General features: G+C 34.1%; 4 protein-coding genes and 1 long non-coding RNA gene across 7 annotated transcripts; 3 read left to right on the top strand and 2 right to left on the bottom strand.

Annotated features, from left to right (window-relative positions):
• Window positions 1-12,918: 12,918 nt before the first annotated feature.
• On the bottom strand, window positions 12,919-19,689 carry LOC146747243 (thymosin beta-11-like). The gene is made up of 3 exons (XM_085498039.1): window positions 19,529-19,689; window positions 14,395-14,535; window positions 12,919-13,872 (listed from the first exon to the last, which is right to left on the bottom strand). Exons 2-3 carry the CDS (start codon window positions 14,492-14,494, stop codon window positions 13,841-13,843), a joined length of 132 nt encoding a protein of 43 aa, XP_085354165.1. The 5' UTR covers window positions 14,495-14,535; window positions 19,529-19,689; the 3' UTR covers window positions 12,919-13,840.
• A 721-nt stretch (window positions 19,690-20,410) lies between these two features.
• Window positions 20,411-36,409, top strand: LOC100370331 (UDP-N-acetylglucosamine--peptide N-acetylglucosaminyltransferase 110 kDa subunit-like). 3 transcript variants are annotated; one of them, XM_006824876.3, is made up of 21 exons: window positions 20,411-20,517; window positions 20,832-20,982; window positions 23,582-23,825; window positions 24,262-24,330; window positions 26,848-26,964; window positions 27,211-27,290; window positions 27,422-27,511; window positions 27,667-27,772; window positions 28,571-28,711; window positions 30,384-30,638; window positions 31,054-31,155; window positions 31,275-31,454; window positions 31,750-31,908; window positions 32,059-32,148; window positions 32,383-32,508; window positions 32,995-33,276; window positions 33,785-33,952; window positions 34,089-34,241; window positions 34,446-34,698; window positions 34,926-35,049; window positions 35,317-36,409. In XM_006824876.3, the coding sequence occupies exons 1-21, from the start codon at window positions 20,493-20,495 to the stop codon at window positions 35,465-35,467; spliced, it is 3,066 nt and encodes a 1,021-aa protein (XP_006824939.3). In that variant the 5' UTR covers window positions 20,411-20,492; the 3' UTR covers window positions 35,468-36,409. The 3 variants fall into 3 exon arrangements, with proteins under 3 accessions (XP_006824939.3, XP_085354162.1, XP_085354163.1); XM_085498036.1 differs by having other exon boundaries at window positions 27,667-27,778; XM_085498037.1 differs by lacking the exon at window positions 35,317-36,409 and having other exon boundaries at window positions 27,667-27,778; window positions 34,926-35,053.
• Window positions 36,410-37,292: 883 nt separating this feature from the next.
• LOC102803093 (uncharacterized) lies at window positions 37,293-100,455 on the bottom strand. Its single transcript, XM_085498038.1, has 12 exons — window positions 100,380-100,455; window positions 50,006-50,126; window positions 46,683-46,968; window positions 46,001-46,242; window positions 44,997-45,146; window positions 44,371-44,606; window positions 43,833-43,938; window positions 43,131-43,266; window positions 42,426-42,603; window positions 40,622-41,241; window positions 39,572-39,662; window positions 37,293-38,713 (listed from the first exon to the last, which is right to left on the bottom strand). Exons 3-12 carry the CDS (start codon window positions 46,822-46,824, stop codon window positions 38,296-38,298), a joined length of 2,319 nt encoding a protein of 772 aa, XP_085354164.1. The 5' UTR covers window positions 46,825-46,968; window positions 50,006-50,126; window positions 100,380-100,455; the 3' UTR covers window positions 37,293-38,295.
• An 8,537-nt stretch (window positions 100,456-108,992) lies between these two features.
• On the top strand, window positions 108,993-112,035 carry LOC146747242 (uncharacterized). The gene is made up of 3 exons (XR_014929194.1): window positions 108,993-109,051; window positions 110,891-110,951; window positions 111,930-112,035. It is a non-coding gene; the product is annotated as an uncharacterized LOC146747242 (long non-coding RNA).
• Window positions 112,036-112,147: 112 nt separating this feature from the next.
• On the top strand, window positions 112,148-114,847 carry LOC102802466 (von Willebrand factor-like). The gene is made up of 4 exons (XM_085498363.1): window positions 112,148-112,175; window positions 112,987-113,234; window positions 113,457-113,752; window positions 114,439-114,847. The coding sequence occupies exons 1-4, from the start codon at window positions 112,148-112,150 to the stop codon at window positions 114,446-114,448; spliced, it is 582 nt and encodes a 193-aa protein (XP_085354489.1). The 3' UTR covers window positions 114,449-114,847.
• Window positions 114,848-118,860: the final 4,013 nt, after the last annotated feature.

Raw genomic sequence — 118,860 nt, 5'->3', positions numbered from 1 at the left:
GCAGGAAAAAGATCAATAACACCACACTCAGATGGTACTCAGTTGCATATTGACCTCCCCATGTGTCTTTCTATAAGAACCCGTTGAGTCTGCCTTTGTGCATTATTCTTGGTATACAATGGACTAGTCTGTGAAGTCATCAATCTAATTACATGAAACACCACTAGCAATAAACGTATGTAGCTGTTTTTATGCACCCCACTGTAGATTAGAAGTTCAGAGATATAATGCAACTGTTGAAGGCCTTTACTGATTATTGCTGTTGGTGGCATGCTTGAGGACATACACCTCAATTTTTTTAAAAATACACTTAATTATTCATAATTTTCCATTCCAGTTATTAAAAAAAAAAAGAAGCTCATACTGGAGAATCGGGTCTAGTTGTGTGTAAGAGCCGAGCCAGTGGAATTGGAAGGCACTTCCCACAGAACACACAATGACTTCAGCAAAGTAATTCAGTAGAATGTTCCAAATAAAGTGCAGAAAACAAAGCAAAATAAACGTTTTAGTCTTTCTACTTTTTTTTTTTGAGTATCAAGATGTTCAAATTTCCCTATAGCAGACTGATTTGGCACGTTGTGTTCAGTTGATGCTTGGACAATGAGCAGTAACAAACAAAGACCATAAATGGACATGATGCCAACATGTATTTCTGATTTTCACCAATATTTTAAAATAAATTGAGTATGACAAATTAATGGTTTTATCTAAATCTTTAATTGCAAAATGATATGCACTTGACAATGTGTTAGAAGTACAATAATCAAATAAAATAAATTATTGATAGCTTGAAAGTATTGAAACATCTGGAGATAAAATTACAATTTGGTAATGCAGCTTTAAATTCAACAATTCAATTTATTGATTGGAAAGAAAGAGAACTTCCACAAATGCATTTACAAGAAAATGCTTTTAATCTTCTTAGCAGCAACTCTTGTAACCAGATTTTTTAACTCATTGGAAATACAGATCAGATAATGGAAAACCAGCAGTGCATCATCTAGTATTCTGGAGATCACTTCTTTTCTTTAGCAATGGCTGGAACAAATAAAATTGAACTGAATTTACAAGTGACACAAATCAACAAAATGTAAATTCTTATTGAAGCTCAGAAACAAATTATAATTTTGGTGAAATTAAAAGTACATACATTTGTAACTAGCACTACAATTTAAAGTATACATAAAGTAATGTACTCACTATCCTTTGATGGTAAAGTATTCTTTTCCACTGTCTCTGTTGGCTTTAGATTCTTTTTGTCAAATTTGGTGACTTCTGATAAATCATTTTTATCTCCCATGGTTTCAGTATTTGTTGCGTTGAAGCTAATTGCGAAGAATAGAAAATTGAATGAGACATTGTTTATGACAATACGATTCTAACCATAAATTATTCACAAGTCTAATGCAATAAGCAGTAGAATTATTTTTTAACTTGGCACAATTTATTTTGGAAAGCTTTATAAACAGTGAGTTGAGAACTAGATAATTTGTATAACTATCTTACTGTACTTTGTGTTGGGCGGCCTATACTCAACAGTGTAACACAATTACCCCTATATATGTGCATCATACATTAAATCGGTTGCTCAGGATTAGTCTTTTTTACCGGCTCTTCGACCGGCGTTCCCCCCCCCCCCCGAGGATATGATTTCCTGGAAACAGAAGGGGTTCTGAAATTCATCTTTAAATGACGTCTCTTATAGAATGAAAATGCTGGACGTTGCAGCCAACGTTTGTATTTCATAGATAAGAAATTGTTTATGTATAAACTATTAGGGAGAACTTACAACAAAATGTAATACATTTCTATGAGTAGCTAGAAGTTCGAACCGCCGTTGTACAATCGAGCGAGCTGCAGTCGATTCGTCTGCTAAAAAAAGCGCGCGCTAGTGTATGGAGCACGACGGTGGGCACTAAAGAAAATCTGAAAACTCGTATGTGAAAAACGTATGTGAATTCTACTTTCACATTCAGCAACAAAATTTGAAACAGAACAGAACTGATTCATGTCTAGCAAAAATATTTTGAATTGAAAAAAACGGGAACAATATCAAACATTAAAGCAGCAACGTTTGTGTCGTACACATACTTTAAACATTAATAAATATACTTACATTTTTTTGAAAACTAACCAAAAATGGTAAATATTGTATTGAGATGCAAGTGTACACTATATTTATACCTCTTCGGAAATAAATTTTGAACTGACGTTGGTGTGAACACGAGCGCGCGCGGTCGAGAATAGGCATCATACCATATTTGGTACGTCTTGTCACTGATAGCCAATCATGAGGAGATATGTAAATGAGCTGAAATCTCGCGGTGGTCAGCGGGCCATTCTTCTTCCCAGAGATCCCTACGACCAGAACTATTTCCCTGTCTGATTGGCTGGTCCCCGCCTCTACGCGCAAGCCAGTCTATGTCTCTGCCACCACACACCGATATTTGTTAGTGAACCACCACAAAGCTTCCACGTATTATTTGCGTATTTTTGTTATTTAGAGGGCTCTCGTATCGAAATATTCCTACTAGTGAACAAGTTTCAAAATATCAATATTATCAATAGCCGATAATGATTTGTCCGTAAACGCACTGTGATCAAGAGTGAAATAAACTGGCTGAACCAATAGACCATTTTCCGTACACTGCGAGAATCACGCGTTATGCGTGAAATCGAACAGGACAAACAAAGGTCATAGCGTCGTAGTGGCGTCAAACATCGCGTGGGATTCGATAAACGCGAAAATATTTTGGGGGCATTTCCATGCTTAATAATGTGCTGTATACATTTGATGATAGACAATTTCGATTAAGTGTGGGTATTCGGAATCAATATTCCTCTGTCGAAGATCGGCTTGTCAATGTGAGCTACGAAATAAAGAAATTCGAGTTGAAAATCAAATCGTTCGATTTTTGCGGCAGACGTTCGACGCGCGTCTTTCATGCATCTCGCGAGATCTCGCAGTTGAACGGAAAATCACCTATTATAAATTACAGGGATTACATATGGTGAATGATTGTACAACAAACACCCCAACCTTTTATGTAGTTTGAGCTAAAATAAAAACGACAGTCCGTCCTCGTAAGCCGGCAGTGATACATAATCCTGATGACACTGTTAAACTCCAATTAATTTTTCCTACTGAAATTCGTAATAGTGCCTCAGACATGAACTTGATCCGGTCCAAGTACTGTCGTTGAAACTCGTATTAAAAATGCTGGAGGTACTAAAAATTAATATAATTTTCTGTGTTTCGGGTCATATGTACTTGGAAGCTGTGGTATAAAGTGTGATGGCATTGCGGTGATATATGGTTTATTCAACTGTTTGTCCCGTGATTCTCACATAATCTGTGCATGAAATATAACCCAGGCTGAAAGAAGTCACACTCATCCATGAAGAATTCTATATAATGTCTGAAATTTTAAATTGGCATTCCAGATAACTCTATTACAATAGTGACCATAATTTTCATTGATGTTTCAGTAATACAGGATTTTAATATTTTTAATAAAGAATATTTATAGTGCACTTATCCTAGTTCTAAGCAAATAATAAATCAGCAAATATTACCATAAATTAAAAACAAAATTAGCATAAATTACCATAGATTAAAGCACGATGGTCGTCGTGTAGCGCGTGTTCATGTAAATAAACAATGTATTTTACACGCGTTGTATAGGTCGCTATGAGTCCCATATCGAACAGGACGCGGCACGACGACTGCCGCCCTTTAACTTAGCTTTTATACTTTTAATAATCCAATTAATTTCTTATTGTACTTTGTAAATTTAATTTGATAGCACGTATTTGGATATATTAAGCATTGTTATGGCTATAACATGTCAAGTTATTTTAACGTAGTTGTGTCTTGAATGCATTCTTTGCTATCCTTATTCTGTACAGTTCAGAATGAGTTCACTCACCTCTAATTCACCTTAACTGTAATAGCGAGCTTACAACGACATGTCTGCTTGTTTTATAATAGTTGAAATGGACATTGGTTATTTAGGTTAGGGGTGGAGTATTAGAAACTCTGGGTGGGGGCCATGGCAAAACTAGAAACTCTGGGTGGGGGCCATGGCAAAACTAGAAACTCTGGGTGGGGGCCATGGCAAAACTAGAAACTCTGGGTGGGGGCCATGGCAAAACTAGAAACTCTGGGTGGGGGCCATGGCAAAACAACTGTATGAAATTTTTTCTCTAAGATATGCACGCACAATTTTTCTCTGGGCATGCAGAATTTTTTTTGAAATTCCTGCACCCCTCCCAGAGTTGCTAATAGTCAGCTTATTATACGCACTTGAATGGGAATTTGTACTTTAGTAACTGTTTTACAGAATTAATTGTTGTGATAAAATCTAATTGTCATACTCGGAGTTTAAAATTAACAAATTCTTCTTGGAGTCTGATGGCTGGCCTACCAATTTGGTAGCTGTATGAATGTTATTTTGATCCATGGTACTCAAAGGCATTCCCTTCCTCTATACAAATATTTCACAATTCAAACTGAAACAATAGGTTTTTATTGACTCATTGAATGTCATTTCAAATGACATTGTTGTGCACTATGCTTGTTGATTGTCTGCAATTGAAATTTATAAATATGAAGGAATAGTTTTGTTGCACCAGGGGTAACCATAGATGTACCTCACTTTTTTATTTCATAGAGATTTTGTTAAGTTATTAATTCGGTTTGAATTTCTAGAAGTCCAGTTTAGCATTACTATTCAAAAACAGGCTTACAATTTGTCATATGTGTTTGGTCATAGAGATTTGACATGCAAAACATTGTAATAGGATATGATATCTTTATTGATAATAAATTTTTAAAGCGAGGGGAGTCGTCACCTGCGCATGCGTCAGATGGCCATAGCGTGTCATTATTTCAAAACAAGCATCTACCCATGAACCTTTGCGTTTTTTAGCGTGTTTTGTTATTCACACTTGGGGCTCAATTCCCGCATGTGCGCAGGTGACGACCCTCTCGCTTTAAACTTCAAAGCACAAGTCAATACATGAACTGCACATATTAAATGGGAACATGATACTTCCCTTCAAGGATGACACACCCATTATTTTAGGAAGTAAATCATTTTTTTTCCATAAGTTCATCTTCCAAGGCCAAGAAAAAAATTGTTTTTTGTCAGTTTGTTTTCTGAAATTAACATGCAATTAAATTTTTTGAGACAAATGTTTACAAATGTTGTAGTCAATATTTTGGCAGACAGTAATTTTTGTGAATATGTGAACATAAAATTAATAGTAACTCAATCTGATTAAAAGGATATGCTTCATTTTCATTTTGTAATTTATATATTTTTTAATGTTGTTTTTGTTTATTTATGAATATTTTTGTTTTACATTCTGTTATTAAGTTTTTCATATATTGTATCTTGGTCACCTTGACTACATCTGATGTCTGTAGTACTGTTGAGTGTGTTAAATAGTAATTTAACCCCCCCCCCCCCCCCGCCCCCATGTGAATACTTTACAGGGAGCTAACTGTTAAAATGGTATTTTTTACTTTGATATCAGGCATACATTTTATTTGTCAGATGCTGACTTTTTTCTCAGTGGGGGTATTTTTACTGCACATAAAATGATGTCATAATTCAGTTTTAATGAGGCAGATTTATTTAACATCTGGTGTCATGTTGTCGCCTACATGTAGTAGTTCAATGTGTTATATGGAGCTTTTATACATGTCATACATACTTGTATTTTATTGTTCCTTATATCCTTATTGTATTCTAATCTAGATCCCAGAAGGGATATGATATCAATAAAGGTTGTTATTATTACTTGGCATTTCTTGTATAAAAGTCAAAATGTAAGTGGTTCTAGTAAACTTGAACCATGGAGAAAGTATGGTTACTCAACTACATCAACATCATCTTCTCTTGTGATTTGAACTTAAATGAACTTTGAAATGACATAAGTGACCTTGATGACACATGCCAAATATGGATAAATAAAAACAGTTGTTGAATCCATTAGCATTTATTGCTGTCATATTCAGTCCCTCTCGCCCCACCCGATAAAAAAACAACAATATTTTGAAAAAAACAAACCATGACCTGAAACAATTTGTCAACCTGGGCGTTAACCTGAACTACAAGGTTTAATTGCAGCGATATTCCACAGTAAGCCATAGTACGTGACTATAAATAATAAATAAAATTAAAATTTAGTCACCGATAGAAAATTAAAATACTTTGCATGCATGCCTGAATGATGAGTTAAATGAAACAAGCTGACACATACATGTAAGTGTCCTCTGCAGTGACCTTATCATCACTACCATGCAATCAACCTCTATTGGCATGCTTGGTAGTGTTGGAATTAGGATTGGTATAATCAGGTGGACAAGACTACCGTATAGTAGGGTATTCAGGCAGGTTAATTTTTATTTAGCAATTACAAAACTATTCTCCTACTAAAAAGATTTAGTCAGGGGTTATATAGGCAAATGGTACTAGGATGCGCAAAAAAGTCCAAAGCAAGCAAAGCAGATTGAAGGGCAGTTTACAAAACATTAAATATTCCAAAAACTTACCCTGGTGAGATACTCTCAGTGTTATGAGTAAAACATGTGTTGATTTACAATCATGAAATAACACATTTAGGTGATTTACATATCAAATGGCAGTGGAGTGGAAGCTTAATAGTACATGTACCAGAATTGTACATAATTATGCTATGCCATTTGCAAATTAACTGATAAATATGCACAGACACACTTTAAAACTAATACACTCATTTAACAATTAATTTTTGTAAATATTTATAAATTCAAATGAGAGTTAGTGATTTGTGTTGGGTTCAGATCATTTTAAAATTACATTTATCAGCACTAAAGTGACATCAAATTCACAGTTGCTGTGATTGGTCAGATGGTTTTCAACTGCCATTTCAAAGTTTGTCTGTTAACTACAATTGAATCAATTCTAAAAATGCATTGAAGTAAGACAATATGCAAATGAGCTAATTCATATTTCTGTAAAAAAAACATTTGTAAAACGTAGAGCAAGGAACAAATTTATTACTGGTAATTTTTTTCAATTTACTCCAACAATTATGTAATATTTAATAGTGTGAATATGAATGAAGAGTAGAAAATGGCCAGTATTTGGCATTGACTAACACTATAGGCTGTATTAAAGTAGATTGCTGGCACTCAACACAATAAACATAGGCAAACAATTTAACACAAATTTTTGTTTTAAAGGGCAGTGCTTGTTGCACAACGTGTGTTTGAATTCTGTGTAAGAAACAATGTATTTTACACGCATTGTATATGTCACTATGAGTTTCATATCAGACAGGAAGCGATGGGATGACCGCCCTTACATGTATATTGTGCCACATAATATCAACACAATTGGACTAGCAGTTTTCAAGGAGAAGTCGAAAATATAATTTTTTACCAAAAATATTCATCAAAATTAGAAAAAAGAAGATATTATCACAAAATGAACAAATCTGAGAGAGGTCCACCCAAGGTACCTACATACCAAGTATCAAAGCATTTGGGCAAGTTGTTTTAAAGAAAAATAGCATTTTTGACCAAAAATCACAAAAATATTCACTATAAATAAGACAATTGAACATATCCACATGAAATGAACAAATCTGAAAGAGAACCACCCAAGGTACCTTCCTAGAAAGCTTCACAGCTATACAGTTTGTGGTTTTTAAGAAGAATTCGAAAATAAAAAAATTGCGACGACGGACAATCAGTAATACTATAAGCTCCGCTCGACTTCGTCGACAGCAGAGCTAATAAAGCGAAGGAGTCATCACCTGCACATGCACAGGAATTGAGTCTCAAGTGCAATAACAACATATGCTAAAAGCACAAAGGCTCAAGGGTCGATGAGTGTTTGTAAACAACACGCTATGACTGTCTGCGCATGTGTAGGTGACGACTCCCCCACTTTTATCCTATTTAATCAAGCAGGATTATCAATGCTGGTATTACTTATTATTCAGACAAGATTTTCAAATCTGTAAACACATATTGTTTTAAATCAATAATGGTATAATCTAGACAGCCATTATAAGGAACATAATTTTATAGATCGCATAAATTGATCAATTGTCTTGTTGTTAGGCATAATTAAATATGGATGTACTGTACATTTCATGAATCACATGAATTATTACAATGTGAACTAAAAACACTATATTGTCTACCTGTACTTCTGTATGATAAAAGCATAAGCTCTTAAAAATCACACAACTGTTCATATAGAGGCCAGCATCAGGAGATCTGCTGAAAGTCAGTTGCACGTTTACAGGCAAACAATAAATTCAAACAATTGTCAAAATTACATGCAATATGGTCAGATTCCATGCGATGTATACAAATTATTGTGCCATGTGCTATATGCCCATGTGACAAATACCGGTACTATAATAATGAAAGAACAAATTGGGTTCATGCCAAAGTTCAGTACAGCTGATCTGCACATCTTTATATTATATATACATGTATAATCAATATACCAAAATGCCATTAGTTGTGTTAAGTTAAAAGCAGGCCTTACCACCTTCTTCTTCCCAGTTAATAGGGGCATAAGACAGGCTGATGGACATGTACCGGTATATCGATGACATCAAAAACCATATTGAGTAATTATTACAGTATGACCCACTTTTTACTAGTCCCATATCCTGCTTATTACCGGTATGTGCTAATGATTTAATATTACTTTCATAGTCAAAAAATGGCCTCAGAGCTCAAGAAGATCTCAGCCACAGAGCGATGAAAGCTTTCTTCAAAATAAAACAATTGCTATACTCTGAAAACAATATTCCAGTCAAAACACAACCTGAAACTATTTGATAGTATGGTTAAACCTATCCTGATCTTTTGCAGCAAAATTTTGATGAGTGACTGCGTACTACTAATAAATTATATTTTTGATAGTGGGCTACCTATGGAGAAATATAACAAATTTTGCAAATACATTTTACAGGTAAACTGTAAAGCCAGTAATTTGGCATGTATTTTGGAATTAGGTAGACACCCTATGTAGTATAAAACAAGTGTTAAAATATTGGCTAAAAATAAAAAAGAATGAAAACACACTAGTCCATGAAGCATACAGACTTGGCTTAGACATGGATGGTAAAGGCATACTTAATTGGGTATCTGGTATCAAAATTATTTTGGATGGGAAAATAATGGTTCAAATTGTAACACCAATCTAATCAACACAATTTGCATTAAACTCAAAAAATTATTCAAGTCAAGAACAAATGCATGATGATAATAAAAACAAGACTGCTAAAGAATAATTGCCAGTATGAAAATTATAATTAAAAAAATTGAGAATTAGTGTTCATAAGGACGATACAAAAAAGAATTCCTTGCAGTGGTAGAAAGTGTACTGCTTGCGACCAAAATGATCTTAAAGACAAAATGCACTTCTTACTTGAATGCAAGTTGTGTGAAAATGAGAGAAGTGAAATGTTGAAGGAAATAAATTGAATACATTGCAACAACACAAATACCAATAAATTGATTACAATGCTAACAAGCAATAACAGCCAAAAAATAAAAACTAGCAAGCTACATTTATAATTTTTTCAGTGCCAGAGAAAATTATTTAAAAAAAAACTAAATAAACTATTTTTTTATATTCATTTCTATTTTAATGCTTCCATTTTGCTACTTCCTCAGTTTTTTTTTGCTTTATTGTAATTTTGATTTTCTGAGTCAATATCCGAATAAAGATACGATTATGCAAGAAAGATTATTATTATTATTACAATGTATCATAGCATGTTTATTATGGCCAAGTTCCATGGGATGTATATGTGTTATTGTGCCACATTTGATATGTACACAAGTTACCATATCAGGTTTGATATATTCATGCAGGTACAATACGACTTGTACAATACAAGTGAAATACATTTGCTTACACATAATTTGATTGAATGTAGCATGAATACTGTGGGACTGTAATCAGAGACCCTTCATGGTGGCAAGTAGGTTCACAATAAATGTTCACAAATACAAATGAAAATTTGAAGATTTTTCTCAGATTTTTTTGTACCATTATACAGGGCTGCATTTCAGACAATGATACGACTTTGTGAATTAGTATTTATGACCTGCAATGAACAAACCCAATCAATTTATAATGATACATACACGTATTTGCCCTTCAGTTGATGAAATTAGTACACTTCTACAGTCAACAACATTCATGCAATTAAATGCCTGAAGCATATATAATCTTCATTCTTAAAAATTGTCTAAAATTTTGTGATGATGATCCTCAACGAGATCATTGAAATTTTTATAAGTGGGTTGGGTTCACACAATTGAAGTACACATGTCTAATTCCTGTAGTGATTTCAAGGAGATTCAGAACACCACGAATATCAGATTACACTTCATAAAAAATGTTCATGCCCTTTTCTTAACACATTGTGATAGAAGTTGGCTTTTATTACAAATATATGGCTTAAATTAAATTCTAATTTTGGAGGAATTGAATCCTAGATTTGGGGAAAGATTGAGGGACTACCACATTTTTTGTATTATGTAATGTTTCATGCATTTGGCAAATTCTTTCCCCAGCTTCAATTTCTAGGCCAAGACATCATAGTCTCGCACTTTGGTTGTTTTAACATTTTCATAATGTTTAAATAAGATGAAAATTTAATTTTACTATTTAAACTCCACACATGTGTAGTTTAGAGATTGTACATTGTTGATACATCATAGAATTTATTTTTGATAATATTCAGATTATGTAGCCAAGAATTATGTTCGTATAGCATCATATGCAAATGCCCAATTATAAATCAGGTTTTGATAGTTTGTTCTGTATTGAATTGATAACTAATCTAACAATTTCCATTCTGATACATTTCCCATCTTTGAAGGCCAAAGTGACTATAATGTCAAAAGGCAATCAGCAATTCAATGATCTGCTTCGGAATCTTCACAAACATGGTAATTAGTTTGAATCGATTCAAGACATTGTGTATTCAGACCATTGCATGATCAATAAATTGAAGTCTGTGCCAAATCCTGTACTGAATTAAAACTCTATATTAGCTGGCCAGATAACAATGGAGTAAACTAGCCGGAAATTAAAAGGAAAGGCAGACGACTGAAGACAAACCGAATTGTTGACCCAATACAGTAGGTATTGTTTGCTCATTTCAATCAGGTCTGTTCATTACAGATAATACTCTTGTTCATTCTCGATGCAGTACTATACCAGCCCAAATACCGGTAGTGAATAACAATTTATTAAAGTATAAATCATGCCAGGGAAGGTGCATTATACCAATACTTAATTTTGGGTTTTCAGGTAAAAGTGACCTAATATTGAAGTAAATCGAGTGTGCAGACGCATCAACGAATTTCACAATTAACATGCAGTGTCTAATTTTCTTGCAATCTGTTAATTTTTGTTAGTGCATACACGTGTACAGGTCTCTGGAAGATACCACTGTTAGTCATATAACCCATTGTTCTGGCAGAGTTTCCATATACTGTAAAGTCCTTTATTTTAGCTGGAATTAATTTTCGCCGAAAAAACTTTTTGTGTGTTTTATATGGAATTTATTTTCACTGATTTTCAACGAGTTGAATGTAAAATATAGGGTAAAAGGTATATTCGCTGGATTTTATTTTCACTGAATCATTCCTTCAACGAAAATAGCGAAAATTAATTCCAAGCGAAAATAAAGTATTTTACAGTATGCAGACTAGTTACATTTTGTTTCTCAAACATTGTTAATTGGTTTTGGTTCATATACATTCAGAATTCGTATTTATAAATACACATTTCACAATACTGTGAAATGACTAATTTTCACTGGGTAAAAAATTTCGCTGATCTAGCTTTTTAGGGATATTCAGCGAGTTTTAAATTCACGGTTTTATCATTTAGATAATGTGTTCTATGCTAAATTTTACATATTCACTGAGTTTTAATTTAGGACATTTTCCAGTCAGCGAAATAAGCAAAATTAAAACCCAGTGAATAATTAACCCTTTTACAGTAATAGGCATTTCACAAATGCAGGCATTTCTAAACTTGACCTGGAGTGAAAAATTTCAGACGCGGGGCAGCTTGTTAATTGAATAGCCAAGTTAGAGTTCTATAACCAAGTTACCGTGAATTGGCGCAATTTTTTGTAATGTACGGCAATGAGCTCCAACAGCACATGCACACATGTTGTGCAAGTTCAGTTGACAATGAAATCAAACTAATGCATTACTGAACTTCATTGCATACCACAAATCACCTGCTGAGCTTATTCAGTAGTTACTATACATCTACACAGCGAGTTGATTCCAAGATCATGGGTCCAAAATCAAAAATGTTCAAAAATCATTGTCCCATTAGTAGAGGAAGTTTTACTCTCCACATGGACCATACAAGAACAAAATTGTTCAATTGCTTGTAAATGCAAAGAATCTGCTCTTTGTTTAGGCCAAGTACTTAGTGGTGAAAATTGTTCACCAAAAATACCATGCTTGAAACAAAGGGCACATGACAAAGTGTGTGAACACTCATTTTTATAGAAAATTCACACAAATGTAAAGTGGTTAACCGTCAGTGCGTGCGTGCGTGCGTGCGTGCGTGCGTGCGTGCGTGGCTCTCATTTAACCATGGTATACTAAATCTGTATGTAAATTGAATTTGTTGCTTGCTGTACAAAGATTGCTTTCAGAATTTCACTTTTCATCCTAGTACGTTTTAAAGAGCAGCAAGTTTGAATTTGAAGAATTAACAGTTTTTGGTTGAAAACTGTCATTACAAGATTCTAACCCAAACAACTTGTTTAACATGTAAACAAACCACCACTCTGAATTTCCTTTAAAAAAAAAAAATAGTATTATTTCTAGACAAATGCACTCAAGATGACAAACTATTTCTAGTTGCTTATTTATTTCTCTATTTGCTCTGAGTGTTTTATTCCATTACTAATGCATACAAAATAAAATTGTAATTTGAATACCATACCACCACTGCACATCTTCCATCAAATAAAAAAATTTAAATTTTAAATTTGGCAATGTTGCTTTCAAATAGTAATATAAATGCACATGTATCAAAAACTTCAAATTTTTAATTGATGGAAAATTAGTTTTCAACATCTTGCAAAATGAAATTCAAGTTTAAACTGAACCAAAAAGCTAGATCAAACATCACATTGGCAAACAAGTACTCGTAGATTGCAACATATACAGTTCACTCATCTTCATTCTTGGTCCATTATTTTATGCAACAATGCATCATTGTAGTGGAATAAATGCCTAACCTACTAAATATTGAAGTATTTAACTCTACAATACAAAAGCATTTGGGTTGACTAACTGAGGTGAAACAAGTTGTGCACTAATAAGGTATCCATCCCTCTGTTAACTTGTGCAGTCCATTACTATCACAGAAACATGGGTGACAAGTTAATGTACGCTTTGCCAACACCAGGATAAACTTAACCAATAAACTTTTGTAATTTGGTTTACGTTTCACCCTGTTTAACTTGGCAAACAAAACACGCACTTCCACCCATGTAACATGCAAATATAGTCTGCTGGCAAGATTAAAGTTACATCACTAAGAATTATAAATGGCAAGTGGTAACCAATTCTGTTATACAAAGATTTCACAAATCAGCTGCATACCAATACAGGAGGAAAAAGTTATGATCTATTGCATATATTTTGAACTGCTGGAAAATTACATTAGGATTTGAAAACTATAACTTTGTTTCAAGATGGTAGAAATTGCTTATAAAAATGTAAAGAAGCATAAATGGATGTACACTGGAACAATAGATTTTCTACCAATCAGGCATTGTCCGCTTTTTCTTGAGCAATTGCTGCAAAAAAACAAATACATGGGGAACTTTAGAAGCTGATGCTTGATGATGATGATTTTTTTTAACAGTAAAACGACTGACATTCAGTTATCTTGTACCTGTTCATATTGAAAGACATTGCTCTGGAAAAGCATTAATTAAAACAAAATGGCTATCGGTTAGATAGTCAAAACAATACATCTGCATATCTATGACAATATGTACAATGAATTCAAGCATCAGTCAAAGCATGGCAGATGACATTAGAACCGCATTCATTAAAACAAAATGGTAACCTGTCTACCATTTTGAATCTGATCTGAAAAACAAAACGACGTGCATCAAGGTCGCATAATGTCCAATGTATGTATGTATGTACTAAGTTTGAACAAAACCCCTCTAAACAGCAAAGATCCATTTCAGGAATGCCAGAAATGCTTGTTTTTGACAGACAGGTCAATCTAGAAGTCTCCGTTTTCGCACTGATTGGAGACTGATAAAGTACCCATAAAATTAATCATGAGTGTGTGCTCGTGTACTTACTTTCTTTTGTTGGTAATGTATTTTTTTCTTGTGTTTCTGTCTTTTTCAGTTTGCTCTTGTCAAACTTTGTGACTTCTTCGATGCTTGGTTTATCACTCATTGTGAGTCGTGATTGGATAGTGAAGACGATGAAAGATCACACTGGAAAGAAATGTAGCTTTGATTATAATAAAATTTGCTTACTTTACTCTTAGGTGAACAACTGTGTGCATCGTTTTAAGGTTAATTGCAGTTTCCAATGCCCCATCATTTAGATTTTTTTTAGAAGAATACCGATACCGGGATAACTAACCGTAATAGAAGTGACAAAAGTCATCGCTCTAACTGTAGCATTATGTAGTTTTGCATAACTATGTATACTGCATTGTCGACAGCACAAAACTCATTGGCAGTCTTTGCATTACACAAATCAAAATCATAAATTAAAATTTCGTTTATTATTCAAACTACAATATGATATTTAAGATTGTACGCATAGTTGTGCATTCTGGCCAAATTAAACCATTGTGTTAAAATTCTAGACCGAAATCTAAAACCAAAGAACGACAGTGAAAGAATTTTCACAGCTACTTCCATACTAATAATTAGTCTAGCAAAATGAAAAATTAGTATTGTGCACATTTGACAAGTGCATCTTAATGATATCAGAAAACCTAATAAAAAAAATCCATACATGCACTTTAGAAAACCAGAGATTAAAAACTACCTACAATACAAAAAAGCTTTGATGAGTTTTTGAATTTTGAAAGGCATTTCAGAATATTTTAAAATATGAAATTACTGAATTGAGTAGCATCAATGCAAACACGATTTTTGGCTTGGGGGAGACCACCTTCATTATACAGTGCATTACAATATTATGCTAACAATTCAAGTTGACATAGCAGCAACATTCAATAGATCATCTGACCTTTTCACCCAAAATTACCAGCAACATTTAATAGGGGTTACTGGTATATCTGGTATTGGCCATGACACTGGATTTTTTTTCATACAATTGTATTAAACTTTCTAAGTCTCAACACCAAGCATGGAAGATTTGAAAACAATTCTACAAAAACCTATTTGCTCTAGTAGTATATAGCAAAAAATTGTATTTTTTATGCCAAATCATCTCAATTTTGACCATACCCACTCGTGTCTTTTACCTAAATGTATGCACTACTAATAGCTGTTATGGTACACTAGGATGACCATATACCCGGTACACTAAACTATCTTATTTCAATCAGAACATAACATTTGCACATAAAGTCAGAAGAGAAAATGTTATGTTGACTTGCCTGTTGAAAAAAATATTTAATAATATTTAAAAAAAATCAACAATATACTAAAGCTGCAACGAAGCTTGCATAATAACTGGTGTTTTAAGCATCTTCAAATAACGACAATAACTGTATTGCAGTTACTGGTAATTATTTTCTTGTTTATAATGCCAGTTGTGCACATTTCCAAGAGAATTAGGTTACCCCTGGGGCAGCACAGCTGTCAATATTAATATTGTAAAACCTTTACTACATATCAGCTAAAAAATTGTTTAAAATATTGTGGGTGGTGGTTAGGTGGAGTATTATTTTTGTTTACCTAAGAATTAATGTGTAGGTTGAGAAGCAGCAAACAATTGAATAGTATTCCAATAGGTCCACACATTGACAACCATGACCTCAAATTTATTTTCAATTTCAAAATGTAGCTAGCATTCTTTTTGCTTCCAAATATAGCTAATATTTAGTTTCTATTCAATCCACACCAAGAATCCAATACTTCATATAAGTGTAAGTATTACCGGTAGTGTATGGGTATGATTCCAAAGCTACCACTATCTGTTATAGAATGGTTGGTGTAAAAATGTAATTTCTAAAGATACAAGAACACATTATAATGCAATCCATCAACATTTGAATGGCTTAACGTTGATGCAACTAGTTCGGCAATTAAATAGCTTCACTCCAAAACCTTGTTCTGACTAATGGTTATTTAATCTATGATGCCTGGATTTTTTTCTTCTTTACACAAGTCAATCTGAAAAAAAAACTAAGTTAAACACTTCCTGAATTGTTCTCATCTAAAAATAACCAAGTTTGAGAAGTAGACAAAAATTTCTCTACTTATAACACTGCGACAATGAAAGACATGGCATCTTCTATACCTGGCCACTTTATTAGCCACAATAAAAACTGTTAACTGACAGCTCATTGTTATGCAAATAATTCAGGCCAAAAATAGCTTCACAGCTGAGAAGTGCTTCATAGCAACATATAAAGAACATCCAACAATTACAAACAATAAATCAACTTATTCTACTTTCTATTCTCTTATTGATGAAGTGGAACAGTTAAGTCAGAAAACAAAGGATTTTTATGTGTGCATGCATGTGTGTGTGTGCGTGTGGGGAGATGAAAAAAAAAACTGTTCGATTCTGACATTGTTTGGGGGACTTGAGAATTGTCAAATAGCAACTCTTCAGAACCATATTTATAGTACTGTTGCTTCCACATTGACATTACTGTCATCTAAAATGACATTGATAATGTTGTGATTCATGCAGGCTTGTAAAAGACTTGCTCATACTGTATCACTGTGAAGGAAGTCTAGACACTTCCTAAATATCAATGAGTATTAGAAACCTGATGACCAGTGAACACTCCTTGAATTAATCATAGCCAAGAAAAAAAAAAGTGTCATATGTATCGATTTGTATTCTTCCTTTGTAATGAGAGTACCACTTTCAGTATTTTTCAAATCCCAATAAATTTATTGTCACTTGATTAGGACAACAATTATTGACAGGTGGTGGTCATAGTGCACCCCAAAATAACTCCACAGACTATTGAAATTCTTCAGTCAATATTTAATCAATCACCAATTAATACAATTTGGTAGCTGGGATATGTAGACACCATGTCATTGTAAAGTTCACAAAATTTCCCTAATTTCATCATTCTATTGTAATAGTTTATATTTTCAGATATCACATGTTAGTACATGCAATATTAAAACAGTGAGAAATTAATGTGTTTGCAGTATTATTTTTTTAACATGAGCAATTTTTAGGAAAGGCACAAAAATGTTTTTTTTCTTGTATTAATCTTTTTCTTAGTATGCAAAAAAATGACCCACTTCATTTTTGATATGCAGTCAAACTGGTGTTAATGACAACCTCTATACAAAGACCCCCTCCCTCTCTGCATACAGTGGCAGTCTCAAAGCACAACATACATGCTACCTGCACTGTAGAGACAACTTTTCTTTGACAAAAATAAACATTCTATTTATAAAATATTTTTTCATTTCTTCAGGTCAAACATCTTTTTTTTTACCACCTAAAAATGATTTTTACAACAGTAACATTTCTTTTCCAGGACAAATGCATTAAATATAAAAATTGGAAATCCATGGAAAAAAAAAATTAACATCCACATATAAAAGATCACCTGTCTATAAACCATTTTTAATTCACCGACTAATTTAATTTCTTTATTGTATTGTATTTGATTGTTAATATAAATTTCCAGGATTGGAATATACCGATAATATTGAGGAACTGGTTACACAGCTGACAAATCTGATTGAGTCTTTCAAATGCTCTAAAATTAGCCAGTTAATGATTAACGGAACTGGTAATATTATTACATGTAATCTGATTAACATAATAGAGATTGCCAAGCAGTACAATATCAATCAATGATCACACAAATTATGTCCTGGTACCAGATAGCTAATTAGAGGCTGGCAATTGCAAAGAATGCTGACATAACATGTTAAGCATTTGGTGAAATTTTGGAACCTTGATTGTTAAGGTGTTTGTTTTTAATGTTATCCGAAGACCAGAACCAAAACTTTAAAATTGCTCCACATATTTTTGAAGAAAAAAAACATCAATAAAGCAAAGAGTTAAGGTCTTTTACAAAGCTCCTATTTTTAAAATTTGATTATTTTTTTTAACTTATTGTTTATTCATAATCTTTTCTAAACCAACACATTGTTTATAGAATTGTTGTATTGCTGTACACCAATAAAGTAAAATAAATCTAAGAATGCAATGAAATACAGTACATTATTGCCTTATATATAGAAGGACATCTACAAAATATTACATTTATTGATCATTACCATTGAAGCCTCTTGTAGAACAATTAATGTATTAATTATACCAAAATAATGTCTAAAAGGATATTTTGTTGCAAATTATAGTTCAGCGGAAACAGAAATGTGGAACTAACCTATTTCCTTGTGGGAAAATAATTACTTCCTTGTACAAAGAGGAAGTGCACAAGTTACAAAAAAAATCAAGCAGAATTCAAGTTTGGGGAATGTTTTTAAGTACAATTTAGAAAGAAATTATATTTTTTGAGTTCCGATGTAAAAAAAAGTTTACGCCAAACACGGTGAACCCTTGTGAACTGGAAAAACGCATTAGTTTTCAGAATCACGATTTTGTAAACTGATCACCGAGAGTACGAGCGTGGGTCACAAGATCATGCAGTAAAATGTGCACTCTAGACTAGACAGTCTTACTATAACGGGTGCATAATTACTTGAAAATTAAAAATAACCTCCCATTCAAAAGCGAACATCCCGTGCAAAACAACTACATATATAACTGTTTCATTTTTCAACAACTTTCTCTTTTTGGTTAAGCTTGTTGATCTGTACTTGCATTATATTCTGAAATAATGCAGACTAGGTTGTTGAATAATTGTCGATTTATATAAAGAAATAATGAACAAAAGCTCCACTGGCAGAGTGACAAATAATGACCAACTCGGTCTGAAACCCCCGTCTGACCTACGGCGGATGTGAAAGCACTGGTGAAAGCAAAACAGAAATCTCATCATAGGGCATTCATTTCTATCACAATGTCATTAGTTAATTCGGACATGCTACACAGGTTTTTATTTGTTTTTCCCCTTCTTCAGGCCACATTTCGCTAAATGAAATTGTCTCATTTAAGTAAAAGAAAAAATGAGGAAATGGGATTAGGAACAAGAGCAAAGTGGGGAGGGGCACCTGGAAAAAGTAGCAAATTCTGTTCTAATAAGTTGATGCAGACAGTGGAGTGTTCAGATACCAATGACGAGAAAGACTGCATGAAAAAAATTATTTGAAGAATATACAGACAAAAAATACTTACAACTTTTTACCCTTGACAATCTTGACTGAGTGCAATACGAGGAGCGGTGGTGACTACAAGCCAGACAACTGGAGATCGCTTTCAGAAAATGGGTGTGTGCCTCCACGCAGTGAACCTGTCCCGGAATCCATATAAGGCTAATGATGTCATCAACAGCCAATCAAAGTTCTCAACACTTGAAATAATTTTCCAAATATGGAAGGCATCATCGATTATTTGAATCGTTCTAATCACGTGACAATAAGGTTTTTTCGGAAGCTCATGATGGCCACAGATTTATGAAGTTCAGAAAAAAAAAGTATGCGCGTTAACGTTTTTATCATTTGAATTAACATATTCGAGAAATTCGCGACGAAACGCTTCATTTTTTGAATAATTGTGCACATCACGTGCCCCAGTCTGATGCAAATTATTTTATTCAAAAGCCAATGACGTGTACAGGGTAAAGCCTAATGTAATTTAATTAAACAAAAGTACCAAATACACATTTGCCGAAATCCGAAAAGAGTGTCACTATACCGCTTGTATTTACAATATTAATTAATCGAGAGTACTCTTCAATGCATATAAATCCCCATAAATTTTAGAACACAACACTTCTTATACTACAGTCGCCATTTTGTGACGCACGAATCAGGTACGCACTGCTTTGCCTTATTCGCTTGATATTCATCCGCCCCTTTGGGATGTATTATTAAACTTGTCAGTGTCATGTTTATTATATTTGAATTACTGCCATGAAGTCTGTTTTTAACATATTAGCAATTTAGCCAACGGAAACCATTATTGTGATTTTTCCAAATAAAAAAAAAGCACTTGTTGTCGCGGAACGTTTTTATGCGGAGGAATATTGAATATTTAATTAGTAGACTGTTTACCACCTCCGACCGACAGTCTTGAGACCAGCATATGGCGCATGTTTGAACAATAGAAGTTACTGGAATTATCAAAAATACGCGAATTTATGCCTACCATGACCGACACCACCGGTAAGTTAAAGTGTTTGTGTGAATTATAGCTTATAGATCAGACAGAATGTTCAATGTTAACTGTGATCGGTCTCGTATGGTAGTATTCCATTGGTTTTAGACACTTTTTTTTTTATTGTGCGTTGACGTGCTGACATTTTGGTTTTTGCAGTTTATTATTGCCTCAGGATTAATGTGAACCGGTCGTTCGGGAAATTAAAAAATGTTCTGTGTGACACATTTGTATAATAAATATCACGATGCGTTGTTAGCTGGCACTTATTAGTGTGGAATTCAATCTTCGATGGGTGTTTATAGATCTATTTTTTGTCCAGGTTTAGCGGAGTTGGCTCACCGAGAATACCAAGCCGGTGACTATGAACAGTCCGAGCGTCACTGCATGCAATTATGGAAGCAGGAACCCGAAAATACAAGCGTTTTACTGCTTCTCAGCTCAATTCATTTTCAATGTCGAAGGCTGGACAAGTAAGTGTGTATCCGTCGCTATACGTAGTTGGTCAGAGCATTTTAGCTCCATGGTCAGAGGTCCAAACTCGTTTAATATTCGAGGAGGAAAATTAGCCCTGTCTGCTGAGCAGATGTATCCTCTGTACACATACCCGAAATTATAAGAGTTTATAACAAATCGAGACACTATCGACATTTAATAAATTATATTAGCATATAATTAACATTTCTCCTGCCACATAGTAAAGCTGTTAAAGAATGTATTCAGTATCAGTACTGACAGTTGTTTCCTTCCAATCTGAGGTTAACCTTGACCCATAACTAAAACAACACTTTTGTTGCCTAAATAATTCAGAATGTGTCTTTAAATGTTAAAATACCATGACATTTGCATTGTAACGTTGATATTATCTAATGCATTTTTTCATATACATGTTGTGCAAGACATGGCACCTAATCTACACAAAATGGTACTTTCTTCATAATACGCATTAAATCTTGACTTTTCTCCCAATTAATTTTCAATAGGCAGTCATCTTCAAATTTTTCAATATTTTTTCTAACCTTTTTTCACAAAATCATAAATCATTCAGTTCACCCCTGTTTTCTAATGTGGAACCTAAAGAAGAAACATTTTGTTTAGGAATCTGCCCCAATTTCTGTGATGACCATGTTTTGTCAGTGTCTGTCTGATATATACAAAATGCATCCAAAAATTCTCAGAAAAACTAGACAAGTGACAAAAAGAAGCTAAAAGTCAGTTGCTGATGTAAATAGAAGGCTACAGAACCACAGATATAGAGAACCTCAAGTGAAGACACATTACACGAAATTCAACACTAAATACAGCCATCCCATAATTTACATCATATTTGCAGTGACATACAAATTGCTATAATCAAACATACAGCAAGAAGTCCAATTTTGGTTGTCCAATTATCTAATTTTGGAAAGTTGAAGAATACTTGTACACAAGTTGTTCATATAAATTTTCAACGTTCAGAGATTAACATGTGAACATGCTTTATTTGTATATTTCTTGTATTCACCAAAAATTGGTCCCATCTTTGTCTACATACAATGAAATAAGAACAAAACAAATAGTCAGATCCAAATGAAGTTTGTTTTTCGTTGTGATAAAACTTCAAGGAACATTAATTCAGCCTGCAATAATAGCCAAGGGGGCGGAGAGGAATTGCATTTCATATTTTGTATATAGTATATACACGAGTATAATAAAAAAATAGCAATATTATATGCCGAATAGAATAGATCAGACTTTTCTTTTGTTGGTGAATAAGTGTGTTTTCTGCTAAGATTGCTTCTTCTGCATTCTAAAAATATACCAGCGAGATAATTTACACAACAATAGAAAGTTAATCACATGTTGTACACATTACTGTATGTTAATTGAGTCAGGTTGTTTATCATCAAGAGGTAATCACAAGGTCTTGAGAGTACTTTAAGACTAAATACAGAACTAGAAATTGTGACAGCAATATTTGATTATTTTGAAAGGCATATCGGTAATTTCTCGTCTGGCCTCTGAGAATTTTTTCCAAGGCCTCATCTGTCTTGCCTGTAAATACATTTAATCCTCTATTGTTCATATCGTATATATATATCAAGCAAGTTTACCTAATGATTACATGTGGGATATAAATCACCTGTCCTTTGAAGAGGTTTAGAAATACAACTAGATCAAAATGTGCTATTGCTGTCAGATACATCTGTCTGTTGCCACATCTTCCTGTAGGAAGCAGGTCTAGTGATTTTAAATACTGATTGATTGCCAGTCTTGTATGACTAATATTCAGTATGTCATTGTTACTCTTAAAATAAATCAGTTGGAAATATTAAAAATTCAGAAGATGAATACAGACCAGAACAGTCTGCCTGTTAATTTGCTGTCTCCAATTTTGATCCTTGACATGCTGCCCTGTCTATTGTTTATCAATTAATGTTGGCTTTTATACTATTCACATGCTGTATTTGTGTTTATGCACTATATTATTCCTTGTAGAAAAGCCAATATCAGAGGTGTAAAGTATAAATAAAACTGTGCAATTTATTTTTTTAAACTTGACCTTCACCTGATGTAACAATGGACTTGTAAAATAACAAAGAGTGAAGTGATTATGAAGACAGATTTAATTGCAGTGAGAAACAAAAACATTTTTTTTGAGAAGTTGACATAGGGTATACATGCATCAAATTGTTTACAGAGAGATTGAGTTAACCCCATATTTTGCTTCTCTGACTCCAATTATTGAAAAGGAACCCAGTTTTTAGGCATGCTGGGGTCCAATCTCTAATAAAGTTATCTAGGGTCAAATTTCAATTTCAAGCGGGACTCGTCTTGCCGAAACACTAGCGCAAACCCTGAAGTTTAATTAATTATCTTTTTAAACCGGGTTATAAAAATGTTTTATGTAGACTTAGGAATGTCGTGCTATACAATTGCATTATGTTACAGCCAGTCGCTATCGTGAATAATGATCTACCATAGACTTTAAAGTCTGTGTAAAGAATTTGAATATCACGTTTGTGTCTTCAAATGACATGTTAACAATTTCCTGTAATTTTCTTAAGGTCAAAATCTGTTTCTTTTTTCCAGATCAGCTCACTTCAGTACACTGGCTATAAAACAGAACCCAATGCTTGCTGAAGCTTACTCAAATCTAGGTAATGTATTCAAAGAAAGAGGACAGTTGCAGGAAGCATTGGAGAATTACAGACACGCAGTCAGACTCAAACCAGATTTCATTGATGGTTATATCAACCTGGCTGCAGCTCTCGTCACATCTGGAGATATGGAGGGAGCTGTCCAGGCTTATTGTTCAGCATTACAATACAATCCAGTAAGTACTACACAGCTATAGTTTGTGGTCTATATCAATTGAATATTTTGTATTGAACATTGGCTTGAAGTTATGTGATGTGATTTATTGTTTATTCTGCTATTTTGAGCTACACTATGTGCTCCACAAGATTTTTACACATGATAAGTCTTGTCAAATAAAGTAGTCCAAAAAGTGTAGTCTATCTGAATGGATAGATCAATTATCAGAGATTTCATTAATACTTTAAGTAGGTGCATTGCTCCTATTTCATGAACAAGTTTCTGTGTTTTTCTAATGAAAACCCTGTGATTTTTTGTAAACAAATTTAATTTTGTCATTGTCATTTGTTCAGGACTGTAATTTGGTAGCAGTGACTATCGTGACTGTGATGTAATTAGTGAAATAACGATTTTCATCGTTTGGTTATATTGAATTGTACCTTTCATTTATTTAGGATCTGTACTGCGTGCGGAGTGATCTTGGAAATTTATTGAAAGCACTGGGACGACTTGACGAAGCCAAGGTATGGAAAAGTATGGTCACAGGATGTTTTCTCCTTTGATCATATCTTTCTTCTCCAACCCTGAAAGGAGCAAACATTTCTCATCCCAAAGTTTCTCTTTCTCTCTTTTTCTCTTTCATTGAATTCCAAGACTTGTATCGAGACTGTAAACTAGTACTTTCAACCATTCATGTGCAGACATTCTATTGTCAGTTGAAATGAAAGGAAGTGTAATTGGATTCTTCACTTAAAACAAAAACTAGTTGTCTGCATTTCATTTTTATCTGTGTTTTTTTCTCTCCTGTCTTGTGATCTTCCTATAAAATCTCCATACTTCTCTACTCCTTTTGGGGTTTCTATTAGTTTTGTCAATATCGCGTCAGTTGAAGGCTACGTAGCATCAAGTAGTTATGAGTGCAAAAACAGATCATTGAGATATTTATTTTTTTCAATCTTGTTTTATATGGTGAAAAGTCAATCATTGGCCGCCTAAGGGGTCATTTTTTTTAGAGAGCTCACTGTATACATGTTTTTCATAACACAAAGGCCAATACTTCTGCTACATGCGCTACATTAATTGCTCGGGGTTTTCTGGCGCTGTAGTCTGCGTTCTGCCGTGTGATCAATAGCCATGCTCGCTTCAGGATCTGCTAAGTAGCCAAGTATTGCCTTTGGTGGTGTTTCCATTTATAACATCAATTTCAAAATGGACCAGGTCAATTCTTGGTAGTTTCTACCCTGCTGAAGTGATTTTGTCCATTTCTGCTAAGCGCTACTGTCACTTGTGATTCTCTTTAACAGGATTGCCAAGTAAATGAAACTTCAAAGATTTTTATTTCATTTGTGAAAACTATCTGGAGAAAAAGTGAATTCAGTACCTAAATTCATCCTAGTAACATTATAAGCAAACCCTATAAGGAGAATTGCAAGTTGCTTGCTGAGTGATTAACGTCTGTAGGGATGCGCGTTCTGTAGTTTTCCTTTCCATTGCAGAGTAAAGCTGATACAAGAATCCCTTTTGCCCATGCCAAAAGTTTCATAGTATTCAGTGAGCTCGCAGAGAAAACTGATCTCATTAAAATTTCAGTCAAATCTGTAAATTAAACATTGGTTGCACTGATGGTGTTGATTCTAGGTGTCTATTTAGTGCGCTCATTGTGTACTGTAAGATTTAAGTCAAAGCACTTGTGGAATAAGCCTGCTGAAAATGTAAAGATGGCTCACGCAGTCAGTTGTGTGATCCAAGTATTCAACTTCAATTTGACTAACCATTTCATTATTTGCATGACATGGCTACAATTACAAGTGCCACTGACTGTTATCTTTCTATTATGATTTTATTATATATAGGAAAACTAACAAGATTTTTATCCTTGTAAACTTTCTGTTTTGTGCATATCGTGCATCTCAAGGTGTCCATGGTCCCATGATGAGTATACATGCACCTACCTGCAGCCTTAGGCCTGGAGTCAATACAAGGCTGTAGAGGTCCAATTTAGGAGTCAAGCAACATCAACACGGCGTCCAGTTGGTGGGTTATTAAGAAGACGTACACGTTTGTACTGTAACTACCTAGAATTGTTTTTTGTCATTTCAAATCTGGATGATTAACTGTATGAATCCTTTAAAAGGGAAACATGAAAGATAAGGCAATACTGCAACATAAATTGCGATTCTTACTCGAGCATTGTTCGTGAATGCATAGTCATAATGACATTAAAGCAACATGCGACTTTAGATAACTGTTCATTGTAAATTTTTATGTAGTGTGGAGTGTGAGATTGGTCAAAAAGATTAGCCAAACACATAGATGCCGCGTGCTAGCTTGCAAGCGTTTGAGTATGCATGCTTGCATATGTGCAAGGGAACGCAGCAGCGATGGCGGCGAAGAGAGGAGCGGAAGGGCGGCCTAGTGTAGCTGAGCGGCTCACCATGCTTTTGCCCCGATGCTGGTTTATGTGCTCTTGGAGTCGCGCAAAACTTTCTTTTATTGCAGGTAGCTGGATGTTACTCAGTTGCTGAATTCACTCAACTCTGTTTTCTTTTCTAGTACTACACCATGTTTGGCTGAAGACGACAAGACGCATCAGCTAGCTGAAAGGGCATAGAACTTGCAGCCTGCGACAGCGCATTCTCTAGATTAGCAGCAATATGTGGCTTGTAGTAGCGAGCGTGAGTACGTGCGCATGCGGCTAATGCAAGCGTTGAAGAGCCTATAATGAGTCTTGATGCATTTTGAACAAATGTCCATCTCTATTCGGAGTTTGATTAAAATTGTATTAACTGGCTCTTCAAAGTGAGACTTGGTACGCGAAGAAAATGGGTGTTTGACTATTCCTTTTGGTATGTGTTCAGTTGGACTTTTACAGTATGTTTAAATCAACACAATTTTATTGTGTAACCACAGTACCATTGCTATGTTCTAACTATTTTTTTCCTCTCCCTGTTCCACTTCCTTCCTATCCTACTTTCCACACTCCTTTTCCGCAACTTCTTTTTTGTTGTATTTGTTTGTGTTGCCTTGGTACACATTCAAAGGCTTGTTATCTGAAAGCTATAGAAACGCAGCCCAACTTTGCTGTTGCATGGAGTAACCTTGGATGTGTGTTCAATGCACAAGGAGAAATCTGGCTTGCAATTCATCACTTTGAGAAGGTATGTAACTGCAGTTTATACATTTCTGACTGTACAGAGTATGTACCATGATTACTGTTGCGTTAAGTGTGCATTATTTTCCACCTAATAAAATATGTTTGGGAGTTCATGTTCTCAGCTCTCGACTTCATTATTGTTGTTGCATTGACACATCCGTTGCATCTACTTTATTTATTTGGCATTTATATTTCTGTGTTGCTCTTGTATATTCAACTTAAACAACTCCTCTTCATATAAATTTCACAGGCAGTGCAGTTGGATCCCAATTTCCTAGATGCTTACATTAATTTGGGGAATGTGTTAAAAGAGGCCAGAATTTTTGATCGGTAAGTTTGTCTACTTACCGTACATACAAATATCTGAAGATTATTTAATATCTCATAGCATATACATTATAATCTGATAGATGTATTATAAAGCAATCAGTTTGATGTGATCAACTTTATTTGCATTACAGAGCTGTTGCTGCATATCTGCGGGCATTGCAACTCAGTCCAAATCATGCAGTTGTCCATGGCAACTTAGCATGTGTCTACTATGAACAAGGGCAAGTAATTTTAAATATCAACTTATCATTTTAATATTTTTATCTTTTCTGTAGTGGTACCATGTGCGTTATATATATATTGTCTTTTGATCATTTTTGTTTGGTTTGTGTGACTGCCCTCAAAGTTCAACAGTATTGATCTTTCTTTTCTCTAGGTTGATTGATTTGGCCATTGATACTTACAGACGTGCTATAGAACTGCAACCACACTTTCCTGATGCTTATTGTAATTTAGCTAATGCACTCAAAGAGCAAGGCAAAGTAAGCGTAAGGACTAATTTTTTCATATTTTCAAATTTTCTTAGTTTTTAAGTAGGTACAATTCTGTCATAGTGTAAATACCGAGCAAGAAAATCCAAAATTTCAATTTCTATGAAAGTCAAGTGTTAGATGACTTCAGAAGGGGATTGGCACGAGAGGGCACCATCCGATCTGAATGGATCGTTTCGACGTCAGTCGTCCGTAGCCCATTGTCAAAGCAACATTTCCCTGTTTACGAACAGATGAAATAATTTCAGCATTTTCTTTACAGAATAATCCTCGAAAAAACATTTCATAGACAAATACAGGCTCCAAAATTTTTTTTTTTTTCAGCTCGTAACGATAGAATCAGTCAATTTAGAACTAACATGTAAGCTATCAGAAAGAGCCTTTTGGCACAATTCTGCTGAAAAGACTAGTTTTTCATTGCTCAAGAATATTAATTTATGCAAATGTGACTATTATTTCAACCAGCAGTTAAAAATGATTGTATCTGGTCATGACACATCAGTAATATTTTCTTTTTATTGCATGGGAAAATCAGTTTGCATACACAAATTCAGGCATATTTTATAGCAATTCAAGAAAACTAACATACAGGGATTGATTTTGGAATAAAATTGATTAGAAAATTTTTTTTCCTGGGCCTCAGTACTTAGATTTTCTAGTCTACTCAGTAAAGGGAAGTATTTGGAATCAGATGATCAAATAACGATTAAATATTGACACATTAGTTTAAATAATAATACATCTGACTTCAGCACTGTTGAAAATAACATCTATTTCATGGATTTGCAGGTCACAGAAGCTGAAGAATGTTACAATACAGCACTTACACTTTGTCCAACACATGCAGACTCGCTAAATAACTTAGCTAATATAAAAAGGGAGCAAGGTAATACAGAGGAGGCTGTCAGGTTATACTGTAAAGCACTTGAGGTAAGATTCTGTTACCTGAACACCAAATTACAACCAATAAGCACACTGTGGAATTATTGCCACAAAAGTGACATTCTCTTCCATGAAAAGTTTGTCGATTGATACTGTATGCTATTGAAATTGTACCAATTATTTGCATAGCTGGATAATGTTCAGCTCAGTCAGATGTCAAACGATGGCATGAGTTTTGACACCACTTTCCAGTGATGCTAAGTTTATCAACTCAGTTGAGTCATCTCTAAAACCACTTTCAATGAATGAATACAAGAATTTTTAGGTTTGCCAGGTTTTGAGATCAGCAGTTGTTTGGTATTGCAAAATCAAAAAAAAAAAACCAAAAAAAAAACCATTTGTAGACTGTTGACTATTTGTTAACAGTGGATATATCAGAAAGCTTACAGTTAGCCGGTGTTTGCGGCTTATTATGCTGAAAAGTGTAAAATATAATTATGCAAATTGATGTGTGGAGTAAGTACATTGTAATGCTGTTAGATTTGTACATGTCTATGAAAATTGCTGGCACACTGTTTCATGTCATTTTAATTTTGTTCAATTATAAATTTAATTTATTCATAATCCATGCAACAAATACTTTGTAGAGTGCCCTACTTTATAGACTATTTATTATAATTTTCATAATTTCCATTATATTATGTAATCTATTGTATATGCTGCCCCAATAGTTTTGAGTAGTCAACTTAGATGACATTAGTTAAAAGGCCTTGCCAGATGTAATGAGCAGTGATTACTTCTCTCCACCATGTGTACACTCAAGATTTTCTGTTGAATTTAAAGCATAATTCTACTTGCTCCAAATATTCTGAGAAACCAGTCTCGTTTAAATGTGTAAATTTTGTCAGTAATTATTCGGTTAATACAATTTATGTATAAACTGGCTAGCTCACTGGCCTTGGCCAATGGTCTTAATGGCGGTGGTGTATTCTGTGATTCTAGTATGATCTTAAACAATGCTTGTGTATATTATACATTGTGTTCATATTCATCGTGTCGATTTATATTGAAAGTAGACCAAACATATTGAATAACCACTCAAATTTATATGCATGTATAGAATTGATAAACCACAGTTTATAACCTCTTAATTTTTAATAAAAAGATTGCCATGGAAACCATCATGTTGCGATGAATATCCATTAACCTCAGCCCTGGTAATTATGCTTCTTGCCCACTGTGTAATGTTGTGCTTTTGTTAATAACTGTCATTCTAATGTAAGGTAACCATAGCAACGATTAATTTTCGGTCTACCTGATTCGTTGACTCGTAATAAGGAAATCATATTTAAAATGTATAGAAACTCAGGAGGTAGTTGCAAAATGACTGCTCGCTTGGATTGAAACAATTACTTAGTAGAAAAAATTACCATGGGATCACAGTTTGCCTACAGACGTAGTCTTGAAGATGAAGTATGTATCTTTACAATGCAGTTAAAAATATTGGACAGGTTATTTATTTGGTTGTTTTTTGGTGTAACAGTGGTGATCAGTTGGAATATTTTGTCCTAATCAACTGATGGATGGCTGTTATATTGGCGGTTGCTTTCTTTTGCTAGTCTGCTTAGCTCTAAAATTACTTTGTATTATACAGCAGTCTTCGCTTGCACATGTCACTGAATTTTAACAGAAATATATTTCTCCTAAATATTCTTGATAGGTATTCCCAGAGTTTGCGGCAGCACATTCAAACCTCGCAAGTGTTCTACAACAACAAGGTAAACTGCAGGAAGCTCTTATGCATTACAAAGAAGCCATCAGAATTTCCCCAACATTTGCTGATGCCTACTCCAATATGGGTAACACACTGAAGGAGATGCAGGATATACAAGGGGCATTACAATGTTACACCAGAGCGATACAAATCAACCCAGCATTTGCTGATGCCCATAGTAATTTAGCTTCTATACACAAGGTAAGAATCATGTTTTTGAATGTCAGAAATTTTGCTAGTGTTTGCTCCACACAATTGAAATTTCATGTATGTCGCAGTGGAAACCTGGACTAGTCTGGTTTCAAAATGAAGGTTCCCACAAATAGGAATCAGAATTTAGGATTTATGCAATTGATAAAATTGAAACCACTAATACGCATTGTACATACCAAAACGATCAGTGTACATGTAGAGATTCAGATTAGAGATTTTTATTGTTTCATAGAATACTAAAAATGTTATGTTCTCGTTCCACATTAGTATAGATCTCATAAACAGTAATATTCTTTACTGTTCATATGAACAAGAAGCTACATGTACTAAGTATACTGCTAATAAAAGCTTAAAATAGTGCTCAACTGTTTTGTAATTGTCATGTCTTCTCTCCTTTTTATAGGACTCTGGTAATATACCTGAAGCAATAGAGTCTTACAAAACTGCTTTGAAGCTCAAACCTGAATTTCCAGATGCATATTGTAATTTAGCACACTGCCTTCAAGTAAGTCTTTACTTCAGAAGCCTGAATGACCCTGTATTAATATTTGTGTGACAATATCTTGTAGACGCAGTATACATACATTACATTACTGACAATGTATATCTAACGTTTGTTTTCAGATCGTTTGTGACTGGACTGATTATGAAGCACGTATGAAGAAGTTAGTAGCAATAGTAGCCGATCAGTTAGATAAAAACAGACTTCCATCAGTTCATCCGCACCATAGCATGCTATATCCATTATCACATTCTTTTCGTAAGGCAATTGCTGCAAGGCATGGTAATCTGTGTCTAGAAAAAGTAAGTACTCTTCTGACTTTTTCTTGCATCGTGAATGACATGGTTCTTTTTGACACACATTGCTGTGTATTTTCCCAAGCCTCAATCGATTGTCTTGATAAAAGCTCTGCAGCTCAGCTATCACCAGTGATTTGCACATTACCAGGGGGCGGAAATAGTTGTATGGCTTTCAATTACATTCATATTATACTTTTCCAACTTTTCCCTATATGTTGACCTTATATCTAATAACCAGACAACCTCCTTGAATGGTCAGTAATGTAATGATTTTTCTCCCCCTCTAAACTCTTTGCAGATAAATGTTTTACACAAACCACCTTATACTCATTCAACTGATCTGAGTGCCAGTGGAGGTCGTCTACGTATTGGTTATGTGAGTTCCGACTTTGGTAATCATCCCACGTCGCATCTTATGCAGAGTATACCAGGAATGCATTCAAGGGAAAACGTAGAGGTAACTCAATTGATCTCGCTAATGTATAATACTACTTGTGTGTGTACATATATTGACTCTTGCAGTTGTAACTCCTATTTGCTACAGATAGTTTCAGTGTGAAAGTAATGGTAAAGTAGTTTGTAAAATCCCATACATTGTTCATTGCAGGTGTTTTGTTACGCTCTCAGTGCGGACGATAACACAACATTCAGAAGTAAGATTGCTAACGAATCAGAACATTTTGTTGACCTCTCGCAGGTAAGACAAAGAAGTTTGAGTGCACATCATAGATGTTGCATTTTCCAATCAACTTTTATAGTCAGAATCAATATCTATGTGTTCAGTAGTACTCTAAAATTGTACACAAGGTGATATATAGTAAGCTGTACAGGGATTGAGTTTGTTTTCATGAGAAAATTCAGGGGTTAATCTCTGAACCTATTTTACGTGGTACAATGAAATAAAGCAGCCAAACATTTTCTACCTTATCAGATTCCATGTAATGGTAAAGCTGCAGATCGCATCAATACAGATGGCATCCATATTCTCATCAACATGAATGGTTATACAAAAGGAGCCAGAAATGAAATTTTTGCATTGAGGCCAGCACCAATACAGGTATGATACACTGTCAACCAATTTCTATACCATTTAGAAGTAAATCTCCAATACTAGTGCACAAAAGCCAAAAAATGTATTTATGGATCTTTATAATATTACTTGTGCACCATTGACATGTCTGTCATTTATGTAAGCATATGTACCAGTAATATGGAGCAAATGGAGTACACACTTAATACATGTGTACTGTGTAATGGTAGTACCATTCAGAAATTTGTATTGTAATTCTTGAGATAAATGTGAACAAGATTTGCCTGGTACTAGAATAAACGTGCTTTGTGGAAAATGTTTATTCAGAGACCTTTGGTTAAAACAGCCAGCATGATGCAATATTTGTCATAAGAATTTGGACATTGAGGTAATAAACCAAAGTTGTGATGAAAAATTAATGAAGTCCTGAAATATTACTGGCTGTTTCTATTTCTCAGACGCTATATTGCCAACACTATATTGTTGTATTTATTAATGACTGGTGATTTACAGGTGATGTGGTTGGGCTATCCTGGAACTAGTGGGGCGCCGTTCATGGACTATATCATCACAGACAAAGTCACATCACCATACAGACTGAAAGAACAACATTCAGAAAAGCTTGCCTACATGCCCAACACGTTCTTTATCGGTGACCATGCACAGATGTTTCCTCATCTCAAGGAAAGGATAATTATAGAAAGTGCTGAAGGAAAGAGAGCTGATAATGTGTCTATTGTGAACGGTGTCAATCTTAAACCTATTGTACAAACTGTAGTGGAGAAAATGAATGATGTGAGTATATATCTCTGCAGTCTTTATATCATTACGAACTTTATCAGCGGCTTAATGTTAAGAAGCAGATTATCTCATAAAAAATTAAAGAGAATCTCTTGTCTTAATTACCTACCAAATGCAATGTAATTGTTCCATCCTCATCCTCTTGGTTTGTTTGAATTTTGTGTGAATGTATTTTACATGCAAGGATCCACTACTTAGTGCAATAACATAGAGACTTGATTTCAGTCAGTACAGTTTTTGGCGTCAATGGAAATGACCTGTGTTGCTTTGGCTACAACTTTTGAAAATGCATTGTGCTCTAAGGGGAAAATAGTCTCAATGTTGTACCAATAATTAGGTTTGTTCTGTGCCAATGACTTGAATTCCTTTCACTGTCATTAATACATCGGAGCCACACATCCTGATTCAAAGTATTTTATGACCAGCTTAGAGGGCTATGGTTGTGATTGTCATGATTGTGTTGTTGTAATTGTAAAACTGATTATATACTTCTCAATTGCAGGAGCCAGTTATCATGAATGGTGACCATTTACCACTGGAGAAAGATGAGTCTGGAACAACTATTTTGGAATTGCCCACGACGACAGCTGTACATACCATGGTGAAAGAAGGTCATATTCAAACGACTGTGGCAGGTGTTGTTGTGCAGAATGGCTTAGCTACTAACCAGGTAAAAATACCTATCCACATTGAGATTTGAAGTATTGGCTGTTTAGAAGTACTTGTGATTGTTAGCTTTTTGATTTCAAATCCTACATTGGGGTAGTCAAATGTAGACATTTCTTATTGGTGTTTTTTTATAACAGGTAAATAACAAGGCAGCTACAGGTGAAGAAGTCCCCAAAGCTATAATTGTCACAACAAGAACGCAGTATGGTTTACCGGAAAATGCAGTTGTATATTGTAACTTCAACCAATTATATAAAATAGATCCAGCAACGCTTCAAATGTGGTGTGCTGTAAGTGAAATATTTACTTTACAATAGTCACACAATAATCTTATTTTGGTCTGGAGGGAAATGTGGAATTGTGCAGTGAAAATATCACTTTGAGTTCTTCAGATTGTGTAGTCGCAGTGACTTGATCAAATTCAGAATATTTCTAACAGTGAAAACTTTAAACAGGACAACGCATGTTAACAAAGTAGCATGTTAACTTTTCAGATTTTGAAAAGAGTTCCCCAATCTGTACTTTGGCTGTTGAAGTTTCCTTCAGTGGGTGAACCAAACATCCATCGAGTAGCACAACAGTTGGGTGTGACATCTAATCGTATCATCTTCTCACCGGTGGCACCAAAAGAAGAACATGTGAGGAGAGGCCAACTTGCTGATGTTTGTTTAGACACACCACTGTGTAATGGCCATACAACTGGTATGGATGTACTATGGGCAGGCACTCCTATGATTACTTTACCAGGTAAACATTTACTTGACTCATCGCGATCATCAGAAACATGTACAAATATTGGCTTATGACATAAAACTTGGCTACACTATGACTTGTGCATTGATTACATCAAAATGTGCACTTTAGTGTGACCACACACACGCATGTTTCTTTGTATATTCATTCTGTACACAGAATGAACATTTTATCATGGCTATAAAAAGCACTTGATCACTAATTGCTTACTTGTGTTGCAGGGGAGACATTGGCTGCTAGAGTTGCTGCATCACAACTACATGCAGCGGGATGTTCAGAGTTAGTTGCTAGTACAAGGCAAGATTATGAAGACATAGCTGTGAGACTGGGCACTGATAGAGCATAGTAAGTAGCAGACACAGTCAGCAAATATCAACTAAATGTTTACTCTCGTTTGTCAAGTATTGTTAGAATGGGTTTACCTGGATGAATAATAATTAGTATTGATTTCATGATAGATGAATTCACTCATTGTATGAAAAAAGGTTATGTAACTGTTATTGCAAATCACTTTCAAGCTATTGATATCATCAATTTTAGCTATCACATTTTACCATGTCTTGAGGTTGCATATTAAATGAAATTGCTGAACCACCTTTTTTTATCTTTCAGTTTAAAAACAATCAGGACGAAAGTTTGGAAGGCAAGAACAATGTCTTCAATATTTAACTGCCGGGCTTATGCTTCCGATCTTGAAGCCTTATTCAGGAAAATGTGGGCAAAACATGAACAAGGACTGGAAGCCGACCACATCCTAAACTAAAATGGACTTGTCTTTTGTAGTAGTTGTAGTATTGCTTAGAAATGGAAGTAGACATATCATGGAATCCGTGTAAAAGGGGGGTGGGGGTGGGGTGTTGTTTGGTGCAGGTTGAATTCTAGACCTTTTATTTGTTCTGCTCACCTTAAACAACCTAAATTTGCTTTATGTTTAATTCACAAATGCTATTTTAGTTATTATTTCTGGGCATTCACCTATTTGTTTTGTTGGGGTTGGGGGGTGGTAAAGATATTGCTTGCTTGTCTTCGCAAGTTGTATCGTGGTTTAAAGCACATGGAGTGGTAAATATTTATAATAGTAATTTTGCATGAGAATATATAATAAACTAAAGTTAATCAGTTGGTGCTAAACATTTTCTGGAGGATTTAAATCCATGTTCCATGAAAAACAAAAACATGGGTTAAAGTATATCCCGTTTCATGTCTGTAATAAATTTTTAGCTGTCTTTTAGAAATGAATCTTTCCACAACAAACATTTGTGACAACACTAAACCAGGTGTATATTTAAATTTTCTCATATAATCCCCATTGCACTCAATTATTATATTTAATATTTGTGGATGTTTTTTTTTTCCTCCAGTATTAATACCCTTCTACTTAGGATGTATCTTGGCATCAGTTTTCTGCTACAAATCATTTTTGGAAATGGCAAACACTGCCTTGCCTTATGGTTATACATCCTCTTATGTTTTCAGCTATATTTTTAAGCTCAACACAACAGGAAATGTTTACTTATTCTAGAAAAACGCACATACGATGGTCTGTTTATTGAGAATCTTGTTGTTGAGGGATTTTATGTAAATTATTTATGAGAACTCGTCACTGGTGTATTGTGTTGTGTTAGGTGCCTCTACCATTATTACATTGCATTGTCTTAACATTTCTTTTCCTCGTATAAATAATAAAACTGTATATTGCATCTATTATCTTTTGTTCTCTGTAATGTCAGTGAAAGTGATGGGAATGTGTGTATCCCTGTAGCAATTATCTCTGGCATTGCAAGTAAATTATTGTTTCATGCTGTTGACATTTAGCCAATTGATCCACTGTCGGCCGAAATGATGTGATAACTGCCGATTTCTATTGTGCGTATACTTGATGAAAACAAAATTGTCAGACAGATCAAGGATGCTGTGATTGAGTATATGCTGTCTAGTTTTTATTGTCTGATACATGGACACCCCTGCTTGGGATCAAGGCCAATGGGTGGCTTTTAAATCTTGTTGCAAATATTCGTATTCACTGGTGATGTTTTAAGTGAACAATTCCCTGATGATTTTGGCATGTGCACAATGTATTGCAGAATTTGATAGTAAAAAAAAACCACTGTTAGCTGTTTTGTTGGAACTTTCATATAGACTTGCTGATAATTTGCCATGTACATTGTATTCCTATCAATAGTAATGCATGTTGTCACTATCATCAGTAATTTAACATTACTGCATATGGAGATAAGTCAAAGCCACCCCCAAGCAGTAGGTTTTCAAATTTGCCTGCAGCTCCGTCAAAAAATTTGTTTTGAAGGAATAAATGCTTCTCCAAGGGAATGGCTTGTATGCCACTTTCGGTCATTTCAGTTTATTGGAATTGTGAAGCCTTTATGCTGTCAACTATGAATGTGAAAAAAATCATTGTGATGAAACTGGCTGTACAATAAAATTAAAAGATGGTGAAGATCATCTGATATATTTTGGTGTCCACTTTTGACATAACAGGATAAAAACTTGGTAGAGTTTGTACCTACTTTTACATAGATGTATAAAATATTCAAATAGTGTCCATTACCAGAATAGTTGTGACTAAAAACTTTCCTAAATTTTCAAATTATGTGATTTATTAATACAGAAAAAAGTTTTGTCATACTGTGTATTTCATACCCTGCTCGCCATCCTCTCACAAATTTAAGTGAAAATATTTATAAATAATATCACATACAAAAATATAACAGTAAATATCCACAACTTGGCCAGAGAGTCTGTTAATACTTGCTCTTTTGTTGTGCTTTATATACCGAAACAGGTGTTGGGGGGGGGGGGACAAGAATACATCTTACTAAATCATTTTCCACTTGTCAACACATTTCAGATATCAGAAATGATGTTTTACCTAAAACATTTGTGACAATGAAAATAAATTCACGATGTATGCAAGCAAAAAAAAAGAGCAGCCAACTGAAAGGACAGTGTGCAAACACTGGTTTCTTTTCTGGTTTACACATCAAAACACACTGTGCAATTTCCATGCAGAGTAACAACAAGAATGTCCATGTAATTGTACATCACTGGATAATAGTAGTGATTCAGTATCTGGTAGCTAACACATCTCAATTTTACTGTTGCTTTAACTTATGATGAACATACAATGTATAGTTATATAATAAGTATTTTAAATAAATAGTTCAAATATTTCTATTTTCTTATTAATATTTCTTTTAAAAGTACAAAAAATATGCATGGCAAGACTTGCATTTCTACTACTACCGTACAAGTTTTCATATTCAACCGACAAATATAAACAAAAGTACATTTAATTTGCAGCTGGCACAAACACCATACATTGGGACATGCAATCTGATATGATTTTCAATGTGACACACTGGAGTTTCTTGAATTCAGCTTCATGTCCACTCCTCAAGAGTGGCATCTATTTTATTTTGTTAAACATTTTGGCTCTTCACCATGTGTTTAAAAATGTTTTTTTGTTCCATCAAATGAATATACGGAGAGCAAAATGAATGTTGCGTACTATTTTCACACCATAAAGTTTTTGACTTATTACCATGTGTTTATTCATTTTGGCTCAATAGATCTTCATACAGTTCTTTGGGTTCGACATTTGTAACAAGAATCCCTTTTTTTATTGGCACCAATCACATTAAAGGAACCACACTGTGCACACTTCCAGGATTTCTCTGCTGCATTTTCACATCGCAGCACTGGTACATAGTTGATTCTAGCCCCTGGAGGGTGTGCTCCATCAGCACTAACAAGTTGAATGTCACCTACGATTGCACTGCTTCCATGTGCATTGTTAGTAGACTGTGTATCATAGATTTTGATGAAACTGTGACCACGAGGACGTTTGTAGCACCGGCGAGCACTGACATTGTTTCGGGCACACCCAAGACAAAAGGCTCGTGAGCAAGTTCTGCATCTGAATCCAATCTGTGCAGAGTTTGAACAGTTCAATACAGAACACCTAACTGGACTAGTATCAAGAGTACTTGATCTGTAATAGGAAAATAACAAAAAATACTTTTATTAATCGGTAACATTGCTACATGTACACAAAGACAATCGGCGTACGCCGCGGCCTCTTTTACGGCAAGCCTACACAGAGAGTAGAAATTGAAAGTAGGAATTGAAAATAGCACTTTTTACCAAAAAAATTACAAAAATATTCATCTAAATTAAGAGATTTGAAGATATCATGAAATCTAACTATCTGAGAGTAGTCCACCCAAGTATCCAAGCAACGAAATTTGTCGTTTTCAAAACGAAATAAAAAATGTAAGGTTGATGACAGTATCATGAACAGCTCTGCTCTGTCGACAAAAGTAGGCACATGTTCAGTTGAATTTGGGCATTTGTCTGTAAATGCATATCAGTATTTTAGCAGTGGAGGAACAATATTTGCCCTCCTAACAGGAGTATGCTCTCATGAATGTACGGTGGGTTATGTGTGATGAAAATTCTATGCCATGTACATGCCAATCAAATGCATTTCTAACCAATGGCATTTCAGAATGCAGCGAATGTTTTGATTGTGTAAAAATAAATAAGAGAGCTTTTCATCATATTAAAAAATGGCAATAAGCAAAGACACTCACAAAAACAGTACTAGTATTTCAAGAAATGTATTAAGTTTTTTGTGTGAATTTCTTTTCATCTCACAATTCTCAAGACTTTTTCAATTCGCGTGAGATCTTGATCGCATTTCCCACTACTGTCATACTGTTTAATATCTTGTGTGCAATCATATTTGGGCTGTATATATAAATTAGGATGAATATCTTCCCTACAAACAATGCAAGTGGATTTTGCAGACTATTCTGTTTTAGGCATTAAAAAAGAAAAATAGCGCTACCTTGATGGTGATCCACATGGACTTCTATTTGGTGAATGTGCTAGTGGATTTATCTCCCATGGATCTCTTAAATGAGTCACATGTCTGGAAACTGAAATATGATCATAATAAAAATATACCATTTAAATTGCATTGAACCGTGTAAAATTCATATGTAGTAGATAATATTTGACAATGGTTGTTCTAAGTAATTCAAAATAGCTAGAAAATTCCAGTATTGTAAGATGACAGACGGAAACAACTTTTCCGTTAGAAGACTGATATTTCTATTTTTCATGAAATTCACCATAATTATCAATATGATGCAGTTACATTTTCCTCTCTCAGAATTCTAAAAATGCACTATGCTACCGTTAGATTTATCTGTGGCAGCAAAGACTAGAGACTTTTTTCTATTACCGTAAAATCTGTATTAGAAGCCGCAACCAAAAATTCACCATTTCTCATATGTGTAGATGCTCTAATAGAAGCCGCATCCCTTCCATTGCATTGTGCCATTTTAATAGAAGCCGCAGTTTCTAATACAGATTTTACAGTAGTTGCTCATGCAATTAACATATTGACTGATGATTTTGGTATGTGTTTGGAGCTTTCAGTGTTAGTAAAATGACAGGTGTGTCTTCAGATATAACAAGTAAGATTTTAGTAATCCAGTATGAGCGTACACACAGACATTATTCAAAATCAAAGTTAAACTCTGCAAAGCTCCTTTGTAAATACAAAACATGCAATCATTGTTGTTTTATAAAAACATATATATATATATATGAGTAATTCTTTTGCTGACCATGCATTGTTATTGTATATTTTTTTTCTATATTAATTTTGATTATATATATTTTTTTTCTATATTAATGCATTGTTATATTTTTGTTGTTATATATATATTAATTTGATGTTATAGATTTGTTTCATATATATATATATATATATATATATATATATATATATATATATATATATATATATATATTAATGCATCATTATATACCGGGGAGGGGGGGGGGTTAGTTTCGTTGCTGACACCTGAACATGTTAATGATCACTCACCTTGTGGGGATGAGCTAGCACTGCCTACAAATTTACTATTGCCATCGGCACCATCACTCCATTCCTCTGTATCAGCTAACTCATCAGTATATACTGTGAATGGATGCTGACCACTATCATGCAAGTCTGAACGAAATGAAGGGATGTCCATTTCTAAATCACTTAAACAGCTCAGATCAGAACTATCAGATGTACTATCTATAGTCACCACACTGTCGTTATATAGATGCACATCATCAACTTCACGATTTGTACTTTGATTACTGCTGTTATTGACTGGTAATACATCTTTCTTTGTTTTTGTATTTCCAACAGCGGTATTTGCAGATTCTGGTTGGACAGCTCTGAGGGATGTCTCTTCCGTTGCTCCATTCTCATTCTGTCTTTGACTAGGTTTGTTCGTAGGTTTGTTTTGTGCTTTATTTCTACCAGATGACGAGGATCTGAAGTGTCTGGGCCAATGAGTAATTTGATTTCTGACAAGTCCATTTTCAAACACAATACCGATGTCCTGGTTGTTTTTTCCTTTATGACTAATTACATTGGCAGGTTGTGTCTGTTGCTCTATAATGTCAATGGGATCGTTCTCAAAGATTAGGTCGTCATTTTCTTCTGTGGACCTGTCACAAAAAAAGTTAATCCTGCAATAATTTTATGTAATAATCTTTATTGAACTACAGCGAAAACTACAAAAACCACCAGTCTGCTTTCGATCGCGGCGAGTATCCATGGCAGGGTCTACCATCGCCACCGCCTCGCCCTCCCAAGGAATAATTGTATTGGTTTTACACTAGACACTGTACGTTACTGACTACGTTGCTTGTTGTTTAACACTACTGTATCATTTCACAAACAGTATTTGCTCCGATGTTTTTCTCGATAGTTCGTTTGTTGTGAAACTGCTAAGATGTATACTGATCACGCTCAGGTCGAATAAAACGTGTTTTGTTTTGTATAATTGGATGTGTTCATTACGGTCACTGCCCGGTGTTGATAAATACGTGCCACAGGTTTCACAACAGATACTTGTTGCTACAATCTTATCGGCGCTGCCTTTGATAAGATTCCATTCATTGGTTCAGTAAAGCAACAAAATAAACAAGAAGTTGCGAGCGCCTCGCGTCAAACTGTCGAGCGGGGTCGATTTTCGCTGTAGTATTAGTGGGATTATGATTACATGGCAAAGACGAGAACAAGCACTATTAAATGAGAATTTGATGATTTTTGTTTGTAAGGCAGTTGGTTTTCTGAGTTTGATATTGTCTTCCTTTGTTTGAAAAAGTTATCAATGAATTTGTCTGCTTGGTTTATTATTTTTGTTTGTTTGTTTGTTTGTTGGTAAGGTGATCAGTTTATTTTATGTGAGTATAACTGCACTCTGAAAATATTGTAGACTCAAGTCCTATCCCTCCGTGCACATACTAATACATACTAGTTGTTGATCGGTACATATTATATACAGGGACACAGACTAAATAAACTTGGCAGACCAGGCTTTTACCAACCCATATTCCAGCCGGGTAATCAATGGAATTGTGTATCCTTGTTGTGTACCACCAGCCCATCATAGTGGTTTTAGATACCTTTATGTGCTTCTCAAGTAGGAGTTTCATCTCAATAATTGCTAAAACAAACAGCCATGATGACAACGTTTTAGTTTATCTTACTATAGTCCCTCAACTGTGACTGTAATCCTACAGATCTGTCTCTCTTTATGACACTAGAGTAGTTTTCACTGCTACAATATTTCATGAACAACTTTTTGAAAGTTGGTTTCTAGCTATATTTAAGAAGTTTAAAGTACCTTGTATTGACAGATTTGTTTGTTCTTGTTGGGAGTTGATATCTGTTCACATCATGGTTACTTTCTTCTGTACTGCTAGTTTCTGGAGTTGAACTACTACTAGTACTGCTACCACCACTAGCTCCCTCTGTACTGTCTCCACTACTACTACTACCATTATACAGGGCAGCAGCCTTTCCTAGTTGAAACAATGATATGACAGGTTAATTGCTGTCTGTAATGGAAAGCTGCATAAACAAATGAATTATTCATATTTGACTACAGAGGGCACACTACTAAGAAAGCGAATTGAAGAGAAAAGATTATTTGCATTTAACGAGAGGGAACACTACTCAGGAAGCAAATTGAAAACAAATGATTATTTGTATTTAACCATAGGGGGCACACTCTTCAGAAAGCCAACGGAAGACAAAGGCTTATTTGTATTTAACCATCGAGGGCACACTATTCTGGAAGCAAATGGAAGACAAAGGCTTATTTGTATTTAACCATAGAGGGCACACTAATCTGAAAGCCAATTAAAAAATATTTGTATTTGGATCATTTCAAGTCATTTCAAAAAACCAATCAAACATTGGGTACACATGACTGCATAACATGATAGATCATTTGATCAAATTGGTTAGCACAGACATTACATTAAGGTAGTACTTTTTGCTTGTATAAATACAGTAAAATTAACAATTAACTACCAAGATTACTAACCAGAGTCTTCTCCCACCACACCATACTGCATAATAGTATCTGACAAGGTCAAGTCTAACTGACAAAACAGATCATCTTCAACAGTGGCTTGCACACTGTAGCTATTGGCATCATCTGTTAGTTTCCTTACTTTCTCCTGATGAAATATATACATTCACAAGTATTGATTCAGAAGTATTACAATCCAAGAATGGTAACTTATGGTTTGAACTCCACATGTATGTATGTCTGACCATCTGTCCATCACTACATGCATGCATGTGTCTGGCAGGCACCATATTTTAATGATCAACATTTTTCTGGAGTCATATTTCAGACTTTGACATTCTCTGACTTAGTTCATGATCAAACTTTATACAGTTCTTACATGACTGGGTTCATATTACTAAACGTGCTGGGTCTGTTATTTTAATGTTCATATTTTTGACATTAGGTGTCAATTATATGAGACCATTGGGGTGTGTGTGTGTGTGGGGGGGGGGGGGTGACCAGTGCATTTTCTTTGTGGTGTCATGTCTGTATAATTTAATATTAGTTGAATGTGCCAACTATTTTTTCTGCAACACCTTGCATGCAATTCTTGTTTCTCTCAGTGTCAAGCTTGCAATTGTTTTTTAAATTTTCCAGCCAGTCTCCATGATTTCAAATAATTGGCCGCTAAGTAAATAATTGAATCTGGTAATTGACATGAAGAATCGTTACCTGCAATACTTCCTTGACCTCCAATACTTCATGGTCTGATAAACTCTGTACACTTTGACATGATGAACGTGCAGCCTCTATTGTAACAATAAACTCAGAACATTTTCTGGTATAAAAGAAAGGTAATCAGTTAATTAGAAAGAAAATATCATTGCGCTATTCTAAAAAAATAATAATAAATATATTTATTGACCAATAGATTGAGTCCCATTTACGAGTGATTCCTTTCTGAGAGAAGCAAGGTTTAGATATCCTACAGTAATCTGATACACTTTTTGGAAAATGTGGTGAAAAATCATGATCCACTATGAATATTAACCAAATTTTAATTCAATCATTTTGTCGAAAAAACGTTGCTGCAACATATTGCACATTTATATGTATTTTATTATTTTCTATATTTTTGTTGTTAATTTCAGATCAAATGGACATGTTATTTTTGCTGCAGGGGTAAATCAAAATTTGTATACAAATGTGGAAATTTATGGTGCTTTATTCTGAGAAAGATGACAAAAAGATCTAGAATGATAAGACTTACTTTCTCTTTCCTTCAAGTACTTCCATTTTACCATTAGTTTTGTTTTTTATCAAAGACTTCAAATGCAGTTCTCGTCTATATAATTTTTTTCTCAGCATCTCAAAGTGACGAGTGACCTCTCTCATTAGTTTTTCTTCTCGGAATCTAATAGCATAGCCGGCATTGGATAACTGTTTTCTTTTTTCACAGAAGCGATCATGTTGCTTAGACAGTGTTTCAGCTAAACTGGACACATTCTGAAAAGGAAAACATGTTTTAAGTATTTGGAGTAAAGTGTTAACAAATAAAATTTGTATATTGTTTGTGGAAAAGAGTAATGACAACTTATCCTCATCAACTGATTTCAATAGAAAATTCCAGTGACCTCGATATATTACAAATCAACTTGGGTCACATTTTACATGATAAACAACTTTTTCAATAAATTTTGATCAACATCTGTAGCCAAGTGGAAAATACATTCATGACAGTGACTAAAAATGTGGAAAATGTTCATGTTTCAAATTTGACATGAAACATATGATGTTCACTAATTGAACTATAAAGACAGATTTGCCATTTCTGCCATAGAGGGCATAAATACTTTTAATGAAATGAACTACATAATGAAGGTTGATAGGATCTACCTTTCGTTTTTCATCAGCTACTACTGACAGTAGCTGACATTCGTGTCCTTGGTGACTACCATATACTTGACAATAAATACAGATTTTTTGTTTATCAGTGATACAGTATACTTTCTTGGGCTCTTTTTCATGACTCTGGCAAAATAATTCCTGTAATAAAATTAATGAGATAGTGGTGCTAAACTGAAGGTGAACCTGGTATTTATTTAAATTATTACACCTATCAATGTTTTCACACCATGGATGTGTGTGTGTGTAGAACTAATGAGAGTTTTCTTTAAAAAAAATCTTCCTAGTGCTGTCTATTTATTTCTCTTTTTACTATGTAAAAGTGTGTATTTTGTTTACAGACATGGGTTCTGACTGAATTTCATAATATTGTATGAAGAGCATCCTCAACCATCTAAATTGAACAGCAAAAATGATGTATCCAATTAACCTTTAGGTCTGCTAAACCATGCAGTAACAACAGTGTAAACAAGCAAATAAACAAGAAACTTAAATAAAATAAAGTAAAAGAAAGTGTATTATAAATATAAATATTTGAAAAAATAAATAAATCCGAAGTTAAAATCTTATTTTAATCAGATTGCAACCCCCCCCCCCCCTGTAGTGGTACATAATCTAGTATGAAGAGCGCCCTCAACCAAATAATAAAATAAACATTGAACCTTTTTCACATTTAATATTCAGATTCTGATTAATTTGGAAATTTCACTTTTTTGCTCATATCGAAAATTAGTCTACACGTAGATGGTAGCATTATTTTTTCTCTCCTGGATTGGACATTTTTAAAAACTTTTATTGACTATTATATTGGCATTTTTTAATCAGTCTATATATATTGCTATTGATCAATAGAATGGCCAGTCACAAAATATCTTGCAAATATTAGTACTTTTTATAACAGAACAAATTAATCTAGAGTTGTAAATGTAAAATGTAAATGATAAAGCAGTAGTATCAAAGTATACACAGAGCTCAGTGATCACTATCATACTTACAGGATTATTTTGTAATGATGTTTCCTCATCCTCGGATGCCTGAGATGATGGAGGAGGGACTAGACTTGCTCCTTTGCCAGCAGATACTGCAGCTTCCTCTAATCCTTCCAAGATTTCCAACAATGCATAGTTCTTAGGTAGCTTCCTGGTATCATTAGCAAAACCTAGAACAGTTGCAGCCTTACATGTTGGACATGTGATAATACCAGCCCGCTGAACTACACTCAGTTTCTTGAGACATTCTAGGATAAATGGAAACAAAGATGAGACAAGACAAATTAGTCATGGTGTTATGACACACTACTTGATAGTAAACAAATGATCATACTTTAGCATATAGCAACTTATTCATTTCAATTATTTATAGACATTATTTATTTTTAAATTTTTTGCTTTAATATTGTATTTAGAACTCAGAGATACTTCAGTTCTGTGATTATTGGTTGACGTATTAAGCGGTCAAGGCTTACGTGATAAGCCAAGTTCAATATTGGATCTCATCTCTATGTATACACATGTGGTATGCAGTGTACCATATATTTACAAACAAATTCAAACACATTGAAACACTTATCGTCTTAACAAACATCATACTTTAATAAACAAATCTTTCTTTGTGATTACCTTTAAGATATTTTAATGAAAATGTTTAGCAAAAAAAAAAAAAAACGGATAACAGTACCGGTACAAAAAGTGTGTCCACAGTTGAGATTTCTTGGGACATACTGCCCGTCTCTCTTGTAGCCATGGTAACATATTGAGCAGTAGTATCCCCTTGGCTCCTCCAGACAGCCATCGTTTTGTGATGGGTTAGAGGCACTCATAGCAGCTGGATATGAATATTCCTTTAGAAGACAGTGCCTGTCATGGCCTTCACCACATCTATTAGAGTGGCAACAGTAACTTATAGATGGACACCCCCACGGACCTGACACAGTGTTACCCAGTTTGGTTCAATCAGTTTCTTCCTGATGAGAAAAAGAAAAAAAAAGGTTAATTCTAAATTATTACAATAACAATATTTTCTTCACAAGAAGCACATGCACTTTTATACGTAAACTACTAAGGTACTTATGATTGTCATAATAATAGTAAATCCTAAATAGCCAGATGCCTCAAACACCAAATAATTTTTTTTTTCCCCTCTTATTTTCTTTATTCAAATGTCTGTGAATGTCTTGTGTCTTTTTTATTTGCTATCTTTTTGTATTACTTTATTTGTATTTTCAACTAAGATCCCACTTTGAAATTATTATTATTATTACAATAAATGCAATTGATGCAATTGATATTATATCAGAGATGTGCTTTTAATTGAAAAATTGTGGTACGTATGCCACAAATACTAAAGTTTATAAAACATTTATAGAAACATTTATCGAGCTACTTGCTTCAGTCAACAATTACCTCATAAACATACATTTGAGAATCATTACAGTCACTGGGAAAGTTCAATATTTATATTAGAGAGAAATAAATGATAATAACAAATCCGGTGATGAAATTGTAATAGGTTTACATGGTGGTCTGCAAGTGATACATATCAAACTATGTACTAGTAATGACCATCAGATTCAGTTGCAAGGATCAGAATCACATTAAGGTGGGTGATACCAATGGAAAACAACAAATTTGATTTTTCTCATACTTCCATGAAGGATCACACAAAGGATTTAGGAAACTAAGAAACTCATTGTACAATATAGAGTAAAAACAAGTTTTACCAATAACATTTTTCCTGCTAAAATTATGTTCAAACATTTTGCTTATTTTTATATCTTTTTTATAATATTTTGGATATTTTTGGACAAAATTGACATAATTTCACATGGGGTGATAAAATCTTTCTTCAAGTCTGAAAACAAATTTGGCATGTCTTATTTTGTGAAAAAAGTGAGAAAATTTAAAAGGTTGCTTACATAATTTATATTATTAATAATAATCCTATTCTCTAAACAATCAGAAAACTAACATCAGCTGTTTAAACCAGCAGAATTGTTTCCATATTTCTCTAAAATGTTTGATCATGACCTTCATAGAAATATCAACAATGTCCAATTGGAGGAAAATACGGAATGAAATTATAGAAAAATACACAAAATGTTGTACTATATTTTTGGCAGGGAAAATTACACTACTTAATGCCAATTATCAGTATTTTTTTTTATATAATTTTTCTAGATTTTAATGGCAAAATGATTTGTGCAATCTGATTAGTTATCAATGCTTACATCAATTTCATATTTTTTCTCAACAAAAACTACAGTACCTGTAACACAATGTTGGAAATACCAAAACATTTAATTATAATATTATAATATCACATCCAAGTGTGTTAAATCATGCACACATTGCCAAAAAACATGATCAGTTTTACCTCCTTAAGACAAAGTATTATTTAAATAAAGTACTAGGGTTACACACATTGGTATTTATTTCTACCACACAAGTTGATTAGATTCTCACACTGTATATCCCTGTAATTATGCATATTATATGTATACAGAGGATTAGTTTTCCAGGACAATTAATTATTAAATCTTAAAATAACATTTGATCCTTATCTCAGTTTATCAGGTCATGGTCTTGCATTAATCATTTAAGTGGATTCAAGATTTCCTTTGTGTTATATAGGTGTTCTTATACTGACATGCAGTTATTCTGTTATTTCTCACCTTTTCATAAGTGTTCTACACTTGTGTATAAGTTTGTGTGTATATAAGATAAGATAAGATAATTCTTTATTACAACCATATTGAAAGAAATTCAATTTGGATGAATACAAATGTAATAAAGGTATAACAAACTATTCTAAAAAACTAAAACTATACTTATCATAAAGATACAGTAAAGAAATATTACTGGTACTTGTTGATAAAAATTAAAATATTACATTTCCATGAGTTTTTGTTTAACATTGATAATATTGTTTTCTTGTCGTATATGATGTTTTTTTATGTATTTAATTAATTCTTTTATCAATGGTCTGTTCTCAGCAGTCTGTTTTCTGTGTTATTTGCTTGAACAAAGTTTTCAATTGATTCTGAGAACTTTGTGTGTAATCTTACTCTGGCCTCAGTATAAAGACTACATGATGTGAAAAAGTGTAGCTCATCTTCAGTAATATTACATTTTGCACATTTTCTATCTTCAATTTCTATTTTTAGTTTTTGGTGTCTTCTAGATTTGATGATTAATTATAGATGTGTCAACTGAATGTGTTAGTCCCTATTAAAGGGTGGGGGTGGTGGTGGTAGTCAGTGTCACTAACACTAACATAATGGCTACAAAATCACAGCACAAAATCAGTAGCATTTACACTGAAATAATGTTTTGAAATAAAACATCAATGCCAACCACACATACAGAGAAGTTTGAATCATTGCAGTTACGGGTTAGCCACTAAAAAAAAAGAGGGAGGGGGTCCCACAAGAAACAATAGCCACCCCTATCTTTGTTTATATACTCATTAGATCACCATACATACAGAGAAGTTTGAATCATTGGGGGTTACTCATTTGAAAACAGGGGGGTTCCACAACCCACCACTTTGTTTATAAGATTAAGATATACTATAGATTTTGATTTGGAACATACCAAAGAATCCTTGAGCAATGTCCAATAACAAAAAACAAAACAAAAATAATGTGAAAACAAGGGAGTAGAAAACAAATTAGCCATGTACCCCTTTGTTTAAACATTCATTAGATGCAATACAAACAGTTTTTGTCTGTTCACATTATTACAACAATATTTTGTTTCTCAAAATACCCGGTCTACAAATACGTAAACAAACTCATTAAAGGGCGACTGTCATCATGCAGCACATGTTTGAAATTCATGTAAACAAACATTTGTATATTACACCTGTATTGTACATCACTATGATTTCTATACAAAACGTGACGCAGTGCGACAACCACTGCCCTTTAAGAAGTGAGGGGAAGCTTGGATGGAAATGAATGATTTAGACAATTAAAATATATTGCATCTAGATCTACTTACCTTATCTGTCAATGTAATGTTGCAATATAAAACACTCAGTCAACAAGCCTGTCTCCTTGATCTCAGCTAGCAGCTCTTTATCCTATCACTTGTCACAAGTAAACCATGATGAATCATCATACTGTCAGAATGAAACGTAATTAATTTATTACCAAACGCTTCAGCGTGGTATTAAGATTTTGTTTTCAGGCTTGGGTGGTACCAAGGTGGAAAATGGTTGCACATATGGGGGGTAATTCCTGGAATTGCAATAGAGAGGGTTCAGGCCGAAATACATATATATAGTGTTTCCATGTTTCGTCTGATATTTCTGTGGTATTCTGCTGCTGTAAATATGCAAGATTTGTTCCAAAATTCAGTGTGTTGTGTGCACTCCAGGGTTATTCGTTTTTTTGCTCAAAACACCCCTATTTTGTAATGGCAGAGTCGAATAGTTTCACTCCCACTGGGAAATCTGCATTGTTACTTGAATGAGAGCTAACTAAACACATTTTCCAGACCGGCGAAAGTGTATGCAACAGCCAATTTTAACAGCCTGTCACGTGATTTTAGTCTGTATGTCAACATCAAAAGAGGCTAGTCCATTTACGCAGGTATAACTGGGAATAGAATATGTGAGGGATTGTATCAACAGAAATGTGTATAATGAAAAGTAACATCTATCCTTCTTTTGCATCGCTGAGAATTTCTGTTTTAGTATACTGGTTTGAAAATGTTGAATTTGCATGATTTGCAATGTGTTTTTTTACTAAAACTCCCCTATTGATCGAATCCTGGGTTTGAAAGAGAATGGCACACCACGTGATTCGTTTGAATACAATGGTGAAGGCACGCAAGCATGACTTACGTTGTCAGCAGTAGTCGCGTAGCTTCACGCTACAACTTCACTTGTGATGCTGCTTGTTTGCCGTGGATTGAATTAATCTTGGTTACCGGTTAAAATGTTGCTTATTTGGCATTGGTGATCTTTATTTGGAACTGGGTAACGTCGCCAGCAGAAACCTCCTGGGATTTTGATGTTGACGGTTGCGCCTCCATGGCAATCGCTAATTTTACTGCCGGTGGATCTTCCAAGAGCCCTTCGGGGTTTATAAAACTCATTCAACATACATCAAGTTCTCTCAATCGTAGTAGTCCATGTGATGTACACCTAATATGCCAAACATGTTGCTGAACGATTTTGCCAATGAAAACAAGCCGGTTGGCGATCCACTCCACTAAAAAAAAAACTAGCAATATGTTTTCGGCTGTTGCCATGGTAGGACATGAACGTGAAGCTAACGTCGGTTTATAACTAAAACCAGGCACCGTATACAAAGTTCGCAAAAAAACATTCAGTCCTTAGAAGTCATTTTATTTTATTGCTAGGACGTATGCTGTTGTTAGGGATTGGTCAGTTACTTCGGCCTGGGGGTGGATCAGTAGGGGGGGGGGGGTTACCCTGTTTTTGATTTTGCGAATGGGGGAGGGGGGTCACCCTGTTTTCCACAATTCACACACGCGCTTATGCATATATTTTTTTAAATTTTATTTCAGAACAATAGATTAAAAAGTTAATCGTACAAATGTGTTCTTAATAATAACTATTACCATATTGCCTATAAATTTGTTGATGCAAAAAATGTTACAGGCTAAATATTTTGGGGTTGAAGTTGACAAATAACTAACAGATTATGCAATGCGGCAGAGCCCCATGCAATTATACAGTTAAGTTTTGAACACATCCCAAGTCCATGTGATATCAGATTATTTTATTTAAAGTCTGAAGTCACCATTGTATAAGATATTTACTGGATTTATCCAATTGTAGCTGGAGACGGAAAAACCCAGCAATTAGTACAAAGAGCAGTGACAGTTTTTGTTCAGCAAATCAAAAAAGTTAAATGGATTCATGTATATAAATAAATAGTTTTTTTGTTTTTTTAACTTTTAAATATGCATATTTTGCTCTGTAAAATACCAAAATCCAACACAAATTTATACAAAAATCAAAGTGTCCTTTGTTTTCATAAGCACAGACTGTGCTTCAGGTGTAAAGCTTTCCTGGTCTATAAGATATGAAAGATATGTTAAATCCAAATTAGTTTTCAAACCGCCTAGATTCAAATCCTCTTTTCCTATCTTAAAAGGGCGTTTATCAAGTGAGTACTCCACAGCTTTGTTTTTATTTACTATCTTTAGCAGCATAGATTTCCCTACTGCAGCCTTTTCTGTAGTCGTTTTTTGGCTGTATGCTTCCCCTCCCCTCCTAAGGTGACTGGTCTATTAAATGCAAACACTAAAAATTACGGCAAACCATGATATTTTAAATGCACATCATACATTTTGTAATCATGTCAGAGCCAAAACTGTTAATGTTTCTTTGTTTTTCGGGGGGGTCAGCATGTTTTAAAATATAATGTTAGGGGGTCGCCCACTTTTTGTTGTTGATAGGGGTGGGTCAACTGAGATTTACAGCTGACAAAATGGAATCTGCCGACCCCCCCCCCCCCCAGGCCAGAGTAACTGAACAATCCCTTAAATTTATTATTTCCAACCATAGTATTTTCTGGATTGCAGGCAGCATTTACAGTTCATTCAAAGTTCAAAGTTGCGTCGGGATTACGTTGATACAGTGTAACAATGTCGGCGTCGGTGATCTCTTACCGGTGTGCAACGTAGCCAAAATAAAAGGAATGAATACAAGACTAGTGGGAGGTAATAAATTTGGGGTCCAAAGTATTCAAAAAACAGTTTTTGGCTGTTGCCATGGTAGCTGTGGACCAGGATTGTTTTGCCAATTAGTGACGGTACGACCTGCCTGTCAATTATAAACAAAATTAGCCAAGCCAAAAAAAATCTCAGTAAATTGTTGCCCACACTCAAGCGGATTAGAATGAGCTACGTCCATGCTTTTTATTCGTAGAAATGTAGGGTGTGATACATTTGGCATGAAGGTATTAAAAAATTCAGTTGTTGGCTGTTTCCATGGAAATGGTGGTCAGAATTTGTTTTCAGATTTTACCAATAGTAACTTTGTGCCCACACTCAAGCTGAGCAAAATGAGCTATGTCTGAGGTGTTGTATCCAACATTTGTAGGAGATACATTTCCTGATAACTAGGGTGAAGGTGTGACCTACCTGCTAAGTTTGAGCGAAATCGGCCAAGCCAAACAAATCACAGCAGAATTAATACGTGAAAACACTAGAAATCACACACACAGATACACAAAATTAAAGTGATTTTAAGGGCAATCCAAGTGGAGCGAATCGCCAATACCATGTTCATTTGCATATTGACCGTGAAAATACCAAAAACATCATTGCATGGGTGATATGCAAATTAGTTTTAGTCAAAAAAAGTTACTGCTTAGAAGTACCATTACTGTTGTTAAAATTTCATTTCACTCGGCAAATATATTCATGTACCCAAACGTAAAGTATCGTACTTCTAAATATTGTTTATTTCTGCTGTGTTTCGAAAAACGCTACTCTTGAACGGACTACTTTATTCGCTCTCAGACCTCATTTGCATATGGGGTGTGGAAGTACCGATTTTGATTTCAGGGACGAATCAAAATAAACTGTAGTATATATGTAATAATGTGGAATACTTCCTTTCACTGTGAACATTTTTCCGCTAAAATAAATTCCAGTGAAAATGCCATTTCCCTCACACTCTATTGATACTTGACACATCACAGTGAAAATTTGATTCACACCGTATGCTTGAAAACTTTTCATCGAAAATAAATTAAGTGAAATTCTGTGTGATTTCATGAGAGTTGAAAATGAAAAAATTATATGACACCCAACCCTACCACTCCATACACAATGTAACCACGCCTCAAAAACATCCTTTCACCAGTGTATTCTATTTGAATTCAGGAGAAATTTAAATAAACAAATTACATGACAACGAACTTAATTATAATTTCAACTTCTAGTTCAGCACTGATTAAATAAACTACCTCGTCTTTATGCCAACTTGAAGTTATTCAATGCCTACACCAGTGACTTCAAAATCTATGTTTCAATTCCAGGAATTTCACTTGCTATTAATTGTATGGGAGTGCCAGTCTTTTATTTTCTATTGTAATGTCAATTTCTTGTGATTACTAGGAAAATGAAGCTGTAACCACAGACCACAGTGCTGCAACTAAATCCTGGTATAAGCACCGGTTAGGCAGTCTTGAACTATGCATGTGAAGCCAGCTGAGAGGTATATCCAATCCTATAGATTTCTCATTGTTTGGTAACTATTTGCTGCAAATGCAACAAAAATCAATATAAAAATATTACCCACACAGCATTCTACAGGTTACTTGTAATTACTATATATCAGTGGACAACTGAGGTTAGGTATTGTACATGATTCACCATGACTGGACTTTGCAATACTTATATCAACATGTATTGGGTTCAACCATTATATTACGAGAGGGGAGAAGGGTTCTATTGATGAGACTACACCATTCTGTTATTATCACCTAGGTTTGAATTTTAATTACGATTCTATGGTTTTCCAATTTCAAAGCTAAATCTTCTAAAAATTCCTTATTGACATTATGACAGTAATATACAAGATATCTCGGCAATGACCTCAATTATGCATGTACACAGTAATATATGTTCTTTTTGCTGCATTTGCCCTAAGGGCTAGATGTATTAGATGTTTTGGGATAGGTTCTACTTGACTTTTTTGCTCCAGTAACATTATTCTAAGAATATAAGTACATGGGAAATCTTATCATATAATCAACTAATATCACTATGGTAACCAATTTAAATTAGAAAATAATGACAATATGTCACAATTTCTAGCTTTTACTAGCAAGTTATTATTTCCACCTCGTATTATATGCAGAATAACTCCCACATATTATTTTGATCTTAATGAAAAATGATAAAAATTAGCTGGTTTCCCAACAAATCTTAAAATATTGAAGCATATTAGGTTGTGGTGTCCGATCACCAAATCAAACAAACCTCCGACTGTTGTAGTCACTTATAGTCACCTTAAATTTAGGGGTGGCTTCTAAATTTATTTTCAGGATTCTGTTTGATAAGACTTCTCATGAACTGTACAAAATTCAAAGGCCTTATTATGTTTACAGGGGTAAGTGTGATGCTTTCTATTGTGAATACAAATTAGCAATTTATGACAATATTTGTAAGTTACCAACTCTTAAGATTCAAGTGCTTGCTAGACACTAAAGATAGCTTCATTATTAACTGCTTGGGAAAATTTATTTATTTTATTTCTACACTTTAGTTTAGTCTATTTTTTGCTTGATTTTTTGACCTGTGATTTATCTTTTTTTTCATTCATACTAAATTTTGTGTCAAATAAAAATCTATCTATATCTACAGAGTGGGAATGGATCTTATATAACTGTGGATAATTTGATGAGAGTAATCTTCTGAACATCCTGAGAAGCAAGAAACATGAAACCTGACAAACTGCAGGATGTGGCAGGTGTCACCAACAGGGTCTTAGGTATAATCAATTATTTCATGGGGGTGGGTGGGTATAAGCAAGGAGGGGAGTATATAATTAACATTTAAACCTCAAAATTAAGATTAAATACTGAGTGAAGACTGTAAATTTGTCACCAGAGTGAAACTTAGATGGTGATCTAATTTATTTATTCATAGATAGATGCAAATATTGTATATTTATTTGAAAGCAGTATGTGAACTCCACAGAACTGAGTGTGCTTAAGGATCATACAACAATAAATGTTACATATTAATATTGATCACTTTTAGAAGATCCGCTACAAGCAAATACAATAGAAACAATAAAATAAAATTATGTGTCATGCTTACATAGTAATAGTTAAAATAAAAATTAAAGCCGCAAGCGGCATCACCGGGGCCCAAGCTGACAAGATTCTGTTTCATAATTAATGTGGTCACATGTTAGACAATCAGGTAGCTTGAATTATTAGTAACATGAGGTCAAAATGAAGTTGGTACCATGTATTTACCTATTTTGGTTATCGAAATATGGTTTTCAGGATATATAATGAGCCATGTTCTTATGCACAATAATGAGATTACATAATCATATATAGCCATTTCTAATGTCAGTTACATCTTTCATTCAATGTCTTCATAATGACACTAGTTACATGTCCTGCTCTGCGACAGTGTTTTAGATATGACTGCTATGCATATTAATGAGTTCACATGACCATATATGGTCATCTGTTATTTTAATCAAATCTCTTGTTCACTGTTGTCATAAGAACACAGGATTCATCTTCCTAACTGCAACAGTGTTTAAGATATAATGGTTATGCATATTAATGAGTTCACATGACCATATATGGTCATCTGTTATTTTAATCAAATCTCTTGTTCACTGCTGTCATAATAACACAGGATTCATCTTCCTAACTGCGTCAGTGTTTTAGATATGACTGCTATGCATATTAATGAGTTCACATGACCATATATGGTTATCTGTTATTTAATCAAATCTCTTGTTCACTGTTGTCATAATGACACAGGATTCATCTTCCTAACTGCGACAGTGTTTAAGATATAATGGTTATGCATATTAATGAGTTCACATGACCATATATGGTTATCTGTTATTTTAATCAAATCTCTTGTTCACTGTTGTCATAATGACACAGGATTCATCTTCCTAACTGCAACAGTGTTTGAGATATAACGATTACGCATATTAATGAGCTCACGTGACTATATATGGTCATCTGTTATTTTAATCAAATCTTTTGTTCAATGTTGACATAATAACACAGGATTCCACTTCCTAACTGCAACAGTGTTTGAGATATGACCGTTATGCATATTAATGAGCTCACATGACCATATATGGTCATTTGTTATTTTAATCGAATCTGTTGTTCAAGTTTGTCATAATAACACAGGATTCATCATCCTAACTACAACAGTGCTTGAGTTATAACAGTTATGCATATTAATGAGGTTAGAAGCCCCCACCCCATGGGTGCCCAGCCACGTGGCCTAACAATGTGCTATTGGGGCAAAATGATGCATCTGATGACACAAATGCACATACAAAATTTGAAAGAAATCAGACTAATACAAAACATGTAGTTGCATAATTTCTATTTTCACAAAATCCAAGATGGCGGCCAAACCACGTGACTGATCAAAATAATATTATTTTTCTCGTATGCAGCTAAGGCCAGGCATGGTAAATATAAAAACATCTAGTAGATTGGTTGAATCGTCTCTGAGAAACAAATACCCAAACTTTTGGTCAATTTTGCTTAAAATCCAAAATGGCGGCCAAACCATGTGACTGATCTGAAATTTTTTTTAGGTTTCTGAAAGGGCTTGATACACAGATGCCATGAAGCAAAATTGAAAATATTCCCTCAAGTGTTGCCAGAGTAAAAAACTACTTCCTGTTTAGAAGAAATCCAAAATGGTGGCCAAACCACGTGACCAATCGTAAACATTTTTTCAAACATAAATGGGATTCATATATAGAAGCTAAATACTACATATGAGAGCATTCTGCTTGGTGGTTCTGAAGAAGAAGATTTTTAAGTGTTTTATGCCGTTTTTAGGAAAAACAAAATGGCGGGAAAAGTCACATGACCGCTAAAGTTTTTATTGCTGATATTTATTACACATGAGTTGTACTATATACCATAAAAAAATCTAGACGCCTAGACCCTCAGAAAGTGGTCAAACAGCCACTTCCGGTTTTATTTCAATCCAATATGGCTGCCAAACTAATTGACCAATCGAAATTCTGAAAGCATGTTGCACCAGTTCACAATAGGGACTATCAGTATAGAGCATTATCAGACCATTCCGTTCAGCGGTTTTCTCAAACGGCTTGACGAAAAAAGTTACGGAAGAAAGAAAGAAAGAAAGATTAAAGCTGCAAGCAGCGTCACAGGGGCCCAAGTATACATGCCATAAATAATGAGGTCAAATGATACACAATTAGTTTGAATGATTAGTACCATGAGGTCGAAATGCAGTTGGTTCCATGTATTTATTTGAGATATAAAGGTTATTAATATATGGTCATCTGTTATTTTAATCAAATCTCTTGTTCAACGTTGTCATAATAACACAGGATTCATCATTCTAACTACAACAGTGCTTGAGTTATAACAGTGATGATTATTAATGAGGTTAGAAGCCCCCACCTCATGCAGTTGGTTCCATATATTTATTTGAGATATTAATGTTATGAATATTAATGAGTTCACATGACCATAAATGGTCATCTGTTATTGTAATCAAATCTCTTGTTCATTGTTGTCATAATAACACAGGATTCATCTTCCTAACTGCAACAGTGTTTGAGATACGATTATGCATATTAATGAGCTCACATGACCATATATGGTCATCTGTTATTTTATTCAAATCTCTTGTTTAACATCATCATAATAACACAGGTTTCATCTTTCTACCTGCAACAGTGTTTGAGATATAACAGTTATGCATATTAATGAGTTCACATGACCATATATGGTCATATGTTATTTTAATCAAATCTCAGGTTCACTGTTGTCATGATAACACAGGAATCATCTTCTTACCTGCAACAGTGTTTGAAATATAACAGTTATGCATATTAATGAGTTCACATGACCATATATGGTAATCTGTTATTTTAATGAAATTGCTTGTTCACTGTTGTCATGATAACACAGGAATCATCTTCCTAACTGCAACAGTGCTTGAGATATAGCAGCTATGCATATTAATGAGGTTAGAAGCCCCCCTCCCCATGGGCGCGTAGCCACATGACCTAGCCATGTGCCATTAAGGGGAAAGAATGTATCTAAAGAGTAGAATACACGTACAAAATTGTATTCCAATCGGACTAATACAAAACATGTAGTTGCATAGTTTCAATTTTCACAAAATCCAAGATGGCGGCCAAACCACGTGACTTATCGAAAATATATTATTTTTTCCATATGGAGTTGAGGCCAGGCATGGTAAATATAAAAACATCTAGTAGATTCGTTGAACCACCTCTGAGACACAAATGCCCAAACTTTTGGTCAATTTTCCTCAAAATCCAAGATGGCGGCCAAACCATGTGACTGATCTGAAATCTTTTATAGGTTTCTAAAAGAGATTGACATAGAGATGCCATGTAGCAATATTGAAAATAATCGCTCACGTGTGGCATGAGTGAAAAACTACTTCCTGTTGAGAACAAATCCAAAATGGCGGCCAAACCACGTGACCAAACATAATGAATTTCTCAAATCTAAATCTGCTCCATATGTAGAAGCTAAGTACTGAATATGAGAACATTTTACTTGGCGGTTCTGAAGAAGAAGATTTTAAAGTGTTTTTTGCCGTTTTTAGGAAAAACAAAATGGCGGGAAAAGTCACATGACCGCTAAAGTTTTTTTTTCTGATATGTATTACACATGAGTTGTACTATATACCATAAAAAAATCTAGACGCCTAGACCCTCAGAAAGTGGTCAAACAACCACTTCCGGTTTTATTTCAATCCAATATGGCTGCCAAACTAATTGGCCAATCAAAATTCTGAAAGCATGTTGCACCAGTTCATATTAGAGACTATCAATATAGAGCAATTTCAGACTATTTGGTTCAGTGGTTTTCTCAAACGGCTTGACGAAAAAAGTTACGGAAGAAAGAAGAAAGAAGATGAAGAATTAAAGCCGCAAGCGGCGTCACCGGGGCCCAAGCTGACAAGATTCTGTTTCATAATTAATGTGGTCACATGTTAGACAATCAGGTAGCTTGAATTATCAGTAACATGATGTCAAAATGAAGTTGGTACCATGTATTTACCTGGTTTGGTTATCGAAATAGGGTTTTCAGGATATATAATGAGCCATGTTCTTATGCACAATAATGAGATTACATAATCATATATAGCCATTTCTAATGTCAGTTACATCTTTCATTCAATGTCTTCATAATGACACTAGTTACATGTCCTGCTCTGCGACAGTGTTTCAGATATGACTGCTATGCATATTAATGAGTTCACATGACCATATATGGTCATCTGTTATTTTAATCAAATCTCTTGTTTACTGTTGTCATAATAACACAGGATTCATCTTCCTAACTGCAACAGTGCTTAAGATATAATGGTTATGCATATTAATGAGTTCAAATGACCATATATGGTCATCTGTTATTTTAATCAAATCTCTTGTTTACTGTTGTCATAATAACACAGGATTCATCTTCCTAACTGCAACAGTGTTTAAGATATAATGGTTATGCATATTAATGAATCACATAACCATATATGGTCATCTGTTATTTTAATCAAATCTCTTGTTCAACGTTTTCATAATAACACAGGATTCAACTTCCTAACTGCAACAGTGTTTGAGATATGACAGTTATGCATATTAATGAGTTCACATGACCATATATGGTCATCTGTTATTTTAATCAAATCTCAGGTTCACTGTTGTCATGATAACACAGGAATCATCTTCCTAACTACGACAGTGTTTGAGATATAATGGTTATGCATATTAATGAGTTCACATGACCATATATGGTAATCTGTTATTTTAATGAAATCAATTGTTTAATGTTGTCATAATAACACAGGTTTCATCTTCCTAACTCGAACAGTGCTTGAGATATATCAGTTATGCATATTAATGAGGTTAGAAGCCCCCACCCCTCAGGCGCCCCGCAACAAACCCCAGCCACGTGCCATTCGGTTGAAAGAATGCATCTCAAGAGTAGAATGCACATATACAATTTTAACCAAATCCGACCAATACAACACATGTAATTGCACAAGATTTGTTTTCATAAAATCCAAGATGGCGGCCAAACCATGTGACTGATCAAAATAATATTATTTTTCTCATATGGAGCTAAGGCCAGGCATGGTAAATATAAAAACATCTAGTAGATTGGTTGAATCACCTCTGAGAAACAAATGCCCAAACTTTTGGTCAATTTTGCTTAAAATCCAAAATGGCGGCCAAACCATGTGACTGATCTGAAATATTTTTTAGGTTTCTGAAAGCGCTTGATACACAGATGCCATGAAGCAAAATTGAAAATATTCCCTCAAGTGTTGCCAGAGTAAAAAACTACTTCCTGTTTGGAAGAAATCCAAAATGGTGGCCAAACCACGTGACCAATCCTAATAATTTTTTCAAACATAAATGGGATTCATATATAGAAGCTAAATACTACATATGAGAGCATTCTGCTTGGTGGTTCTGAAGAAGAAGATTTTCAAGTGTTTTTTGCCGTTTTTAGGAAAAACAAAATGGCGGGAAAAGTCACATGACCGCTAAAGTTTTTATTGCTGATATCTATTACACATGAGTTGTACTATATACCATAAAAAAATCTAGACGCCTAGACCCTCAGAAAGTGGTCAAACAGTCACTTCCGGTTTTATTTCAATCCAATATGGCTGCCAAACTAATTGACCAATCGAAATTCTGAAAGCATGTTGCACCAGTTCACATTAGGGACTATCAGTATAGAGCATTATCAGACCATTCCGTTCAGCGGTTTTCTCAAACGGCTTGACGAAAAAAGTTACGGAAGAAAGAAAGAAAGAAAGAAGAGTCACCGGGGCCCAAGCTGACAAGATTCTGTTTCGTAATTAATGTGGTCACATGTTAGACAATCAGGTAGCTTGAATTATCAGTAACATGAGGTCAAAATGAAGTTGGTACCATGTATTTACTTGGTTTGGTTATCAAAATATGGTTTTCAGGATATATAATGAGCCATGTTCTTATGCACAATAATGAGATTACATAATCATATATTACATAATCATATATAGCCATTTCTAATGTCAGTTACATCTTTCATTCAATGTCTTCATAATGACACTAGTTACATGTCCTGCTCTGCGACAGTGTTTCAGATATGACTGCTATGCATATTAATGAGTTCACATGACCATATATGGTCATCTGTTATTTTAATCAAATCTCTTGTTCACTGTTGTCATAAGAACACAGGATTCATCTTCCTAACTGCAACAGTGTTTAAGATATAATGGTTATGCATATTAATGAGTTCACATGACCATATATGGTCATCTGTTAATCAAATCTCTTGTTCACTGTTGTCATAATAACACAGGATTCATCTTCCTAACTGCGACAGTGTTTTAGATATGACTGCTATGCATATTAATGAGTTCACATGACCATATATGGTTATCTATTATTTAATCAAATCTCTTGTTCACTGTTGTCATAATGACACAGGACACATCTTTCATTCAATGTCTTCATAATGACACTAGTTACATGTCCTACTCTGCGACAGTGTTTCAGATATGACTGCTATGCATATTAATGAGTTCACATGACCATATATGGTCATCTGTTATTTTAATCAAATCTCTTGTTCACTGTTGTCATAAGAACACAGGATTCATCTTCCTAACTGCAACAGTGTTTAAGATATAATGGTTATGCATATTAATGAGTTCACATGACCATATATGGTCATCTGTTATTTTAATCAAATCTCTTGTTCACTGTTGTCATAATAACACAGGATTCATCTTCCTAACTGCGACAGTGTTTTAGATATGACTGCTATGCATATTAATGAGTTCACATGACCATATATGGTTATCTGTTATTTTAATCAAATCTCTTGTTCACTGTTGTCATAATAACACAGGATTCCACTTCCTAACTGCAACAGTGTTTGAGATATGACAGTTATGCATATTAATGAGCTCACATGACCATATATGGTCATTTGTTATTTTAATCGAATCTCTTGTTCAAGGTTGTCATAATAACACAGGATTCATCATCCTAACTACAACAGTGCTTGAGTTATAACAGTTATGCATATTAATGAGGTTAGAAGCCCCCACCCCATGGGTGCCCAGCCACGTGGCCTAACATTGTGCTATTGGGGCAAAATGATGCATCTGATGACACAAATGCACATACAAAATTTGAAAGAAATCAGACTAATACAAAACATGTAGTTGCATAATTTCTATTTTCACATAATCCAAGATGGCGGCCAAACCACGTGACTGATCAAAATAATATTATTTTTCTCGTATGCAGCTAAGGCCAGGCATGGTAAATATAAAAACATATAGTAGATTGGTTGAATCGTCTCTGAGAAACAATTACCCAAACTTTTGGTCAATTTTGCTTAAAATCCAAAATGGCGGCCAAACCATGTGACTGATCTGAAATTTTGTTTAGGTTTCTGAAATAGTTTGATATACAGATGCCATGAAGCAAAATTGAAAATAATCCCTCAAGTGTTGCCAGAGTAAAAAACTACTTCCTGTTTAGAAGAAATCCAAAATGGTGGCCAAACCACGTGACCAATCGTAAACATTTTTTCAAACCTAAATCGGATTCATATATAGAAGCTAAATACAACACATGAGAGCATTCTACTTGGTGGTTCTGAAGAAGAAGATTTTTAAGTGTTTTTTGCCGTTTTTAGGAAAAACAAAATGGCGGGAAAAGTCACATGACCGCTAAAGTTTTTATTGCTGATATTTATTACACATGAGTTGTACTATATACCATAAAAAAAATCTAGACACCTAGACCCTCAGAAAGTGGTCAAACAGCCACTTCCGGTTTTATTTCAATCCAATATGGCTGCCAAACTAATTGGCCAATCAAAATTCTGAAAGCATGTTGCACCAGTTCATAGTAGAGCCTATCATTATAGAGCATTTTCAAACTATTTGGTTCAGCAGTTTTCTCAAACGGCTCGACGAAAAAAGTTACGGAAGAAAGAAAGAAAGAAAGAAAGAAAAAACTGAACGATAATAATAGGGGCCTCGCCCTTTGGGCTTGGGCCCCTAAAAAACCGAACAATAAGAATAGGGGCCACGCCCTACAGGCTTGGGCCCCTAAAAAAACTGAACGATAATAATAGGGGCCTCGCCCTTTGGGCTTGGGCCCCTAACTATACTTGAGCAATGTTATATTTGACTATAATAATTAAATGTTTTGAACTGTAAAAGATGTAACAAAAGAACATGATAGAACAGAATTGTGTCATCACAAGACGAGCTGAGCTGTCTCAGCACAGACCTGTGTAATACGCTTTACTAACCAATTTTGACTAAAAATAACGTTCTGTCATCATTTTACAATAGTGTTCATGCACAGAAATTGTAACTTCTTTTTACAACTCAAATTATATTTTAATCGCATATTTTAGTTACCGGTAAGTATTGTTTAGTGAATGAAATTTAATGTTTAAACAATTCAATATTCAGAACAGCAAAAATTAATATGTAATAACTAATAAAATTTGTGTTTGAAGTTTAAAATTTCCGGCATAATTTCAAGTTTCAACTACATGCATCTTGAAATAGAACGTCCTTGAATGCAATAAAATCAGCAGCAGCGTTAACTGATTGCTGATTACATAGTTCGATGGCCAGTTTATTTCTATAATGTTTCTAAGTTTAATTTGTTATTATTTAGTGAAGAAATAATTACTCTATCTGTTAAATACATCCCGTCAGACGACTGACTTTGAAATGTTTAGTTTCAAACAAACTCCCAGCCTGCTTTGCACCACATTCTTCAGATCAGTGTAGAGAGGATGCCGACCTGCAGCATCAATGGATAGAACAGTACAATACACAGTTCTAATTCACAAAAAGTCTAAAAATAAAGCATGCTATACCCAGAAACATGAATATTTACAAGGCAAATCTTACAATTTCACTAGCTAGAAATTAAAATAAAATTTCTATCATCACACTCAGAATTAAATTTTGACGATGCACAATTGTTATTAATTTTTCAAATTGTCTATTGGGACAGTTATATATTCTCATGAGAATATATTAATTTGTTTTTTGTTATATCCTTTTATAATCTAATTATTAATTATATATTAATTGTATTAATACTATTGGAATTGCTGACGTGTTACTTGAGAGAAGCAACAAGAATCATAGTGGATGTATGCAAGCATCTAATTCACTAAAAAATAAATGCAGAGACTATTTCATTTTTTAGATTAGTGAGGAGGTTTTGATGAAATTATTTCTACATTTACTGCACGAGAATAAAGTACACTGACACTGGGATACATAACAAGTAATTGTAGCAACCAATGTCAAATTAACTCCTCCACATCTTCTCTCTAATTTTGACATAACATGTCATAGCCCCCGTTCCAAATAGTATGTCAATAAACTGAAGTCAGTTTCCAATTTGAACTGAACAATACCCCTGAAATGTGCTTGAACCACAAAACTATGTCCATTGAATCTGTGTCTCATAAAACTAAGTATATACCATACAGTATTCCAAGTTTGAATGAAATTGGTCAATGCAAAGCTTGAACATTAAAAAAAAATCAGATTCTGGAACAGATGCATGTGCAAATGTTATAATATGATGCAATTTAGCTGACAAAACAGCATTTACGGCCATCAGTCAGCTATTTTGAGGAAAAATATGAAATCTGAGGAAAAAAATGATGTGCATCAAAGACAAAGATGTTTAAAGGACATACCAAGTTTGAATGAAATATGTTCATGCATGGCCAAGGGTCCAGTTCTGCATGGAAACTACGTCACTTTGAGTATTCAAAAGTATAGAAATGTTGAACTCAACATCGTTTCCACTTGCAGTTATATTGCAGTTTCAAAGTTGCAAATATAAAACATCATATATATAAGGGAAAACTCCCAAATGACATACTGATATACGGATAGTGAAATAAATTATTATGCATGACGAATTGTCTTGTTATATTATTTATGTATTATCGTGGATAAGTTGACAATAATCAGATGGTTTATTTGTTTGAATTAACTCAATTTCAGTCAACAATACCAATGTAAAATATACTGAGTTTATAATTTGTATGAAGATGAATAATACAAAAAATAATTATGAATTATATAATCAATCAGCAATTGGAGATAACATTATATTTACTTGGAACAGGGATTGAAATAGATTGTGCTCTGCTGAAACAGTGAACCTATCAATAATATGTGCATGCATATATGGTATCATAGTGTGGAAATAACCTTGGGTTTTTTTACATTCAACTTTGGCAATCTTGTGTTTAGATCTTATTACTGTTAAGTTTATATAGTAGTAGCTTTGGATTCATCAACTCCAGTTATAGGATATGTCTGTGAATTAGGAAAAAGTTTCCCTTACCAGTATGTCACAAAATGATCTAAATCTAATAACAGTCCACCCAAGGTACATGTACATATACACCAAATATCAAATCAATCAAACTAACAGCCATCAAGTAGAAGTCAAATAGCATTTTCAACCAAAAATTACAAATAAAAATATTTGCTAAAATTACAAGATTGAAGATATTGTCACAAAATGACCAAATCTCATAGGCCTATACCAAAGGAACAAATACACAAAGTGTAAAAACAATAGAGCCAACGGTTTTCAAGATGGACAATATCACCTATAGCATAAACACAGTAACACAGAACAATTCTTATTTAAGTGTGTCAAAGATTCGTTTGAGACCCATATGTTATATTTATATTTAACGATATAAGACACTTGAACATAATGGTATAATTTGTTTATTGTTTGTTTGTTTGTTTTTATTACATTTGTTTATTCTTCTCTTGTTATTCTCTTTACTTTACTAAATCCTCTGATGATTTAGTTGTGTAATAAAGTTATTATTATAATCATTTAATTTCAAGTTGTCTGTAATATCCTCTGAACTATGTCAAACTTGTGAAATGTGAAACTTGATAAAACATATGGAAGCAATTAAAATGCACTTAAGGGCAGTTGTCATGACAATGTCATCCATACAAGTCCTATATGCTATAGATACAACATGTATACACTGCACACACACACAAGACTAAGTCCTTGTTTTGGAATTTGTCTGAAGTAAATTCCAAACATTTTATAAAGTAAATTCCATAATAAAAAAAAAAGCCTGAACAAAATCATAACAATTCCCGAGATGGGTGGGGGGTTGTGGGGGTTACAATAAATGTTTTTTATTTTTCCGCATATTAACTACAGTACGTAGACTTTTGACCCTCTATGAGTGGTTTGTAATAATTCATATCATTGCGGCAATAACACTTTAGAACAGAGAAACTATAAGTTGCATGCATATTATTATAAAGTCTTCAAGTTGATAAAGTCTCTCCATCATTTAATATTAAAATACTCATAACATACTGTGGAATACTTTATTTTCGCTGGAATTAATTTTCGCTGAAAAGGCTTTTTTGGCGTTTTGTGTGGAACAACAAAACTATTTGTCAAATATGTGCTGGCTCAAATCACTACATTCATGAATCTGAGTGAACCTTGATGTACCTTTAATAACTTTTTGATAATGCAGGTTTTTTGTATATTAACAGGACCAGGGTTGGTTTAATATCATCACCAAGCAACAGAATCATTCTCATTTCATAGTAACATAATATGTTTATAAAAATGTATCTATACAAATGAATTTGTAGCATAGTTTAAGTTTCTGCATTTTCCCACAATTCATTGCAGCTACGGTACCTTAATGCAAATGATGCCTAGAATTTGTATCTTAGTTTTAATTTCTGTTTAATTTACTTTATTCAAATCAAACACAGAAGAATGCCAATCAGGTAGATGTCATGTGATGAAGCTACAAATGGCATTTATTAACTGGAACACAAAGATTACTAACAGCATTAAAGTATTACTTCCAGGAACAATCATTTTGTGCAGTTGCACAACAAAATTAAAATATAGAACAAACTAAATGTGTGTTTGACAGAAGTCGAAGGCTGTAATATAATGAAGGTGTATACTGGCAGAGTATTGAGCACAAACAATCATCATCAGGCTATAATATAAGGCACCTCAAATTAAATTTTGTTCATGGCTACAAAATTACAAGGTTTTCCCAATTTGATTAAAATAAGATCCTGGTTTTAAAAAAAAAAAAGCCCAAACTAGGATCTTATTTTAATCAGATTGAAGGTTTTCCCTGACTCTCGGGAATAAAACCGTTTACAATATTTGTATTAACTTGTACCAGCTTTTCAACTGATACAATAAAGTTAACTTTTGAAACCAAACTCAGGATTTGGCTATTAACACAATCTGGAAGTAATTTTTGCAGTTGACTCCATTACAAACTCACTGCACTAAGTTACAACATGTGATACAAAGACCAAGAAAAGCCAATCTACAAAATTCAAATTGCTCAAGAATTAATGCACTTTTTTATTTTAACTTTTATTACCCTACTTGTCTAGTGAACACAAATCAAACGTAACAGTCAAAGTATCTGCTTTTTAACTTTATATTTTACCAGTCCCAAATTTAATTTTTATGCTAATAAGTCATAAAATTTCAAATTATAAGTACATGCAAGCAATTCATCTACAGACTATATTACAATCATAAAATATAAATTCTAATTTACTTTTATAGCAGTTTGTAATAAATGTCTTGATCACTCAATTATTCTCAACAAGCATTCAATTTGACAAAACACAGTCCCTATTTGGTATAAACGATAGTTGATATTCAATACAAGTACATAAACATGTCAACATGTGTGCCAATTTAGTATGACTTGAAGTACATACTATAATAACACATACAGACAGAAACACTAGCATGGCTACTATAAAAAAATGGCCACCAGTCAGCCATTTTTGTTTGAATATATGATGTGCACCTGAAACGTATTATAAAACATTTAAAAGTTGGTGATTGTTGTGACCATGCAGCATGGATATCTGAATAACATCACATACCATCATATCAGTGAAATATGATTGATCCCCAACAGAGCTAGAGGATACCATGAGTCATCTCCTTACAGACTAAACTGCAATAACACGGATAAGGTTTCACATACATATAATCATTACATGAAATATGTAATTAATATTTGTACATCAAAAGGTCAGTTTTCTAATCTTCAAAACTCTTTTGTTACTGTAAATCGCTAGAAAAAAAAAAGCAGTTCAATCTACATCTTAATTTCTGTTGGATGTGAGAGTATATTTGGGTTAGGCTATTTTTTTAGTTCAATTGGTGGGGAAAGTTAAATATAAATTATTAGATTTTTAATCAGGGAAATTAATTTAGATATAATTGCAGACATGTACGTTTAACAGTTTGAGAGAATTTCATGTGTACATGACAAAAATATTACAATTTGTCTTGTCTGAAACCAAATCTGTTACTGTAATATTTGTATGATCATTCCTAAAATAAATGTTTTGAGTATATCTGAATATACACATACAATGATAATAACATTGACCAATTTTAACTATAGAAAAAAAATTATTATCTTAAGAACGACTGTGATATTCTTGTTGTCTTATTGCTTTAGCTGCTGCAATAATTTGTTGAATTTGATCTACACCAAGTGATTTATTGACCTATGTATTAAATGTTATTTTTTGACTCTGAGTCAACATTTTATGTCACAGAGCATGACCCTGAATCAAGAGATAACATCCTTCACCTCCCTAGTCTTGTTTATTTTGTAGTATAAATCATTATTGATTTATGAAGTACATGCTCTATATCACTGTCACATGTCTCTGCCAATATTTTTCAGGATCCCTTTTCTCTTTGCCAGTTTCATGATTTGTTTGCATACATGTGCATATACAAGAAAGAGGTCATTCGTAGCTAATACTACTTTATGTCTAAAGATACTCTCTCAAACAAATTTAAATACTGCTTCTTGCAATGCCACACATTATCTTGTGTACTATTCATGAATATTCCCACTGCCAACATAAAATATTGCAAAGTATAGCTAAAAAAAATACATCACAATTATATGTGTAGAAAATGCAGTACACTGATGACAAACATTATATGAACAATAAAAATACTTTGTCAACCATTTATTAAATTTTTGAAGCAATAATAATCTTTAATTTTCATGTGCAGTTAAAAATCAAAGAAAGCTTAGAAAGAACTCCCATGTGCTGAGAGTATTGGAGACACATTAAATATAATTCGAAATTACTTAGCTGAAAACTAATTATGCAAATCAGAAAATTAATATGACCAGATTTGAGTGTAAAACTAATGAGGTCTGCGCAATGTAACAGAAAATCTATGTCTCCAAGTTTAATTGAAATGTGATTAGAACCAAAAAATTATGAATTATTATGCTTATTAGGGAATTAATATGAACAGATTTTTACCCCAAACTAATTAGGTTTGTACATTGTCCTAGAGCATCTTTGTACTAAGTTTCATTGAAATGGAATAATTAGTACCGTGAAAACTCCAAAATTTCGACCCCTCTAAAAATTCGATTGGCTATTTATTTGCCGGGTTTCGGTGTTTTATTTACCTCCAAATTTTCGACTCCACTAAAAATTGCCGACTCATTCTTATTCGAAAATTGCGACCAGTTTTAGTTTTCCCCCAAACGAACAAAAAAACCGATGTGAGCGTTCAAACGGGACCTTCCTCGAAGGCATGAATCCGGGTTTCTGATTGACTGAGAGATTTTTATTTTATTGGTAACGAAAATATATTCTAAATAAACGAAGTTTCAAATAAAAACGAACACAAAAATCTCGGCATGCTGCGTTTCTGAATTGTTGATTATTACTGTACTCAGTAGTGATTATAATAATGTACACAAAATAAATTTGTTGAATGGTTATGAAATACAAATAAAAGTCAACTAAGTTTCATCGTAAGCGAATGATTCCGGTCTCGTATAAACGTTTGATGCTGTAGGATATCCGCCATGTTCTCTTAGGTCAAATAGGTCAAATCGCTAATTAACCAATCAAAAAGCTGGATGATGCCAACGTGTTCAAATTACCATAGCTTATTTAAATATGTTAATGTTATTGAACGCAATGCGAAGAGATTGATGTTGTAGTACGATATTTTGGCTTGGATTTTGATGCGAAAACGGCATGATTTTTTTTTAAATAAAAAAATTAGTTGTTTTTAAAAAATAAACTGGTCATCTGAAGAATAATTTAACATTGTTCACAGTGATAACAGCTCATTCTCGAAAGGAAGCTTACCCGCTCACGCTAGTCACGATAAAAATCATACACGTGTACTCTTGAATAGACAGACGTCAATGACTACGGTAAAACTTAGACTCTATTTTAGCCGGCAGGATTGATTGAAATGTCCGAAAAATGACGCCAAAATACACCTTAAAAGTCCCATTTTATTTTCTTAAATCCCATTTTATTTTTTAATCCAAGGGCGAATTTACGGCAGAATTTGGTCCCTCAAATAAGGGACACGTGAGCTTTGATTCTAACCGGATACATTGCACTGGGTCGGGGAGATAGTTTGCTAAACTTCCATGTATCTTTTGTCCAATGGGTACCTGTACTTCAAACATTCGCAAGTTTTCCTAGGTAGTGCGAGACAGCTTTGTCTTTTGACCTATTAGTTTTGTGCTGACCTCTTCTGCGCGTCTTGATGTTTTGTTTTGCTTGTCATAATACTCACTGATTGATGACTTTGTTTAGATTTTGAGTTACAACTCGGCCACGACTCTAAAAACATGTCACATTTCTAACGCCAATTATTTAAAACCGGTCGAAATTTTGGAGTTTTTACGGTACTTTAGATATCAGTGTGAAAGCTTAAAATTGGTTAATTATGCAAATTAGGTAATTAATATGTACAGATTGTAACCCACAATTATTCAGGTCTGTCTATTGTCCTACAGCATCCATGTACATTCATTGATATGTGATGTATAGTACCTGAGATATCAGTGTGAAAGTTGGTTAATTATGCAAATTAGGTGATTAATATGCACAAATATTTACCGGAAACTAATTGGGTCTGCATAATTCTAGATTCATTGAAATGTAAATGATTAGTACTTTAGATATCAGTAGAAAAGCTGAAAATTAATTATGCAAATTAGGTAATTAATATGCACAATTATTTACCCTAAAACTAATCAGGTCTCTGCATAGTCCTAAAGGATCTATGTACCAAGTTTCATTGAAATGCGATGATTAGTACTTGAGATACCCATGGAAAAGCTGAAAATTAACTAATTATGCAAATTAGGTGATTAATATGCACAAATATTTATCGAAAACAATCAATCTCTGCATAGTCCTTGAGTATGTAAGTACCAAGTTTCATTGAAATGTAATGCTAACTACTTATATCAAATGCTGAAAATTAATTAATTATGCAAATTAGGTAATTAATATGTACTGATATTACCATAAAAACTATCAGGTCTGTGCAGTGTCGTATGACATCTATGTACCAAGTTTCATTTGAAATGTGATGATTAGTACTTGAGATATCAGTGGAAAAACCGAAAATTGACTAATCATTATGCAAATTAGGTAATTAGTATCCACGGATTATTACCAAAAACTAATCAAAACCTAGCATTAGTTCAGAGCATCTATGTACCAAGTTTCATCAAAATCCAATGAGTGATTGTTTAGATATCAGTGGAACAGTCACGGAACCACTAAAAAATAGCTAATTATCATGTAAATTAGGTAATTAATATGCACGGATTTTTACCAAAAATTAATCAAATCTGCGCATATGTTCAGAGCATCTATGTACCAAGTTTCATCAAAATCCAATGAGTGGTTCTTTAGATATCAGTGGAACAGTCATAGAACAGCTAAAAATTAGCTAATTATCATGCAAATTAGGTAATTAACGAGCATGGATTTTTACCAAAACCTAATCAAATCTGCGCATTGGCCCAGAGCATCTATGCACCAAGTTTCATCAAAAACCGATGTATGGTTCTTGAGATAGCAGTGGAACAGTCGGACACACATACACACATACACACATACAGACACACTAACTGCAAAGACTCCCATTTTGTGCTTCGCACATGGGAGTCAAAAATGAGTCACAGTGAAAAATTAATTTTAATTTATAGCAGTGATAAATTTTATGATGTACATTACATATTTATGAATAGTCAAAAACTCGACTACCGGTATATAAATCAATCAAAACAATTTGGGGGATCCTAATGTATGGGCACAATAAATAAATACATATATTAGCAACTTTTTTGAAATTTGAGGCATTACTTTATACTCTCTAAAAAATAGATTAAAAATATTATCTTTTCCTTTTGCTTGTCGTAAACTATAATGAATCTAGAAGTGTTTCTATACCAGCTGTTGATAATTTCCACTCCAGGATATAAGGTGCATATAACAAAGACATTTCACCATCAATCAAATTAAAAAAAAAACATAATGGACATTTATTGGCACAACATCATACATAAAACATTAATTTACATAATACTAGCAATCTTAATGTATCACAGAAGTAACACAAAATTCTCTTGAATTGAAATAATGTACATGTGAAGTTTGGACATGATCAGTTGGTCAACCCATGCAAGATATAAATGTTCCAGTGTATAGCATTCGTTAAAGCAACAATAGCTGATTTCGAAAATATATTTGTTAAATATAACCACATAGAAATAACTAAATCTAACAGAAATACTGTTGTAGATACAATTACGTGGGCAAAAGTGACCTCACAAAGGCTATATCACATAAGATCTGGATGCAAGTGATTGAATACACATATAGCGCATTTGATATGCTTCCAATGTCCACATATGGCAATAAAATTACAAATTCATACTTATGTCACAAGAAATGTTGATGGGAAAAAAGATTGATAGTTATAGCTATTGCTACTTTAAATTTATTTTCAAAGTGTGGATTTACAAAAATTTGACTCCAGTCCAAATTCTTTTTGTGTGCAGTAACAAGATGAATTCACACAAGTCTTGGTCCATTGCTCTTCTTGTGCCAGTCCTTAGTCTTTGTGATAGTATTATATTTTTATCTGATACATATGGTGTACTTAAATTTGTAGTATTTTTATCGACACAGAACCGCTATGATTCCTCCCATAGACTTGCATAACACAGACCTGCAGTGCCAAATGGCATCACAAACCCTAGGAACCATACTCTTCTGTGTCGATAAAAATCCTAATATCTGAAAATAATAAATTAATGACACAAAATATATCAGAAATTACTAAAATCTCACCACAAAGACTAAAAAACCAACACAAGAAGTGCTATGAACCCATCGCTTAATTTACCCATATTCATCTCATTAAATATTTCACATAATTATCTCAAGACCCAAATAAAGCTACAGGAATGATAATTTCTAAGTAACTTTTCTAAATGAAAGGGACTAAAAAAAGAGCTAAACAAGAACAGGTCACCAAATTAATTTTCATAGAAACCAACTTGTATCAAATATGACAAAATTTATAACATGCAAATAGGAAACACAATATGTGAAGCCTACCTAAGTTGAAAATAAGATTGCTCAACACAAAGCTTAGAAACATATGGTTATGTACCATATACATGCCAAATTTAATAACATATTAATTATATGAATGACTATCATAAAAAAAATTGCATGGTTGACTTTGATAAATTGAAACAAATTGTCCATTTAAATTCCATTCTAAATGAAAAAACATTCTTAATCTTGAGTTTGATATGTTCTCATGGCAACCGGGGATTGTAATGTCGAGAAGAGATCCATCATTTTGATGGAAACCAACACAAGGCCCTCTTTCTATTGTTTGTAGCTTTGTCTTTATCTACTTTGTAATCTGTTACTATGCAAAACCATATTTTTGGCTCTGAATTATGGCATTGTTTAATTAATTCCACCCTCTCTCATTTGCAAGTAGCGAAGTATCAAACACCTAAGGAGCTATGGTCCATATACCTCAGAGGAAATTAAATTACAGGCCTTGTATATTGATATCATTTCAGGTTTTTTCAGTCATGATTTATATTAGGTCAGTGCAACGAGAATTTTCATTTAAGTTTCACCTTAATAAATATTAACATTTTCCTTTGACTTAAAACAATCTGCTTGGCCAATCCAACCACATGTTAGAAGAAAACCTCTGAACGCTTTACTGAATAATTGTATACATGTGTTCATGGAATGGTTCACTTTGTTGTGTATACAAAGCTATGGGGGAAGTAATAACAAGTCCGCATAAACCTAAATTTGTTAAATCAGCAAACCACTAGAGCCATTAAATTTGTGTTATAGGAATTTTCAAATGTGATGATTTAATGGTATTCTTGGAGTCAAAATAGAAAGAAAAGTTACAGCTAGTGTTCTTTTTTAAGATTGTGAGCTTACTTTATAGAAGGTGACAGAAGATGACTTTGACAATCACAGGGATAATAAAACTAATATTGTTTGTTTACGTGAGCAATATTGCAATTGTTCAAACTTTATTACTTTGTTCAATATTATTGACTTAAAGGACATATCAGTGTAAATACACCTGATTACAAAATAACAAAGTTTATTTTAAATCATAAACATAATCAAATTGTCACTTAATAGGTGCTAACAGTAAAATAGTAATCATATTACAAATACCGGTAAATTGATTGTCAGCTTTTACTCAGCAGATAGTTTAATTTTTATTGTGTACCTGTATTTTACCTAATTTAGTTTGCCACACACTAAAATTGCATTACATACAACGTATATCGATGCTGTAAGTGTATAGAACAAACAGATCATTCTAGCTATATCTTTATTTGAACATACATGTATATACAATAAAGCTATTCAATTTATGATATTACGGTAATTAAGTCATTACATGGACCTATTCCTTGTTCGTTAACAGTATAGGAGTACATGTGTCACATGATGAACAAAGTGTCAGAGAGTTTCTCTGAAACTGCATGTATTTGAAACAAAATGACCATCAGTCGGCCATTTTTAATCTGACCTAAAAAACAAGATGACAAGCACTAAAAGCATTATTATATTATTATGATTTACATCCCTAGATCGATTACATTCAAACAGATACTAGTACATTATGAATGTAAATTTTTAGCAGCACATACATTTACTGTGATCTCAAATTTGTTTTGTTCACCTAGCCAGCATTATAGTCAGCTAATTATCTGACACAGCTGTCTTGCAAAGCAATGTTGCCCCTAAATCTGATAATGATCTACTGGCTTCCTGAAAGCAATATGCTTGCACTGTAGCTGTCAGCCAATAAGCTGACAATATTGTTCGATGGGTATATGAAATAAATTTGCAGCCACAGTAAAAATTTTACAGGTTATAAGGAACACTGAAAACAAGATACATATACTAGACACTGGGTACTCAATTGATGTACAAAATGTAGTGAAAATAGGATGTTTTGTCTGTTTTACGGCATTTTACCATTGTTTCATATAGAAATGATGTATCTCAATTTCTCAAAACTTGCTAGTAGCATCCTACCTTCAGGCAAAACAATATTTATGCAAGCATTATATCAATATCTTGAAATGTTTAAGTGCATTTGCATGGATGAACAAATTTTACTCATAGCAGACTTTTTTCCTTTTGTTAGGTAATAATCATTAGATTTTTTTATAGCTATGTGCAGACTCTAGACTCATCAATCTCAGTGTTATACAATCACTAAAAGATATAGAAATAATAAATTATCCCTAAAGGTAGATACCGTATTGTTTTTCAGATTTAGGAATAAGATGACTCTAGGGAGTTAGGTGTTGATGGACTGCATTTATCATGAAGAGTAAAATGCAATACACTATAAATTACATAACAGTTGGGTGCATTACAAAGTAAATGTTCATGGAAATGAAAGATTTTATAATTCTACTCTATTTTCTTCTCTCTCCTTTATTCATTATTTCACTACATTCTACTCTGTATATTTCAGTTTATTCCCATTTCTGTTCTACTTATTCTATTTATTTAAACTATACTATTTATTCTAATCTATCTATCCTATTCTATTCCATTCTATTTCGTTTCTATACCATACTATTTAATTACAATCAACAATATGAATGGCACTAGGATACATTTGTAAAAACTACTATAGAAATAGAATTACGACTATTATATTGGAATTGGTCTTGTTTACTATTACCGGGGTATGATGAAACCAATATTGAATTATACATATCTAATATTGAATGCTCGGATTTACTTTCACACATATTGATTCCTATGTATTGCTTTCAGGTATATACTATAAAATCTGTATTAAAAGCCACATCGCTAACTTTTTGATATCTTTTTGAACAATTGAGAACCGAAAATTCATCATTTCTCATGTGTGTAGATGTTCTAATAGAAGCCTCATCTCCTCTGTTGTGTTGTACCATTTTAATAATACAGATTTTACAGTAGCAATTGATTACAAAGAATATGCATCTGGGTTGATATTCAAAATATGGTGAACATGCCATGAATTTGAATAACATAAGGTTTCAGATTTCAACAGCGTTTATGTAAATATGATACAGTCATACCTGTGTATAGCAATCACCTGAGAGACTCGATCTTTATAGAAAGGTGGTCTTCATATGAAGATTCAATAATTTTTTTTTATAGATCACCAATTTATTAAATATACAGTATGCCACTGTAGTAAAAACAATCACAATTAATTGAGTTTATGAAAATCAAATACTGTAAAGGGGTTAATTATTCACTGGGTTTTAATTTTGCTTATTTCGCTGACTGGAAAATGCGCTAAATTAAAACCCAGTGAATATGTAAAATTTAGCATAGAACACATTATCTAAATGATAAAACCGTGAATTTAAAACCCACTGAATATGCCTGAAATGGTAAACCAGCGAAATTTATACCCAGTGAAAATTAATCATTTTACAGTAATTATGGCCTCAGAATTTTTTTTTAAAAAACAGAATGCTATTTTTTGGTTGTAAACAAAGGCGAATTTGGAAAATATTGGTGAAATGGTGATCATATAAGAAAGGTGGTTCTCATACACAACACATATGCTATTTTAGGCAGATGGTCTCTATATAGAGACTGTGCATAATCACTAACACAGGTCTGACTGTATATAATTGTACACTAATACAAGGCCTGGAGAGGGAGAGGGAGAGGGAGAGAATGACATGCAGATATCGTAATTCAAAGCGAGGGTGAGAGGAAGAGGCATATACATATAATACTTTACAAGCTAGGGAAAGGTGGTGGTGGGAGGGGAAAAAAGGAGAGAGACACAGACATAAAACTGCACTTTTTATACAAGACTACATACGAGGGAAGAAGAGGGAGCAAAGGACACGGCATACCGGGTATAGTTTAGAAGTGCATGTCCCAATATAATTACACATAAACAATCAAAGAAAACCTAGAATGAAGTCATGTATGCTGATGAAATTGAATACATTAAATAAATATAATAGTTCTGCTGTGTGAGAAACACAAGCAATTTGATCTACAATATTGAGGTTAATAATACTAACAGAAAACCCTACATGTACGTATCCGCAATTTTGTCTGATTGGGTATATTTCTGATTTATAATTACTCATCATACCATTGATCTAATGATCTAAATAATAAACTGGATACAGAGTTCAAAAAATTTATTTTTATTAGATTATATTAAATGTGAAAAATGTTCCATACATCGTAAATAACTTGTTTGGGATTAGATACTGTAAAATACTTTATTTTAGCTGGAATTAATTTTCACTGAAAAGACTTTTTTAGTGCATGGAATTTATTTCTACTGATTTTTGACAAGTTGAAAGTAAAATATAGGGAAAAAGGTATATTCAAGGGATTTTATTTTCACTGAATACTTCCTTCAGCGAAAATTAATTCTAAGCGAAAATAAAGTATTTTACAGTGTAATTAATTAGATGTCAACCGAAAATTCAGGCCTGTGCTTTGTCCTGGGCAACTATGTACCAAGAAATTAGTGGAACTACTGAAATTTAACACATTAACATGCATGGATTTCAACCAAAAACTAAACAAGTGTGCATGTTATCTTATAATATCTATATATCAAGTTTCGTTGAAATTCGAAACAGAGGTTCTTGAAATGCAGGTGGAACAGACATGCAGACATGGTAATCACAAAGAATCCTATTGTGGGCTTTGCAACTTATTTTGAACATAGACACACTTTTTTTTCAATATTGTTATGCGTATATTCATTTAGTTCCTTTTATTTTATTTTATTTTATTTTTTTCTCACTGTTTTGCAGTTTTAGTGACCTTACTGCTGTACTTTCCTATTAAAGTCAGTGTTGTGTCAATAGATATTATACAGTTTTTGAAAAAATGCTGACAGGTGACAAAGGTGGACTTTAGCGTTCAAAGAGATAAAGACATGCCTATGTACTTGGAGATTGATTTCGAGAATGACTGTTATCACATTGAGTACAAATTTGTAACGACTCTCTCCCATACAATTTTCAAACAAATATCTTGTGAAATACAAGCCAGTTTGCACTATTGTTTTTCTATGCTTGAATGACCATTTTAAAGCTTTAAAGTACCATTAATATTGAATTTATAGTGTATATTTAATATAACCGTGCAATATTTGTTTCATACATGGGACCCAAATTACATCAACATGATACAATGATTATGTCACTTTATTCGTTTTCTTTTCATCTCACGGATAGAACACATTTGGTACACTATTTTTAGATTACACTACAAACCCAATGATCCTTAATTGCCAGACATTGCACAACAGATTTATAAAAAATCATAAAGGCAGAACAAAGGATGCCATTAATACAGCAAACTTCCTTATAAGGATGTCCGGTAATATAACTTATTTGCTGTATGACGTCAAGGAACTCATTAGGCAGATTAGAAACGATAGTACATTTGTACATGATAAGGATAACAGGGAAAGTATTACAAAAGAGTAGGTTATAGACACACTAACAAGACTACATTGTACATACATTGCATAACCCTTTTTGAATTTCACAATTTTCCCTGCCAAATTCGGGGTGCATCATTTTGCACATTTTTATTTCTACAATTTTTGTTAATTTTAGACTACTTTAGACATAATATCAAATTAGCTACAAGGTTTGAACAACATTTTTGAAAAAAAAATTACATTCTGTGAAAAGTGACAACAGTTGACTTTGGCACTGATCTGTTACTGAATGAATAAAAAAAAACATCAAAGTTTTTTTACAATTTTCAATAACAAAATGTTAAGTTTTAAAAATGCTATAAAACACAAGGCATTAAAGTTTGCCCAAAGATAAAATAATGCATGGAGAGTTTGCGTACGATCATAAACATCCCACTACGAAGATAATGATAAAGATCTTGCCTTCGATCTTGCCTACCCATTTTTACACCATAAATTCAGATGGCATGTACATCGTATTGTAATAAAATGTGTGTATTTTTATGTACATGCTTGTTTCTTCATTGTAAAAGTGTTATGGAAATCAATGACGACTCGTTTTTTTTTTTTCTTCTTCAAATAGACGTAATATTCTGCAAGTCAGGCAAGGTAAACAAAAGATGTAAATTGGATAATTTTTCATGGGTGGTAAGATGGTTACAATGGTAAACCCCCAACAAATCATCTTTTTTGAGATGGTTCTCAAGTATAAACCCACCCCTTTCTTTCCCTGATTTATACAAGTTGGCGAGGCCCCTGAGCTTATGATCAGGGAAGTACGATGTATGTATGTATATATATATATATATATATATATATATATATATATATAAATATGGGATGTATAAGCTTTTTCACCTCATATCCTGCAATAAAGATTAGGAATTAATAATATTAAGAATTATACAGTCACTAAAGAATCAACAGATCTTACTTCAAATAGATAACATATATCACATGTGCATTAATTAAGCACTCAATTCGAGACACAAAACTACTTGAGGTTATAAAACTGTAGTAGTTGCAACATTGAATGTTTATCAGTAGATGCAGACAGACTATTAAATGATGTTCAAGATGCTGTATGTTGACCTAACGAATTACATATCAGGAAGGAGAGACAAAAATATAATTATAAAAACTGGTATTTGAATTTGATGTTGACAATTCTTGAATCATTGTCTTGTAATTTCCATTTTTTTTTCAGTGCTTGAAATATATTTAATAGGCCATCAAACTTGTTATTAATATCGGTATTATTATGTTATTTTCATCAGTACCTTTAGATATGATTGTCTATTACGATTGTGTTTTAGACATTAGTATTATGGTATTCTTGCCATAAAGGTCAAGTTAGTAATTTTTGTTTAGCCAGTGTCTTTCATATCTAGTTGGTTTTGCATTAGTTTTCTTGTCCTGGATTTTCAATGTCCTTGTTATGCATAACCAATGTAATTCCTTCAGAGGAATTTTATGTGTTTTAATAAACTACAAGTAAAGAACAGCCTTCAAATTACATAATGTGTATTATAAGTTTACTTCGGGAGAGATGGGAGTTTTAGCCAATTTGGGTGAAACAATCAATTTTAGGTAATTTTTCAAGTTGCTGTAAAATCAAACAAATCATTAATCATAGCAAATGATGCACATGTGAACTTTGAGGGTTCAGGTACTTCATATTTGACCTATAACAATGATACTAATAATGCTCATCACCAAATGGGCTTGAACGGACTTGTACATCTTGTCACTCAAAGTAGTTAAACTTAGAAATCCTTTTTTTTATAAAATAATAAGGTCACAACCTTTGTATCTGCACCAAAAGTGATCATTAATATTAAAGTAAGTTGACTTGATCTCCCAGAATATTCCATTTTTATACAACGAAACTTAAAACCATAAGCGCATTTACCTGATAAGACTGACCTAAATGACACCAGCTGCCATGACTTTACCACTACCCATTAATATGGCTGCTTTTTATAACATTTTGACAAGTAATGCATGACCCCACAGAAGGTCACACATCCTGATATTTTTTGGAAGAACAGATTCACAATCAATGACAAATAATTTTTCAATTATTTAAAAAAAAAAATCAATTTGTCAAAGTTCAAAAACCTAGAAACAATAGAGATATAAATTTGAAATTATTGCTCACAAATAATAACATGAAATTGCAACAAACAATTTGGGCCATTAAGATAAGAAATGATGATCTTAATGATGAGTTTACAATTTAAGCCACCTTCTTTCGATGACAATTCTTTTTTGTATACATGCATTTAGTAGTGATTTTTCACATCAGGCTCTGTTTTCTAAGAACGACAAGCCCATTTATTTTTATTTTTAAGTACCGTAAAATCTGTATTAGAAGCCGCATCCCTAATAGAAGTCGCATCCATTCTATTTGAATAGTTGAGAACCAAAAATTCATCATTTCTCATATGTGCAGATGCTCTAATAGAAGCCGCATCCCCTCTGTTGCATTGTACCATTTTAATAGAAGCCGAGGCTTCTAATACAGATTTTACAGTAATTATAAATTATTTATAATTTTTTTTATTATTCATAAAAATATGAAATTTGATATTTCTGAGGAAGGCTTAAAATTGGCTAATTTAAGTCAATTTAGAAATTAATATGTATTGATTTCAACCCTTGTTAATCACATAAGTGGAGTATCCCAAACCATCTATACACCAAGTTTTATTATAAATACGTTAAGGTTGATAAGTTATCGAATTGTAAATTAAAATGGACAAATTTTAATCTAATCAAGACCGTGTTTCATTTTAACCTGTTGTGCAGCTATTAGATATCATTGGAACAGCTGTAAATTAGATAATTATAACAGGCACATTTTGTAGGATTTCACTGCTTGAAGACAAAATCGTTCTCTGCGAGGCACTATCACTAAATATCGTCCTTGCAAACGGTCTTAAACTATCAGATCTGGAAAAGGTCTAGCAGTGAAAATATAACGGTACTAGTAATATAATACAGTAAGCTCGTTGTGTGAAGTACTGTCTGATGAGTGTTGGAATTACTTTGACACAAAGGTCACCTAGACTGGGAGGAACAACGCTGAATGGGTTGTATAAATTCACACATATGGAATTGCATGAATAAAATTACATTCAAATGCATATAATATGAATTCAGACAAATAAGGGGTGAACCATTAGACTCTCTGGGCAGGGAAATGGTAGAAAAACTGTTGAAATATTGTTTTCTTTCACTTAGCTTTGAGTTTTTGAGTTGATTTTTCAGAAGGATACACCAATGTAGTGTTACAACTTAAAATCGTGTTTTCACTTCAAAACAAGGAATACAAATAAAACATTGTTAGGTAGCAGGCAGAATATACCTGTCCTGGTACCTTAGTACAGCTGGCTGTATGCCAGTTGCAGTTTGAGGTAGCTGGCTGAATATACCTTTCCTAGTACCTGTAGTATAGCTGGCCATATGCCAGTTGTAGTTTGAGGTAGCTGGCTCAATATACCTTTCCGAGTACCTGTAGTATAGCTGGCCATTTGCTAGTTGTAGTTTGAGGTAGCTGACTGAATATACCTGTCCTGGTACCTTAGTATAGCTGGCTGTATGCCAGTTGTAGTTTAAGGTAGCTGGCTGAATATACCTGTCCTGGTATCTTAGTATAGCTGGCCATTTCCTAGTTGTAGTTTGAGGTAGCTGGCTGAATATACCTGTTCTGGTATATTAGTATAGCTGGGTGTATGCCAGTTGTAGTTTAAGGTACGAGGCTGAATATACCTTCCCTAGTACCTGTAGTATAGCTGGCCATTTGATGGTTGCAGTTTGAGGTAGCTTGCTGAATATACCTGTCCTGGTACCTTAGTATAGCTGGCTGTATCGCAGTTGTAGTTTAAGGTACGTGGCTTAATATACCTTTCCTACTACCTGTAGTATAGCTGGCCATTTGCTAGTTGTAGTTTGAGGTAGCTGGCTGAATATACCTCTCCTAGTACCTGTAGTATAGCTGGCCATATGCCAGTTGTAGTTTGAGGTAGCTGGCTGAATATACCTTTTCTAGTACCTGTAGTATAGCTGGCCATTTGCTAGTTGTAGTTTGAAGTAGCTGGCTGAATATACCTTTCCTAGTACCTGTAGTATAGCTGGCCATATGCCAGTTGTAGTTTGAGGTAGCTGGCTGAATATACCTTTCCGAGTACCTGTAGTATAGCTGGCCATTTGCTAGTTGTAGTTTGAGGTAGCTGGCTGAATATACCTGTCCTGGTACCTTAGTATAGCTGGCGATTTGCTAGTTGTAGTTTGAGGTAGCTGGCTGAATATACCTGTCCTGGTATATTAGTATAGCTGGGTGTATGCCAGTTGTAGTTTAAGGTACGAGGCTGAATATACCTTCCCTAGTACCTGTAGTATAGCTGGCCATTTGATGGTTGCAGTTTGAGGTAGCTTGCTGAATATACATGTCCTGGTACCTTAGTATAGCTGGCTGTATCCCAGTTGTAGTTTAAGGTACGTGGCTTAATATACCTTTCCTACTACCTGTAGTATAGCTGGCCATTTGCTAGTTGTAGTTTGAGGTAGCTGGCTGAATATACCTTTCCTAGTACCTGTAGTATAGCTGGCCATATGCCAGTTGTAGTTTGAGGTAGCTGGCTGAATATACCTTTTCTAGTACCTGTAGTATAGCTGGCCATTTGCTAGTTGTAGTTTGAAGTAGCTGGCTGAATATACCTTTCCTAGTACCTGTAGTATAGCTGGCCATATGCCAGTTGTAGTTTGAGGTAGCTGGCTGAATATACCTTCCCTAGTACCTGTAGTATAGCTGGCCATTTGATGGTTGCAGTTTGAGGTAGCTTGCTGAATATACCTGTCCTGGTACCTTAGTATAGCTGGCTGTATCCCAGTTGTAGTTTAAGATACGTGGCTTAATATACCTTTCCTACTACCTGTAGTATAGCTGGCCATTTGCTAGTTGTAGTTTGAGGTAGCTGGCTCAATATACCTCTCCTAGTACCTGTAGTATAGCTGGCCATATGCCAGTTGTAGTTTGAGGTAGCTGGCTGAATATACCTTTTCTAGTACCTGTAGTATAGCTGGCCATTTGCTAGTTGTAGTTTGAAGTAGCTGGCTGAATATACCTTTCCTAGTACCTATAGTATAGCTGGCCATATGCCAGTTGTAGTTTGAGGTAGCTGGCTGAATATACCTGTCCTGGTACCTGTAGTATAGCTTGCAGTATGCCAGTTGTAGTTTAAGGTAGCTGGCTGAATATACCTTTCCTACTACCTGTAGTATAGCTGGCCATTTGCTAGTTGTAGTTTGAGGTAGCTGGCTGAATATATACCTTTCCTAGTACCTGTAGTATAGCTGGCCATATGCCAGTTGTAGTTTGAGGTAGCTGGCTGAATATACCTTTCCTAGTACCTGTAGTATAACTGGCCATTTGCTAGTTGTAATTTGAGGTAGCTGGCTGAATATACCTTTTCTGGTACCTTAGTATAGCTGGCCATTTGCTAGTTGTAGTTTGAGGTAGCTGGCCGAATATACCTGTCCTGGTATCTTAGTATAGCTGGCCATTTGCTAGTTGTAGTTTAAGCTAGCTGCCTGAATATACTTGTCCTGGCACCTTAGTATAGCTAGCTGTATGCCTGTTGCAGTTTGAGGTAGCTGGCTGAATATACCTGTCCTGGTACCTGTAGTATAGCTAGCCATATACCAATTGTAGTTTAAGGTAGCTGGCTGAATATACTTGTCCTGGTACCTGTAGTATAGCTGGCTGTATGCCAGTTGTAGTTTGAGGTAGCTGGCTGAATATACCTGTCCTGGTACTTGCAGTATAGCTTGCAGTATGCCAGGTGTAGTTTAAGGTAGCTGGCTGAATATACCTTTCCTAGTACCTGTAGTATAGCTGGCCATATGCCAGTTGTAGTTTGTGGTAACAGCCTGAATATACTTGTCCTGGTATCTGTAGTATAGCTGGCTGTATGCCAGATGTAGTTTAAGGTAGCTGGCTGACTATACCTGTCCTGGTACCTGTAGTATAGCTTGCAGTATGCCAGTTGTAGTTTAAGGTAGATGGCTGAATATACCTTTCCTACTACCTGTAGTATAGCTGGCCATTTGCTAGTTGTAGTTTGAGGTAGCTGGCTGAATATACCTTTCCTGGTACCTTAGTATAGCTGGCCATTTGCTAGTTGTAGTTTGAAGTAGCTGGCTGAATATACCTTTCCGAGTACCTTTAGTATAGCTGGCCATTTGCTAGTTGTAGTTTGAGGTAGCTGGCTGAATATACCTGTCCTGGTACCTTAGTATAGCTGGCTGTATGCCAGTTGTAGTTTAAGGTAGCTGGCTGAATATACCTGTCTTGGTATCTTAGTATAGCTGGCCATTTCCTAGTTGTAGTTTGAGGTAGCTGGCTGAATATACCTGTCCTGGTATATTAGTATAGCTGGGTGTATGCCAGTTGTAGTTTAAGGTACGAGGCTGAATATACCTTCCCTAGTACCTGTAGTATAGCTGGCCATTTGATGGTTGCAGTTTGAGGTAGCTTGCTGAATATACCTGTCCTGGTACCTTAGTATAGCTGGCTGTATCCCAGTTGTAGTTTAAGGTACGAGGCTGAATATACCTTCCCTAGTACCTGTAGTATAGCTGGCCATTTGCTAGTTGTAGTTTGAGGTAGCTGGCTGAATATACCTTTTCTGGTACCTTAGTATAGCTGGCCATTTGCTAGTTGTAGTTTGAGGTAGCTGGCTGAATATACCTGTCCTGGTATCTTAGTATAGCTGGCCATTTGCTAGTTGTAGTTTAAGCTAGCTGCCTGAATATACATGTCCTGGCACCTTAGTATAGCTGGCTGTAGGCCTGTTGCAGTTTGAGGTAGCTGGCTGAATATACCTGTCCTAGTACCTGTAGTATAGCTGGCCATATGCCAGTTGTAGTTTGTGGTAACAGCCTGAATATACTTGCCCTGGTATCTGTAGTATAGCTGGCTGTATGCCAGATGTAGTTTAAGGTAGCTGGCTGACTATACCTGTCCTGGTACCTGTAGTATAGCTTGCAGTATGCCAGTTGTAGTTTAAGGTAGATGGCTGAATATACCTTTCCTACTACCTGTAGTATAGCTGGCCATTTGCTAGTTGTAGTTTGAGGTAGCTGGCTGAATATACCTTTCCTGGTACCTTAGTATAGCTGGCCATTTGCTAGTTGTAGTTTGAAGTAGCTGGCTGAATATACCTTTCCGAGTACCTTTAGTATAGCTGGCCATTTGCTAGTTGTAGTTTGAGGTAGCTGGCTGAATATACCTGTCCTGGTACCTTAGTATAGCTGGCTGTATGCCAGTTGTAGTTTAAGGTAGCTGGCTGAATATACCTGTCTTGGTATCTTAGTATAGCTGGCCATTTCCTAGTTGTAGTTTGAGGTAGCTGGCTGAATATACCTGTCCTGGTATATTAGCATAGCTGGGTGTATGCCAGTTGTAGTTTAAGGTACGAGGCTGAATATACCTTCCCTAGTACCTGTAGTATAGCTGGCCATTTGATGGTTGCAGTTTGAGGTAGCTTGCTGAATATACCTGTCCTGGTACCTTAGTATAGCTGGCTGTATCCCAGTTGTAGTTTAAGGTACGAGGCTGAATATACCTTCCCTAGTACCTGTAGTATAGCTGGCCATTTGCTAGTTGTAGTTTGAGGTAGCTGGCTGAATATACCTTTTCTGGTACCTTAGTATAGCTGGCCATTTGCTAGTTGTAGTTTGAGGTAGCTGGCTGAATATACCTGTCCTGGTATCTTAGTATAGCTGGCCATTTGCTAGTTGTAGTTTAAGCTAGCTGCCTGAATATACATGTCCTGGCACCTTAGTATAGCTGGCTGTAGGCCTGTTGCAGTTTGAGGTAGCTGGCTGAATATACCTGTCCTGGTACCTGTAGTATAGCTAGCCATATCCCAATTGTAGTTTAAGGTAGCTGGCTGAATATACTTGTCCTGGTACCTGTAGTATAGCTGGCTGTATGCCAGTTGTAGTTTGAGGTAGCTGGCTGAATATACCTGTCCTGGTACTTGTAGTATAGCTTGCAGTATGCCAGTTGTAGTTTAAGATAGCTGGCTGAATATACCTTTCCTAGTACCTGTAGTATAGCTGGCCATATGCCAGTTGTAGTTTGTGGTACCAGCCTGAATATACTTGTCCTGGTACCTGTAGTATAGCTGGCTGTATGCCAGATGTAGTTTAAGGTAGCTGGCTGACTATACCTGTCCTGGTACCTGTAGTATAGCTTGCAGTATGCCAATTGTAGTTTAAGGTAGCTGGCTGAATATACCTTTCCTACTACCTGTAGTATAGCTGGCCATTTGCTAGTTGTAGTTTGAGGTAGCTGGCTGAATATATACCTTTCCGAGTACCTGTAGTATAGCTGGCCATTTGCTAGTTGTAGTTTGAGGTAGCTGGCTGAATATACCTGTCCTGGTACCTTAGTATAGCTGGCTGTATGCCAGTTGTAGTTTAAGGTAGCTGGCTGAATATATCTGTCCTGGTATCTTAGTATAGCTGGCCATTTCCTAGTTGTAGTTTGAGGTAGCTGGCTGAATATACCTGTCCTGGTATATTAGTATAGCTGGGTGTATGCCAGTTGTAGTTTAAGGTACGAGGCTGAATATACCTTCCCTAGTACCTGTAGTATAGCTGGCCATTTGATGGTTGCAGTTTGAGGTAGCTTGCTGAATATACCTGTCCTGGTACCTTAGTATAGCTGGCTGTATCCCAGTTGTAGTTTAAGGTACGTGGCTTAATATACCTTTCCTACTACCTGTAGTATAGCTGGCCATTTGCTAGTTGTAGTTTGAGGTAGCTGGCTGAATATACCTTTCCTAGTACCTGTAGTATAGCTGGCCATATGCCAGTTGTAGCTTGTGGTAACAGCCTGAATATACTTGTCCTGGTACCTGTAGTATAGCTGGCTGTATGCCAGATGTAGTTTAAGGTAGCTGGCTGAATATACCTGTCCTGGTACCTGTAGTATAGCTTGCAGTATGCCAGTTGTAGTTTAAGGTAGCTGGCTGAATATACCTTTCCTACTACCTGTAGTATAGCTGGCCATTTGCTAGTTGTAGTTTGAGGTAGCTGGCTGAATATATACCTTTCATAGTACCTGTAGTATAGCTGGCCATATGCCAGTTGTAGTTTGAGGTAGCTGGCTGAATATACCTTTCCTAGTACCTGTAGTATAACTGGCCATTTGCTAGTTGTAGTTTGAGGTAGCTGGCTGAATATACCTGTCCTGGTATCTTAGTATAGCTGGCCATTTGCTAGTTGTAGTTTAAGCTAGCTGCCTGAATATACATGTCCTGGCACCTTAGTATAGCTGGCTGTATGCCTGTTGCAGTTTGAGGTAGCTGGCTGAATATACCTGTCCTGGTACCTGTAGTATAGCTAGCCATATCCCAATTGTAGTTTAAGGTAGCTGGCTGAATATACTTGTCCTGGTACCTGTAGTATAGCTGGCTGTATGCCAGTTGTAGTTTGAGGTAGCTGGCTGAATATACCTGTCCTGGTACTTGTAGTATAGCTTGCAGTATGCCAGTTGTAGTTTAAGGTAGCTGGCTGAATATACCTTTCCTAGTACCTGTAGTATAGCTGGCCATATGCCAGTTGTAGTTTGTGGTAACAGCCTGAATATACTTGTCCTGGTACCTGTAGTATAGCTGGCTGTATGCCAGATGTAGTTTAAGGTAGCTGGCTGACTATACCTGTTCTGGTACCTGTAGTATAGCTTGCAGTATGCCAGTTGTAGTTTAAGGTAGCTGGCTGAATATACCTTTCCTACTACCTGTAGTATAGCTGGCCATTTGCTAGTTGTAGTTTGAGGTAGCTGGCTGAATATATACCTTTCCTAGTATCTGTAGTATAGCTGGCCATATGCCAGTTGTAGTTTGAGGTAGCTGGCTGAATATACCTTTCCTAGTACCTGTAGTATAACTGGCCATTTGCTAGTTGTAGTTTGAGGTAGCTGGCTGAATATACCTTTTCTGGTACCTTAGTATAGCTGGCCATTTGCTAGTTGTACTTTGAGGTAGCTGGCTGAATATACCTGTCCTGTTACCTGCAGTATAGCTGGCTGTATGCCAGTTGTAGTTTGAGGTAGCTGGTTGAATATACCTGTCCTGGTACCTGTAGTATAGCTGGCTGTATGCCAGTTGTAGTTTAAGGTAGCTGCCTGAATATACATTGTAGTACAGGTAGCTGGCTGAATATATACCAGTAATACCTGTAGTATAGCTAGACATTTGCCAGTTGTAGTTAAGGGTATCTGCTTGAATATAAATTATTTTGTGCATTTTGTTAAACTTTAACTTTACAATTTATTCCTATCATGGTAAATGATGTGAATTCACAATTTAATAAAACATCAATTACATTTATTTTACTTGCTTACTTATTTACTACTTGGTGACATTATACATTTATAAATCACGCTTTACACTTTGCTTTGAAACATTATTTTTACTGCTTAAAACCTTGGTCATTTTCATGTATTTTTTTGACTTTCTTCATTAATTTTTTGACCAAATGAGCATTAATTCTGAATTTATGGAAAAAAAAAATTGGAAACACTGATGCAGGATTAGGCTGACATTTAATATTTGTTAAATATTCAGAATTAAAATCCACTCCTATGTGTCCAAAAAGTTAAACTTAATATTTTTCTATTAAAGGGTGTTGCTTTTTTTGCTGTGTCACATTCGTTGTTGGTCTCATGTGAAATACTTATATACAATGCCTGTGAAATACATTATATAAGCATCATATATTGGTGACCATAACCTTCATTCAATGATACTTTTAAAAATGTGATATCACTATCACCATAAAAGTCCACAATAAAACTAATTAAAATGGCAACTATGGAAATCTCAACAAAAATAAAAAAAAAACATATATTACAGTTATATTTGAACCAGTAATATATGCACTGTGCATTTGTGGTATGCTTAGCCAAGTGCATAAACTAAGTAGACTCAGTGGAAAAAAAATGGGATGTCTGGCTAGACTTGTTCACATAAATAATTTGCACATGAACCAAGTCGCCTTTTGATTCATATGGCTTGATATGGCAGAATTTGAAAAACACTGACATTTTGTGCATCAAAATTGTATCTGTTTATATTTTAGAACCTTTTAAGATAATCTGAAACTCAATCACTATTCAGCGTTTAAGTTAGTATTGCACTCTAAACAAAAAAAACGTCGAAATGTATCTAGTTACCTCCTGAAAGCAGTCATTCATGAATGCACAGAAATAACAATTAAATTTTAAACATGTCACAGGTAGCATACTAATAAACTGATAATACCCCCCCCCCCCATTGCTGCTATGACTTCTGATTCAATGTTATTAATTCAACACAGACACATTTGTCACACTTATATACCGGTAATGTTAGAATTAAGCAATACTAAATCAAGTCTTAATCACTAAGTTATAGTTAAAATTAATAGATCAAAAAGAGCTGAGATATAATATCTAAAAAAATTTATTACAAATGAAATCAAAGAAAGCTTAGAAAGAACTCCTGTGTGCTGAGAGTATTGGAGATATTGATGGAAACGCAGAAAACTAATTATGCAAATAAGGTAACTAATATGAACAGATTTAAGTGTAAAACTAATAAGGTCTGCACAATGTACCAAGTTTCATTGAAATATGATTAGAACCAAAAAATTATTAATTATTATACTAATTAGAAAATTAATATGAACAGATTTTAACCCAAAATTAGGGACGTCGTCAAATGATCGATATCGGATAAAAAACTTATTTGCTTTAGTTTAGGGGTGGGGGGTTTTGACCTCAAAAAGTTTCTATCTTACAAAAACGATTTTATTATTTTTTAATGAAGTCAAAAAAATATTTGAGTATTTGTAATTCGTTTTTTTCTCTATCCAATCATGGACAAAAATGAAAAAAAAACACATCCAAGACGAACAAATGGTTTGGTCCGAGTGTAAAGTCTTTTTACACCCACCCGACAACCAACTGCTACACCATACTACTGTCAGATTATCAATTTGTATTTAATGGTGAATGTAGTCTGACGCCATGGTAAATATTTATCAATTAAGTTTCAGTGGGGGGTTTGGAAAAAAACTAAAGGAATTAAGTTTTTTATCCTACATTGAACTTTTGATGTTGTCCCTTAATAAGGCAGTCTATTGTCCTAGAGCATTTATGTACCAAGTTTAATTCAAATGTGATGATCAATACTTGAGATATCAGTATTAATTAATTAATTATGTTAATTAGGTGATTAAGAAGCATAAATATTTACCAAAAAGTAATATGGTGTATATTGCATTATCATGCAAATTAGGTAATTATTATTCATACATTTTTACCCAACTTATCAAAGCTGCGCATTAGTTTAGAGCATCCATGTGCCAAGTTTCATCAAAATCCAATGAGTGGTTCTCCTAATATCAGTGGAACAGTCATGGAGCAGCTAAAAATCAGCTAATTATCATGCAAATTAGGTAATTAATATTCATGAATTTTTACCAAAACCTAATCAAATCTGCGCACTAGTTTAGAGCATCCATGTGCCAAGTTTCATCAAAATCCAATGAGTGTTTTTTCAGATATCAGTGGAACAGTCATGGAACAGCTAAAAATCAGCTAATTATCATGCAAATTAGGTAATTAATATTCATGGATTTTTACCAAAACCTAATCAACTCTGCACATTATCCCAGAGCATCTATGTACCAAGTTTCACTAAAATTTGATTAGTGGTTCTTGAGATAACGGTGGAACAAAAAAAGTGACATACATACATACATACATACATACATACATACATACATACATACAGACATACAGACAAGGTAACTGCAAAGACTTTTTGTGCTTCGTCAATAAAATGAAAATAACAGCAGATAGAATAATTTTAACATAGCCAAAATCTATTTTTACTGAAACGACTTGTGAATGCTATCACCATATTGTTTTGAAAACCAAAACAACATTGGCAGTGAAGTTGCGGACTGGCTTTGCTCTGCACGTCAGGAGATCATTACATGATTTCAATTTTGGTCAAGTCAACCTCATCCAATTGTATAAATTGCTGTATGACAATGGCAAAATTATACAAAGGAATTAAATAAATCGTATGCACTGACACAGTCGCTGGTTTCTGGTGAATGTCATAATACTAGTAATTGCGTGCATTTAGCCGAACAACACACCCTCGTAAAAATGGCTTGATATAAGCAGTTCTAATTACATCATAAACTCAAGACGAGTAATGCAAACCAGTCAGATAAATAGTTGGCAATGTTGCTGTTTTGGTGTTTGAAACAATATGACAAAATTCATTTTAAAGAGGATCAACGTTGCTATACAAGACAAACCTGAATTTAAACTATAGTAATTTTCCTAACTGATTAAAATAACAATGAAAAAGACAATTGGATCTCAGCAATTGCAAGTTTAAAAATAATGAAACATAAATTTATGTGATTGTAACCAAAAAAAAATAAATATTTGCCACAATATACCACGCAATAATAACCTTGGTCAAAATTTCTAACTGTTAAATAATTTAGTCAAATTTTAAGAAAATTTGATAACAATTAAAAAAGTTATTGTCAGCAAAAGAATGTGGTAAAATATTTTTGTGATTTTATAACCCATTTGATCTACATTTCCATTTTCCACCCACCCCCCATTATCAGTAGAGCCGCTCGTTTTCAGACAAAAGCAATTTATATCATAATTCTGACCTGAATGAGAAAATTGATAGGATCATCAGAGATGGGAAGCTAGATTACGAAAATCACATTATACATCATTAGTTGCTCTATAAGTGCAGCCAGGAGAATCTCACATAATGGGTAGTATTATTCATAATTATAGTCAAAAATCTCGAACCATTACAACTGTCACAATGATAAGTAGCATAAATAATGCAGCATTCCGCACACAATTCAAAACAATTTTTGGATACCGAAATTGAATTGGTGTTTATAGGATATTTTTATTGAATAATATTTCAAAATTTAAAAATAAATTTAATTTACGGCTGATAGAAGGAATCCAGAATGTGCATTTTAATCTACCATAATTATCATGTAGCATAGAGCATTGTACTAAGTAAGAAAACACTTCAGTTTCATTGTCTGATGAAAGCTCTATAGACATACCAAAATCAACTGAGGGAAAAAGTCTGACTGATATGCTGGTGATATGTTAAATATTCAGTTAGTATTATTACGATAATTACTTGTCAATGCAGTGTGAGTAATTGTTATTTGATCTTATAACTGAGGGTTTTTTTTTCATGTTCATCAACAATTTTAAATCGTAATTGCTGTACAATACATTAGCAGTGATATTTAAGTTAGACATTATTTACATTATTAAAATATATGCGTGATATGTGTGTCCATATTTTTATTACTACACTGTAACAATCAAAACATATCAGGCGTCTGTTTTCAGTTCTTCCATACAATATACTGTAAAACATGTATTTTTAGCTAATTTAGCTAATCTGTAATTTCGCTAATTCAAGATGTCACTAATTTAAAATAAAGTATATTCTCACAGTGAGATTTGTTGGCACTTTAGCTATATTTAAGATTCAGTTAATTCATGCATGGAGTCAAATTTGCAAAAATGGCATGTAGCTATTTCAACATGTTTTACAGTAAGTTAATTCTGAGATCATATAAACAAGACAAATCTGAAAAACTGTTCTAGTGATAGTCTCATCATGAATAACCTTATTTGTGAATAAAATCTTTATGTTTTATAAAACTTAATTGTACATTTCACCTGTTTTTGTTCTTTATGTAACTGACCAAAGAATTGTAATAATAATATCTTCACTGTAATCCAATCCACTTTTGGATCTTGTGAAGGAACAATAAAGTGTAAATAAATGGAAAAAAAAACACAATGAAATATATATTTCATTTTATGTCAAATAAATATTAGATTTCCTGTACAATAACAGTTATGTAGTGATATATTCAAACTAGATATAATGATACAATGTTAACACCATCCACCCACTAATGTATAATTCAATATATGATAACATGGCTTAAAGAGAACACAGAGGCATCAAAGCCAATCGATGACCAATTGGATTTGGTGACTTTCGCTAAATACAGATATTCCAGATATTATTCTTGTATGCCATGACAATTTTATCAAGTGTTCTTTTAATTATGCCTTTTGGCATAATAAGATAATCTAGAAGAATCTTTACTTTGCTATGTTTTATTTACTGTTACAGTATTTTCAGTACCGGTAGTTTTTGATTTATTTGTAGTTATTAGTTATTATGTAGTTATTTTTAGTTGCATTATTTTACACTATTTTTACCTCACTGTATGCAGCACATCAGATTACAGTTGCGTAATAAACTATTATTATTATTATTATGAGACCACCGCAAAATACGCACAAAGGCAGTGCCGTGATCAAATCAACCGATGTGTAGCAGAGGTCAATGCTATACCATAGATGAGTGCAAACTTTGTAGTATTCTTTTAATAAACTTACTACTATACATCTTCATCAGTTTGTAGCATAGTGAGATACAACAGCCCAAAATACAACAAAATTTCATTTTTAAGGTGAGCAATTGCTAACTGGTGATTTGCATGCACAAAATTACACCCAGGGCAAGTAAAAAAAACTTACATTTTTTTCTGTTAATTTTACACATGCAAACTTATTTATCTACACATTGAAAACAAAGTTTATTGCTTAATACAAAGTCATGCAATCAGGTTACAATGTAACATCTTATATGCACACATTATTATACATCTGTCACCGTAACGCCATAAGTTACAGTGTGCCGTAATTTTGCAGTATTTTACAGGGTATTTTCACCCTACCATTTTCATCCTACAACTACATCCGCTGCGCGTCGGCCGATACTCCCACTGTACTGCCGTCATGCATACTTTGAGGTATCCTCGTAACAACCTCATATTATCACATGCTGTATATGTGCATTATGGGCTAGTGTTGGAAAATGATCAACTGTGCTCAGTCATATTTAGAATGTATCTAATATTTTTATGGGCTGCTATGTACAACCTTCCAATCGAATCCAACAAATCACATAGAATTCTGGGTAATTTACATATATAGTGCTGCGCATTAAACCATTGTATTATAATCTGTGATTCTTAGTTATGAATTCTTTTATTACCTTGGTTTCTGAATACATGAACAAAATTACAATATTTTAACACAAATTAATAATATAGAACATTTACCTGAATGTAATTTTTAATAAATTTGAAAATCAAAAATGAAATACAAAAAAAATTAATCGTTATTTTTTTTTTTCACAGTTATTTTAATATTTTAAAAAGTTGAATGATTATGTCAACTGTTTTCATCTTCAAACAAAAATAACAGACATAAAATTATTTACATATTTATTTACAAATTTTAATCAAGATGTATGGCTAATCATTTGAACTAAAATTAACAAAAAAAATATAGAAAAATGTATTCAAATATTTAAGATGTTGCGCTGAATTTTGGTGAGAAAAAATAGTGTTTATATGGTTAATGCAGTGTACTAAAGCATAATGTTGCTTTCAATTATTCATGTTTATTCCTAGTTGAATTAAAGAAAAATATTTTCAATAAATTTTCGCTGAAATCCATGTCAGTTTTTGACCCCACCCACAGCTTTTTCATCAAATTTTGTCAAGACTATCACCAAATTTGCCAGAAACCAGGGAACAATAAGATAGTAGATTTTTTGACAGGTGTCATGAGTTGACAGTAACAATGAAGAGGTTAAAGGAAACCCACTGGCAATCAAATAACAATTTCTGAATCTTCCGTCAAGAGATGCCAGTTAAATCTATCATCAAGGCAGCAAAATAGCTTGATAAACATTAATATCACCTATACTGCTTAATTTCCACATATCTTTTTAAAAAATTAATACATGTATTACATTTGAAATTTATGAATGAAATTCATAAGCAATTTTATTCTCTGGCAGTTTAATTCAAAATTTAAGTGGGAATCAGAGAAAATGAGTGCAGATATTTTTTTTTTTTTGGGGGGGGGGGAATAACTTGCCAGTGAAAAAGAAATATTTTCAGCCATACTTTCAATTTTTTTTAATAAACCTACCAAATGTAAAAATATTTTTTCAGTGAATTTTTTAATGCATAATTATCTATACATTGTAACAGGAATAAATGGAATAAAAATGATTTTATATAATTTGTCTTTCACAATATCAAATCTTAGATCAACTACAAATGTTCCCTACCAGGCTTCAGAGAACAATTAGTAGGAAAGTAAAATGAGAAAACAGTCTTTGTTATAAGTACTTGAACTTTGACCCCATACTGGGATAAATCAGGTCCCAAATGAGTGATAAAAAATGAACTTGCAAATGATTGATCCATATTTTATATGAATCTGTTATTCCCTCGGGAGGTATACTCAAAGAAGTATGAGATGAATATTAAACACAAAGAGTTGTAAATATTATGATGCAAATATATTTCATCACCAATGTATGTATTTTGTATGGCTGGTTGATCAGTGGAAATCATATCAGGTCATATTTACTCAAATTAAATATGTATACACACAACAACCAGTGCCTATCCAAAAATACATGTGCTGTTCTTTTTGTAGTGATGGTTTACATTGTAATTACTGTCTATATATACACAATTCAATGTAATTACACTACCAAGCAAGTTAAAATTGGTAATATGAAATCTAATACAATGACTTTTAATGGCTTGTACAAGCAGGTATATAGCGTATGTAAAAGTGTGGAATGGATTTTCTTTTGTTTTTGGCTTTTTTTATATTTTTTGATCCATATAATATTGAGCCGCAATAGCAAGCTATAAAATTTTGTAGCACTCTGCAATGTAGTGTTAGAAGATTATTTTATAGCTCAAAAGCTCAAAAAACAAAACATGTGCAACATCAAATTCCATGAAGACCAATTTTTAATTTGAACACTAAATCCGAGGTTTCAGATAGAAAGCTAGCAATAGATGTAAAAAAATCCTTGTTACATTCAGGCTTATTTTACATTACAAAATATTAAAAAACAGAAAACACAATTGGACATATATTAAAGTGGTAACAAAATAGCCATCTATGCTACAGCCAGAGTTATTAATTGTGTACATAGAATATGCCTGTCAGTCTGTTCACCTCTCCCAGACATGCAGATTTTAGATAGACAGGTGATTGCATGTAGAAATTGACTGTTCCCTGTGGAGATGCTTCTGATAGGCTCCAAATGCCATGAACTAGTACTGTATTTGTTCCATTACAATTCCATCTACAGTGAAGCACACTTTGTATTAGTTGTATGCAAGTCTGACCATACACTTCTGTTATCAGTAAGTAAGACTAAGGGTAAATACCATACTTTGGGCATGATATGATAAACTTTCACCCACACGTCAGAGAAATGCACTTATTTACAATCCAACCTATCCAATTTACAGATATATTTTGATTTTAGTGCAAGCCCAATGTCTGGCCAGGGATTGAAATAGAATTTTTTCCCTGCATGCACAGTGTGCATGTTGAATTTACCTGCACTAACTTGTTGTGAAATGCACCACTTTTAAAGTTTAAATAAAATTTACGGTTTATCGATTGATGATTGATTTTTTAGTTGTCTTACAATGTTGGTTGAACTTAATTTAGGCATAGTGAATAATGAAAAAATGTTGTGTTAATTTCTACATGCACAGCGTGCACAATATATTTTGAGTTTACTTGCACTAGCTAATAATCTATGTGCATAGTGCAGTGTGCACCAGAGTAATTCGACCCCTGCTGGCAAAAGCCAAAATTACATGTACTACACACGCAGGGTGATGAAGCAGAACTTTGAAAAAATTACCTACTTTCTAAACTTATTTTATAAGTTTCCATAGATTAATAATAAAATAAAAGTTTGAATATGGCTTCATGCTAGGCTCACATTAAAAACCATTCATAGCATCATACAGACCTAGAGTAAGTCCTTGAAATGAACAATAGCTGTCCTATTCTGATGATTTGTAGTCTTTCATGAGTATTTAAATTGGCAACAGTGTGAAGTACAAAAAAATGCATTGACTGCATGGCCTATATATACATACAAGTTGACTTTAAAATCTAACATAATGAAAACTTTTCATAACAAGTAATGAAGCAAAAAGGGCAAATTAAATCTTTCTTTCATCAGTCATTTCTAGAAAATGTTTCTGACCTCACAATGCTAAACGGAAATTTAATTTTCTATTTAATATGGAAAGAGCCGCCCAAAAATCCAATTCACATAATAAATATATATTCCACTTAGAAGAGACAAATTATTTCTGAGACTTGAAAACAGCATGACTCTATTATCTTGCTTTGCCATGTGCACATTATTCATGATCAGTACTGTATAAAATAATTTAATCTCGCCGTGCAATAAATGGGTAGTAGACTGAGGGAGAAATTATGTTTACTCTGAGGTTTATGCAAAATAAATTATTGAAAGTCTGTTGAATAGAGAAAGTTGTATTAACTGGAATTCTACACTATCTCATTTATATTCAGATTCAAAATCTCAAAATGCTTCCTGTATCAACCGGGTATAAAACACAGTCTCAGGTTCATACAACAATAAATCTGCCAAATTTAGTTAATTTGGAATACTTCAATACCGGATTTGATTTTTACAGAAAAACAACATCCTGGTGTATTATTACAAGTATTTATTTATTATGGCATTTATTTCACTGATTTATGTATCAATAAATATATTTTAACTGGATTTTATTTTTACTGATATACCATCAGCAATAAAGTCATTTACAATAAAAAATTGTGTATTTCCATATTCAATTGTTACAGTATATGTTATATTAATACAATAACGGAAGTGTTCATAGTAGCTATTGTTGTAAATAATTAATCACAGTACTAATGCAATAAAGATATTGTCTGAATTATTCATAAATTCTTATAACAAATTTTGAAGGGGTTGGTATAAGAACAATATTCACTACAGATATAATTAAACACAAGTGTCGAAATGATAAAAAAATGTTGTATTTATATAGGTGTGGTATTATTTAATAATTAACATAATAGCTCTAACTCTAACAACTGGGGGTTCTGCATCAAAACAAGTCTAAAATACGATAATAAAAAAATTAAATTTGACATGTAAAATTAAACACTTGTTTAATACGTTTATTACTGTGTCATAGTAATATACAAATCCACACTATTCCACCAACAAACTCTATTTAACTAGTATTAATAATAACCAAGAACATTATATCTCTTCCAGTAAATACACCTACAGAAATTCAACGTTGGCGTTGCTACCGTAACAGTTCACACTAAATCCATGGTCCTATTCTTGCTTGAGAACCCCGAATTTAACTCCGTGTCTCACAATGTAATCGTATCTTCGTGCCGTATTCCACCGTCGCATTCAGTGAGTGGCACAGAACAACAAAACACAAGCGGATACATGTGTCGAAATGTTTTGAAAACATTGCGACTTCTCGATCAACAACGAGCAGGCTAGGCCAAATGAATCGTACCCACGAATCATTACACTACTACATTCACCTACAATTTGATAAACAATACTGTAAACATACCTCAATATACAGAAACCTCACAAGACGCACTGGAGACAAACTTCGTCTGCAAATCCTCTTGACTGCACTGCGCATGTCACAGCTCAGACAATGATTTGCATGGAGGAAGTGTTGTCATCCAATTAAAAATCCAGAATCACCCGAATGTAATATTACTTTTGCGAATGTTTAATTTGAAAGAATTTCTTAATGAAGTCAAACTCGTGTTTAATTTATGATGACTATCGCATAGGTGAAACAGTATTCTACGCCGACTTTTTCCGCCGACTTAACTTTCCCCAAGGTTTTGATTTGCGCCACCTCGTGTCAAAGACTGCAATTTAGATTCAATTTACAAGGTAGCATTGAGCATGTTTAAAATGATGTGACACTCCTCCACTAAATGTATTAGAATACTTTACTTTTAGACATTTTTGCAGGACAATATTAATGAGAAGAAATATTTACGATTACTATATCTTTTCTGATAAAATTTGTTCCCAGTCACACCTACATAAATTCAATTATTAAAACGCCATTATGGTCGAATTAATCTGCACACAGATTAATGTGAAAATTTGAAGACTGAACCCATATCTACAATATGCAATGACGTACTTCATCAAGTACTGCAATGGGTATTAATTTCACAATTTTCGCTGATAAGCGAAATTCGCTAAATTAAATCGACAAGAACGTCACGTAAAATCGCAATAGAACACAATGCTTCAATGGCAAATGCATTAATTTAAAGACCAGTGATTATGCTTTGAATGTCAACATAGTGAAATTTAATGTCATTTGAATTCACACAAAAAATGTGTTACATATTTAAGACAAACTGGTTACACGCAATCTGATCAAAATATACGTATTTCAGATTTACCTGATGAAATTGCACACTTCCGATTTTTTGTCTGACCAGATAGTAAATTTGATTGTTATTACTGACAAACTGCAGTAAACCACATACCCTTCAACTCAACTGTAGGATATACGGGTATAGAAGTAAATCACAGTCGATGCGTAGATTCACTTACGATTCCTTTCATCTGTGCAACTGTGACGACAAGGAGTGTCTAATAATCTTAAAAAACTACGCCCACTATTGTACACTGAACACCGAACACTTAGATATGTGCCAAGGCCTAAAGACGGAAAGGAGATTAAATAAATCCTTTCGCGTTTTCAAGGCATCCGTTTCGTTTCGCGCAAAAGACGCCAGGAAACTGATTCTCGAAAAATATTTACACTCAATAAACTCATTGTGTTTGTGACATTGGCACCCGTTTCGTTTCGCGCAAATGACGCCAGGAAACTGATTCTCGAAAAATATTTACACTCAATAAACTCATTGTGTCTGTGACATTGGCACACCAAAACGGTGACTACGAATATTAGAATTTTGTACAATGTTAGAGTAATTACTTATGCCCAGTGATGTAAAAGTGCAGTCTTAGGTCACACATAGCTAAAAGAATTACATGAAACATTTCAGGTTAGTTTGCAATAACTTCAAAGCGGTTTAGATCAAATTTAGTAGCTTGGAATAAAGTGCAGAAAACATTAGTTTGAGGACCATGTCCGTGCATAATTAGTAGCTAATTCGTATATTAATTATCTTTTACAGCCTGCTTAAGCAAAATCTCAAAAAAACATCTGAGCTGATTTTGATCTGCCTGCTTAAATTACAGTACAAAGTCTAGGAATTATCAATTCCACATCGTTGACCATTCATTCGAGAACAAATGGTTACGTATTACTAATGTCATCAACATAGACAAGTCCTCACAAAAATACACTCGATCCCGCTTAGTTACACAATCGAGGGGAACTAGATATTTTGTTTGATAGGATTTACCTGTCAAAATACTACTAAAGTCACGTGGTGTAATACAGATATTAAATATTTTCATGACACATGTATATTAAAGTATTTGACTCGGTATATTAAAAACAATAATCTGGTAGTCATGTTTTTGTTTAAATATAAATGAGGCCCATGTTCATTTTTTGTAATAACAATCAACCTCATTTGTAATTATAATCCACCTTATTTATACTATCTACCCCATTTGTAATACAAACCCTTTTAGTAATAACAATCAACCCTATTTGAAATTACTATCAACCCCAGATGTAATAACAATCCACCCTATTTGTACTATAAACCCCATTTGTAAAAAAAGATCTACCCTATTTGTTATAACGATCAACCCCATTTGTAATAACGATCAACCATATTTGTAATAACGATCAGCCCTATTTGTAATAACAATCAACGTTGATTGTAATAACGATCAAACCTGTTTGTAATAACGATCAACAGTATTTGTAATAACTATCAGCCCTAGTTGCAATAACGATCTTTCCTGTTTGTAATAACGATCAGCCCTATTTGTAATAACGATCAACAGTATTTGTAATAACTATCAGCCCCAGTTGTAATGACGATCTTTCCTGTTTGTAATAACGATCAACCCTGTTTGTAATAACTATCTACCCTATTTGTAATAACGATCGACAGTATTTATAATAACTATCAACCCGGTGTGTTATAACTATCAACAGTATTTGTAATAACTACCAACCCTGTTTGTAATAACGATCAACCCCATTTGTAATAACAATCCACCCTATTTGTACTATAAACCCCATTTGTAAAAAAGATCTACCCTATTTGTTATAACGATCAACCCTGTGTGTAATAACAATCAACCCTATTTGTTATAACGAGCATCCCTATTTGTTATGACGATCTTCCTTAGTTTTAATAACAATCAACGTTGATTGTAATAACGATCAACCCTGTTTGTAATAACGATCAACAGTATTTATAGTAACGACCAACCATATTTGTAATAACTCTCTACCCTATTTGTAATAACTATCAACCCCAGTTGTAATGACAATCCACCCTATTTGTACTATAAACCTCATTTGTAAAAAAGATCTACCCTATTTGTTATAACGATCAACCCTGTGTGTAATAACTATCAACCCCAGTTGTATAACTATCAACCCTATTTGTAATAACGATCAGCCCTATTTGTTATGACGATTAACCCTATTTTTAATAACGATATTCCCTATTCTTAATAACAATCAACGTTGATTGTAATAACGATCAACCCTGTTTGTAATAACGATCAACAGTATTTGTAGTAACTATCAACCCTATTTGTTCTATCAACCCCATTTGTAATAACGATCAACCCTATTTGTAATAACTATCTACCCTATTTGTAATAACTATTAATCCCAGTTGTAATAACAATCCACCCTATTTGTACTATAAACCCCATTTGTAAAAAAGATCTACCCTATTTGTTATAACGATCAACCCTGTGTGTAATAACAATCAACCCTGTGTGTAATAACAATCAACCCTATTTGTTATAACGATCATCCCTATTTGTTATGACGATCTTCCTTATTTTTAATGACAATCAACGTTGTTTGCAATAACGATCAACCCTGTTTGTAATAACGATCAACCCCAGTTGTAATAACAATCCACCCTATTTGTACTATACACGCCATTTGTAAAAAAGATCTACCCTATTTGTGATAACGATCAACCCTGTTTGTAATAACGATCAACCCCAGTTGTAATAACGATCAACCCTATTTGTAATAACGATCAACCCCAATTGTTATAACGATCAACCCTATTTGTACTATAAACCCCATTTGTAAAAAAAGATCTATCCTATTTGTCATAACGATCAACCCTATCTGTAATAACGATCAACCCTATTTGTACTATAAACCGTATTTGTAAAAAAGATCTACCCTATTTGTTATAACGATCAACCCTACTTGTACTATAAACCCCATTTGTAAAAAAGATCTACCCTATTTGTTATAACGATCAACCCTGTGTGTAATAACTATCAACCCCAGTTGTAATAACGATCAGCCCTATTTATTATGCAATTAACCCTATTTTTAATAACAATCAATCCTGTTTGTAATAACGATCAGCCCTGTTTGTAATAGCAACCATATTTGTAATAACGGTTAATCCTAACAAAACAACGTTCGAACAGCCACATGGATTGACCATGCAGTGGGGTCAATATAGATATGAAATATAAATGCTGGGGATTCGACACAAGGAATATACTTGTTGTTTATCAATATAGTCAACAAGACCCAGAGTGAAGGTAACGGGACCAGGCAGCGCACATTGAAACTTCAACTCAGCAATCTTTAATAGAATCTACTTCAGTAAAATAAACTAAGGTAAAATAAATAAAATACATATTACCACGGTGGGGTAAGTTACAAATATACCAATACTAGCAATCAGCTAATTCGTCCATAACAGAGCCAATGTTACGAACAATAAATCAACAATAACGTGAATAAATCCAAAAATACAGGTGAGAATAAAGAACAGCACACATAACTACACCAACAATGTCAATAGTTCGGTATCAATGTTCAAACCAGGTAAAAAGTCACTAACGCTTAGCTTCCACAGATTTGATACAATTCCACCGTTGATGACGCTGCTCAGCGAAACTTGGAGTGTCCACAGATTACCCAGTCACATCGTTGAGGAAGCTATACAATACAATCGTGACACGGGTTTCTGTACAGTAGAACGCATGTTAATTACCGATTCCAACTCACAGTACAAGTATATAGTACAGAACTCAGCTTTTAATACACACAAGTTGATAGAGTTATCAGTTAGCTCAAGAGCTAAATAATTGGAATACACAAAGAGCCAATGTCAATTGGCAAATCAAATTCTGCATAGATATGTCTCTGCAATATACAATAATAAAATAAAAGCAATCGCTACTATATTTGCTATATTAGAAGCGCATCTCCAACAGAAGCATATATAAACATTAAATGATATTTAATATACACAAATTATTGAAATATTGTTCATTGATACCAAAGAAGCACCTCTGTAATTTACGTAAGCGCTTGCACTACTAATAGAGGTAATCCAGTATTTATAAGTCAACAACATTAATTTCGATCAGTTCGTTCTAAATACTTGTCTTGTGTATAACGCTTTCTAATAGAAAATCCATAACACGTGTTACAATAGGGTAGTACCTCAGTGCAATTTGTACAGGCTGGTATGAGCTGAACCAGCAATAGTCTATAATGGCGCCTTCTTAATGTTTATGAATAAATATAACACCATGCCCTTTTCGGACAGCGTCAAAATTAAGGTAATTTGCAATGAACGTACTCCGCATACACAACAAGAATATTTTGTATACAGTTAACGTAATGATCGGTTACCTAGGCGTACATTGGCGTATATTTTTGCATTTACGTTTCTGGACGAAAAATGCGCTGAGTGCATTTTGACTGTTATGCGTCGGTTATCTTTCCGGTTACGCACGGATACGTCGGGGTTTCTTCCTCTCCACTGTATAAACGTTGCATAACCTGAACCGGTAACCAATATCAAGCAGTGACAGGGCTTTGTACTAAGTGTACAGAAATCCGCCAGACAACAGCAACCACAGAGTACAATTTAAGACACTAGCATGTGTTTTTACCTTTCATTTTACCTGTATATCTATTGATTATGATACGTCCAGTAGGATGTAGAGGGGGGAGGGGTTTCAAGACGGGCTCAGAAGAAAATATGTTTTATAATCTACTTGGGGAGAACATGATTTGGGACGAATCGACCTAACGCCGTAATGAGGTGGGGTTACAATTGTGTTCCCCTCGGCTTGGATGCTGAATGCACAAAGACGTTTGTGCTGAGATGGAATAGGGGCCTGCTCTGACCCTAGAGCGAAAGTAGTTCAAAACTGCTATCTATACTATTACACCATTTGTTTTATCATGTCATTTAAAAAAAAACAGGACATGTAATCCGCGACAAGAATTAGTGACGCCTCTATGAGCTAGTATATTGCGTGTTGGAAAGAATGTTATTGACGTGGAACCGTAAATAATATTACAATTCATCCCAGTTCATGAGTACACTTAAGTCAATGAAATAAGTGAATTCTTAGGACTCTGTCCATCGTAAGTTCAAGTTACAGTCAGAGATTTAAAGTATTTTATCACATTTTTTAGTAAATTTATCAATGTGTTAATTGTCATGTGATATATATAGTTTTTATATAATATTGTTTGTACATATCCCTGTGTTGCTACAACAACATCAAATCGCCAAGAATTCAAGAGGTGTGTTAATTAAATTGCCGTTGAATCACAAGACCAAGCATAGAACTATTGTATTCAGCATGAAAACACAACAGGATTCCAAAATGATTTGACCTGCACAGAATATCTCATTTCAGATTCAGTGTCCACTAAAATAGATCGATTGTTGCAAAACTGATTAAAAGTGTCTCAATGCAATAATAACATAAATGCGATCGCTACTGTATTTGCTATATTAGAAGTGCATCTCCAACAGAAGCATATATAAACATTAAATCATATTTAATGTATAAAAATTATTTAAAAAAATTTCAATGATACTAAAGAAGCGCCCCTGTGATTTACGTAAGCGCTTGCACTACTAACAAAGATAGTACAGTATTTGTAACTCAACAACATTAATTTCGATCAGTTCATTCTAGATACTTGTCTGGTGAATAACGCTTTCTAATAGAAAATCCATAACACGTGTTACAATAGGGTAGTACCGCAGTGCAATTCGTGCCGTCTAGTATGGGCTGAACCAGCAACAACCTATAATGGCGCCTTCTTAAAGTTTATGAATAAATATAACACCATGCCCTTTTCGGACAGCGTCAAAATTAAGGTAATTTGCAATGAACGTACTCCGCATACAGGACAAGAATACCTTGTATACAGTTAACGTAATGATCGGTTACCTAGGCGTACATTGGCGTATATTTTTGCATTTACGTTTCTGGACGAAAAATGCGCTGAGTGCATTTTGACTGTTATGCGTCGGTTATTTTTCCGGTTACGCACGGATACGTCAGGGTTTCTTCCTCTCCACTGTATAAACGTTGCATAACCTGAACCGGTAACCAATATCAAGCAGTGACAGGGCTTTGTACTAAGTGTACAGAAATCCGCCAGACAACAGCAACCACAGAGTACAATTTAAGACACTAGCATGTGTTTTTACCTTTCATTTTACCTGCATATCTATTGATTATGATACGTCCAGTAGGATGTAGAGGGGGGAGGGTTTCAAGACGGGCTCAGAAGGAAATATGTTTTATAATCTACTTGGGGAGAACATGATTTGGGACGAATCGACCTAACGCCGTAATGAGATGGGGCTACAATTGTGTTCCCCTCGGCTCGGATTTTGAATGCACAAAGACATATGTCGAGGAGATTGAGACCCAGCTGTGCTGAGATTGGGTAGGGGTCTGCTCTGACCCTAGAGCGAAAGTAGTTCAAACCTGCTATCTATACTATTACACTATTTGTTTTATCATGTCATTTAAAAAAATCAGACAGGACATGTAATCCGCGACAAGAATTAGTGACGCCTCTATGGGCTAGTATATTGCGGGTTGGAAAGAATGTTATTGACGTGGAACCGTAAATAATATTACAATTCATCCCAGTTCATGAGTACACTTAAGTCAATGAAATAAGTGAATTCTTAGGACTCTGTCCAGCGTAAGTTCAAGTTACAGTCAGAGATTTAAAGTATTTTATCACATTTTTTAGTAAATTTATCAATGTGTTAATTGTCATGTGATATATATGGTATTTATATAATATTGTTTGTACATATCCCTGTGTTGCTACAACAACATCAAATCGCCAAGAATTCAAGAGGTGTGTTAATTAAATTGTCGTTGAATCACAAGACCAAGCATAGAACTATTGTATTCAGCATGAAAACACAACAGGATTCCAAAGTGATTTGACCTGCACAGAATATCTCATTTCAGATTCAGTGTCCACTAAGATAGATCGATTGTTGCAAAACTGATTAGAAGTGTCTCAATGCAATAATAACATAAATGCGATCGCTACTGTATTTGCTATATTAGAAGTGCATCTCCAACAGAAGCATATATAAGCATTGAATCATATTTAATGTATAAAAATTATTGAAATATTCAATGATACTAAAGAAGTGCCCCTGTAATTTACGTAAGCGCTTGCACTACTAATGTAGCTAGTACAGTATTTATAACTCAACAACATTAATTTCGATCAGTTCGTTCTAGATACTTGTCTGGTGAATAACTCTTTCTAATAGAAAATCCATAATACAGGGTAGTACCTCAGTGCAATGTGTACCGCCTAGTATGGGCTGAACCAACAACAATCTATAATGGCGCCTTCACTAATAACTAAATCAGACTAAGTAACAACACGGACATTTTTTTAATAGAAGTGCATGTTTGATGTATAATAATTTTTGTGAATGTATATAATAATGAATCAGAGATCAGACAAAATTCAAATCACAATATTCCTATGAAAGAACAAAATAAAGAGAAGATTTCATCGCACAATCTGCTACCAGACACCCTCTCCCCCTCTGCAGGAGTTCAGACAGACTAAACAAAATAGAGAGATTATTTGATGCGTGTTTAGTAGCAGGTGGCGGAGATGTATTGTCTATATAAATGAAATGTGAACCTCCATATTATTATGTTGTCATCTCTCATCAACTGTGAATCATGACTACGCGAAATGGTATGTGCCTGGGCTTGGTGCTTTGCTATGTACTGGTCATTGCTGTACAGGTAATACAGATTTTAATATTTTGTATTTCAATCATTATATTCTCTAACATAAAGCCATCTGCACTAGTCCACTAGTCCTCTATAGTTATCATACATAATTAGTGATATAAACTTAGTCACAGTAAGTGATGTAAAGAAGAAATAGATATTATACGTATATGAGACTCACATTACGTGTTTAACACTTAATTGAACTGGTAAATCTCTCAAAGTACTTGTTAGGTTTATCTACTTCTCACTTTCATGTTACTAACTTCCTGAGTGCTAAGTCTAACTCGTATTATAAAGGGTGAGTAACCTTTCAACATCTGAGATCTAAATGTAAATTGTTCTATGAAGCAAAATGTCGGATTTGTTAATGTAATGTCCAAGAATATGTGGGAAAATTGGAAACTTTTCACATTCTTAACTGCTATTTTAGAGCTCTGATAAATGTATCGATACATTTTCATACATGGTATAATTAGAATCGTTCTATATGTTCATATATTTTAGAAAACTCATAACGCAGATACAGATTTGATATATATTATGGTGTCGAATTAAAAAACACACACTTTAAATGCTCCTGACAATATGTAGTATTACATTATTATATAGATCTAATCCTCATGTTTTGGTAGACAACCACTGCCTTTTAATTAACACTGTAAACCTCCACACATACCTTGTAAACAAGGACAATAATCCAGGAAATGCTGAATTCAATGACATTCCAGCTTATTAAGTTCATTGCTTAGTTCCTTAATAAACATGGAAAACAAAGGGGACATTACGCCATCGGGCAATAAAAATAGTTAATTAAAAGTTAATGATTAATAAAATAGGAAAAAGTGGTTGATAATATTTTCACTGTATAAAAAACTTAAAAAGTTTATAAACACACATTATATTTTCCCATATGTAAGGTGTGTACGTGCAATACATTGAAAAATTAATTATCAATCATGGCATCCAACTAAGAATTATTTATTAATAATTGACAATCTCGCTAAAGATTGTAAGGTGTGGTCGCCAAAGTACTATTTAAGGGCCCCACTACAACAGACTCACATTACAAGAAGAAAGCCTTGTGCTGGGAGTATTGATGTATAATAAAAAATAATTGAAAATTTAAGATGAACCATTCAAACTAGAAGCTTGGCAACTAATATTTTGTCAGCCATTTGTGATGCACAACATAAAAACAATGTGATCCACTTTATTGAAGCTTATATTACTTATATAAATTTGATTGTACATCTGTAGTTTGTAATTTATTAAATCATTCATCATGTAACAAGTTCATCTTAACAAACTGTTCAGGTTCAGGTTCAGGTTGGATGGAAAAAAAATTATAAATTTTACAATCATATCCCGAGGTGCGTTTTCTAAATGGTAACCTGTGCCTTGCCTGTTTTCTTTGCCTACTCGATAGTTTAGTCACAATATTCAGATTCTCTTTTACTTTACTCGCAAAATGTTCGCCATTCTACTATTCTACCGATACATAGATTATAACCACTGGAACGTAATCGACGCGTAAACATTCCTCTTTCAGATCTCTAAAATTGATTCTCTTCCGGCTATTCTTTTTTGAGTTACTATTGTATGACATGGCCGGTTACATACACAGCTCAGACAGACACCGGACAGACATGCAAGATATAATATGTAGCACCAACTTACACATAACTGTAAGAATTATTCACAGAGCTAACAAAACGTCTAAGAATGTGTGTTGCCAAGTTCAGTCATAGAACAACTTAATAGAATCGTGCGCCGAATCGATGCGCAATGAATTCCTAAGAATCATAAATGATTTTTGTTCCATATCACATTATTTATAATTTCTTACAGGCATCAACATTTTCTGAAATCCTGCAGAGTGATCCAGGATTGCAACTGAGTAAAAGGGCCGGTAGGTTATAAATACTCTATCCTCGTGTAGCATAAATAAATAACCCTATGGGAAATGACAATTTTGTGATCCATTGTTCAAGCTGGGCTTGATTGTCACACCTAATTGCGTCCATTTAAAACGAGAATTGATACCACTCATGGAGGGGGGGGGGTGCTGATGTTGGTCTATTTTATTGCTCGACGACAAATCAAGGATTTTTGTTAAGGCTCCAATATTTTGAAGAGCGTATTAAAGATAAAAATAAGTTGTGAGCTATCCTCGATATGATCATTACTGTTTGTTATGTTTTGTATTGGGTTATATTTTGCATGTATGTATGTCTCTGGTGATTATATTGAATACATTAAACCAATTAAACAACTTGTTTTAATTCAAAACTACAAAATGTTATACAAAAGCAAGACATGGTAGTTTGCGTTATCTATTTAGTTAGATTCAGTAAAATAATAACCAGCCAACCCATTGTGTCAAAAACTAGTTAACTGATAAATTTCAATAAACCATCGTACATAATGGGTTACATAATGCCCATCCTTTTGTATATTTTTTATATTGAGTTTGCTAACCGAGATTTTTCACATATTTTGGTGGAATGGTTTCAATAAAGTTGAATCAATTAGCAGCATTATTTAAGTTGTTCCCGTAATTTTCTGTGAATTCAATTTTGTTCAAAATGTAAGACACGATGATATTACATGCATGCCAATTTATTTTAGTTGCATTGAAATCTCTTTGACAATATTCCTTCTCCTAGTGTGTACTCAAATACTGCAACTACCCTACATTGTATGTACCTTGGTTAAGACTGATGAGATACAGCTCTGCCTCCAACAATAAACTATTGAAAACAATTATGTAGCCTAAAAGTCTTTTGCCAATTTTTCATCACCAGTGACGGTAATAGCTGTAAATCCACTCCCAGGCATACACTTTTCTAGGAACTAATTGTATTTTATTTTGTATTATGTCTTTAAGGTTAAACTGTCAGTGCCTTCTGGGATACATGTCTTACCAAGAGAATTCGAGTTGAGATCAGCAACATAGTCAGCAAAGCATCAATAAAAATTCAGATTGACGGAGGTGCACAACAAACCATTACAGTGTTGAAAGCAGTCTCAGGATCAGACAGTTTCCCCGTCAGTGACAACACAGTAGACCACACGATTACTTGGGAAGATGCCAGCGACCCTAGCATGAAAGGAACCATAATTGTCAAAAAATGTAAGTATTTTACCAAAAATCAAGCCTCGGCGGTTTTCGATAATGTCTTCTACATAGACGATGTCATGGCAGCAAACGTTATCGAATGTAATGCAACAGTGAGAATGGTCGTAGTTTAGAGATGAGGAATTTTACATGTAATTATATGTTGTGTTCAGCATATATATATCTAGTAAATATGGTACTTAATACACGGTGAGTTGAAGGTGTTTTTTTCGGCATTCATCATCACATGTGTTACCTAAATAATTTTATAAAGGACAATTGGCCAATGACCAGAAAAAAATGCATCAGATTAATGAATATATTATCATATATTAACTACATGCTGTACTGAACTATACATCAAGCGATTAGCTCATTCCAATAGCTTGTTTATCTGGAAATAAAGGTGGTTGCTGTCCTATTTTTGAATAGCGAAGGGAAAGTCGTACTCTCCATTTAAATCATATGAGAACGATATTGTTCTAAAACAGTATGATTACTGGTTAAATGAGAATAGTTTTCAATTACTAACTATTAGCAACATTGAAACAAGTCTAAAATACACAATTCGCGTTGAAATTAAACTACCTAAAATGTACAATATTGACATCCCATTAGCCGTCTTTAACTGTCAGCAAATATTTAGTATAGCATGGTGGGGTGCGTGACTGCAATGGCATTTCTCGTGTTTATGAGTTAGAATCCAGTACTGTGTCATATAATAATAGTTTTGGGGTTAAGTTATTTTCACTATTGGCAAAAGTACTGATTTTGAAACTTATTCTTTATCTACATAATGAATTTGTTTAAATATACTTTTTCGTAGGTGGTATTACTAATAGGGATCCCCATATGATAACGTTTGATGGTGTAAAGTATGAGTTTCAAGGTCCATGTACATATGTTTTAACGCAAGACTGTGACAACGTCAGTAAACCCACTTTTCAAATCACTGCCGATTTCCGTGGCAAATATTCAGTGTTAAAATCAAAGTACCTGACACGTATAGACGCTGTTAATATCAATATCAACGGAACCCAGGTAGTGAGGATACTCAAGAATAATGACATTCTGGTAAGTTTTATTAAATACTATTAACTGTATCTGATAGACTGATGTCAAGAAGTTAATATATTGCATCTGGATATTTTTGGGTCCGTGACTGTGGCGTATTGAGGTACACGTCTACTCACAGTGACACTTTGCCGTGGCCGTAACTTCGAATGTCATAATTTCCACTCATACTGCTTAAAATATAATAATCCAAGTATTTAAAAATTCGTCTCTTATTTGTAGATAAACGGGGAGTACAATTTTGAGCCATTTTCAGTCATTGGTAATAATGAGGTTACAGTTAAGATCATTGATAGTCATCCGAGTATAAAACTAAACAAGATTGGTATGTCACTGCAATGGTTGAAAGAATCAAGTGCAGTAGAGATTGCTTTCAATGGTCAAAGCATCCATGGGCGGAACGTTTGTGGATTGATGGGAAATAATAATGATAATCCAGCAGACGATTTGATGAAACCCGATGGGACCATCGTCACCGACGTGTACGAGTTTGGAAACAGTTGGGTAGTGCCAGGCAGGTGAGCGTGATCACATTGATAATATGAAACGTTTTTTTTTATAGAATCATGTGTAACATTTCACCTTTTGAATGTGTGTATGCATTGTCTAATTCAGACTAGTGTTGTCTATGCGATTACATTGGATAGTATACGGAACGTTCGCATTCATCTTTTTGTTCGGAACGATTTTATTTGTTATTTATATAGCATATTTACATATTTATATGTAAATTGTTTTGAGTGTTTTTCATTAGATCAAAGACTAATTACTGCATATATTTCGGTGGATAACATTTATTTATGTTTAAACCCGTATCATTAAACTGCAAGATGAATCACAGAAGCAGAGGCGGTAGAAGCTTTTATTGACTGTTGGGGCGAAGATTTTATGTGAATGTCAACAAACCTCGAACGGGGTCGGACCAAAGGCGCGACCATTCTGGGTGTGTGCGTAGGGGCGGGGTCCGGCCCCCCGGGAAAATGTTGAAATATAGACCCTCTGAAACGCTGTTTCCTGCATTTTGGGGAGAAAATGTTGATGGTATATTTCCCACGACCTATTTTTCCCCACTGCCCCACGGTGCCGCGTCCACTGAGAAGTATTTGTGTGTGACACATGTTTGAATATTTCATATTATACTAGTCACTAATTACCAAGTCAAATTAGTCATATTCATAATTTTATTATTTTGTTCTTTATGTAGCTGCCCATAACAACGAATGATGCTGATGACACGAATGTACTGAACACCCAAACAACTAAAATTCATTCATAAAAAGATGTGACGGGATCAAGATCAATATTTTGCTTGTTTTTCAATATACATGCATGTTATATTGTTGTGGCTGTAGAAACATTTGTAGTTATGACATGGTTGGCCTGCATACGTCACAAAATCTAGTTGGATGGAACAGAGGTGCAAACAAATGCGTTGTAGTCGGTTAATTCGTTATTAAAACATATAATTTAACTTTTAATGAGAAAATATGATAACTAAGGAATGAGCTCGTTTTCTTGTTAACATAATATATAGTTTATTTTGCGTTGGGATTATATAAATAATGTAATATTTGTAGTTTAATGTGGAAAAATAAAAGGTTTTTGGAAATGCATTTCAAGTTCGTTATTTCGCAAGTTATTAAAAATGAAATATATACTTTTCGCAACTATACTATAAAATTGTCTCTCACTTATGAGTAATATATTTTTCTCAATCCCAATGCAAGAGACTGCTGTACGTATGCACACTATGTCGACAATGCGTTAAGAACACAGTCTTCTGTCGTCCATTCTACGAAACCAAGGAATTTGTAGAGCACCAAACCATAGCCTACGAAAGCTGTTCTGGCAGATACAGTGAGCGCCTGTTTTAAAACATTAACACTGTCACTGTGGTGTAGACCTAAGAATGCAAACAGAAAGCGTACTTGACAGTGGTTTTGTTTTATATTGTATTGTGTATTGTCAACAAAGGAGAACAAAAAAAAGTTCAGGTCAACGAAAAGCGTTGCGCAAAATTGTTGGATCAGTGATCCATTCTGCTTTGAATGACTTGTGAAATATTAAATATATATGTGATGTAAGTGTATTAGTTACACGCCATGGGTATCACGCGTAACTATCTAATATCATAATATGCGTAATAAATATATGCCTAAACAGGATGCTGCGCCATCTATATTTGATTTCATCACTCATTTGTCATGTTATTGATAAAGCTATGACTTATCAATAACGGCGTCATGAGGGTTGTAAAAACATATTAAACAGCGCCGCCCCGACAAATTGCGCGCGCGTCTGTGTTCCGCTATAAATGAGAAATTGCGCTAAAGGGGTATATAACAGCCATTCCATTTTCGGACACAGGACGCACCGTCTTATAGACTGCACTCTCCACACATCAGATTTGTCGGGAAGGGGGGGGGGTATGACAAAGATTTCAGTAAGTTTCTACCAAGCCAGACGCCCAATGATGTAGATGAACTGTTCACATGTACCAGCTTGGTAATACATAACAACTCATTTGAATAGAATATCAATCAAGGACATGACACGGGAGAGTACCTTACCAACTCAGACCTTGGTACAGTCTGCAGAGAGGTGTCACATGACCGACAGTGCTATTTAATATCATTATCGATCACCGGACAGTAGAATTGTTTTCTGTACAGCCAAAATACCTTCGAGTCATCGGTCAGATAGAAAGGTCAAAGACCGGCCAATTGATCGACGACATTTCCAATTCAATAATAGGAGATAGTAATAAATAGTAAAGTGTTGTTAAAATTGTAACCAAGATATGCGTGAGTGTCTGCCGCGGCCTCGCACTACGCCATGCTATATTTCGACTGTATGTGCATGATTGCGTAGGGGTGCATACCTGGAGTACATGTACATAGTCATATCGTTATTCTATCATGAGTGCCTTTAAACCATCAAGGTAGATATTATTGGCAACAAGCCAGTCTGTGTAATAGTTTTCTTTTCAAACGCTACGAAAGGCCGGTGATTTGATGAATACTTTGAAGCCAAATGAAACGTAGAGACGCAGTGATCATGAACATTGCTGGAAGGCTTGTTGTTTCAGTGACGTTAGCCAAGTGATATACGATGTCCACTTGGCGGGCAATATACCATGTAATATCCATTTTTATTCAATGTCATGTGACCGAGTCTCAACCAATCACAGTAGCGTTACAACAGTGAAATAAATGTTAGCCATCCTGGAAGGTGGTGTCAAGTTATTTTATTGTGACTGTATGACTGAAAACAGACCTGAGACCAGAGATATACTTGTTTGTTTATGCAAACTGTGACATTTACTGAGGAGACGCCGCCGAGGAAATACAAGTCACGCTCTTCTTTCGTTACTTATTATGCAAATATTGTGTGGTACTACTCACTACAAAAAGCAGACCAAACCTATCTCTCTGTACTCGCGCTCTGTAGACATACTGCCAACACGTTTATCGTATTTACTGGGATAAATCTCTTCTGTTTAACCTTAGTTAGTTAATCATAATATCTGGGGACCTAGTCGGAAGTTGACAATATAATTCGTATGATGCAGATCTTATTTATGCCTTTCAAAATATTTACGATATTTTGACTGACTATTCATAAGCCTTAAAGATGAGTTGAAGCCGTTAGGTGTGATCATTTATAAAAGTGTTGGTCTTCTGTACGCATAAATAATGAGTTTGCTGCAAGGCTTTGACTGGAATCTAACTGTGACACAAAACGCATACAAAGGCAACGCGTGGTGTATATGATGCCTAGTGATAAAGTTTGCTAAGCCTTATTGGCAACGAATTGAAATGAGTTTAAACTTTCCATGAATTAGATGTGTTGACAATTATGGTTTTGATAGATTAGATGTCAGAGCAAATTAGCTGGGCTGGCAGATGCATTGTTTATTTTTCAGGCTAACAAACGGCAAGACGCAATGGGGAACCAAGGTACTATTGAAACATTATGATTCACGTTTAACGTACACAGCCTTTAAATCCTGGACATAATGGTTGCCTATTTTGTCAACAGCACTGTAAGTTTGGAGGAGAGGTGCCTTATCACTTTAATGAAGAAAACACTAGGACATTTTGGGCTTCAATTTTGACCGATTTTAATTGTATAAAAATGCATAAATGCGTAAAATTACTTCTACATGTTAACTTCACTTGTGTTGCATAATGGTTGTACGGATAAGATTTTTAGAACAGGAAAGTTTACCATTTATGCATTCTTTAGCAGACTATGAGTGAGCTTGATTTCGTTGAAACAAAGTGATATCATATATCCGTATGCATAGAACATTATGAGTCGTTGAAGTATGTGTCACTCATTTTGGTGATGTGTATTGCATGCATGGAGGAGGAAAGCAAGGCCCAACAATCTAGTCCGCTCCTGTCACCCACTAAAATACCTTGTACTCAGAGCATTCGTCCTGGTGTTATGTATTGAAAATTGTGCCTTAAAAAGTGAGTACCTCCAAGTGATTTGCATATGCGAATAAACTAGCTGCTAACATTACACAGCAATTATATGTGTTAAACCAATTGTATTACATGAGACTTGCCTATTTCAAAAATTACTTCCACCATGTAATCTAACATTCAACCCATTTACTAATTTCTGAGAAAAAATAATTATATTCTGTATCAATAGTACGCGTGCTTTCTAGGCTTGTTCAATGACAAAAATATGTATTTTCAGAACACACCATTAGTGTAGACTGAGGTAAGGGTGTAAACATAACAATTTTGCTCATCATTTCTGGCTCTTGGATTCTAACTATGAGAATCGAAAATTTGCAAATAAGTCACAATAATAATTTAATCACATACATAGGCTTAAAACCTGCAAATTGTAGTACAAACATCCTCTTTGGCATGAATGTAGTCCATGATCATATAAAAAATTTAAGATATAGACACAAGCTGGGGTGACCTTTTTTAACCCTCATTTGCATAAATTAAAAATGGCCGCCACCAGCAAATAGTATACTTACGTATTTATCAATATATCTGGTTCTTGTCAGGTTATTTGTAATATGTAAGGATCTATATGTATGTTTTTGATGACAGATTATCTGATAAAATAGTAACGTTGGTGACATGAGATTTATGACCCTACAGCATAGGTCAAGGTCAATTTTAAGCCAAATTTATTATTTTAGTCATATCTCTAGATCTGAATAGAATATCTTCACTCTTTTAGTGTCCAGATGTATGATTATTATGCTGAGCAATTCAATAAAATTGTGTCCTTTGAGCTGTATGGTCAATGTTGGAGCCTAAGAGAGGTTACCATTATTTTGGACTGTTTAGCTATGCTTTGCAGTGACAGTCTTTGACTACGATTCTAAACTCTTCATCGTCATTGGGTGTGAATCTCGTAGCACGCGGTAATCTTAAAAACATAAACAAAGTACAAACAACAGTCCCATTTAAATAAATATTTATTCAGTTATTGGGCTAGTTATCATTACACCTCAGATTAGTTCTTTAATATAGCATCACTTGATACATTAATCGTGGAATTACTTATATTATTACTAGGAGGCAGGTGAGGCTGAGAGGGCCCTAAACGTCCAAGTAATATCTGTGTTTTGATGCCATATGGCTCA

This window comes from Saccoglossus kowalevskii, chromosome 4, assembly GCF_978046115.1.
Source record: "Saccoglossus kowalevskii chromosome 4, keSacKowa6.1, whole genome shotgun sequence".
Lineage (NCBI taxonomy): Eukaryota > Metazoa > Hemichordata > Enteropneusta > Harrimaniidae > Saccoglossus > Saccoglossus kowalevskii.
This window is presented reverse-complemented; position numbering and strand designations above follow the sequence as displayed.

Bases quoted from the DNA above. Each gene is read 5' to 3' on its own strand.
- LOC146747243 (XM_085498039.1), bottom strand. From the start codon at position 14,494: ATGAGTGATAAACCAAGCATCGAAGAAGTCACAAAGTTTGACAAGAGC. The intron at 13,873-14,394 runs GTAAGTACACGA...GTTTTTTTGCAG, and splicing joins TACATTACCAACAAAAGAAA to CAATTGCTCAAGAAAAAGCG.
- LOC100370331 (XM_085498036.1), top strand. From the start codon at position 20,493: ATGCCTACCATGACCGACACCACCG. The intron at 24,331-26,847 runs GTATGGAAAAGT...ACACATTCAAAG, and splicing joins GACGACTTGACGAAGCCAAG to GCTTGTTATCTGAAAGCTAT. The intron at 34,242-34,445 runs GTAAGTGAAATA...TTAACTTTTCAG, and splicing joins CGCTTCAAATGTGGTGTGCT to ATTTTGAAAAGAGTTCCCCA.
- LOC102803093 (XM_085498038.1), bottom strand. From the start codon at position 46,824: ATGAGTGCCTCTAACCCATCACAAAACGATGGCTGTCTGGAGGAGCCA. The intron at 44,607-44,996 runs GTAGATCCTATC...TTTCCTTTTCAG, and splicing joins TAGCTGATGAAAAACGAAAG to AATGTGTCCAGTTTAGCTGA. The intron at 43,267-43,832 runs GTAACGATTCTT...ATATTTCATCAG, and splicing joins AGGTCAAGGAAGTATTGCAG to GAGAAAGTAAGGAAACTAAC.
- LOC102802466 (XM_085498363.1), top strand. From the start codon at position 112,148: ATGAAAGGAACCATAATTGTCAAAAAAT. The intron at 112,176-112,986 runs GTAAGTATTTTA...ACTTTTTCGTAG, and splicing joins AACCATAATTGTCAAAAAAT to GTGGTATTACTAATAGGGAT. The intron at 113,235-113,456 runs GTAAGTTTTATT...TCTTATTTGTAG, and splicing joins TCAAGAATAATGACATTCTG to ATAAACGGGGAGTACAATTT.